A 144179-nucleotide genomic window follows, 5' to 3' on the forward strand; every position below is an offset into this window, starting at 1 on the left:
CCAGTTGAGCAAACAGGCCCTTAAATAAAAAGACACGAGCAGCTCCTCTCACATACAGGGAGAGCCTCCATGCATCTGAAGTTAATGAGCACACAGGAGTGTGGATGGGGAGAGCCTCCCACCCCTCCTTCTTTGCCTTCATTTATTCCAGGTTCCTTAACTTTCTGTGGTCTTTCCCCACTTTTTTTCTCCACTCTAATGGCTGCAGGGAAGTGTGTGTTTGCTCCGGCTGCTCCTATGGGATGTGGGTCCCTGCCCGTTCCTGGCAGGGCACAGCTGAGTCATCTCCAGCAGCAGGAACCCGGGCTGAGCCCTCCTGGGCAGCTGCAGCAGGAGCACGGACAGCAGCAGGACCGAGCCAGCAGCACCACCCCAGTGCTATTCAAGCCGACAAAGAGCGAATTTCCTGAACGCATTTCGGAGCAAATCCATCCGTAGGATATTTCCTTCGGTTTTGGTTGGGCTGCACCAACAGGGACACCTAACTATGAGAGACTTAACAGGGTGTCTAAATAAGTGAGTGCTTCTCAGCTCTCAAATTCCAGCTGTGCTATTCTTCTGATTGCTAAGAAATGAGATGGTGGGAGTGTGGCTTTGTTTTATTGGTGATAATTAAGGTAATAATTACAGAAGACTGTTCCAGATGGATAAATCTATTTGCTCAGACCAGATCTCTAAAGAGTAGCTTCTCTAAACTGCAAAATAAAAGTTAAATGTTGCAGTTCAAAGCCTCTTATACTTTCAGGAAAGCCAAGTATCTTCACAAAGGTGTTGTTTTATCCAGCCCTTAGCAAATTGGGTCAGAAAGAGCCAAGAGATAAAGCAATAACCTGTGACAGGCATTATCCTACTGAGAAATTGTTAAACCTTCCTAATCATATTGGTCTGGCTGGAGCCGGGTACTGCAGGACAGGTAGGTGGGAAGAGCCCGTCTCCTGAGCCCAAACCAAATACATGACTGTAATGGTTTGAAAGCAAAACCAGTGAGAGATTCCAAGCCAGAAACACAATTTAATAGGAAAAAAAAAAAAAAGAAAAAATAAAATATGCAATAGTACAAAAGAAAAACCACAGACAGAGTCAGAATACAACCTGACACCCCGCTAGTTAGGGTGGTGGTAGCAGTGCAGATGAAGTGGTCTTCTCAAAGCAGTGATCCTGTAGAAAGGTCTGGTAGCTCTTGCCCTCTGGAAACCAGAGGATAAGGGCTGCTTTGTTGTTCCAAATCTCAGTTTTTATCTAGGTAGGAAAGGCTTGGCTCCTCCCTCTGGCTGGAGCATCTCCCAATGGGATTATGTAATTTTATCAGTCATGCAGTGGGACTCAGCAGCCCATTAACAGAAGATATCTTCCTGGAGGAAGGATGGGTTGTGGAAAGATAAAGAACACTGTCCCACCTGGTTTTTAACAAATGTTGATAGAATACATACTTTTGGGCACATCTATACATTGCAACCTAGAACAATGACATAGAAGGACACTATTGAGGACTGTAGTGCCTGCTCATGTTACTTGCAGTATTTCAGCCCTTTGCTCTGCCACTCAGCTGCTGTATACAATTCACTTTATTTAATAGGAGAGAAAAAAAGGAACCAGAAATTTTCTTAAGGGCATTGTGTGATGGTTTTGGTTACCCACATCTCTTGGCCCTTGCAGCAAAGTTTAGGGGGAAAAGAAGTCCTTTAAAAACACATACAGCATCTTGACATTTCAGGGCTGGAGTGGAGTTTGGCAGAGAAAGCCTGGATGGGAGCCAGGCTACTTCAGCAGATCACACCTGAAAGTGATCCTGCTTAGCCCTGCTTCAATGGACCATTTCACTCCACTGGAAGCTTTTATGGCAATTTTCCCAGTGAAACTGAGGTAAAATATAAAGATAAGTGATATGTTGCCTATTGACTTGACAAAGCAGAATGAATATGTTTCTTCAGGATAATAATCAGATATTAAGAACTTTGTTACATATAATGTATAAACACATCCTTTTATTTATTAATTCAAAACTTATTTATTGTTAAAAATAGCTCAATTCTCTTTGTAGAGGGGAAAGACACTTTTCTATTTCCACCTTCCTGTTTGTAGTGGATAAAAAGGAGACTTTCCAGGGATATCTGTTGGGGAAGAAAGTTCCACCTCATGATAAGGGTGTTTTCCTCCCCTCCAAAGCTGGAGAACAGGAGGACAGAGGGAGCCCACCAAGGCAAGAGGTGCTGGGGTTTGGCCACCTCACTGACCTCTCGATGGTGAGGGTGGCATAGGGGGGCCAATTAGGGAGTCCTCCTCAAAGGTTTCCTGCTGACAAAATAGGAAATTCTCTGTGTGTCCCCCAGCTTGTGTGACCCCACAGCAACCTCTTATGCTACAACTCTGGAAGGCCATTTAAATACAGCTGCAACATTTCCTCTTTGCACTCTCTAGCTCATACTGCAACAGCACCCAGTGTGACCACAAAAAGAAAGAGACACAGAAAAAAAGGGACTCAATTATAAACAGTTAATTTAAGGATTTTCTATCTGAAGTAAAAATGGTCCCTACAAATTAAAATCCATTTCCAACTCACCACTGTCTTTAAAGCTTTACCTCTTTCACCTTTCCTAATCAGTGTTTAATTATTAACAAAAGAGTAATTTTTGCATAACAAGTCCTGTCTGCTGACTGCCTTCATGTATGTGGCCTGGCAACACTGATCTCCAGAGTGCTTCCCCATAACCTCTGCACAACTGACCATCCTCTCAAAGCAAAAGCAGTTGCAGCATCTTCTGGATGCACTGGACTAGCTGAAGCTGAGCTCCTCTGCTGCACCTTCAGTGCTAGCTTATGGAGTCCAGCAAGTTAATTCTCTGAAAGGCAGCAGCTGGCCCTGCTGAGCTGTTTCTGGAGTGCAGCTCATCCATGACTCATCTCTCCTGCAGCCCATCTCACTGCATTTCTTTTTTGACAAGTCATTTCTGTCACTCTGGCTGTTGCCCTGCTCTCAGGTTTGCTAAGCCTGCATAACTGAGGCTTTTAGAAGTGAGTGGATAATCAGTGTCAGGGTCTAAACAAGAAATTTTTCATGACACAGTAAAAGCTGACGTCAGTTTTGGGTCATCTATTCCCAGAATCTCCATTGCTACTGGTATCTTGATAGGGTTACAGGGGCATTATGTGGCATATTTTTAAGGGAACTGCCTTGAGTTCTCCAGAGAACTGCTGTAATGCAGCTGGGAAAATGCTGAGTTGGTATCCGAGCACAAGTGATCTCAAAACCATGGACAGGGCTGCTTTATCACTTTAAAAGAACGAGGTTGTGGGAGGGTAGGTGGAGAAAAACTCCTGGCTATTAATAGAGAACACGAGTAGGAGCTTTATTTTGAATGGCTTCTATAATTAGTGACATGCAATGCAGAAGCAAGGCTCGTGATGCACTCTACCTGCTGACTGCCCAAGCGCAGATCAGAGAGGCAGACTCAGATGAAGAGATAAAAGACCATTGCTGTGCAGGGAGTTTTGAATAGGCTGAGCTAAAATGCCCAAATTAAAAAATAACCAGGAGATCAATCAACCTTGATCTTCAGAGTGACTGCCTCTTAAGGTAGGCTAGTGGCAGCTCAGACTCAGGAAATTTAAGGTACCTTCCCAGTCTTACCTACCTGCTCTGAGTTTTCCTCATTACTTTCATTTCTCTCAGACTATGTGGATAATAAGTTCCCAGAGACAACAGCTGTCTCTTCTTACTCAGTGTCACAGTGTCTGGTACAAAAGTGTCTCTCTGTCTCAGGAACCCTGCTCTTGTACAGTGCTACAAGAAATAATATTTGTGTGGTGGTTCTCCAGTAGCACAATTAATTTGTGCTTGTGTTTTTAGTATTTCAAATATCAACAACAATTAGAAGCAATAATTTAGGCAATTTAAAGCTAGGAGAAGGCTTGCTTCCATAGCTCTGTAAGTCATGGCATGACACCTGGACCCATGAACCCAACTGGATTTCAGTAATATATTATGATACATAATGATAGTGGGACTATTTTGAAAAACATTACTCAGGTGCTTGTGGTATCTATTTGCATCTTGCTTTCAGTAATTACATGTGGGGTGGCAAATCCTTCTAATGAAAGGAGTACTCCACAGGTATGCATGTTATGATGCTTATAAGCACTAACCTACCCCGCAGGAAATTTTTAGTATGCAGATACCAAAAGCAGAGCCAAGAGTAAACAGCTACCAGGCTGAGGCAGAGTGCCTTCTTTCACACTATAGTTCCATGGGAATGCTGACTCACCTGCTCCCTGTATAATAGAGGTGGAGAAAAAGCAATTATGTTTAATTTCTCTGCATTTCTTTTCCTCCCGCGCTGCCATTTCACTTGTGAGTGGATCTGGCTGAAGAGTCAAGAGTTCTCTGTATGGGAAAGCCTTGGGCTAGGTATATAAAAGTCTGATAAGCAGGTGTTAATAGCACCAAATCAGCTTCAAAGAAAGGGTAGTGTTTCACTGCTTGGCAAGACAAATCTTAATGCACATAAACCTGCTGTAAATAGTTTGTGGAATAGGTGCAGAGAACATTACACAAAAGCTGCTAGCAGATCTGCTGGTAGTATTTGTGCAGGTTTCCCCACTCTTTTCCGACTGAATTGTGTATTTCAGGTTTTCATCACATTCTCTCCCCTTTCTTCCCAAACTAGGGAATCTTGTTCTTCTTCTTGCAAGAAGAACATTTCAGGTCATCTGCAAGTACTTGCTCATCCACTGGTGGGGTCCATGACCATTGTCCAAAGCAGCGTGACTTGCAGCATCTCACTTCACCAGTTGAGAAGACACAGCCTGTGCAGCCAATGACTTCCCTCCCTTGGCCAGAGCCAAATACCAGTGCATTAAATGGCTTCCTGTGCAAAAGGGAGCAGACATGGAAGATAGCTCTGAGAAGGGTATCACTACATGGCCTGTCATCACATCTGATTACTCATGTCAGGAACTTCAGCTATACTGTTGCTTTTCTGTCCCTCAACTTGACAGCATAGCTAAACTATTGTAGCAACCAGAACTGATCAAGATATTGCTTTTATTCTTTAAGTCACAGGGTCTGGATCCATAGAATCAATAGAACGGCTTGAGTTGAAAGGGACCTTAGAGATCATCTAGTTCCAACACCCTTGCCATGGGCTGGACAGCCTCTGCTAGATCAGATTGCTCAGAGTCCCATCCAACCTGGCCTTGAACACTTCCAGAGATGCAGCATCCACAGCTGCTTAGGGCAACCTCTTCCAGTGCCTCACCAGCCTCACTGTACAGAATTTCTTCATACCATCTAATCTAAACCTGCCCTCTTTCAGTTTGAAGCCATTCCCTCTTGCCCTATCAGGACATGTCCTTGTGAAAAGTCCCTCTCCATCTGTCCTGTAGGTATCCTTCAGGAACTGGAAAGCCTCAGTTAGGTCACCCCAAAGCCTTCTCTTCTCAAGGTTGAATAACCCAAATTCTCTCAGCCTTTCCTAGGAGAAGTGCTCCATCCCTCTAAACATCCTGGTGGCTCTCCTATAGGTTCATTCCAACAGTGCTCCTGTGCTGAGGACCCCAGAGCTCCATGCCCAATTCTCCATGTGGGGTCTCACCAGAGTGGAATAGAAGGGCAGAATGACCTCACCTGACCTGCTGACCGTGCTGCTTTTGATGCAGCAGTTGTGGTAGGTCTGATGAGCTGAGGAAATGAGGAAGGTGAAAAAAGGCAGGCTGCTCAAAATGCCCCTTTGTCCCACTTTGGTCATGGTCCTGCTGAAAACATGACATCTCCCTAAAAGCCCAGTGCTCTTTAAACCTCATTTCCCACCTTGTGCCACAACTTCAATGCTGTTGCTTGCACAAACCCTACAGGGCTTGGAGGGCTCATTTTCCATTATCACAGGACTGCTGTCCACCTGCCTTTGGTATTCCATCATTATGGAAAACTGGCACTAGTGGATGCACAGCCCCCAGCCCACCTGACCCCACATGGTTTGGATTTTACTAGGCCAAAGCCAGCTAATCCCTGCTGGAAGTTAAACTTCTGTAAGACAGCAGAGCTTGATGCACTGCCAGGCACCACAGCAGCCAGTGGGAGCAGGCAGGTAAGACCTCAGGTGAGGCCTCTCCTCACTGTGCCAATGAGGCTGGCAGGGCTGCCTGTGCCTTAAAATGCCTTTTGTCCCATCCCCCCTTCCCCTCTCAGCCCCCTCTCAGGACCTCACTTTATCTCATTAGATCTGAGTTTCAGTTTTCCCATTTCCCAACCAAAATCCCTGTAAGATGTCAGTGACTGAGCTCTGGAGTCTGGCTGTGGCTGTCCCTCCCATGCATGCCTCTGAGACTGGAACAAAATCAGCCTGGCAGTGGGCAGTGCCTGCAATGCTGTTGACTTATGCCTGCAATCAGTGTTTGGAGTGTTTTGCAATACTTTTCAGGATGGCAAAACAGGCAATCCTCTGTTTTAGAAAGGAGGAAAATGGTGAACTCCAGTACAGATACCTTATCTCTTGCAGTTGTGGAGTGATCAGAACACAGTTGAAAAAGAAGCCTGAGGTAGAGGAAGCTTGCCTCTGTATTTTTACGCTTTTTCAGCTCTTATCTTTGGGTTGCAGAGGTTCATGGCATTTTGTTCCAATCTTTTGCAGGGCCCTTGCCCAGAAATATCTCGTTGCTCAATGCCACATCTACACTTACATCCATGCTGGAATCTCGTTTCCCAGCTTAAGTGTGATACCACCATGGGGTTTTTTTTCCCTTGCTATTGTGATTCCACTGCAGGTGTGATTCCAAGGGACATGGCTTAGAGCTCAAATCCAGAGTAAGGGCAATGAGTGGATTCCAGCAAATCTCCCCAAAGCTTCATATTTGTAACCTAAATGCAAGATAGTAACAAGTTTAGTGGGCTAATTATCAGTCCTGTGAAATGTGGATTTTTAAAAATCACCTCCATCATTAAAATGAAGGAGTTGTAGAAGGTCACAGTGTCTTTGCATTGCTTTCATTCTGCTCAGGTGCACACAGGTTTCAACACTCCCATAGTCTCTGGGCTGCTGTAGCTGCCTGTGATGATCAGTGCAAGAACAAATCACCCTCAGCAGCTGTCACTCACCTTCTTCCTGGTGAAGAAACATGCACAGGAGCCACTGGCACCCAAAAAGCCCAGATGAGACCTCACCCCTTCGTATGTGTGGCATGAAAGGAACATAAACAGGAAGCAAAAAGCCACAGGAAATTTGTCAACCGAAGTTTCTCTGTTCATAGAATTTGGTTTTTTTTCTTGTTCTATTGCAATTTTTTATGTGAGTAAAGAGTGTTTGCTTTTTCAGTCTGTTTCGACCTTGACTAAGAAACATATCCAAGGTATTATCCCTTGAGGTTATGGATTGCTTTTTGTTCTGCCTCCCATACTGTTACAACCTGGTAATATCAAGCTCTAAAGATTCACACCAGGGGATGCTGAAACCCAGCCAGAGGGACACAGCTTCAGCCAGAACCTGGGAAGACTGTATGAATGGGAATATTGTATTGATTTAAATGGGTTTGTAGAGCTTGGCACCTGTGAATGTTGCTGCTGTCACTTGTGCATGCACTCAGTGTCAGTAATAAGACAGCCTTCAGTTGCAGTACATGTTTCAGTCACTAGGACAAGGCTGAAAACTACTATTTTATTTTGAAGCAAGAGGGAAAAAGGTATGTGCTATGGTAGCATCTCTCTGAGCACTCTTTTTAATCCCTCACACCACTTCTTTTTCTGCTTCTCTCAGCAAAATAGTCCAATCTGTTATTTTCACAGATTTTACTGTTTTACTCCCAAATGCTTCAAATTTCTGTACTTTTCTCCTCCTTTTGTTTGGACTCACCTCTCCTCAGGGATTTCTTCATTCACAGACACAAACTCCATTCCATCCCGTGTGCTGCTGATCCATAATCCTGCCAAACAGAAAACCAGGTTGTACTCAGAGGTAGGACAGAGTGAAATCTGAAGCTTCCAGGTCAGCTTCCATCCTGAATAATCTCTGTTGCTCTGCCTGCACCATGAGCTGGAAGGGAAACAGCATGGGGGGACCTCAGCACCTTTCCAAAGGTGGAAGCAGCCTTCCCTACACAGAGCTCCTTCCCTACACACCACCTGCAGAGCCCTGTGACCCAGGGCTTGCAGGGCATCCTAACAGCTACAGCTCTTGCTCAAGAGCTCCACGTCTTGGCCACCACCAGTGCCTTGCTGGGCCTCCCACAGGTGGTTTTCCCATGGACAGCTGCCTGGGGGTGGCTGTGCTGGTGGTTTTCCCAGCCCACCACTGGTCACTGCTCTATTCCTCTCTCATCTCTCTGCTGCTTCATTGTTCTCTTCCAAATATGTTTTTTTTTTACATAGCTTGCTTGTCTGTCTTCCAGGCTCTTCCTGGACCCCATGCCCACCAAAGCCATCCTTGCCCCACTGCCCAATAACTCCTCCACTTTCTTCCCAACTGCCACCCCATTTGGTTGATCCTCTAGAGCAGAATCCTGTAGAGCTCCTGGCATCTCTCCAATTACTTCTTAAAATTCTTCTATACTAACTTCAGAAAAACTCACACACTGCCCAGCATAATTTCCTTGCCTCCTTTTCTGTCCCACTGGTCCTGCCTGCTGTTTCCTCTGCTTGTGAAGTCACAGAATCACATTTAGGGTGGAACTGACTTTTAAGATCATCAACTCCAATTCTTGACTAATTACCATCTTGTCAACTAGATCAGAGCACTAAACACCATGCTCAATCTTTTCTTTAACATCTCCAGGGATGATAACTCCAAAGTTGAGTTTGAGTTGAATGACTACAAAGTTTGAGGTTGTAAAGTTTGTGCCTTTCTGGGGAGTTTTCCTGGAGCTTTCCTCAGCTTTCTGAAACAGCACAGGTGTGGCAGCAGCTGCTGCTCAAAGCGGTGGCTGACAGAATCAGCTGCTTCTGGGTACATTTTGTGCCCATCTCACAGGGCTGGGAGCAACTCTCAGCTAAAGCAGGTGCCTCAAGCTGCTGGGTCACACAGCTTGCACTTCTCCTTCCCTTCCTCCTTTTCCCTTTGCTTCTGCCAAGCTGCATTAAACACTGCCACATGAACACAGCTAGTACTGATGGTTCACCTGAAGGTTTTTACTTCTAATATTTAGGGCATTCCCTTACTTTTGGGTTTTATTGATTGAGTCTTTTTTATTGCAGGTTATTGTCGTGTTTTAACTTTAAGCAGGTCCATGCCTGGACTGGGATCCCTCACAGTATCTGTCCTCCCTCCTTCTTAATTTTCTCTGCTCCCAGCCTGTTCCCCCTTGTCCCCCACCCCCAGTTTTGTAAGCCAGGCTACTTCCTCTTTCTCCCTCTCCCTGGGACCCTTTTTTGAGTATTATTTTAGCACTTCCCTGTTTCAGACTTGCTGTGCAGCCATAGATGACGGAGGTACAGCATCTTTAGCAGACACTGCAATAACCCTCTGCTTCCAACTGCCTGTGGCAGTACATTTTAATCTCATCAACAACTGCACAAACTATTTATAATCAGCTCTCTGATTACATTCCTTAGGTCAACATCTAAGTTAAAAGACTCAGAGTAGCTGATGCACTGCTGCAAAGCCTCCTCCCTCCCAGAGGTTTCCAGAGCTGCTGGTCAGTAGTTCAAGCTGCCACCTGCTGACCTCCTGCTCAGGTCTCCCACCTCACTGCTGCCCTTCTTGCTTCACCTGCCTCCCACAGTGGCACCTTTGGGAAAAGCAGATCAAAACATGCCTGTGTTGGCAAGGCCCAGTGGGTAAAGCCTGCATTCCATATTCCCCAGCAGGGTGTCCCCAGCTCACCCAGCCCATGTCTGGCCCTGAGGGGATACAGCCCTTGCAGCACCCAGCTGGTGACACAGATTCCATTGCCTCCCTGCTGCTGTCCCTCCCTGCAGCTCAGACTGTTGTTCTGTCACCATCACAGAGCCAGGTCACTTTGAGCAGCTCAGACACCTGTCATTCTTGAACTGATTTCAGTATGACCCAAACCCCCATTATTCTTTTGTGACTTACTTGGAAAGGTGAGTGCCACCCTTGGGCTTCCCTACAGAAACCTGGAGTCCTGTGGTCCACTGAGCTCTGTGCAGCACTGGCCCTTGGAGATGGTCTACAAGAAAGCTCCACTAGAGCAGGGTGCTGGCCAGGGATGCTTATACATCACACACAGGCATAAAATATGGCAACTAGTGAAAGGGTTGGAAGAAACTGGTTTTCATTTTGCCTTTAGATGTGAGTTGGTCACCCTGGTGGAGGGAAGGCTCTGGGATGACCTTACTGCAGCCATTTAATAGCAGAAGGGCTCTAAAAAAGCCTAAGAGGGACTTTTTACAAGGGTATGTGGTGATAGGACAAGGGAAAATGGCTTCAGACTGAAAGAAGGTAAATTTAGATTAGATAAGAGGAAGAAATTCTGTAATGCCCAGAGACGTTGTGGATGTGCCATCCCTGAAAGTGTTCAAGGCCAGGTTGGAGAGGGCTTTGAGCAGTGCAGTCTGGTGGAAGCTGTCCAGGTCTGTGGCAGGGGCTGCTAAAACTAAATGATCTATAAACTAGGTCCTTTCCAGCCTAAATTCTGTGCTTTCACCCAGCAGCAAGCAGAAGCTACCAAACATGAGGCTGAGCTCCTGTTGTGCTGCTGGAACTTAGCAAAGCTGGTTTCTTCTTCTGATGCTTCTCTCATCTTCCATAGATCTCAGAAGACAATTTTATCATAATGCTGCATGGATTCTTTTATAGATCCCATCTAGGGAAAGAAAAGGCTAACCAAGAATTATGGATTCTTGGCTTTAAATGTCAAGCCTGAAGGGCAGAGAGATCAAAGCCCACTTGGTGTTATTTATTGGCTTCATGAAGTCTTAATAACAGGCAAGCTGAACAAAGAAAGCTACACCTGTGGGGTCACCAGTCTTACCAGCAGTCTGGGCAATGGAGCCACATGTCAGCTGGGGAAGCCACAGTCTCCTGAGTGCACATCCAGGCTCAGGACCTCCTGCAGCCACAGCATCCCCATCATCTGAAGGTCATCCCTCACCAGAAAGCTCATAGCCTCAGCCAAGGTGAGGTGGGAGTGTGGTGAGCACAGGGAGCCAGCTGAGCATGAGGAGGCAAAGAAAAGGGAAGAGGCTCAGGAGAAACACTCTGTGCAGAGAAAGTTACTACTGCCTTCAACCAGCCTTTTTGCATTGCAGGAGAGGTATGGGCTGTGCATTTGAGGAAGTGGCTTTTAGCTGAATGGAATAAAAGGGAACACAAAATGTTCTGTGTTCAGTATCAGAAGTAGACAGAAAGAGGAAATGCTTGTGTCTGCAATGCTTGCAAATTTAAATCACCCTGCTAGTGTTTACTATCAATCATGTTTTTATGCAGATGATGATGCACAGTGATGGCTGTTTTCACTACTCTTTGTAAAGCTCTTGTGGTTGAATAAATAGAACCAACATTTTTTTAATGGTCATGGAGTACTGTGGTTGGCACATCTTTGCATCAGATGCACTCAAATGACTCTGATAGTTTTACTGCTACTTCATGCACATTCTGGAAAACCTGTTACTGGTCATCTTTCAGAGGTAACAAGATGGATTTGTATGGCACATTTCTGTATACAATCTGAAACCAGGAAGACCTATTAGAACATCTAAGTTGGTGTTGTACCTACCCCATCTTATGGAATTCATTTGGCAAGTCCCTGTAAAGCTCACCATGTTCAACTAGACAGAAATATCCTGGTCTTGTGCTCAGCAGGCAAAGGCAGAGCACCATTGCCAGTCATTTGACATTGGGGGCAGCAGGGGAGAGCTATTTAACCTCATGCCAAATCTTGCCTGCAAACACTAAACAAAATCACTTTTGGAAAATTGCTACTTTGCATCCTGTTTTCTTTTGAGACACTTTAATTATGCAACTGTCTTCATGACAGAACATCTTGGGCTCTAGGAAGAAAGGAATATTGTCATTTGTTAGAAGAGGACAGGTCCTAATTTTTTGGTTGGTGATTATGCAGGAAAATCCGAACTTCAGGATTTGATTTGAAGACATAAAATTAAAATTAAAATTAGGAGATAACAAGGTGGTTTTTTTTCTGTTTCCACTAACTGACTGTCATGATGCAGGCAGAACAAGCTATTGCACCAGTCTTTTGTTTGAAGACCATCACCACAGATATGGGAGAAACCTGTTTTGGAAGGTTCTGTGGATTTTTTTTATTTAATGTAACAGGACTATCAGTGGTGTGACAGGGATATGCAGGGGGGCAAGCTCCACAGTTGGAAGTACTCTCTTTGTAGGTCTAGGGCAGCAAAGACAACCCCTTTTGCCTCAAAATCAGCTGATTCTTGTTTACTCTGATGTGCAGTAAGACAGTGTGGTTTTCTTGGGAAGCAGCAATACAATGTTCTCGTGTACTTTGGGATGCAAATCCCAGGATGTAATAACACATGAGCTGACAGCAGCCAACCAGTGACAGCTGTGAAAGCGTCGCTCCATTCAGCAGGCTCTTGGGTTTCATTTTGCATGACTCATCGATGTGAGCTTTGGAGATCATTGTGCTATCTGCAGTGACACCCGGCGGTGATGAAAAAGTAGTTTGCTTCTGATCCTGGTCCCTCAGAAATCCAGAGCTCTGCTGTGACTCTTCTGCTGTCTGCAACCAAGAGCAGGAGGAAATACACAGCTGAAAGGTAGTTTTTCCTGGCAATGAGTACCATTCCTTACAGAATATGAGGTGACCAGTCTTAATTTAGACGTTATTATTCATACTGCTAATATTTCTAATCACTAGGTGTGATTTCATATGCAGACTGCCTGGCTTTAGTAAAAAATAACTGATATTATAGTTAAAAATATGAATTGCATGTGATTGTATAGTAATCCAGTGAATGTATAGTAGTGCAGTTTAAAATTTAAGGAGAAATCACATAAATTGCCAAGAGCAATGCATCATGTATAAAAGGAGATCCAGTACTTGCTAACAGCCATATTATCATAGAAGCAGAGAATGATTTGTGTTGGAAGGGACCTTTAAAGGCCAACTAGTCCACCCCTCCTGCAGCAAGCAGGGATACCTTCCAGCAGACCCGGCTGCTCAGATCTGACCTTCAGTATTTCCAGGGATGGGGCATTTCCCACTTCTCTGGGCAACCTGTTCCTGTGTTTCTTTCACCGCCCTCATAACAAAAGAACTCCTTCCTCATATGTAGTCTGAATCCACGCTCTTCTAATTTAAAACCATAATCCCTTGTCCTATTGGAACAAGCCCTGCTAAAAATTCTGTCCCCAGCCCCCTTTAGTTAATGACATGCTGCTCTAAAGTCTCCCTGGAGCCATCTCTTCCCCAGGCTGAGCAACCCAAATTTGCATTTTGAGTAAGTTCCATGGGTTTTCTTATGGAGCAGAGTACTAGAAGTGTGGATTTTGTTCTTAAGGAAAGACTATTCCCATGGGGTTTACCAGCATTAGTGTCTGACTTGCCTTTTTTTTCTTTTAACAAACTCATATTTGAAGTGGCTACTCTCAAAGACTGTTATAGGAAGAAGGCAGACTGACTGCATTCAGAATAAGGATCTGCTTAGCCAGAAGGGAGTATTTGACCTGCTGCAAACCAGACAGCACGAGCTGCCTCCCCAGTTTCAGCCTGGGTCTTTTACTTTCTTCCTCCTTCCATCACTTAAAATAAAATATGTTTATTCAAAAAAGAAATTGGTGCTGGTTTTATTGGTTTGGTGGGGGTTTTTTTGTTGTTGTTTTGTTTTACTAGAAAACAGTAAAATTGTTCTGTATGTCATATGCCATCTTTTTTCACTTCCTAATTGACTTTTTTAGAGTTTGTGGTTCTGTTAGCTTTTCAAGTCAGCAAAATACTAATGTCAGACTTCTTCAAAGCCTTCTGGACATGACTTAACTGATGATCCAGGTAGTCATAGATCTTCAGGTGAAAACAGGTGTTTGTTTTCCAGCTCACCTTGGAAATTGCAGCCACTAAGGTCTCCCTCATGGAAGTGATGAACTGTTCCCACCAGGCTAGTGTATTCACTCTCATGAAAGTGTTTTCACCCAGCCTTTCACCTGACTTGGTTTGGAAAGGAAGTCTGGTGAGCTTGTGAGCTCATGGATAATCATGAAAATGTGATCCAGTAAAAAGGTTGAATTTGGGTATGAGGCAGTAGGATGAAAGATTATTACAAATAGAGTGTTTAGGAAATACATGAGAAAAATAGGAGACAAGACATGAGAAAAAGGATGTTATCACCTCTCCCTCTGCTTTCTCCAACAGGCTCTGTCTCTACAAGCATGTCCTACAGACTGGAACACCATCTCTCAGAAGTATCTAGACACCTTCTTGGCATTGTGAAGGAATCTACTGAACTTGAAGTAAAATGTGGCTGAAAGGACTTTATGGGAATACCTCATTTCCCAAGCCCTACCTGTATTAAATGATTGGTGCTCAGAGTATAGAAACTCAACAGAAACAGTTGCTTTCCAACTAGTCCTCAGAGATCGGAGAGGCTGGGTGGGGCTGGGTATAATTTCTGATTATTACCAATTCAGCACTGTAACTATGGCTGTGTTCAGTAAGATCTGTGATGCACAGTATGGGCTACACTCTAAGTCTGGTCTCATTCACGACCACACGTTAACAAATAGTGCAATTTATTGGAGAAACAGGCAATCTAACACATTCTTGTTAGATTGCCAGTGACAAATTCACTAGGCCTACATAATCTCTGAGACAGTACAGCACTATGTTTTAAGTGTTTCCAGGTATGCTCTGTGCAGGTGGAAATCTCACTGGAGATGTCTCTGCTTTAGGGAGGAGAGGAACAAGCCCATCAGCTTGTCTGTACTCTCATCCTCTGCCATGGAGGACTTCAAACACTTTTGTGAGATGTGAAGGTGAGACTGTAGTCACGTATGCTGTTACTGTCATCATGAACAGTGGGGTGGTGCAGCCACTTTATATATAAAAGAGGGATATTGAGAGTTAGAGAGACGAGGAAGGCTGTGGGTCATGCCCAGGGTGGAACATGAACCACTCCTCCTTCCATCTGGCCAGTTGCAGAGCTAAGGTAAGATTAATGACAACTCCTCACCTCCATCACCAGGTCATCATGCCCACTGAAATCCCTCCTGCAGGTATCTCATGGCACACCTCAGGAAATCCCTTCACCACCTCATAGCTGCAGGCCTCATTCCTCCAACTGGCTACTCACTGTAGCCTAGCTTTGGTTTTGTTTTGCTCTATTTTAAGGACTATTGGAAATGCTGTACAATAATTTTCCTTTAAAGGACAAAGATGAAGTAAGACCAGAACTTATTAAATCTAAAGGGAAGAGCAAACTCTGCGACAGAGCTTTTCATAGCAAAATAACTAAGAATTCAAGGAACATTCCTATGCCCCATTACTCTGAAGCAGATTAAGATAAATTCTGTCAGTAATCTACAGCATATAACCTTGCAAATGCTTGTTGTAATTCACAACCTACAAGAGGCCTATTTAATTTTTCAACAGGAGCACGGGCAAGAGTCTGCCCAGAACTGAAATTTCAATGGCTTAAAATAGACCAACCCTCTCTCACAGAACATCTCCAGAAGAAAGACAGGATTGCTCCTATCCAGCAGGCAGTCATCAGGGAACTCATCTACAATGTTTAAAACTGCCTCCTCTGCCTCCCTTTTGAGTCTGCATTTCCCAGGTCTCAGTCACTACTACCTGGCTATACAATAGCATGCAATGTTTTAAAGTGAATTCTTTCCAATATCAGCTGGTAAATTCAATTGGAGAGAAAAAGAACAATAGTAATTTGAGGGATATAATAAAAAAGGATATAATTAAAGTTAAAGCTATCAGATCCTAAATAAATAACACACACAGAAAAACATGATACAATCTAGGAAACAGTATTTAATTTTAAAAAAACAAGTACGAAATGCCTTTGGAAGTGAACATCAATTTGCCAACATTGTTTTTGCTACACAATTTTAAAAGTTTCAAGTCTTGTTTTGCAAGCACCTATAGTAATTTCATATTCTGTCTTCCACTGATCTTAAAAAGACTGCTGCAAGTTGAAATATCAGCAAAAATATTTTGCAATTTTGTAGAAGTCTGTTTCACAAAACTCAGACTCAAGAGATATAAATTTACTATTTGTTAACATATTTTAGCTAAAGTTTCTAATTAACTGAATGGAATTAGCATTACAAAGTAAAAATTTCTCCAGTACCACAAATCTAGGTTTTCCCACAGATCACATCTGGTATACACAGAGCCAACCCATTCTTATTTAAGGCTAAAAAGAGGAAATCAGACTGTTCAGAATGCAGACTTCCTTTTGCACAGGTTCTTATAGCCCCAAATATGCCCCAACAGCTCCACCCTTAGGGACCTGCAGGAAAAGACATTTTGGAAGACTGGTCCCTTGGGCACTCAGCTTCAAGGTCAGAACATAAAATTTATTTTGAAACAGCTACCATGTTGATATAATTTTTTTTATCTACTATTCTATACACAGTTATTAAATTATCAGGAACTACCAGGAAAAACTGACTGTACTCAAAACATGCTTCATAATTGTATGCAAAAATATGAAATGGCTGTTTTCCACAGTTCATGCCCAAAAGCGTAGAAATAGTTTAGGTTATAAACTAACCTAAACTTTAAGAACTTGAGTTAAGAAGAAATGTGTGAAGACACTACTATCATATTACCATCACTGACACTCTAAATCTTCTTTGTAAGATATGAAACCAAACTTTCTTTTCTCTGCCCCTTCAGCAAAGTGAAATGTAGCACCAAACAGCTCCAAATAAACAATCTGACTTTTCTTCAGGTCTCCTCTTTCTAATTTTTTGCAATATACTCAAAGCACTACTTTCAAATCTGCTTCAGCTACTCAGTTTTGCATTTCTATGCCACACTATGTTTCACTTCTAACAACAGACATACATCTAACTTTGAGACACTTCATTGTGCCTCACACAGTAGTGAACAGTTATTCAGACTTAAAAGTTGTATTTTGTACAATATTGCATATAAAATGCAAATAAAAACCATGAACTGAAAAATTTTAGGAAGGGAAATAGAATTCTTTGGTGAGCATAGAGACAATACATGGAATCTGTTTCTTTGCATTAAAATCCTGTCGAGTTGAGCAGGACTCATACTCTGCCACTCTGCGATTGACACGAGTTAAAATCTGCATGAGTTCAAGATTCTTTGCATGTTCTTTCAGCATTTTACACAGTGACTGAATAAACCATGAGCCTTCAGCTGAATTCCTCCAGGAGTAATAGCCTGTGCAAGAAAGTAATGTCAAAGTGATCAGCCTTTGATACAAGACAGGTCAGCAACTAGGAGAACAACACATTTTTTCCAATATCAATGTTTTAAAATAAAAACTCAAAACCATCAACCAAAAACATTTAGATTTTATAATCCCCACAAATTCAAACTCAAATTTTTTTTCTAATCCTGTCATCTTTTATAATCTAAGAAAACCTTTAGTAGGAAGAAAATCAAAAGGCAGGAAAATTATCTTCTGCTGCAACAATCTTAGTTGGTAATCTCTTACTACTTTTCATGGGGTACACGAATACAAAGAGGTGACAATACTTCTTCTGCTAAGTGAAAATGTAAAGGAATATAAAGGTCTCTGCCACTACCAATTTTGTTTAAGGGTGCAATGCAAATACATTATTTGTTGAAAGACAAATAATATGCTGGTACTTATCATCCACTTCTGCGTATCTGATTGTTTTGTTCTTTCAGAATATTATCTTTTCCTCTTGTTGTAAATTATTTGCATAACTCCAATTAACTGAATTTCCAGCAGATGTACATTTGAGGGTTTGCTAGTGAGAAGGATATATTCAGGTTTTGGTAGGGGTTTTGTAGGAACTGAGAATAGCAACTACCTCAAAACAAAATTAAGTAAAATAAAAAAAGAAGTGATTGAGGGAAGTCTATGTATATTCCCATGAAAAGGTATATTGGGTCTGGCTGAGCAGGAATTCATTTTCCTACAGCAGCCCTCACAGTGCTGTGCTCTGCACTGGTAGCTGGAAAGATGTGGGTAACACCCCAGTGCTTTGGCTACTGCCTCCCCAGCATTCCCCCCACCAAGGGGCTGGGATGGGCAAGATCCTGTGAGGCACACAGCTAGCACAGCTGACCAAAGGGACATTCCATACAAGAGAAGTCACCCACTGACTGGGTCCAACTCCAAGTTGTAATTTACAACATGAATACAGGCTGACATGAATACAGTTCCTCACCTGGAGCTGTAGAATAGGCATACAGGAAATCTGCCTCTACAGGTATTTTCTGACACATTGATTCTTCTGGTCCACTGTCTGTCTCAATACCAGAATCTAATTCTGTCCCTCTACAAGCCTATTTGGTAGAAAAAAGAATGGAAAAGAATATTAAAATAGAAAAATAAAGGCAGTCATCATTATAAAAACATTGATATTTTGTGTTTTAAAAATTACAATATCATTTTTTAAAAACTGCAAAAATAACAGGAATTTATGTGTCACATTTCCATTAGGCAAACTCAAAAGAAAAGTAGTAACATTTATTTAAATCAACGACACAGTTTGGGTAAGATAGCTATTAATTCAAAAGTGCACTCAGAAACCCATTAAAATATTATCTAAGATTGCATTTCATACATAGAATTACTGCAATATCAGCTGTTATAAATACAGCCTACCTAACAGGGAAAATTCAGACCTAAAGAGAATCTTACTCTGAAAGTAGTTCCATTCAAATAGATTTTAGAAAGGATTAACTTTTTACACTAATAATTAATGGGAAATAGTATTTTTATTTAACTGTCTGGTTGATTTGATGATCATTGTTCAGCTGTACATCACCTGAATGAAAAAGAGCTTGGGTTTTCCTGCTAAACTTCTGCACCTGTCACCTCTGAACAGGCTTGTTAGTGCTTTCAGTTCAAGAGGCCCATCTGTACCATAGATCAATCCTTCATCGCCGTGGCTTAGCAACACGCAAACAAAACTGCTTCTCTTGCTGTGATCTTCTTCAGAAACTGAAAGGAAAAAGAATCATCTTAACTTTCTGTACTCTCTAAAAATTTGGAACATTTGATCCTTCCTATGTCACAGAAGTCTTTAAGAACTAATCTGCATGTTTAGACACCTCTAAAGAGTTTTCACTTCTGAACAGAAGAAGCCTGCCTACTTTACTTCAGGAGGTTGGGCGCTGGAAACCCCAAATTCAGGGCCAACCCTACCCATTGCAAGACAGTCACAGAGCTAGGCCAGGAATGCTGTAAGGAGACAAAAAGGGTATTCCCAAAGTGTCTCAAAGTCTGAATGATATACTTTATTCATTCAATAATGGTCAGTCTTGTGATCTGGGATAGTACTGATGGAATATCCTGAGTTTTGGGAAAGAATGGAGAAGCCAATTGGGGTTGCTTCAGCTACTTGGATTACATGGGAACTAAATGTAGTATGACAGTTGTTGCTACTTCTGCAGGGACTTAGGTACTAGCAGTACACTTCTCTCTCTCTCTCACTTTTTACTTGTAGTGAGGTCTAGAAAGATTTCTGAATCCTCTTAATTTTGTACTTACAGTTATTTAAGCTTGATATAAAGTGTTTGTAGTTTTATACTTTCTTTTCACCTTGTGGTATACAAATAGCATAGAATTTATATTCTCCAATGGCTTTTGTTGCCTGTCATTGTGGGAAATGTGCTTGAGGACCAAGAAGATTTTTGCAAATTTGTGAAAAGATACAAACAAGGTTAAAAAAAAAGATTCAAAACAAAGTATGAGTGGTAACTCAAAAAGAAGCAAGAGTTTGCAGATGAAAAGTGAAAACAGTCCCTAAATCTGAAGTCTTACTGTTTAGTGCTTAACAAAACACTAAATTTGTGTTCTGAAAGAAATTAATAATTTCAGCTTTACTCAAGTGATGTACACTGAGGCATCTACAATTTATGGACAAGCACTGCATTTAGAAGAGTCACATTTTCAGCTACTGTTAACAGACCAGCTGCAACAATACTGATGAATTAACCATGCCTGGGAATATTTTCTGGCATAAACATCAACTGGCACTAAGGAACCTGCAGTGTTAGCAAACACTTTCATTAAAAAAAAAAAACCAAAACCAACCAGAAAACAACAAACCCAAACAAAACCAAACACAAAAACTAAGACCAGGATTGCTGCAAACTAACTGCTGTTGGGAATAATCACTGGAACACTTTCACTGTTTAAGTATGGTCTGGGATGGTCTGGGAGAGCACTAGTGGGCATGAGTCCCTTCATGGCAGAGAACTTTCCTACAGCTGACTAGAATGGCCTCTGTTTCAGGACTACTGATACCTCCAGGCACCATTTAATGTATGGGTCTAGATATAGCCAAGTCCAAACAAAGCAGGACTAACACAGTAGTATAAAGCTCTCACTTGAGAGAAGGGTGTTTTGTTTCACAAGTTAAACAAAACATGAGTTGTTTATCCACAAGAAAATTCAGTCCTCACACCTGCAGCTCTGGTCCCTCAATGAGAACCCCTCTTTGGGCCACACCACTAAGCATTAAGCACAGAACCCCTCTACCCAATCTAGCAGTTTTCTTTCCAACTCACAGAGCTTCAGTGATCCCAGGGTCAGAATATAAATCATTCTGCATTTAAGTTTCAGCCTTTTTTCCATCCTTCTTTAGAAGATGAGAAAGGATATGGAGACAACAGTCATGGCACAAAAGATGGAGAGACAGCTAAGATGAATAAACATAGAAACTATGATGTACATGTCATCCTTAGCAATAGATCACCAGAAGGTGTGAAATACCATCTAAAAGAACCCAGAAAGAAGAGATGTGAGGGCCAGAGATGTATTTGGAAACAGTGGTTGACTTAAAGCACACACTAAACATATAATAACTTACCGTTTTTTAATAGTTTAAAAATGTCCCCACATGAAAGATCATTGTTGATCTTTATTTTATATCCCAACTTCATAAAAACTTCTCTGACACTCATAGCATCTGCATCTGTACCTGAACGGGGTGACATCCCTATACACAAGAGAAATGTGTTATTCTTTTATATTATATAGATCACATGATCTGATTGAGCCAAATTATTTTCTGGTTTATAGCTGTATCAATCTGAAATATTCCATTATTCCAAATCCACTCTAGCAGAGAAAACATTGCACTGTTACATGGGCTCTATACTGTAGATTTATCTGCATCTTATTTTTATATCTACTTATCTATTTCAGGACATAAGAAGAATTTCATTTGCAAAATAGAAATCATGACTAAAAGGTAAGACAGACTTTTACTGCTGATCTGTTTTCCTCCCCATTTCTGCTATACCCTTATGTGTTCCCTCTATGCATATTTGGAAGAACTGACTGAAATTAATCACATCCATATCTTAATTCAGAGTGCAAACAAAAATCAAAATACGGTCTGCACATTTAACTTTGAAGAATAACACACGGCACTAATTTATCTGAATTAAGGAAAAAAGTAAAAAACTTGTGAGTGGTACCAGTATGTCTGTGGAAGTTCTTATTGTTTATTATTACACACTCCCCCATCTCTGGATAATCCATTCTGTAACTGTAGTCTGGCAGAATTCCGGAGTCCATAGACTTGCTGGCAGGTAGGTTCTTTCTGTATAGAAACCAGACAAAATTTAGGTGTTAATTTCAGATCTCTCTTTTCAAAATAATGACAATAATAGGCTACTTTAGCAAGCCAAATGAAACTGGTAAGGTTGCATTTGCAGTAACCTTCTGTGGAACTTGCAACAAGCTTGAAATTAAAAGCATCAAGGAAGAACTGTGTTTAAAATTGTACTACCTCTGCACAGGAGAATATGAAAACTATGAAAGCTTAGTTTAAGAATGCCAATTCTTGGCATTCTATCAACAAGAAATCAGTTTTTTACTATCATCTTTTGAAATCTGGATGAAAGGTTAGCTCTGAGAAAGCAAGTCTGTTCTGAATTTTAACCAGAAGTTATTACAGTTGAATTTTCCCAGGAAAACATTCAAAACTTAAAAAGATATGGCAGATGTGTGCTCCTTTTCTGCTTAAGCAACAGCCACCTGTGTGATGGCTACATCTGGAAGAACCTAGACTTTGGGGAGACAGCTAACACAATAGCTAAGAGCCATAAGTCTTCTTCAACACCTAAGGGCTAGCTGAGCATGCACCATCCCAAAATTTGGCTCATATGCAAATATGACTGTAAGTCACTTGTCTTACTCCACAGGGGCCTGCACATCAGGACCTCCCTCGGGCAGGGATGTTACTTCTCAAGGCACAGAGATCCCTTTCCACAGCTTCTTGGTAAGTAATTGATAGCATGCTAAACTTTAAAATATTAGCTGAGTGATATTAAGGGTTGATTGTGCACATAGAATCCTTTAGACATAAACTGTTGACCAGACTTAAATTGAAGACTTAAACCAAAAGTACCTCACTTACCCTTTAAAACCTGGAATAGATTTTGCATCTGTCAGATCTTGCCCCAGATGTGGTCCATCTCCTATGTCAGTCATTATTGCTGTCAATCAGCTTGAAAATGCAAGAAAATAGAAGTATTAAGACAGTTCACAGAATAAATTTAGCCTAAGATATTAGTAGGGGAAAAGAGAAAGCATTTCTGAGTAATCCCTACGCATATTTGAAAGAAGAACATTAAATATTTTTCTGAATTATTGCCTTCTCTGGGAAAAAGTCTGCAGATCCCTGTGACCAAATCATTGAAAAGACCTACAAACAAATCGAAAACAATCATTAAACAATATTGCAGTGTCCCCACATGCATTAGAAATTAAGAACCAAAATCAAGCCATACATGTTGTTAGATATATGCAAAGACTCATATAATTAGAAATTGGGTCATAGTAGTTTGAGAAACAAGTTATTTCTCTGCATTCCATTCCAACTGGTGTATGTGAATGCAAATGCAATAGTAAGAAAATAAAACCACAACAATACAACTTTAAACAGCTGGTGAAACAAATCCTTTTTACTTTTATGAGAACACAGGACAATAAATTTTGATGGATACCAAATCAGAAATCAATTTAAAAGCGTTAAACCTCCCCCACAGTTACTTTGTGCATTCTCATGGAACATACTAACAAAAGTTACCTTAAACAATTATGCATCATAAATTTAAACCACCAGATAGGACAAAGTAACAAATGCTTAGAAGTGCTGAGATCTCAAAAAAAGTAAAGAAATTTACAAAACCTTTGTTTAGCAGGTGTATTTATAGTAAATAAGAAGGCATTAAGTAACCAGACCAAGTAGCAAGATTTGCTGGTTAGATATGATGAATTCTATTTAAGATTCTATTTAAGTTCTTTGAGACAAACCATATTTGCTATCTTACATGATGATATTAGTAAGTCTCAGCTTAGTATCTATACTCTTGTTAGTACAACACAAACACCCATTTTTATGGCTACAATTACTGTTGCATCAGAAACACTAATTTCTGATAAAACCTTCTTTCTTAACTTCTCTAGGAAGACATTTACTTACATTTTTAGCAGCTTCAAAAGATCTTCACTGTTACTCTGAATATTATTTGACAGCACTGATGCAATTAAATCTTCTTCTTCACCAAATTATTCCAGATTTGACAACTGTATTATGTAATGCAGCAAACAGGAAATTTCCTGAAAATCAAATTACCAAAGTATTAAATAAGCTTGGTATTTCAGAAATAAAATGTCTAAAATATATTTGATCATTCTGTTTTAGAAATTTACTTTAATGACAGTATGATGGGGTAGGAACTAAATCTACAGTGCTGAACTTGACTGCCTAGCATCTTGATCTGGATGCATTAATCCAAACTTCAAAGTCTAATTCATTAAGAATACCCAGTGGGAAGAAAAAGAGAAGCAACTCCAAAGGGCAATTCAAATACCTATGCCCTATGGCATGACTGTGATCCAACCCTGTGCCCTAGGGAGCAGGGAACATTAGCACTGCCAGCAAAGTCTAGTCTACAGTAACAACTAGTTTGAGCACCTAGCTCTAACTGAAGAGCAGAGCTTCTGATCCCCAGCAATTAGAAAGAAAGGCTTTCATTGGCAAGGATGCTGTAAGTTCTCCTGCTCCAACACAGCTCAGCTTCAGGAGTTTCTATGATTTTTTCAATCATCCTGACTACAATCATCCTTGGCTTTGGTTCTCAGCTTTCCTAAGCTCTCAGCCTCAGCAAAATTTGTAGGAAAACAGCCAAGCAGACCAACCCACCATTCTGATTCATACTGTTCCCTCTCCTGGGGAAAATTATGCACAAGAGCACAACCCAAATCCTTCAGTGTGGCTGGGATTAATAAGAGAAACAGGGAAATTGTTAACTTCCTTCATCTGTTCTTTGTCTGACAACAGTAATAAACAGCCACACCATATAAAAAAGAACAGCATCATGTCCTGACTCCATTATCAAAACCAGCTAGCAGGTGTACTGACAGCAGGGTAGCCATGTCAGCACAGAAATCAACTTCTGCTAAATCCCAGGTGTTTATCCCAGCTGTTTGGCACTGTGAAGTTCTGCAGTGCCAGTGCTGCAAGTCCACGGAGAGAGTATAAACTAGTAAATATGTGTCTACATAAGCTGTGGCCTGCTCCTGTCTATCAGATAAGCCACCTACCTGGAGAAAGACTCAGCCAAAGTGCAGGGAAAGCTAACACTCTCTGGCCAACAGATGAACCCTTGGAATCAGGAGGGAGGGTAAGTGGTTCATTAGCTGTCCTGGGTTCACATCAGCTGTGCTTCAACCAAATTGTTGAATAGCAGCAGGGTTAACTAAGCAAATTGCAAACCCAACTGGCTGTGAGCCCTGAATGCTTCTTACAACTTAAACATTAAGGCAGGATGCAAACACCAAGAGAGATCTCCAACACTTGAGTGACCTAAAGTAAGGCTTATCTCCTTGACCCTTTTGCAACCTTAAAATTTAAAGCTCTAAAACTGCTGTCCTTGATCGAGCAACAAAGAAACTGGAAGAAGTAGCTAGCAAAACCTACAATTACAACAAACTATATTAGCTTCTTTTCTGAAAAACATAAACCACAACTTGTAATACCATATCATAAAAATAATTCTTACTAAGGCCTCTGCAAGCCTAGTTCACAGCCCATAGTTTCAATTGTTCAATGAAGTGTTAGAGCTTCCTCAACTCTACTTCATCACAATTGGAGCTTGTCTGAGAGACTTGACAGAAGCTATAGGGATCGTCTAGAAAAACTGGTTATAACACGTTAAGTATTTGAAATTTGCATGGTTTGCCTTCAGAAAACAATCACTTTTAATATCCATCAATTCCTGAGCACCCTCAGGCACCCAGTCACCTGCACTTATTTAAAGAACAAAAGGCTCCACAAACAGCTCTCTCTTTTGTTGCTAGGCACTCAAATGTGCATTTGAACTAGCATGGTATTTTGTGCTCTAAAGCACAGGGTAACAGCAATGCTCTCCGGAGGATGCTGCTGATTCTAACAAGCCACTAAGAATTGCCTCATCTTGCTTTAGGTCATGCAGTGATGCCATGGATTTCTCTGTGGAGGATGATCTCATCCTGCTAGGGGGAGGTGTGAGGGGGGAAAAATCATGGCAATGTTTTAAAAATTTATTAGACATTTTTATTCTGCTCCTTGATATTATTTTCTCTGAAAGCTTAGATGAAAGGAGGTTTCAACTGTAAGGAAATAAAAAAACAAGTTCCTGAAAAGAGCAACAGCATTTCTTTAAATCTAGCAAAATATATTCTGTAGATTTTAGGAAGCTTATTTTATACCATTGTATCTGAAAAAATATAATTAAAAAAAAAAAAAATGAGACAAAGACAGCGAATACAAATATACTAAGCAGTAAGAAATAAAGTGGCTCAAAAAGGTTAAAAGCTATGCTCTGCAACCTACCAAAAAATGACCAATGTCTCTCTGTACAGCAATAAAAGCAAAAATATTTGCCCCCTCCATAAATGCAGGTGTTCCAATGCTTTTCTTTTGACAGGAAAATAATAAATAAACCAACTTTTTACTCCATTCCAGCCTGGATTTACTTATTCTACCTCTACCTAATGAAAATAAATTCACACCATCATGTGTCACCACTGCCATTTATTTGAAATGGGAACCAACAAAAGAAATGAATGGTATAGTGATAAAAATAATCCCAAAGCTTCTCAGACAGGAGAAAGCAAATAACTGAATTGTCTTTAGTTACCAACTGGATTCTGAAATATGCAAACCATAGGAGACAACAATGTCTAGTATGTATCTCCTGCTACAAAGCAGTGAGTGTAGGACTACTGAAAAACATGCTCAAAACAGACATCAGTATTGTAAAGTATCTCCTTAAAGATTAGAAAAGGGAAGTTTTCCACCTCACAAGACAGCAAGAGAAAATGTCAAGCATTCAAAGAAGGTATTTTTTGTAAATGAACATATATATGACATATCATGACACTAATAGAGACATGCAAATTAAAAGTTTTCCACTCTGCAACGTATAATGCTAAATAATAATTACCTAATAACATAAGGAAAATACAGAAGCTGACTACATAAAAAACCGAAAAACATTTTAAATCTACCATTACATTTTCTCTGTGACACTATCCCCCTACTATCTACCACAGACAGGAGCAGGCATACTGAGATAGCTCTTCCCATTACTTTTGATCTGGATGTAGCTGCTGGAAAGCCCTGTCACTGGGCCAGCATTCTGATCTTCCAGAAGCAAACAGACTTTTTGGTACTCAGCATGAAGCTGTAAAATCAGCAGAAATTACTCCGAGTGTAGATGGGACCCCTGAGTTACTAATTCACCTGTAGCTATTAATCACATCATCACCGCTACAAACAACAGCTGTATCAGCTTCCTTAACACTAATGGCACGGTGTGCTGGTTTGAAACCTGCCAGCTGACCAGCAGATAGCCGAGGGAGAGAACGACGGGTTACAGGGTAAAGGACCACAGATGGCCAACCTTATATTTCAGCCCAGCAGGGAACAGGCGGGACACAATACACCTCGGGCAAGGCTTTTTTACACGCGATCAAAAGTTAGCCCAGTGCCTGCCAGAACCCAAGCTCGCCTTTCGCCAGTACGGACGCGCTTTAACACTCTTTGTTTCGGGAGATCCAAATGCGGACTCTGACCCCGTGCTTCCGGTTCGCTAATGGTCTACAGAGGGGGTCACCACAGAGCAGCTCAGAATTAAAGCGCTTTTTTTTTTTTTTTTTTTTTTTTTTTTTTTTTTTTGCCTCTGTTTCGGCAGCTTCTCCACAAAGACAGGCTGAAAGGGAACAAACTAGCTACCATAAGCTTCTGGAAAGCTGATACCGGAGGCCCCGCGCTCTGCAAGGCCGGGGCTCATCCGCGCCCACCCCCGGCCGCCCGCCGGGCCTGCGGGCCGGGAGCCCCGCTCTCAGCCGGGGCAGCGCTGCTCTCAGCCGGGCCTGCCCCGGGCGAAACGCGGCTCCCCTCCCGCTCCCCGCAGCCGACTTCCTCCGGGAGAGATGCGGGCGGCCACGCGGACCTGGAGAGACACAGCCTGGCCCGGCCCACCCTGCCCCACCTTCCCCGCTTTGTTCGGCCCCGCCGCCGCGCCCGCATCCCGGCACCGCCGATACCCACCGGCTCCACCGCCCGCTCGCTCCGCCGGCACCGCGCTCCGACCCGCGCTTACCACGGCTGGCTCAGCTGAGCGCCGCTTACCGCAGGCAGAGCCGGGCCCGCCCGGCGCCCGCTGGCTCCTCCCCGCGCAGGGCGGGCGGCCCGCCCCAATGGCGGCGGGCGGCGGGCGGTGAGTCGGGCCGGCGGGAGCGGCGCGGGGAAGGCGGGCCCGGCCGCAGGGAGCCGTGCGAGCCCGGCTGAGGAGGCTCGGAGTCGCCGCTCTGCTCTGCTCTCCTGGCTGAGCTCGCTGGGCCGGGCCTATGGCGGGACACTGAGCCACCGCACCCTGCGGGGTCTGAGCGCTGAGCCGGGTATGGCTGTTCTTGCTGCTCTTGGGTGTGAATGGTGTAACCCAAACCTTGTCGGGTTTGCGCTGTTGCTTGAGCTCCTCTGCCTGCTGAAATATATGTGGCGTTCTGGTACATTTACACTGTGTTGGTGCGGCCTCATATTAAATGCTGTGTGCAGCACAATGTAGGAAGGTTATAAAAGCTGTTAGAGAGTGTCCCAAGCAGGGCCGTGAGGATGGTGAATTCAGGGCCTTGAGGGGAAGCCGTGTGAGGAGGGGCTGAGATCACTTGGTCTGTTCAGCCTGGAGGAGACTGAGGGGAGACCTCACTGTGGTCTCACCTTCCTCATGAGGGGAAGAGGAGGGGCAGGCACTGATCCCTTCTCTGTGTGACAGTGACAGGGCCCGAGGGAACGGCCTGGAGCTGTGTCAGGAGAGGATTAGGCTGGATATCAGGAAAAGGTTCCTCACCCAGAGGGTGGTTGGACACTGGAACAGCTCCCCAGGGAAGTGATCACAGCACCAAACCTGACAGAGCTCAAGAAGCATTTGGACAACATTTACAGGTACATAGTGTGACTCTTGGAGATGGTCATATGCAGGGCCAGGAGTTGGATTAGATGATCCTTCCAACTCAGAATATTCTGTGATTCTGACAGAATGATGGTTTGTAAAGGAAATGAGCAAGAGTAATCTGTGGGGACAATTACTGAAGGATCAGCCCCCCTCCTGACCTCAGTGAGTGCGATCCCCATGGGTGAGCTGGCCTGTACTGCAGCAGGGACCTTCCCTTGGGCAGGGTTTTTGCCCACCTGCATGGTGACTCTCCCTGGCTGCACACAGACCTGCCTTGCACAACAGCACCCTGATTCTGAGGGCTGATTTTGGCTTCATCATCAACTTTAAGGTCAGTTACTTTCATATTTGTGCATTGACCTTCAGTAGCAGAAGTCGGATAACATTGGAAATTACGTATTCCAGCTTCTCATAACAGGTGCTGACCTACTTTTTGAGGTCTTATCACCAGGTGTGATGTACTGAGTTTTGCAGTTGCAATCTTAATTTGAGGAACAGACTGCATCCTGGAATAGGTTGTCCAGAGGGCTTGTGGAGTCTCCCCCTCTGGAGATACTCAGGAACCAACTGGACACAATCCTGTGCCAAGTGCTCTGCGATGACCCTGCTTGAGCAGGGAGGTTGGACCAGGTGACCCACTGTGGTCCCTTCCAACCTGAGCCATTCTGTGATCCTGTAATTGTTGAGGCCACTTCCTCTACTAGGAGGGCAAGAAGAAAATTTGTTGTGGTTGAGGGAAGATGAGGACTGTTTGTTAATATGTTGCTCATCAGCCCAAGGTGAGGATAGGTAAGCTAACTTTCACTAACGTTGAGGAATTTAATGTGTTCTTCTAAGGCTGAATTGGTAGCTGGGAGAAAATCTCATGGATTTATTTGTGTTAAGGACCATGAAATCTGCCATGGAACTATGTTGCAGATACACACTGGCCAGGAAACAAGTGTAATATTATTTTGAGTAGCAGTTGATTTGCATGTCTCAGCTTCAGTTGTCAGCAGGTGTGGGTAATATGTTTTGTCATTATCATGAGAAGTAAATGGAGAAGTCTTCCATAAAATAGGGAAAATGAAATAGCAAGTTCTTAAAGTCATTGCTTAGGAGACATTTTTCCAGGCTCTCTGTACAATCATGTTGCTGAGTCAATAACACTGAAGTCCAAACATGTTGGTGACAAAATTGCTTTCAGTCAAGTCAAACAAAAATAAGTACTGCCCTTACTTCTGGAGGGACATAAGAGAGGAAGCTAAAGTGAGAATTTCCCAGTGAACTCAGAAGGCTGATCTGTAAGTGTTAATTGTTCTAAATAGATGTGTTATAGTTCACACAGGAGTTGAAGTTGCCTTCTAAAAACTTGACATGTTGGACTCCTGAGAGACTGAGTGTTTGGACTGCAAGGACCACGATAGGTTTCAGTTTAAAGTAAGGTTCATCAACCTTCTCCCAAGTTCAGATATCCTTCCAGCTGTGTTTCTGCAAAAATACAGTCTGATAATAACTAGAAAGTTTAAAACTAGTGGAGAATTATGGGGCTTCTCTTTTGCTTTCATTTTTAATGGTCACCTTGTGGAAAAGTGCTGATGTAGGGGTGTTTTTTGCACCCAGTTAATTTGCAGCCAACACCACTAAAATGAAACTGAAAGCTTTGTTAGCACTTCTAAGAAATGCTGATTGTTATTTAACTTTTCATTCCCAGAGGAGAAACTAAGAGAATAAAAAGGGAGTGAAGAAAATGTCAGAAGATGGACAAGGAGGATAAAGGTAAAATGTTTGACCTCTGTTAGAGAAAAAACATTCTGTTACTTAGACTTGACACAAGACATTGGCAGGCTTAGAACAGTGGGCAGAAGTGCAAGTGTCCAGGAACTTTTGCTGTGGAAAACTTGGAAGGGGAAATGTGGGGATCTAAAATTTGGGCTCCCACAAGCATATTTAAATACTTAAACTTTCTTTATGGATCCAGCTTGTTAAAAGTTTGAATACTTTTGAGTACCCTCAGTTTCATTTTTATCTTTCATTGCAACCCAGGGTTTGTTAGGAGAACCAAGTGGTTATGCTGAGCTGAACAAGAAGGTTCCCCTTCATGTTTGTTACTTCTTGCCTCTCTTCCTCTGTGTCACAGTTTCCTGGCATTGCTTTTTACTGATTTGCAGGTGTTCCACTTACAGATAATTGTACATATGTGTGTTTATGCTTTATTATATTACTCTACAGCATTTGGATTACTTTATGGAACTAGAGGCTTAAAGGTTGCAAGATAGCAAGAGTTACTGCATGGTTCTAGTTCTTGGAAATAGATAAGATTGCTGTTTTAAGGTTGTGAAAAGTATATGAGCTTTTAAAGCAGGTGAAAGTATTAGTGGTCAGTAGCAAAGGTTGGCAATAGAGGACAGAGCCCTCATTTTGGATTTCAGTTCTTTTACTTCCAGATACTCAGAGCTAAAGTCACTGAAGTCTTAACTGCTCTTATGAATTCAAGTGTTGTACTACCCATACAAATTAATTATCTCATTTGTCTCCCCAACCATAAAGCAAAAATTTTTTTACTTTTACTCTTAGTATTTTTTTACTCCTTACTAATGTTATGTGCCTAGTCAACAGTTTGTATACTTTTTGAGGGGTGTAATACCATTCTGTAGACAAAAATGAAAATTCCTAGGCCTTCTTTAATTGTATTTATTATGTTGTGTTTATCTTTGATAGTGTTAATATGAAGCTCTTGCACTTTCAAAACAGTGTAGAGACATTTCATATTAAAATGAGTATCATAACAAGGTTGGGTGTTGATTTGGAATTTTGGCTACTCCCAGATAAATAATAAATTAAATTCAACAAAACCAGAATCAAAGCAGTGAGGAGTAGAGGATATATTAAAATTAAAATTGCCTTGCAAACAGATAGATACTGATTTGACTACTTGAAATTGCTTTAGGAGAAATGAAGAGAAAATGGCAAGAAAGAGTAAAGAGAGTGGAAGAACTAGCATCTCACTATGAGAGAAATCCTCTTCCTTCAGTTTATAGACCAAGACTGTCCAAACCCTCTATGCCATCCTCTGTTTGGAAAATATTTTCTCGACAGGCTGAAGCTTTTAATTATGAAAAAACCTGCCAAGAGGTATATTATGTGTTATGTCTCTGCTCTTTACATACTTTCAAGATTGAACTTCTGTTAAGATTGCTGTTGGCAGTGAAGTCTTTATCAGTTTGCAAGGTATTTTTCTTCCCAGTCCTGAACCAGCAAGTTTGTTTTTTTGTTTTTGTTTTTGTTTTTTTTTTTTTGTTTTTGTTTTTGTTTTTGTTTTTTGTTTTTTTTTTGTTTTGTTTTGTTTTTGTTTTGTTTTGTTTTGTTTTGGGTTTTTTCGGGGTTTTTTTTGTCTTTTTAGGTCATGTTGCACTGGAGGTATCTCTAAGAAGTACTAGTTCTGTTCTAACATCCAAGTCGATATGTGTTGTTAACTTTGAACAGTAGAAGTGCTTTTTGGGAACATTGTAGTGATAAATTTGTTCTCAAGATGGACAAGCTGTTAGGGTGGGCAGGAGAATGGGAAGGTAGTGACAATTGAGTAGGAAGAAAGAGGAGAAAAAATGAGGAAGAAAAAGAGATGAAGAAGAGGCAGAGACTAAATAAAAACAACACAACTCTCCAGTAGCATCTGAGCAGCAAGTTCAGATGATTAGAAGTGATTAGCCAAATAAATATTATGTGAAAGATATCTTCTGTTTTCAGTTTAATACTTCTCAATTGATTGTTGTTTTTAAAGAAAGTATTGTGTTTTTCTCCAGGCTGTTTCAGGCATTTAAATAATCCTGACAGCCTGTCTTCCAAAATGGGTTCCCATTGACTTGGCAGTATTTTTTTTTCTGTTTTATTCTCAGATTTCCATTTTTGGATCTGAACAACATAATGTCTGAAGAGTATTTGCCCATAAAACTGCCATCATGTCCATGAGGTTGCTCCTTTCAGGACATTGGTCCTCTTCCCTTTAGATGCACTTGATACTGATCAGTAAAAACTAAGTTTACAGAGAAAACAGTTTACATTACTGCACAGCAAAGAAAAGCTTCAAAGTTTTACCTATGTAACTGAAATCAGAATGATGTTCTAAATTAAAACTAGATGCTACTCAGTGTGAAAAAGCGTAAGTGATGTGTTTATAGTTCTCTAGTATTTACTAACCTTTAACTGATGCCCAGTAGGAACTTAGGATGATTTAAGCTGGGGGCTTTTTTTGAATAAAACTAATGAAAAAAATTCAATGTTTTTATTTAAAAAGGATGTTCACGTGTTTGCTTTGGAAAAGAACACACAGAGTGGACAGAGATTTTACCTTGTGACAACATATAAAGAGCTTTGGTTTTATTACACGTGAGTATTTGAGAAGGTGCCCTATATGTTACTAAAAGTTAGTGGTATACTGGATATCCTACCTAGTAAGAGGTACCACTGGATAGGTATTCCCAGGAGCCATCTGCTGCTTCATGAGGACAAAACAATATATTCTATAGCGGGTTTCAACTTACTTTTGAGTAGCAGGTTGCCACTATTTCCTGAGAATTAAGTACTCTCTCTGTTGAACTGAAATTTATTAACAATACATTTGCTTTGGCTGTCAGCTTTCCTCAGGGGATCATACCAACACATGACAAAAACATACTTCTCTGACTAGTCATACAGCAGTTTCAGTGGGCGTGAATGCAGATGTCTGGAAACTGATTGATGGGTTTGCATTTGCATGATGTAGTTCCAAGTACTGACAATTTGATCATGTGCTGAACTTTTCCCCCCATTTGTCTGTTTTACAATAAAACATTTGGCTATGAAGTAAAAGAAATCTGGGTCAATTTTTATACTTAAAGCCTGAGTTTTTCTCAAACTGACGATGAGATTCTTTTTTAGTTTAGTTAGAAAAAAACTAGATCATCTCTTTCTTTGTGCTAAAGGCATATGACTGATAAGATTTTACTGTAGTTTTCATAGTTCCTTGAATTATCATCATTTCTGTACATATTGTAAGACTGGGGGAGACATGGAGAGGAGAATACTTTAGAAAATTAAATTCTAGTCCAGACAAATAATCTTTGTTGATATTTGATGCTGATATGAGTTACAAATTTCTCAAAGTCTTATAGGGCTACAACTTTTTTTAATATGGGTGGTTGATTGCAGAATAAAATATGTGGCATCCTTGTTTGCAGCTGATAAGCACGCTCAGAATATTTATCATGAGAGGTTGTGATTTGTTTTTGTTTTTCCTTAGCCAGGGTTGCAAAACAAGTCTTATGCATTGCTATGAAGTAATTCCTGAAAAAGATGCTTGCAAACTTTATTTTGATTTGGAGTTTTACAAACCAGCGAATCCTGATGCAGATGGCAAGAGTATGGTCATGAAGTTAATTGAGGTAAACTGAAGCAAAGTCATGCAGTGGATGAATATGAATTTGTTGTTAATTTAATATGAAACCAAAGTATTTGCCACTTTATCTTGATTATGCTATAGTAAAATTAAAAGAATTGCCGAGCCAGTGATTATTTTCAAGCAATTAAAAATACTGTTTTGATTAAAGCAGGGGTTTTATCAAAGTGACAGACAAAAAGTTTAATTGAGAGACAAAAATAAAGGATGATGGCTGTTGGACTGTTTGTATTCATGGTAGGTTTACTGACATGGTAAGTTTACTTTTGAAGATTGTTTTATGTGCTCTGCCACTTCAAAGCTGTAAAACTGAAGGAATGTTTAGGTACTCTTTAAAATAGCATCAATAAAAGTTCCATTCATATATTCCTCAGTTCATTTCCTTTGCCTAATGGTGTAGTTGTATACCAAGGTGTAGATGAACCTCTCCTGAAAGCTTATTTAGATGACAGACAGATCATTATAATTTAGTTCAGTGATGATGTAGAGAGCATCATGTGACTGCATTTACCAACTTGGTACCTAAAATTAAATACCTTTACCAATTGTCAATTTTATTAAATAGTGCAGTTTCCATTTTATTGCAATCTTTTTGTGAATGAGCTCTCTGCAAGTTCAGTATGGCATTAGTATGTTTTTAGAAGACTATCTTCTGTTTTAATATAATCTCATGATGAGTGGATGCCTTTTTGTGGAACTTCTGTCATCTACAAGTCTCTAACTAGAAGTGAACAAAAGTAAAAGATTATTGAGGTAATTTCTTCATAAAGAACCCTTCATTGACACAGAATCTGGAGGGGTTTATCCATTGTTGATCAGCTCTGAAATGTAGAGATTTTTCAGGCTAAGAAAAGGATTTAAAATTTGCTGAGTGGGGGATCTGAGCTGCTAAACCCAAAGCTTCCAGATCTGTAGGTTCTGAGTACTGTCCTAAAGAAGAGTAATCACTAGCTTGGTTTATAAAAGGTTTTTTTTAGAGCTAATTTAGAAAGAAATATGTTTTCTGCATAGTTGTTGTTGTTCATTGGGTCATAGCAATGAATTAGCTAAATCATAGCAGTGAATTAGCTCACCAGTCCTTTATATCGTGACAGCCTCCGTCTTCCACTCCTGCTGAGCCTGCATTGCAAACATTGCCACTGTGGGTGTGAACTGCTTTGTGGCAGAAAACAACCTGCAGGGTATAGCAGGACTTTGACCTGAGAAACTGCAAGTCTTCTCAGCTTATCACTCTTAGTTAAGTGTCAGGTGACTTGTGTATTTAAGGAAATGCAGTCTGTGTCAAAGTTGGTTAAAACTTGATATGGGTTAGTTTGAATTAAATTAATTGTGTGCTCAAAATGAGGGGGAAAAAAAAGACCTTGGCAAAAATGTATAATCTGAATTTGTGTTAGGTTTTATAGGTACAACTACTAAAGCAAAGCAACATAAATAATGTTTGTAATTTCAGCTTGTCAACCAAAAATTAAAAGAATTTTATGATGTAAATTGTTCATCAAAAGATGTCTTGAACTTGGATTCCAGTACTGATGAAAAATTTAGTCGGCACTTAATATTTCTACCCCAAAAGACTGTATTTAAGGATAATACTCACATTGGTAAGTGTGTTCTTTTCTCCTACACCTAGAAATAAAAGGTGAGATTTTGACTTTATACGGTGCCATCACCCACATGAGTATTTATTTTAACGGAATTACATTGGAAGCAAATATGTATTCCTACCATACTCATAATTACTCTCTGTTTCATTAAGCCTCATTTTTTCTCATCTTCTACTTTCTTTTCCTGTAATTAGCTGTGTGTTTGCAAAAATGTAACTTTTTTTGTGCCTGTATATTTTATTTTAAAAATACTGATTTCTGTGAAACTGGCAAGTCTACAACTCCTTAATTTTCAGAATAATATTAGTCTTAGCAATTAAAGCTGCTGGTTTTTGCTCTAAATACAGTTAATTTCTTCTCAGCACATTGTCAAAAAGGCAGAACAAAGATGATTTCAAGCCTCCTTTGCATAAACATGGTTAAGAGAAAGCTGAAAGCAACTTTAATTGTTTATGTACTTGGGATTCTCAGATATGGCAGCTTCAACACGGAGAATTGCCAGTTTAGGGTTGTCTTGACTCAGTTGTGTGCCCCAGTAGTCCTGCACTGAATTATGAGGATGATGATGATTTTGATGCTTGATATGCTGAGTCATTCTGCTGATATGTAGCATGGGAGGAACAGTGTTTCATATTCTTTCATGTTCCCCATGTTCATGGAAGCTTCATCCAACAAGTGCAGAAAGTCCTTGCCAGTATTCCTCTCACTTCATAGTTTTTTTCCCACATCTGTATTTATTCTATTCCCTTGCTTTCTCCCTGAAACTAATTTGGGCATGGTTTTTATTTGTCTGTCTTTGGTTACTATCTAGCAGAGCCTGGAGGTACAATGGGACTTGAATTACAATACTGGGAGTTTGAAAAGTCACAAGTAGTCTTGTAAAAGTAATTTGTTGTTTGAATAAGCTTTGGTCAAGATCCACTTCCATCTTGGCTGTTACGCAAAATGTTTGCACAGAAACTCTCTTAAGTTCTTTCTTGACTCATAAATGACGTCACCTGCTTCTGGCTTTTTTGGTTGTTTTTAAGGTAACTTTGTGAGAACCATTTTGCAGCCTGCCATAAGATTAATGGAGAGTAGGGCTGCTGTGATCCCAGCAGAAGAAGCAGGGCATGTTTTCCAGTGTTCTGCAGGAGCTGGATTAGATGGTTCTCTTACAAACCTCACGGCTGGTGAAGATGGTTCTAAAGACTGGCCAGCCATTGCTCATGAAACAAAGGATATGGAAATGCCACACCAAGGAGAAAATTTGGATTTTTCCTTCCTAATAGTAAACAATAAAGAAGGAAACAAGCAGCTTTTTGTGGATCTAGGTAAGTGTAAAAACTCACCTTCTCAATCAATTATTGTATAGATTATGCAATGTTAAGACACTCGATCGTTGTTTGTTTTTGAGATTGGAATTAAGCTTTTCTGATACATACCTCAGAAGAATTGTGAAGCAGTCCACAGAAAACAGAAAGTTTGATGAACTTCTTTCTGGTTAAAATAATTGTGTAGATTTTTGGACTCAGTTGTATTTCATAAAGTTATTGTGAAAGAACCAATTTCTTGTACTGAAGGGAACTTTAGGAATTACAATGTCAGAATAATTAAAATGCCTACTTAGAGGTGTTGAGCATTTGTCTTAATTATTCTGTAACATCAAAGTGTAAATGTGTGCATGATCTTGCTTTGTTGCATTTCTTCTATGGGATGTGAGCCAGTCAGTAACAGTTTTTGTCCATTCATTAAACTCTTAGCTGGGCCTAAGAAAATTTGTTTAATTTACAAGTGCTCAGTATCTTAAGTTCTAGCCAGCACTGCCATGTTTAGAAATATCTGTTTTCCTGCAGGAGTTTATACAAAGAATAGAAATTTCCGGATGTATAAGTCATCAAAAGCAGGAAAAAATGTGATTCTGAAGATAGCAGAGGATAATAAGTTTATCCCCAACTGTGAAAAGGATGTTTCCTTGGAAGAAGCATATTTTCTTTCCTCTTTAATTTGCAATGTTCGGTAATTACTTAATTCCAGTCAACTACTTAATTCCAGTTAAAGGTATTTTAAAATATGTATTTTAATGGTAATTCTCCTGTAGCAGTTACAAATAACTATTAGGAATAAGCAATTATTCAATTAACATTGTTACAATGTAATTTAGGAGTTCCTAGTAGAATTTCTTGGTTTTGAAGAAAAAAATTTGAGAGTCTTGTTCTTTTGTTAAAGCTGCCTTCAATTGTTGTACAGCTTCTGAATTGTGCATCATTTCTCTATACACACTCAAAATGCCAAAACATAACCAATATTAAGTTTGGTCAGATTCTGTGTAGTTCTGGAAGCAAAGCTTACAGATTTCTAGTCAGTTAAATATGAGAAGATTGAGTATTTTTCAAAGTAAGATAAGAAATACAAAAGATTTTTGTCCATGTTTTTTTTGAATACCAGATTTCCCATTTGGTACGGACAATAATCAAGTTTTCTATATCTAATCTAAACCTCAGATATGTCATACCTTATCTTAAGAAGATCCTAATCACTGCTGCAGCAGAAAGGTTAAAATATTATTTTTACTGAAAACATGTATTTGTTCGGAAATGTTCATTATCCTGAACTGATGCCAATAGACCACTCAGTGTATTGAGATCATAGGCATCAGCTGAATCCACCATAAATATGGATGAGAAATTCTGCTGTGTTGAATTTAGACTTGTGTGATCATCTGGCTTCCAGTTAGCAATATGGCAAGGAAAAACAGTTAATTTTAGAGAGAAAAAGAATAAACTGAAACTTTTCAAAGGGTATATTTGCATAAATACTACATCTAGAGCACGTCCTGCTGTCAGAGTGTGGACCAGCAGTCGTTAAGTGGGTGGGTCCTGGGACTTTAGCCTGGAACCAAATTCTGCTGTTGGGGAGGAGCAACCCCTGTCCTGTGCTGGGAGTTAGGGAAACTGCCAAGGCCAGAAGGGAAAGTTCTCCTGGGACAAGGAAGGGTGCACAGCAAACCACGGGATGGTCAAGGTTGGCAGGGACCCTGTGGCATGTTACAGTGAATTATATTGTACTACATTATGCTGTAAGAATCATACTCTTTTCTTTGTCTTCTTTCTTCAGAGCAGGTGATGACATAAAAGTTCTGTCATCTGGCTTTTCAGAGGAGGAGAGGAAAATGTCTGCTTTTTTAAACAGTAAAACTACCAGAAGCAGCAGAGGTACCTCAAGACTTTTCTACATAGGAAAAAAAACATTCTTAACTTAAATGCTCTGTGACTTGTACACCTGCTAACTTCTAGGAGGGCCCTTCTTCAGCTGCCTTTCTGCAGGAGGCAGAGTACATCTGCACTGCAGGATGAATGCCACTGACCCTCCCCTCCTGTACCCACAGCCATCTTGCCTTGTCCCAGTCCCTCTGCATGGTGGGGATGGCACTTTAAAGATCTACAAGAAAGTAACAGTGGCTTTATCCCTGGTTTTATTTAAGGGTGTGATGTGATTCATGTACATTTTCTGCCTGTGATCTATATAAAGTGTGTAACAATGGCATATTACAGTGGCAAGCCCTCTAACAGTGTGTGTTTGTGGGCTTTGGTTTAACAGATCCCATGGAAGGTTACCAGGGTTCGCCATATCCAGAAATTGATAATTTTGTTCGTTCTCTGGTTAATAAGGATGGGCTACCAGGAGGTAAAGAGACCACCTTACTATTTACAAATTAGTCTAATGCAGCACTATTTCTAACTATTTAAAGATTTATTTTTTTTTTTCCTCAGGGATACGACAATGGAGTTACTTCTCTCTCAAGGAATTACTTATTTATGATATTTTTGGTTACCGTTGGTGTGAAAATATTGGAAGAGCTCATAAAAGTAACAATATAATGTATGTTCTTTAACTATTTTAACTTTTTTTATTTTGCTGTTCAACTGTTATTCTCTAGAAAATGCTGAATGGATAGAATCAGCAACTGTTAAACTACTGCTGTTTTGCTCTGTGGGGATACAGTGTTTTAATTACAAAAAAGTCCCCACGAAACCAAACTATTTATTTTTCCCCCAAGTTTACTTTGTGGTAACTGGACTTTTATTTCTAATAATGCTATGAAGTAATTTTCATGGTATTTAAAACATGGGCCCAAAGATGCTAACATAAAAATCAGAGTATGTTACAGCTATTAAACAGTACTATGTTTTGATACTTCTGAGCTAGGAAGTGGAAAAATAAGAAAGCAAGCAGACTGCTTTTGAATTAATTTACAGTGCATTTTAAATTACATTCTTATCTACATTGAGAATTGCCATTTTAGAATGGTAATTCCTGCCACTTGAATCGAGTTTTGCTTAGTGACTCTACAAGGACTCAGACTTCCTATAGTTTTAGCAAAATAAATGATGGAAAGTCAGTTTTTTAGATTACATTAGAATTACAGTATATAATCTGTATAAATAACTTAAAAATAATTTTATGTAACATTTAAAATCGCTGAAACATAAGGAATATGTTTCTGAGAAAACAAGGATATTCAAAAAACCCCACAGCTGGATGAACTTGCTGTTTTTCTAGTGAGTTGCTTGAAGTTTGGTGTTTCTAAAGCACAGTTGAAAAAGCTGGGTGGCCTAACCAGTTGACAGAAAATAGTCATTTTATATGGCTTTTATAATGAAATAACCTGTAACAGCAGCAGCAATAAATCTTATCTTACAGTTAAGTCCGATATGCTAGTCTTAATTTGATGACTTTTTCTTCCAAGCTTAATTGAAGTTGACTAAATTTCACTTTCAGATGTAAGTCTTAAAAATCTATTTATTTCAACTTAAGAAACCTGAAGTTTACTAAAAATCATACAAAACAAGTATGTAGTAAGTATTCCAGGAGTATGAAAGCAATGGCCATAGCTGAGGACAAACACAACCTGTTCACTTAGTGTTAGAACTTCCTACTGTATGAATTCACTTCATTTATGTACTGTTACTAAAAACCTAAAATAATTTCATAATTTCATTCTTAGGATTCTGGTAGATCTAAAGAATGAAGTCTGGTATCAAAAGTGTCACGATCCTGTCTGCAGAGAACAAAACTTCAAATCACAAAGTATGTAGCCTGCAATTCAATTTTACTTGATCCTTTTTGGAATGTTGACTTTAATTAATGTCTTATATTTTATTTAGGTTTTCCATTACCGCCTGGGATTTGCCTCCCATCCCTTTTCAAAGAGGTATGTTTTTGTCTTACTGAGATGCTCAAGTTCTTGTGAGGCTCTGGAAGTCCTCCACACACTGTTACAGTGGTATAGAAGAGGTCTCCAGAGCAGCTGTGCTTTGTGCTTGTGTGGTAGCTCCATATATTCATTTTTAAGTTCTCCAGCAATCCTAAGTTATTGGAATTGTCTAAATTCACGTGAGACTAGTGTCTTTTTCTGTTCTGATGTGAACAGCAGTTCCCAATGTCTAAGCCACAAGATCACTCCAGGTGCAGAACAGAAAAGCTGCCCAAGTTTAGCTCTGCTGTGCATGTCTGGCTTCATGCAAGGTAAAACAGAACTGGTTCTGGAACAGTTGAGTCAGTCAGAGTAAAATGTAAGTCAGTGACCCTCATTTCTGAAATTCACTTATCTCCATTTTAGTGTATTAAAGCAGCACATTTCTCCAAACAGGCAGAATACTTGAACTGACCTGATACTGCACCTAGACTCTATGTCCTGAACATACAAGTTTTTCCAGTGCTTAGGCAATAAAAATTGGCTTTTCTTCAACTTTTAAATTTAACTATACAGCTCTAGATGTCATACAGCAGAATGGCATGTTAAGCTCTGCTCAAGCAGCTCATCAATAGCTATTAGTGTTATTTCACAGAAAGTGTCATTAAACTGTATTTTTAGGTCCAGACAGTATCTTTAAACACACTTAAGCTAGTCTTAACCTTGTGTTACTATATGCAGCTGTATTCAACTGACTATTTGCAGGGTACTAGGAAAACAGCAAATTTCTACTCCTATTAAAACAGGCTTCTAGGTTAATGTGGCTATAAATGAACATGCTGGAAAATCTTGTCCTGTTGGCCAGCTTTCTGCAGTACCCATTCTGTGTGACAGCACAAACTTCAACCTTGCAGAGCAGTTAAAGATATGGAGTATCTGCATATAGAGTAAGTAGTGTTCTTGTTTCTCAAAGGAAGAAGAGTCCACCCTAATGGATGACAGGGGGCACACAGAAGGAAAAGTAAATTCACATTCTAATGTGTCAGGCTTGTCAAAAAGCTCAGTATCTCCAGAGAACAGCTGGTCTCAAGACTTCCTGTTGTCAGACAGTGAGTGGGAAAACACAAGTGACGACGCCTGTTTCCTAGAAGCTGCTGAAGATGTGGAACTAGCTGTAGCTGCAGATGACAGTGTGAATTATGCCATGGAAGAAATCCCAGATGAAGTTCTTTTGGCAGCTTTAAGGAAAGAAGACCTCTACACTAAAGAAGACAGATAAGCACAGGCCTGGCCAGCTGTTAATGACACTTGGGTGTGGCATGGTGGAGTGAAAGGTCCTGTGGGTTATTACTTCACAAGCATCACTCCAGAGCTGTAACACAAAGAATGGAGTGCCTGGGTGAACTTCAGCAGGCTTGAGGAGATCATGGAAGGTTATACAGGGGCAGAAGAGAACTGGACTAAATTGTGAATGCTGCTCCAAGCTTAGCACTTTTATTGCTCTTTGCTGTACAATTTCTATTTTGTTAGTTGTACGTCCAAGTTTTACTGAGAAGCCAATGGAACAGACCTCTTATTTCCATAAATGAGATTAAATAATTTATTTCAAATGCAAATTTAATAAAGAGATTTGTTTATTCATCTTTATCCAGGCTCTGTGTTCTCTCTGCGAATATATTCCTCTCAGTATTACTTTAATAGCACAATATTAACACCCAACCTTGTTCAGAGTACAGGAAAGTTTAAATATCACTATTTCCTTTCATTGATGGTCTGAGACTATTTGACAATAAAAAGATACAATCTCGAAGTTGTTGACTTCTTTTAAACACTGAAACAAAACAGTAACAATGATTAAACAAGGTTTAAGCTCTGACAATTCTAATAACTGTTCCAACTGATGTCTGAAAATCTTACACTTAATTTTTCTTTGCTCTCTGCTCTTTTTGTACGGCTAGAGCCTCTTCCAGCTTCATATTGATACTCTTAAAGTGCTTTTCTGCTCCTAGAATTCTCCGAGACTCCATCAGAAGAGCAGGGAGGCTGGAAGTTCCATACTGTTGATAAGGAAATAAAATTACAAGGCAACATTTTAACTCTTGGAAAAATCACTTGTATATCAGTATTTATTTTTCCTCTGTCTAAAATGGTGCAACATGACCTTTAAAGTGAACAACAGCCAAAATCAGAGTGTCTTCTGAAATGTGAGGACTTCCCTTACACATGGCAGGGTGTAAGCCTTGTCCACCACAGAAAATACCACACCAGGTCCTGGGTACAAAAGGAGTTGGTTCTAAGGCTACATGAGAAGTTATTCTGGTCATGAAATACCAGCACTGTTCTCAGCATTAAATATCTCACATGGAAGTGCCAGAGCTTTCCCTACTTTTGAACAATAACAACACAAAAAATTAATTACTTCCTGTCCCACTTCTGTTAATCTTCACTTTCTATAAAAAAAGTACAACTGTTTCATTTCTGTGTCCTTTGTATTCCTGGATATTGAGAGCAAGGCAGCAGAATCTTCTCTGAAATACTTTGGCTTCTAACATGAGACCAGAAAAAAGAATGACATGCCACACTAAAGTTCAGCAGTGATTCTCAAGTTGCTTCTGCAAAGACCATTAACAAAATATTGCTACTTAAGAGATGTTAATAAATGAATTCCATAAATCAAAAACACATGCAGAATATGTACTCACTACCACTTTTCCTTTTGGGTTGTCTTCTCTGTAATCCAAACAGTCTTGCTGTAACTCCTTTAAATCAGTAATTAATTCAACTGTTTGCCTCAAGGAAGATTTCCTTTCCTGTATCTCAGCATATTCTTTCTGTAGTTGTGTCAGTTGCAGTTCAGCTCTGAAAAAAGATCAAGACTTTGATGCTTACATCTGCATATTTACTGCATGAATAACTATGACCCTGAAGGAATTCTTAAAAACATTGGTCAGAATATACAAAACATAGGTCGCTATGAAATGGTGCTTGGGTAGAACAAGCATGTTACTTAAACAGAGGCATGAGTCCAAATCCATCAAAAAGACCCAAACTTTTATTTTGAGTCTGACACTGTAGCCATTCTTTCTTAAGGATTTATGTTTTTTAAGTGTAGTTGCTTAAATACAAAGTGTTCTGCTTCTGCACACCCCTGCCTGTAAGCTCAGTTGTTCAGTGCTTATGCAAAACCATATTCAGGATCCACAAACTAAACCACTGCTAAATAAACTGGAGTGCTTGATCTATTAAAGGAGCACTCCAAAAACTGAGCATCAACAGTGATTTTCATCCAACAGGGCTGCAGAAAAAAAGGTTTATTGAAATGATCAAAGGATTAAAACACAACATATAAAAATGTGAAGACAGCTTTCAGGGGCTTCAAATAGTTCTCTGAGCAGTTTGTCCATAGTACTACAAAGAAAAACACCTCTTGTGGCCATAGAGAAAAGGCTTTTACCCTGTTTTTGTGCCCATGGTTTCTACAGTTACCTTACAGGGTGCACGTTAAATGCAACTTCAGTATGAAGTTTGTCACTAGAAACCCAAGGGATTTGGGGAAGTCTAATGATTCTTCCAATCACAAAATTCCTGTTACATATCTAAATTACACTTAAGATTAATGTCAAGTTAGAGAAGGGGAATTGTGTGGCCACATAAGAAGGAAACAAACCATGTGCTAACAGCAACCCCAGCCAACCTGCAGAGGTGAAATACAATCTCCCACTTCAAAACCAAAGAAATCCTCTGTATTAGCTTTGTAATTTATGATCCAGCACCTTTGCAATTGAAATCAACACCGGTATTCTTCCTATGAACATATGGTGTGAAACACCCTCCCAGTAACTAGTTAGCTAAGAGAACTTGCAAGAATGACTGTCTAGACAAATGAAATATGTAAAGGAGAGGTTATCATGAACTTTTGTAAAAACAAAGTGCAAGATAGTGGTAGTTTCATCAAAATAAAATGAGAGAAAAAGAAAGTTACTTTCCCTTCCGAGTTACAAAATACCAGACTCCTTAAGTTCTTCAGGCAATTGTTGTGCATTGTTAGAAACACACCCAGTTAGCTCTTCTCTGACTTGCACCAGATGCTGCCTTTTCTTTTTGATGTTTGTCATTGCCTGAAACAAAGAGTGAGCAAAGTCTGTGAAACAGTTTCTAAAACTTCAAAGGCAAACAACTCAAATTTAATTGCTTTTTTTTTTTCTCTGAGGTTTTATGCTGATTGTCATTGTGGAAAATTCTAAGATACCAGACCTGATAAACTACCGTATTTTACATCTGTATTTGAAATAATTTAAAGCTGTTTAAAATGTCAAACTCTAATCTCCATGCAAAATTTTTCTTAAGAAACATTGGATTTACAAGCATACAAAGGGAGTTTGTGACATTTTGATTTCAAACATTATGAACTCTAGGAGTTTTTAGGATTAAAAATGCATATGAATGTATGTTCAGGATGATTGCCATAACTAAGCACGCCCGCTTTAATATAACATACAAATAAAAAAAGTAACACCCAAAACCCATCATAAAATTAAATCTAGCAACTAAAAAATTAATTTTAAACAAATATCTAAGAAGCAAACTAAGGATAAATCTTCATGGCTGTGAATACTAGGTGCGTATTAAGATTTTCATTTTATGTGCAGACCAGTTTACCATCTCACCTCAAGTCAACAAGACTTTAGCATGTTAATTGCAGCTTCCCAGGATAACCTTTGTGTTGACTTTATTAGTTAAAGCTATTTTGCCACTGAAAATTTTGCAGAATATGTTAATTTGGCAGAAATCCAGACAATGCCTAAGCTGCTCTTAAATCTCCCTTCTGTAGGGCATTCACCTCTCCCTGATGAAACCACTGCAATGTTTTTCTGCCCTTACACTAGTGCCTCCTTCTGTCAACATTCCCATTGCATTTTCAGCGAATTACTACTTCCTCTAAACGAGGAGAGGAACTGTCTTACTCTGAACAAAAACTCAGCATCTATTTAGGAAATGAAGCTGCCTGAGACTTCCCTTCTTTAAATTAAGCAATTCAATTCTGTCCTCACAGGTTGCTATCTTTGCTGCTCCCCTAGATTTTATATTCTTTTATGTTTCTTTAAGGTTAGCTCTCAGTATTTAGCTGGCTCTCCAGGGGCCTCACCAATACTAATTAAAAAAAAGAAAACAAACCAAAAAGCCAAGAGTAATTGACATGCATAGATCTTAGCCATCCTAATGTGCATTCATTCCTTTTACTCCACATACAACTGGAGTTTGCAATCCACCACATTTACTCAGATCTTTTCCAAAAAACTTCTGGTGGCTCCCTAACCTCTGTTTGTGCAGTTGATTCTGAGTACAGTACACTTTTTTGTCAAATCTCTTTCAGTCAAGTTCTTGACGTTCCAGTGCCCATAACTGTATTCTATGCAATCTAGAGATATGCATGTATTTACCTTAGCATTTTTTTTCTTCATATTCCTTAATTCCTGGACTCCTGCTATCTACAGAGAAGAAGAATTACAGGTTGACAGGTTGAGTTCATCACTATCCTCCTAAAAACATGGTTGCAAGAATTACTTTGGAATAGCATAAAAAACTGGTTTTTTATTTTAAAAAAACCAACCCTGGTTAAAAGGGACATCACCGGTTGTGTATTGATTCTTTCCTCTCCTCATGCCAGAGGAAAACTGTTGCACAAAAGGAGTGGTGCAAATAATAATCCTTGTACCAATTCCTGTAATACTACCTACCTTAATTTTTCTGTATCTTTATAGAGATGTACAGATCTGGTAATTCCAACACTTGTTACTTCTAATGAACCACCCAGAACTATAGCTTTAGTACTTAGCACAACTCCTGCAAGGTTCTGTGTTCATTTTACTCATCATACTCACCGTAACCTTTCCAGCCAATATATTACAGAATGGCTCAGGTTGGAAGAGACCACAATGGGTCTTCTGGTCCAACCTCCCTGCTGAAGCAGGGTCATCCTAGAGCACATGGCACAGGATTGCGTCCACACGGTTCTTGAATATCTTACACTTACAGTTATGTTCAAAATGTTAATTAAAAAAGGATGATTTTCCCTGGACTATGTTAGAGGTCCTACTGAGAAGTCAGTGAGACAGCACAAAAATTAAATCAACCTTTTAAAACTCTAGTCAATGAGCTTTTAAAACAGTGTTTGACATTGCTGTATATACTCGTTTAAATTATGCAGCTCACCGGTTTTGCTACATAATGATTTAGATATGACAAACACTTCAGGATTATTGGATGCTTCCCTATTCTCAAAAGGTGATGATTTGGCAAAGTACTTGCACAACAGCAGTGTTGTGTCTAGAGGCAATTCTTATGAAAGCCTGCACAGAGGCAGCCAGTCATAACCTGCACACTGTGTTTCATATTACTTATACTGACAAGAGACTGGAAACTTTTACAGCTTGTAAAATGAATGTGTAAAGGGCAATATAAAGCCATAGGTATTTTGACCACAAAATTGATTTTATTTCTGGTGTACTTACAAGATCAGTGATTTGGTCCTTGAAAGCAGAAGTCAAGTCATCGATAGCCCTTCTGCAAATGTTTGATTCTATGCTTTGTCTGGAGAAGTCAGAGAGACAAATACATTTGGTTTAGTAGAGGGGAAATCTCATCCAAAAACCCTCCTCTGAGTAACAAATAAAACCCAAAGTTAAGCAGCTAGATAACTACAGATCTTTCATATACTAGCAATAGCTTCATTTCTACATTTAAGTATATCAGCTGAGATGTGCTGTTCGTGCTTGGAAAATATCAAATCCCTGGAGACCATGTCAAGATGACATGTGTAGAAACATTTGCACCATAAATAATTAACAATCATTAACATCAGAATGCAACCATGCAATAGTGACTCCCTAAAGAACAAGCCATTAGCAAAAACACAGGTATTTATTTTTAAAACTTTGAATACCCAGTCATGGGAAAGAAGAATGTTTACTTGTAATTTGCTGCTATCTTCTCAACTTTGGCCAGAACAACATCCAGCTCTGTAATATCTCTAGGAGATCTCTTCAGCTCTTTGGGACACCACATCTGTACAGAATGTGGGCTATCCACTGAAACAACAGAATGAACATAAGCATTGCACAATTCAGGTACATGTTGTAAAACAACAGAAAAACTCTTGTGCCCACCATCAAAATAACCATCTAAAAGTTACGAGTATTTTATCATGAAATTTGAGAAGAATATTCAAATTATTTTATCTGTCTTTGCCTGAGCAACTGTGATAGATTTACCTGGAACTGGGATGGTCAATGATATGCAACTTAATTCTTATTCTTTATTGATTCAAACAAGCTCAGGAACACATCAGTAAACTAAGTAGTAAACTACATAGTGTACTGCAAACATGATTTTTGTGTTAAAAAACTATTGGCCTGAATTTGCAACTTGCATTACTCAAAGAATCATGAGCTTTTATATTTGCATACATTCTTTTATTAATACCATATATGCTTCAAAACCCCACTATACACAAATACATTTCTTTAAACTCTGCAGTACTATGATTAGCCAGCTCCACAAAAAGTTAAGCCATCTTTCTTCACACGCTCCCCAGTATAAATCTAGTACTAAAACGTGATGGGGTTTTGTTCAAAGGAAACAAGATGACACAAGAGACAGTTTCTTCCTACTGTAAAATGCCACTGTCTGAAAGCTCCCTGTCTCTCAAGGGTCTTTACACCGACAGCTGTGCCTGCGCTGCAGACAGGGGCACTCCAAGTTCCAGGCTGCTGCTCCAGGCTTCCAGACCAAGGAATGTACTGACCCCTCCTACAGCTTCATAGCCAAGGCTCCAGGCTTCCCTCCAAAGGAAACCAGGCTGACTTAGGGGTATAATGCACACCTATGCTTTACTCCTTCAGAGGAAGAATAGGCAAGTCCAGGGATGAAAATCATGGGGATAAAATGGGGGTCTATAGCAAAACTGAAACAAAAACTTCCCATTTCTAGAAGCACAGCTACATTCCAGAAATTAAAACCATTGAAAACCATTGATCTTGAATAAAGAAAAGCTATATGGGATTTCTGAAAAGTGTACTTTACCAGAAGGATCTGATGTATTCTCTTCAGAAGGCTTCTTCTTTTTTGGCTGGAATTGAACAGTATTTACAGTCTCCTGTGATATGAAAAATAAATTACCTTCCAGAATGAACTTTAGGTTTACTCATCTAAACTCCTGAGAGATGACAATTAGGCAAAATGGAGAAAGCATTTCCTGACTGAAGCATCAGTAACATTTCCTTTGGCCTGTTCCACCCAGTCCCAGTGGTCACTCTGCTGTAGAACAGTGGCTCCTGTCTGACTGCACTGCACTGGCCATGGCCCCTTCAGCCACTGGTCATGCAGCAGGGCTGGAAACATCCTAAGGAGCTTAAGGACCCTTGGTTCAGCACAGTCATTGCCCAGGATTAACATTTCTCTGATCAACAGTACCTGCTCATCCTCCTTTTCACTCACATTCTGTCCCAATCCTTTCTCTACTTTGACTACTTTGTGACACCACACCAGCACTTGTACAAGAGTGCTGCATGCATCCAGCTACTGATGAAAGACTAACATTCTGTACAATTCCAATACATTTCAACACATAAAAAACTCTGTTCCAACTATTGCACAGCTTCTTTTACCATAGGTTACTTTCTTGAGCCTGCAGACACTTGACTCCTGCTGTATGTCTGGCAGCTAAGTGGGCCAAAAGCATTTTACACTAATTGTGGAGTAAGTGCTCAAAAACACTCATTCAAAACTGAATGGCTTTTAATTCTAATGCATATTCAAAATTAATTTTATCAATATTCTTTTTCCCATAAATCTGTTTTGCTTCAATATCAAACAAGTACAAAGTATTCATATTCCATCTAGTATGCCATTTCTCAAGAACATAAATTCTAGGTACAAAGAAGATAATTGAAAAAAAGGAAAGAATATACTCCCAAATGAGCAAGAGAATAGGCTACAGGATCCAGGAACACCTGGCTATTATATTCCTTGTTGATGTGATGTCTTGTAGCTTTAAGCATTTCACTTGGCCACCTCACAGGAATACTCTGAGGACTGATTATTTTGGATACAATTAAGTACTAAGATAGTACTAAGAAACAAATGGAAGGTCTTCCTCTCTGACCACCCTCTAATGCAGGCATGGCATGAAGCAAACTAAAATTAAACTGATTGATAATACTCATGAAACTTTTTCAGTACCACAGTCTCCTTAAGGGGTTCCTCTCCAGCATCAGCCATGTTGAATTTCTGAACATCACCACCGGGGGGCTTTGAGTGATGCGGCTTTTTACTGGGGAAAGAAAAACACACACTTACTGCCCTCTGAGGAAGGCTGACCTTCAACCATATACACAAAACATTGTGTTTTGGGGAATGTTTTGTACAGGTGTATCTCATAAAGGTACTATTAAAGTTCTTGCTTGAATTAAATAGCAAGACAATTTCAAATTTAAACTAAATTTGATTTAACATATGAGAAATATACTAAAATTTGAATTATGTAAAAAAATAATTTTCTTTGTTACATATAATTACATATAATCTAAAAATCCAAAGACTAAATTAAATGCTGACAATTTTATCTGTTTTCCACCGGACCGTCCGTCTGTATTTTGCCTCTGTGGTGCCGAAACACAACCAAATGTCTCGTTCTGTGCGTGTTCCTCTCCATAAGCATCCACAGCAGTACTGTGCAAAGGGTGATCTACAAAGAACAAAAGATAAACTGCATGAACACTGCTCCCATCTATTAAGGCAAAGAGCACTGCCAGCCATTAACCATTTAGTTAGAATTTTTGTGGTTTGCTAACTAATAGAAAGGAAGTTCTTGTTACAAGTATTGTTTGAAGATTATGAAAAAAATATATAGTGAAAGGTTTCATAGTTTCTGTACCTTCCCACCTGCTATTTCTTTATGAACGCAAATCTAAGGTAGCTCAGCATGTACACAAGGCATAGAGCAAGCAAAATACTTGCTACAATTTGTATCAAGTCTCTCTTTGCTATGGCACTGGTAAACCTTTTACACATTTAAACAACTACTTTCTTTTTTTTTCAATATAGATTTTAAGCTGCTTTAGTGGATGCTATGAGAAGGCAATTACTGCTGCTACAGAATATTTGTAAATGTAGAATTGTAGATAGCTATCAAAACAGATTAGAACTCCTGAGAAATTTAGGTTTTAGCATGCCTTCCACAGCATAGATTCCTTTTTTCAAGCACACTGCTACAAAACTTTTGTGTTAGTTTACATTAGTGTCACTGGGCATCCTTTTTACAGTCTAAATACATACCACAGAAATAAGGAAAAGACTTTTCATTTTGCCTTACAAACGCTTTAGCTAAATTTTATTTTATAGCTCATTGTCAATGCTGTTCCTAAATCACATTTATATTTCCATAATTTTCTCAGAATAATAACTATTACAGTTGAGAAATAGCTCTTAACATTTTATCTACGGCTTCTAATTACACAGATTAAAAAAATATATATACAGATAGATATAACAGGGAACTCCACACAGTAGCCTCTATGCCATCTAAATTGATTCTCTTCCAGTGGATTGAGGCCTCATTACAGAAGTTCAATATAAAGCATGGAAGTGGTTTTAATCCTTCATCCAAAACTGTATGGCTTTATGTTATTTTGTTTCAGTAACATCTGAAAGTGGCAAAACAGCAGCCCCACAAATGTCCAGGTTTGCTGCCACGAATACTCTTACAATGATAAAAATTAACTTCGTAATTTGTGTAATTTAATAAAGAATAAGTTAAGATCTTGAACTTTAGTTTTTAACTGTACTTACATAACTACAATATTATAATGTGTGAAATTCTACCACTCAGACTATAAAGGTGGAACAGCCAGTATTTTTCCATTGACTTTCATTTGCACATACTACAGCATTATTCCTGTTACTTCCTAAATTATAGAAAATAACACAAAATTCCATCTGTATCTCCTCTCCATTACTTTCTCTTGCAAAGAACCAAAACCTTTTCCTAGGTAAGCTGAAGTATTTTTCCCATGTGGTTGGTTTGTGAAAATCATACACTAAATGACATTCAAGATAATACTAACCAAAGGAATCATCAAGCTCCTCAAGTTGATTTGTTTCTGCTACCTTCGATATCCTTGAGACATCTGGTTCCTCAAATGGAAGTGATTTCCAATGAAGATTGGAGTTGGCTTTGTGCTCCTGGATGGGTATGAATTTAGAGCCAGTTTACCCAACTTTTTGAGTGTAAAACAGATTGAATATGACAGTGAATTTCAAGAACATTTGGCTAGAAATACACTTAACCAGAAACATATTGACTCCTAATCTATGGCATAAGGATTTGAAGAATATTTTTATCTCAGGCTACAGGGCTTTTCCCCCAGAACAAGAGATGTTACAAAACGTGCATGTTCTGTTATTTGATACTGCAAGCTTTGTCTTATTTTATAAAAGAGTACAGGCTTAGAAATCTTATAACACTAATACCTGGTTTATATGATCTGTTGTCTTTTTCTCTTCAGGCATTAAAATATTTCTTCTCTCATCTCTATATCACAAATTTCTACCCTTGTCCAATTTAATTACTTTCATCTTAAGAAACTGAAGAGCTATAGAGTAACTTCTTACAAAAAAAGTGGAATTTATAAATCAAGGATTACAGAGACACTTCTGTATAGCAGAAGAGTAAGGGAGAATGACATAAGTTTATGAAACAGTTGTGTGCCATTCACAAAATGCACAAGTGACTTTCCTCACTAATTTCTTCTGTATGTACCTGTAGGGTGAATTATAACCAGAAAAGACAGACCTCTGGAGCTTTATGATTTTACCAGTGCTTAGCAGTGCCTCAGCATTCTATAATAGTATCAAATACACATATCAACTACTTTCTCTACAGACCTTCTTTTATGATATAGTTTTTAAACTTTTGCCTATTTGACAGGCAACATCCATTTTGTGCTACTCCTAAAAGGAAAAACCCCACACCAGCCCCTTGAGCCCACCACAGCAGGGACTGCACAGCAGTTCCCAGTGCAAAGCAAGCCCTGAATTAAGCCCTGTGCATCCACCTCCAGAGACAATGCCCTGACTGCACAGTAACACAACACAGAATCACAGAATATCCTGCACCAGAAGGAACCCACAAGGCCCTGCACAGGACACCCCAAGAGTCACACCATGAGCCGAAGAGTGCTGTTCAAACACTCCTTGAGCTCTGCCAGGCTGGAGCTGTGACCGCATCCTTGGGGAGCCTGGTGCAGTGCCCAACCACTCTCTGCGTGAAATATTTCTAACATCCAACCTCAACCACTCACTGGTCACCAGAGGGGAGAGATCAATCAGCGCCTGCCCCTGAAAGCCCCTCGGTGAGGAAGCCGAGCCCACCATGAGGTGTCACTCAGCTGCACAGACCAAGTGACCTCAGCCACTCCTCACACGGCTCCCCCCAAAGGCCTTCACCGTGCCCTCCCCTGAACGCTCTACAAAACCAAAACATTGACTTGAACTCTGCCCAACCTAGCAAAACTTACCCCTCGCTTAGAGCTGGTATGATTCTTCTTTATTTTCTTCTTTGAGGACATTTCGCTGGACGCTGCAGTTCACGCCGATACCTTGGCTCTGCTGCCGCAGCTCCTCTCCCGCAGGATCCCGCTCCCTCAGGGCAGCCGCCGCTCCCGCTCTCCCTCAGGGCAGCCTCTGCCCTGCCTCAGGGCAGCCGCCGCTCCCGCTCTCCCTCAGGGCAGCCTCTGCCCTGCCTCAGGGCAGCCGCCGCTGCCGCTCCCGTTCCCGCCGCCTTTGGAACCGCGCGCGCTCCGGCGGGAAGGAAGGGGCGGCGCGGAGGAGCCGCCGGGCCGGAAAGGGAGCGGGACAGCTCCGCCTCCGCCCCGGCCTCGCCCGGGGCAGTGCAATGATTCGAAATACTCACCTAACCACCGCCCTGCTCCGTACTTTTCTGTTAATGACTGATTAAACACAAAAAACAAACCACAAGAACTTCCCGTTTTCTTCTCCCCTCCCTCCCCCTGAACTGACGCTGTGCCTCTGGAAAAGCAAGCGAAAGAGATCGCTCTGCAAAGATAACTGCTCCTGGCCGTCGCTTTCCCGTTAAGAAATTAATTCAAACAGCTTTTACAGCATGCCAAAAAAAAAAAAAAAAAAAAAAAAAAAAAAAAAAAAAAAAAAAAAGAAGGCTGCAGCTTGAAAACTTTTAATTCCAGCTCTGAAAATTCAATTGCTAAGAAGTGATGTACCAATTTGTCGATTCGGCCACATCTCCTTATCCACCCCCACACCTCTTTGGCCTTTTAGCCAGACAAATAAACTAAAACAATGAAATAATCACTTTAGGCTTAAGAGGTGGCAAGTGACTTCTATTTTACTGGCTATAGCAGCCAGCCCCACGAGCCACAAATAAGACAGTACAAATTTGTTTCTGTCGTGATATATGGCTTTTCCAGAAAGGTTTTTTGAATAGAATGTTGTTAAGAACATAAACCTTCGATCCAGTTCACATCCATCTCTCAGCTGCCTCCCGTAGGAGCTGTGTGGTGACATTTCCCTGCCTTTCCAAGCAGCATAACTCAGATTTAAATACGTTATCCACGAAGTGACAAATTTGGTTTAGGTTTCCTTCAGCATGGAAAAAATGTATAAAAAAACCATACAAAATTACTTCAGAGGAGAAACTCTAGTTTGCTTAGTATCTTGCATTGACATCTGTATGCACATGGGGCTTTAAATAGTGTCCAGGTGGTGGTGCTTCCTCTACCCTGGGGTCTGATAACTTTGCCCCTGAAATCTCTCAAACCATAGCCCTGATTTAAGCCAAATGCATGCTGTGAGGGCAGGAATAAGGAAACCCACAACCATCCAGGCAGAGTTTCAGAAAACTCCACCTCTCAGTTAAGTCAGCTGAGGTGACTGTAAGAACAGAACTGTCAGGAAAAAGACCAAAAAAAAAATTAAAGATTTACTTGTTTAGTAATGTACTGAAAGAGCAAGTTACATACAACAGCATCCTTTTCTTACAAACACAGGCCAACACATTAAACAGAAAAAGTCCCTTTCCAAAAGTAAAAGTGTAAACAACCAGCCTTTATACTATATGTAGTATGGCTGTAGCAGTGGAGTTTTACAGCTTGTCAGTTAGAATAACATCTGGGCTTGTTAGTCAGCAGCATTTTTCCTTGATAAACAAACACATCACAGCATTGAAATGCAGAAATATTTATTTTGGTTTCCTTCATTGGTTTTGAAAATTGTTTTGGTTTTATAAAACATAGAAATAGCCAACACTAAGCAAACATTTGAATTTCAATGTAATAAACTACTGCTCTAACAGTTGACTTGGATTTGTGTACCTGAATTGCATACACATGAAATTATGCTACAGAGTAGTGCATTACAATCACACACAAATCTTAGTGCAAACCTTGTTGTGCTTGTATTTTACATATATCCATGTTTTCAAAAAACAGCGATGAATGTTAATGCAAAACCAACTCTGTTAAAGATAGCTGTAATAAGGCTTATTTCTGCTGATTTTTCAAACAAAAGATAACTAGTTATTATTTTGCAATTTATCTGGGAATTAGGTTTTTATCCCTGAACAAATACCTATCCTGGGCCAATGCACAGTTCTGTTGGCATGTATAAATAATTCCAATTGCTGCAAAGCATCAGGCAAAAACATTCTACCTGACCTATTTTGCTATTCAGTGAAGAGTACTCAGTGGCTCATACATAAAGCACAGAAAACAGAGGTTATGTCAGAAGTTCTTCCACTTACAGAGGGCCTGGCACATTTTTATAAAATGCATTTTAAATACAAGTTCATGACAGGGAAATGAGTGTCTGGTACAGGTGAAATGTTTACCCTGACTGTTAGCATAGCCCAGCCTCCTGATTTGGTTTTTAGGTCTCTAGTGTTCTCGCCAGAGTTGGGATCTGCTCATTTGCAGGGCTGGCACCACTCCAGTATCACACTAATGTAGCAGAGGCTACACTTGCTGAACAAACTGCATCCACACAGGGCAGAACCACCATTTGCAGACCTTGAGGAACTTCTATTCAGTCTTCTTTGTGTGGAGTGCTGACTTCTACCTTATAGAAGTACATCCCATAACTGGCTGCAGATGTAGAAGGGAGATACAGCTCAGATGCCTTGCCCCAATTAATATTGGGACTAACGAAAATATGTGATACCAGCTATGCAAACGGTAAGGGTTTGGGGTTTTTGGTGGTTGGGTGGTGGGGCTTTTTTGAACAGCTTAAGTAATTTTTCTGAGGATGCAAGATACTTAGAGGCATTTTCAAAGCTGCCAAATCCTTTGTGGAATTGACAACTGCAAAACACACTGCAGACAGCAAACATGCTGGCAATAAAACCTTAGCTCCTTGGTGAGGGTGAGTCCCATTTTTGACCAAGGAAATATTAAATAACTTACATATAGTTATCATTTATAGTTAAGGCTCTTTTTGGAAATTGTAGGTCACCATAAAAACAGTATGCAACACAACTTGACAGTAAGGCAGTGTTCCATTTCTTCAATGTTCCTATGGCAAGTACCCATTTTTGTACAAGTTAATGATTGCACAGTTTCCTTCCCTATTTTTGCTGTAGTCAAAATACAGATATGAAGGCCAACAGTAGACAGACGTGTGCCACTTCCCCATTCCATTCACAGTTACATTTTGGCATTAGCATAGAGTTCATCTATCTGTGACTGGAAGTATTTTCGCAGTTCTGGTCTCTTCGCCTTCAGTGTTGGTGTCAACAGCCCGTTTTCAATAGAAAACATTTCAGTGTGCAGGACAATATCTTTCACCTGGGAAAATATAAAGTTACTAGTCAAGATGTATTCCTTGAAATAGGTAAGACCATTAAAAACTTGCTCAGACATCCTAACAAAGCCCACCACTTGAAGTTTTCCAGACACAAATTAAAAGCAGTTTCTGGAGAATCAGATCATATTGGTGTTGAGAAGTTTAAAGAGTTAGGTATTTGATTCTTATAAACATCATACCTGTTCAAATGACTTCAAACCAGACTCTTTCCCAATTCTCACCATGTCCTCCAGAATGGATTTTTTTACATCCTGTGGATACAGAGATACATTGTATAGCTTCAGGCTTCCATAAGCATTGAAAATGTTGATGCTGTTCAGTTAGGTATGTCTTACCTTGTTTCTGCATAGCTCTTGATAGGAGCCTTCAAATCCCTTTTTCTTGGCCCAGTTGTGCAGAGTTTCAGGATCAGGTACCACAACACCTACTAAGAAGGCCTAAAAAAAGGAAAAAAAACTTGACAAAAATTCCTAAGCAAACACTTTAGTTCCTACACATTTCTTTGGGGAGCATTTCTAATCCTGCTGTAAAGTCAGCAGCTTTCTGCTACTTGAACACAGGAAATTCAGTTCAGAAGCTAAACTGAAAGAATTAAGACGCACATTTCTCTACACTTGAAAACCCCCAAGATATCCAAGTTTTCTTGGTGCGCGTGTGTTTTTCTGTTTTGGTTTTTGTTTTTTGAGTTTTTCCCACTGCACACTGTTAGCAATTTATATACAGTCATTAATATGCAAATTAGTTCAGCTTCACTACCTGGTGTGAAACTACATCCAGAAACATGCTATGTAACTGCTGGAATCCAATCAGAATCCAAAATGCAAAATGAAAAGTACAGACCCAAAGTTTGGGGTGAGGTAAAGGAAGAAAGGAAGACAGTCTCCTTTTGCAGTGATTTTTAGAATTACCTGAAAAATGCTTACCTGCAAGCTCTCTCCATGGACAAACGCCTGTGCAACAGCTTCACATCTCAGATAGACATTCTCTATTTTCTCTGGTGCTATGTACTCTCCCTGGGCTAGTTTAAATATGTGTTTTTTCCGGTCAATGATCTTCAATGTACCATTCTGTTGACAGAAATAAACTTTCACTCAGAGGATGCACTTCAAGTGAAAAATCAATTTACACACCTTAGGCATGGCACACTGGCACAGTAAAACTGTGCCAGAGCCAGAGAACTGTCAAACTAAGAATGTTAGAAGAAAATAGGTAATGTATCCATCTAATCTAAACTGGGGAAAACCTCAGGACTGGCACTGTCAATACTTTTCTAGGCCCAGGCACACAGATTCAGCTACAACAGTGATTATCCACAAATTCCTGTCTTTCACCTAATTCTGTTCAATACAAAATGTTTTCTAATATTTATTAAATTTCTGCTAATAACTACAAAAGCATCATTCCAGCTATGCAAGTTTACTTACTGGTAGCCATTTCCCAATATCTCCTGTGTGAAGCCAGCCATCTTTGTCCAGAGCCTCTGCTGTTTTTTCTGGATCTTTCAAATAGCCACGAAATACATTCACCCCTTTAATACACACCTGAAAAAAGCCATTTGTTAATATATGCTATAATGAAGAAAAGTTAGCAATCATTCCTATCAACAAATGCTTTCTCTAATGGTTCTTAACCCCCATTAAAAAGGCAAGAAGTTTGTGTTTGTACAGGAACTTCTACTCCTGATTTCTGGAGACCTAACATTTTCCACTGGTATGAAATATAAGAAGCAATTGGAAGGATCTCTTCTCTTCCAGTCTAGCAGCAGTGTTCCTACCCACTATTTGAATAATTGGAACCTATCAGAAGAAATTTGGTTTTATTTATTTATGTGAAAAAATTCTGCTAGATCCAGAAATACTCTCAGCCTGGCAACATGTTCATTTCAGCTTTAGTAAGCAGCAGAGACATCATCCTAAAACTAGTGGAGAAAAAAAACAGTTGTGTATCAAGCAAATGGCATATTTGTTGTCCAAAAGTTTGGCTAGAAGGAATTACTAATGTAGTTCAGCTATTGATTCTTAAAAAAACTTTCAGTGCCTAGCCAGCATGCTGGTGAACTACAATACAATGAACATGAGATGATAATAGGAGGGAGATCAGAATATTAGTGAGGGTTCTGATGACCTTATGGAGACAGTACCAAATTTGGGTTGAAACCAAAGCCATATTTCACAAAGCAAATAATTTCTGTTCTAAAACAGACATTATCTGGAAGGATATGAATAAAAGAAAACTCTATGTCCCAGTCAAGTCAAAGACTGGCTAATCAAACGTTAATTTTTCACAGCTCCCAAGATCACAAGAAGACAGTAGGTCAGCTTTTCCCAGTAGAGACAGCCAACCATTTAACCAGACCTCATCTGCATATGCTCATATATAATTCAAGTCACAGATTTATTCTTCTTGCCTGGCAAAATTGAAAAGCAAGGCTGACAGAGCAGAGAATATTGCAAGCTTACTCTTAGAGAAGGGAATAGAAATATTTAACCCAGATGAAAAACAGAAAATAAGGAAGAATACTTATTTTAAGCAAATGGATAAAGACAGCCAATTCCATAGCCATGGGCTTTAAGTTTTGTGAAGCAAGTTAGAATACTTTTTTGTTATATTTAGAATAGTTTATACTGAGGAAGTTAGGCCTGAAAGACTAAGATGGCATCAGATATGTTAAGGGGCTACCATTTTTATTGAAGTCCAAAGTAACTCCTAACACAGCAAATTTTCACATTAAGCACACGCAAAACACTTTCAGCAGGTTTTTTTTTAAACTATTAACTATTTTTTGTTTTTAAGAATTTACACTCAGTTCCTCTAGCAGACCAAGCTTTAAGAACATACTGAAAGTTAAGCAGAAATTGCTGATGAAGACTAAATACAGAGTCATATGCAAGACAGAATTTTGACATTGTTCTTCACCTGCAAGCAGTTTTCCACCACCAAGACCAAGTAAATCCTTCAACATTTCTGGGAGTTAAAGCCCAATGATTTTTCTCTAGTCTCATACAAATTACAACACAAACAAACAAAGATTATAAATCCTTTGTAGCCATAAGTTAGTTACTTGCTTAAGCTACTTTTAATTTCTCACTCCCCCAGCTGACCCCACAGCCTCTTGAAAGCATATGAAAGACAGCACAGTTAATCTGCTTTCAAGGCCTGGGGAAAATAAATTACTACATGAACATCTGTTCAAAGTATATACAAAGTTAAATCTATACATTTACTTAAACAGCATACAGCATCACATATGAAGCTGAGTCCTCAAAATGCAATTTGTAAAATGTACATGTTCAATTTGTACAGACTGCGTAAAAATAGCTCAGAAAAATGTGCAGGCAGGTATCAAAAATCATCAGCAACCTTCATGGCACTTGATCTCCATTTCTCTTAGAAGTCTCCAGCCAATTTAAATTACCTCAGCTCACACATCACAAGCTGGGTAACTGGCTATATGCACCAGCTGTTCTCTGGCCCTTGGAAGTGGAGTGGGAGGGAAGCCCACTTCCCAGCTATTCCACAGCTAGAAGATGTTGCCTTGGTCATACAACAATATGTATGGTGATATAACCATCTGTTAACCTGTGGGATAACAGATTACTATGTAAGCTCTTCCTTCTCCCCTCCCATATACTATTTCCTGATTTGCTTCTGTGGATCATTAACTGGTATTGCATGCAGGCATCTTAGATTTTAAATAGCAGGCCATGTTTAGCACTTTTACTAAACTCAGTTATTTCAGGAACAAAAAAAAAATTTTTTTCCAAGATTTCCCAAGAGGCTTATATTGACCTTCTGAAATTACTTACTTCACCCTCTCCTTTGGCAGCCAAGTAATTCATTTCTTGTACATCAACAAGTTTGATGATATTGCATGGCATTGGTGCTCCAACATGACCTATTAAATAGAGTAACACTTCAATAGCCTGATGCTTTTTAGTCAGATTCTGAAAAAAAATAAGCTGCTAACACACTAAAGAAAGATGGAAAACTGATTTCTGGTAGCTTAAATTTGCCAGGACTGAAACTTTAAATTCTCAGATATCCCTAAGAATGTTACAAGCTGAACCATGTACTCAGGCTTACTTTTTCTTATAATCAGGATCCTTACTCTACAGACATGTTTGAGTAGCAGAAGTCCCACTATAATTTCCATTAGCAATATTATTTCAGTTAGGGAGCTAGAGATGTTACAGCTGGGGAAAGTGCAAATTCTTGATTCAAACACCAAAAATCGCCATTTGTATTTCCAGCACTGCCTTTATGCACAGAAGATTTGTATTTGATAGAAACTACAAGGGTTAGTACTATAACCTCCCTTCTCCTAAAGCTACCTCAACTTACAAGAACAAATCCTATTAGAAGTTTGAATTACTGAACATTCATAGCTATTTAGGGATAGAAATGTCAAGGGATCCCTTAAAAACTTATTTCACTTGAAGAAAACCAGTCTTATCCTTCATGATAAGTGTTACTGAAGATTAAATAAAGTCAAAAATGGCTAAAAAATGTCAGCAATACTAAAATTTAGGAGACAGGTAGACAGCTGAACATCATACCTGCTGTCCAGTCACCAGGCAATGACAGGGAACATCCAGCTGTGCATTCAGTCTGTCCATAACCTTCATAGAACTAAAAGGTGAAATCAAAATATAATCTAAGACCATTAGTTTTCAACACAAAGTTTCTTCATTAAAATGCAATTATTTTTTTTCTTTTCTTCTAATTATTTAAAATTGAGTGTACCAAAACCCTTGGCACCTTCTAAAAGAACCCTGAAGTATTAGTCTGATCACAATAAACAATTTTAAGTGCTAATATTCTACCTTCAGTTCCAATATTTACTCAAAAGTTTCACACAGCATGTGACACCTGTTTAGATTAAAACAGAAAACAGCAGAGGAAGCAAGAAAGAAATGAAGAACCACAGCACTAGCAGTGAGTTCATCCACATAATTTAAAAATAGCTTTGTCTGAGACAGCCAGAAATGGAGTCCCTATGCTCCATCATAGCTCTGTGACTGCTATACACAAGACAGGCTTCCCTTTTCTGTGCAAAATGCATTGTTACACCACCACACTACTGCAAAACTTCAAGAAATTATGGAAGCCTGATATTTTAGAGTATTTTTGTCTTTTATCCTTGAAATTTATTTAGTTTTAACACATTTGCTCTATTCTCTGCCAATGCTGCTCAAATTTTACCTCCAGAAGCATATACTTTGAAGATGCTCTGAAGATAAATGCAATATGAACAATTTGATTCACCCCAGCATCATCTTCAAAACAGCAACACTACATTATTACCACATTTTTTATTAGATTTTCTAGAGTAGTTACAAATACTTCTGTAAGCAAGGCAAACTCCAGAAACTTAAAGTAGGTAATTTATCACTTACTACAGCCCATGAAAAAAAATATTCCTCTAAGACAGGTCAGCTGGTTACTTCAGTTAAGACTTTGGGATGAATATGGAAATTTTAGGGGACTGAGAGAAACTCAGGAAAAGAGCATGCACTTGTATAGTCTCCAAGAATACTAGAAAGAGTTACCAATATAATCAGAGCTCTAGAAAAGCTCTAACAAAGCTGGAGCCAGGTATTAAAATATTTAGGGTTTAGGACTAAGGCCAAGCAACTCACCTGACAGCCAAGAGCTGTTCTCAGGAAGGTCAGTACACTTGCAGACACAGGTGCTGCTCCTGTGACCATCAGCTTTACTCTTCCTCCCAAACTTGCCTACAACAGACACAAGATACTGTGGACACCAAAAGCATTTTAGAAATTTCCAGCTCTCCTAGAGTCATCTATGTCACCCTTAGCCACTGTCCACCTACAGTGCCACCCACAAATGTTAGAGAGTAGAAGTTTAGTCTGCTATGGCAAGCTGTGTTTCTTGCAGTGTTTTTAGTCTCATTAATGGCTGGAAGATATGGAATCTCAAACATACAGTATCTGTACATGGTGTCACTGCAATGCAGACTCTACAAAAAAGAGCTTAAGCCATGGCCTTACAGCAATGGCTTTAACTACCTTGTATCAGTTTCTCATACATCCTGAACGCTATAAAAAGCAGCCACATGGGCATGTTGTACAGCCAAGGCTAAGGCCATAGCAAATGAGTGTCAGATATAATAGCAGGCATGACTTACTGGTGACAACAGGGAGAAGACAGTGGGGGCTACAGGTGGCACTGTGTCATACTTAGCATTCTTCCTTCAGAAGGACAATGTTTGCTTTCAAAGTGGTAAGAGAAGCACCAGACTGTTTCAGAGTGACTTCCTTAATACAGTTAGCTGATACTATGAGAACTAAGGGAATTGAAAAAATGAGGTTGAGAATAAAAAGACAGCTCTGATTTTTGCTCTGAGTAGCCAGGTAGTCTCAGTGAAAAAGCCATACTAGATTATAACTATTCATATGCAATTGAACAATTGCAAAGTTTAACTTCGAAACTTTCAATCATACCTGTATTTTACGGAAGATGACTTTATCCCAGAAACTGTTATTTCTAACTATACCACTTCTGAGTTCTGCTTCTTTCCTCTTGGAAGCAAACTCCAGCAGCCACCTCTTTAGTGAAGTATCTGCCTGCCCAAAAATCTATTAAGAAAGATGAACTATGGTTAGAATCCTCATAAAATACCATTCCCTTTTTCTTACATATGCATGCATAAAGACTCTTAACAGTGAAAACCAAATATATTAAAACAATCTTTAATGATAGGCATCTTAGTTGTAGTAAGAAATATTTGTGCATTTTTATTTTGACCTCAGTTCAAGAGTTGAAATCAGCACATAACTAGTTCTTGCTATCCATCAAACTGTGTGATGTTGTTTTAATGCATAATTTCTTTATTAAAATGTATGAATGAAAATGGATTATTTACTTCTCTATTCTAGTATCATCAAAATTCCAGCTGAGCATAATACTCAGCATTTTCTGAAAAGAACCCTATCATAATACATAATGTAACAGTGTTGTGAGGAGATGCAGGTCACTTCAGAAACACCAAATGAAGATCCGTCTTGCATATAGAAATTTGCACTTTAGATCATTTTTCAAAGGCTCCTTCTAGTTGTTCTGAGGAAGCCAGAAAGCAGACTCAACAGCAACCCACACATCAGTACACATCAGTATATTCATTTGTAAAGAAGACTCAGCATCACGACTGAAAGCATGCAGACTGCAGCATTATGCCCCTCTGCCACACCAATTCCCCAACCTGCTGATTTCACATGCTAGGTTATTGCTAGGGTGGGTGAGGTTGAAATGGTGGAAGCCTCAGGGCACCAGACTAAACAAGCAAGAGGAAATCAAGAGAACAAAGTCCCAAGCTTTGACTTTGCTTCTCAAATTCCAGTAGAGAACGTGTGAGCAGAATAAGGAGCTACATTTTAAGTACTGAAAGCTGGTCTCAGGATTTACTCCCCTCCAAATGGATTCCAGTTGCACTATTTGGTCCTGAGCCAAACAGAACCTTGTGTTACTTGGTGTTCCTCTAGCCTCATGATCAGAGAAATGTCCTGGCTAAGACAGCATAGCACAGTTCTGCCATTTCTTTAGCAGTCATAGGATTTATTATATCTTTTAGCTCCTCTGGCTGTATGCTAAAAAAAATCAGTCATCCATCTGCAAAAGGCCAATTAAAATCTGAACTTGAAGAAATAATCTACTTTCAAATTCCTATCTCAGATGACCCTGAGCAGGCAAGAAGCACACACAGGAGAGTGGGGCTACAGACACACCTTCTCCCCAGCACTCTCAGCTGGCTAGTTTGCAGTTCTCCCAGCTAGGACACACTGGCTGCTATGTAGGAAATTTGTATGTGTCCATACAAACATAGGCAAACACCTGACCTTGCTTTGCAAATTCCACTCCATGAGTCAGATGCTAAAAGCGTGGCATGCAGATGCCAAGCCTCATTTTCGTGTTGTAGACTAGACTTAAATAACTTGCTCAGAGCAAAACACTAAGTCATTAATCAAGACAGAGAGAATCAAGTCCCCTAGTCAGACTTTTCAACACTAGTATTTGCTGCCTGAAAGTGTTCTAATGCGGTCAGTACTATTTCCTGCACTTTCAGCTCTCTTTTAGATACGCACATTTGTTAGCATGCCAATTTAATATCCCAGGGCACAGCAGTTACTCCTACTCTGGCAGCACAAACTTTACAGAGACTCTTAAAAACCTGCACTCGTGCCTATAGACTTACCTTGTCAAACATTCTGTTCAACAGTCTTGGTACTACAGGAAATACAGTTGGCTGCAGTGTTTTTAGGTCATCCATGAGTAGTCTGATATCCCCTTGAAAGAATCCTATCCGGGCTCCATGGCACAGAACCACACACTGTTGGAAAAAAGTACACACTCTGAAAACATAGGAGGTACAATGTGTTCCTGCTCTGTATGTACAACAGTCCTTTGCAGTGTAGATCAACCTTAAATCCTCTCAACTTCTGGACTAGTTTTGCAGCATTTTCACACTCTAAGATGGCACTAGAAAGACCAAATAGCAAGACACATCTGGTGTACACAAACCAGACTTTCAAGCTTAGCACAAAAGCCTCTATTCAAAAAGGGCAGTTGGACAAATAAGGCAATGCCTTATCAAGGGGTAGCAAAAGACTGAAAAGAACTTCTCCATTTGAAATATTTAGCAAGCTTATTTTAAAATTTTAGCCTTGTTTGTCCCCTGCTTTATACCAGGAAATTCTGTATTTATAGTCAGCACATGCTATTTACAAGGCCAGTGAGGATTTCTGCCTTATGGTACTTCATTTCCACTCCTTGCACTCTGGTTTTCTTTGTCATTTCACAGGACTGATGTGAGCAGAGGACTTGTTCTGAGGTGATCAAGATGTTCTTTAGAAGACTGTAGCAGAGCCAGAGCTTATTTCTGCATCACTTCAGTCCTACACAAAGATAGGCAGACTTAATCCTGTTGTGTTCTGTATTTCCTGGCTAGAAGCTAGAAGTCAAGAAGCTTCACTACCTACCTTACACTCCTCCCTTTATTTTCCTCTCTTCTTTACTTGTTAACATCTCTCCTCTCCTTGTGTTTATACCTACCTCCTTTTATTTCTTCTACTTCCTCTGTAACACCTACTCCTTCATTCCCTATTATCCATCCTCTTATTTGCTACATGAGACATGCTAAAGTGTCACTTTCCCCCTCCACCTATATTTTGCTACCATCTGCTAAAAGCAGCAAATATATCAGTCCATATGGACTGAGCAGCAACTGCCTTTACTAGGTGGGAACATATTTGTCAAATCAAGTTCATTGACCCTCTAACTTCCATATGGATGTCAAAACTAAGGAAACATCTACTTTAAAAGAGAACTGTAAAGAATGGTTCTCACAGAGTCTGTGTTCATACCTACCCCAAACAGCAAGGAATCTTTCCTCCTTTCTACCAATAATGTCTTGGTTAATCTCCTTATGCAGCTATACCACCTATTTTGTACAGGCCTCAACCAGCAGGGGAATACTGCAATCCAAACACTTTTCATTTTTTTCTTTTAAAATGCAAGTTCCTATCCTGTTTCTAACTGTGTAATCAAGAGCAGAGCTGTTAGCTACAGAGCTTGTATGTTCTGGTGCAAGACAGGAGTAAAACAGACACTGAGGCATAATTGATACCAAAATGACCAGGAAGAAAGAGTGCTGAATGCCCAGAGGCACCTGTAGAACTCAGTTGTGTACTATTCTAAATCTTTATAACATGTATGTACAAACACACACATATGAATATGTACATTTCTGTGCATATATATATACACACACAGACTTCCAGTAAAAAAAACTTAGGATTCTTAATGGAAGTCACACAATTTCTGGCTTCATATACCTTTTAATGCTTGCGTGGATGTTCCCTCTATAAACCTTCAATATATCTATTTGCAATCTCACCCGAGGAAGAGGTGTTAATTCAACTTCAGTAAGTGCAGTTATTAATACCTGAACTTCTTAACATACTATAGAGGCGCAAGGGAATTGCATCCATTCAAAAATGCATAGCACCCAAAATAGGCCCAGAGATCTTGGAGACTGCCAGCATTAAGACAACCACAGCCCTTTCATTCTCAAAAATTAAGTCTCAGATTTTGTTATATGATAAAACTAGTGATCCAAGAGAACTTCAAAGTTTGTCACTGAAATGGCTTTAAAAGCCACTTACATTTCCTGGAAGAAAATTCCACTGAAACAAAATCCCTTCTTTATTGAAATTTCTTGGAAGCGATGGCAAGTTTAACTTAAAATTAGTTTTGTGTAAACAAACAGGATGCCTCCTTATAAAATAAATTTTTGAAGTTTGCAGACTAAAGAATGGCATGGATTTTTAATAATGCACTAATTATATTGGAAGGAACTTCTAGGCAGCGTACATGTGCTAAGGGATTGCCTCATGTTCTAGTAAATCAGTTTCTTATTAACACTAGCTCTAGGGCTGATGTTTCTATTTTGGCATAAAAACCAATTGTCTAGTGCTCACTACGTACTGTTTGTGGAACACTGCTTTCCTGAACCTTATTTCAAGCTTTCACACACATTTACAAGAGTCAAGAAGAAAGAGTATATTTCACCCAGACTCATTCTGTAAGAAAAGTAAGCTTCTCAATAATTTAGTAAAACAGACGCTTACCTCAACAACTCTCTCAAACATATGAGCCAGGGGCAGGAATGATATCAGAACATCATCAGTGGAAGGCATAAATGATTTCTGGAAGTGTTAGCAAAAGTTTAAGTTTCATTGAGTCTCTATTTTGCCTAAGTTAAACAACAGTAAAATCTAGCATCTAAACTCTAGAGCACAGCCCCTGCTTTAGCTTTGTTTGTAATGAAGCTGCACTATCTATCTTTCATTAAAAAAAATACAGCAATGACTTTCTAGCATGAGCAAAGACACACAGCAGAAACAATCTTTTAGGAGTTGAGTATAGTGACCAGATTATTACAACGTATCATTCATATAATTCTGAAGAGAAATAAATTCTGATAAAAATGAGAGTTCCATTACATACATTGGGAGGATAGGGGGACAGCAGAGGTTAAAATACTACTGATTTGAAAAAAATACACTTTTATCTTAGATTAGGAAGTCTGTTTACCCAACTTACCCTAAGGTTAATATCAAAAGTACCTTACATGAGCCAATTGTGAGACGAGTTGCTTAATTTAAGAACAGTACTCCTTAACTAATGAGAAACACTTTAAGCCCATAGCAGAATGTAATGTACATTCACACCAGGATCAGTGTATCACTTTGCTTACACCAGAACAGACTGGAAATCTGTCAGGTTCTTGATCCTGACTGAATAATCAGTAAACACTGACTTCTGACTAGTCGACACAGAATGCTGTCAAGTTACATTTTCACTTGGATCTTACTAAAGCTTAAGACCAAAGCTAGAGATTTCAATGTTTGTTTTACTCATTCAATTGGTTCCCTTCAACAATGTTTATTTCTTCAGTTACCTCTGTACTTTTCACAAAAGCTGAAGCATTGCTGACTATGTTTTGATGAGTGATCATAGCTCCTTTAGGGTTTCCTAAGGAAGAAAGACATCAAGATTCAACAGTGAAATTTAGACCCTTAAAATAACAGTGGCAAAAATAATGTAATAGCATTCTTTGATATTAATACATTTCTTTGTGTATCAATTAAAGAAAACACTGTCAAGAAAAGCTGGCAACAGTTAAGTAATCAATTTGTGATGAAGTTGTTACAACTTTTTAAGGAGTCCAAAGCCTTGAGAAATTGCCATGTTTTTGGATATGCTTCTCATTCAAAACTCAACTCTGTTGTGAAAATGCAGCTACCAAATTCAGATTAACTTCTGTTCTCACATCTGGTTTAAAAATGTAGCTTGCTACTGTATTCTTTTCTTCTGCTCCATGCCAATGGAGCATGAACTTCACAAATGTCAAGCGAGTGACATCTAGACAGTCTGTTTTGGTCTTACAGCAAAGTTGCTTAAACCTATGGAACAACTTTGCTGATAAAGTACAAAAAAAGGCTAAGGAAGAACTGGTAGTCTGAAGTCTGATGCAGTACCTTTATTATTATACAAACACAAATTCATTATTTATTTCCAAGCCCAAAAACATAAACATCTCCATCCCTACTACTGCAACTCTGTATTAATAAATGGGAAAAAAAAAATTAAGATCCAAGGGAACTTTACTGTAACACTATCCCAGCTACTACTTGCCAAAAAAGGTGCAGCACACCCAGGGGAAATCTTGGGGAGAAGAGAAAAAAAAAAGGAGAGCTTCTGAATTAATTTTGCACAAACAGAATAATACATTTTACATAATGTAATGAGGTGTACCTGTTGTTCCACTGGTGAAACAGATGACTGCTAGATCTTCTGGCTTTGGAGGCTATGAGAATTAAGAAAGTATTAGTATGGTTAAGACAGCAAGGAAAAATATTTTTGTGGGCAATACTAGTGTTATTTCTGAGCTGTGGGACATAGAGAGATTTGCTAGTTTGATCTTAAAAAATGCTAATCAGCTTCACAATGTCACTTGAACCAATTTGACACTTACCATAGGTTTTTGCCTGTGTGCTCTTCCTAGATCCTAGAGAAAGGAGAGAGAGAAAATGTAGACATAAGCATGTAGCTTTCTTGCTTTAAATTTATCAAACATTACCAAACACCATAACACTTCATTATTTAGACTCTCTGTTAAGGCATTTTAACTTGTTTAGCAACCCAGTTCAGCAATCCCTGCCCACACCTGGAGGGTGGATAGGAACCAAATGATCTTTAAGGCTCCTTCCAACCCAAACCACTCTGTGATTCTCTGGGTAACAGAAGAGTAACAAAAGCCTTAAAACACATTTCAAAAATACATAGAATAACTACAATGTTCTACAAACACAAAAGTGATAACTTAGCTAAAACTCACAGGGCTTTTCTCCAGCTAATAAACTAGAAGTCACTCCCTAGGGAAGCTCAAGGTTATGATAAGACAACAATCAATCCTATACCTTATGCAGAAGATGTGCAACCAACAATTGTTGAATAAATGAACAAAGATTCACCTCAGCAAGCACCTCCCAGGAAGACTGAGTTTCACTGCTGGTTTGAACTCCTTTTACACTGGAAAAACTCATCCAGAACCCTTCTTCCTCCTTAGTTACTCAGACCTGACCACTAATGTTAGGGCTCTTTAGGCAGAAGGGAAATGATACCAAAACAATCCTTATACCACCAAGGATATTGTAACAAAAAAATATTTGCAAGCCGATGTTCAGTATCTATGAGCTTTAAAGTTTCAAACCAAAACTTACTACTGTCATGCCTATGTCAAACTAGAAACAATACTAGCTTAAGGGCTTATGCAAGTTAAAGAGGACCTTCTGTCAAACATATCTTTGGAAGCACCCTTTGAAGGCAGACATCAACTTCACCACTGCCTTTACATTCCATGTATACAATAATAGCATATGCAATTCCTCTGAGCCCTAAACTTCTTTAGTATCATGTACCTCTTAGATTTACCCAAGGAGATTTAAGACAAAGGGAATGTCTGGAAACACAGTTAACATTCCCACACCTGTAGGCTTGCCTTTTTGAAAGGGGACATTATGCAAATATTTACCACTATGGCAACACAGCTGTCTGCTCAAAACAGCACCTCCATTTCAAGTACCACCACAACTCAGTGCCACCCTACAAGCTGCTTTGAGTAAAATCTGGGATTTACTGAATACACAGCTAAGATCTCCAGACACTTGTTTTGATCTCTTAGAACAAAACTCCACTATCTCTTCCTGTTAAAGAGCCATTTATTCAGTTACTCAGCTACAAGTAACCACATGACACATATAAATATTGGGAATCAGAAACTAAGCTGATGGCTCCTAGGGGATACACAGAGGAACAGTTCACATAACCCATGCACAGCTGAACAACAAGCTCAAGCCAGAAATCCAGAAAACAACTACTCAAAGCTAGAAATAGTCACTCTAGTCTAATCTAAGCTCCTAAGTAGCTCATTACCTTTCAGGAGACACTATAGGTCTCTATCCCCTTAAAAAAACCAAGTGACAAAACTTCCCTGTTCACTGAAGGTGTATTAGAATTATTTAAGTTTGTCTCTAACTTCTCTTCATGGTTTTAAAAAAAAGCTCTTGGAACACCTACTACTTAACACTTGATGTTTGCATTAATGAAATAAAAGCTATATAGTACTACTGAACTTTACCACTTAAGCATACAAACATCTTAAGCAAAGACAACATTTACCCTCAGTTTTGTTTTTCCATAGCTAGAGTATCCAGTGGAATGCATCTTCCTCTGTCAAAAACTGCAGTTCAATTCTGGAAAGAATTTCATTTTACACTTGGGTCACTCTAAGTTTAAGTTTTAAGTTCCTTTTTGGCCAGTGAACTGTAAGTCACTTCTAGCCCTTTTTCATGTTTTTAGCCCCATTATAACCTGGCACTCTTACTGAGGCCAGTTTGCCAGTCAATCTTCTTTTGGAAGAAGGTCTGCTGACATTTTTGTATCTTTACCAGAAGGTGGCCCTATTAACATAGCTGTCTTAAGTGCTATGAGAACAAGTTCAGTAAAATGTGGCATTTCACACCAGTTACTGACACCTGCACAAGACAAGCACATTTATCTGGAGATACTCGAAGTCTAGTGAGCCAAGCCTTCATCAGAACTACAGCTCAAACCAGGCTAAACTTGGTTTCATAATCTCACAACAAAGATGTACTTCATGCAATTTGATCCTGGGAGACAGTTCTCCAAGTAAGTGAAGTTATGAAATAAACTTGCTTAAGAGATCTAAGCAAACAAAAGCTACAAGCAAAACCAAGACTTGACATCAAGTGGTTAATTAAAATGGTTTCTCCTTCCAAAACCTGGAAGTTCATTTCCCTGTATCACCATAACCTTATCCTGTAAGAAGCTGACTGACATTTCCCTCTCCCCCAGAAAACACCTTGTAAATTCAGTGCACAGGGAAAAGTGCCACTTTTCACAAGACCAAAACCTGCACAGGCTCTTCTTGAAATAAGAATTTATGAAATATTAGTCACAGTATATTAACATATTATGCTTCACATGGGCAAGCCTTAACACCCAGATCTAGTATTCAGTCTTGGACTGTTAATAAGCTTTCCTTCTGTCATCTTGGCATTTCCACTTTTATACCATTAGCAAGTTGTTTTCCTCCTATTATTTTTCATATATTTATGTAAACTTCAATCCAAGAGATAGTTAAGCATTTTGAAACTAATCCATGGCAAGTAAATGGGATGAAAGCAGTAAGCAGGTTAAGCATTCTTACCTCTATTTCTCTCATGCTGAAAACTTCCACACCGCACTTTTTGCCACGTTCCACAAGATCCACACCAAAAGAATCCATGATAACAATGGTGTTAAGTATTGGAGTTTCACCCTTTTCCACACTGGTTAGCAGAAGTTTGGCCTTGTCAGGTTTGTCACAGAAAACCAATGACAAGTCAGCTGATGAAAAAGAACTATATTATCAACATGACAAGTTCAGTTTAGACTAGATCCACACATACTTCAGTATGTCACAATGGAAGGCTTTTCTGAAGAAGGCTACAGTTCTGCCCTCACTTAGCTCTGTCATCATATATTCAGTTGCTGAGCTACTGATAAGTGTCCTACCTTTGTTCACAATGTAAGTAATAGCTTCAGCTCCCAGTGTATCATAGAGTGGCACCACCACCATGGAGAATGCATAGCATGCCTGTTCAATGATGACCCACTGCACAAAGAGAAGAGATGAAAGTCACTGTGTTTTGCTTATTGTACCAGACCTCCAAGAAAGATTCATATTTAAAATCTAACAAGGAAGATAATAGGACACAGCTCAAGTAGACAAGTGCTTCCAGAAAGTAAGTGGCAGTTTGTATTGTTTTTTCACTTTGAAGACCTACTCAATTTTTATCTGTGAAAGGAGGGGAAAAAAAAAAATCTCCTAAAGCTCCTTACTATTTGGGAAGACTCCAATCCAATAAAATTCAACCTTATTCCTAAAAGTAATATTAAGTACTTTTGAAAAAAGCAGTTAACATTAACTGCCTCCTTAGTTTACCTACTAACAGAAAGACTTTGAAAGACTTACAAGAGTACAGTATTTTTTATTGGTTTTATGTTATTGAGGTAGGCAAAGCTTTCAGTATTCCATATTACTGTGCATGATTCAGTGAAGGACTCACTGAAGTCTTGACCACACATTAAATTTAAATACACACAGTATTCTCACCCCTACATTATATGCATCTCATTTGATGGTCAGACATGCAACACATGCAATTAAAGTAAAAGTTCTTTGGGTAGTCAACCCCAGAAAATTTCTCAGCATTTCTCAACACTAACCATTCTTCTTTACAGGAATCTAATATGAAGACTTCCATTAAAAAATGCGATTACATCCCTGCAAGCTGCAGTAAGAAGGATTTATCTGCTAACCAGTACTCAAACATAATGAATATTGCAGCCTTATGAAGTGTTATGTGAGTTATGCTTCACAGCCAGACTATTTTCATCCAAAGTACCATCAAGGTAAGATAGTAATGCCATTTTTTTTTTGATAGTAACTCCTGGGTGTCATTTGTAACAACTAGCTACACCAAAATATAGAATAGCATGCAACTCCTCAAATAGGAGCCTCCAGACACATGAAGAAGCCAGTGGAACTAGAACATTTCTGATTTTCCCATCAAAGAATGAAAAAATTCTCAGTACCTTTAGTCAGACCCAATGACAGGAACAAAACAGCATGCATCTTTAAAACTTACCAGAACTTCAATTCAACAAGACTTGCAATAACAGGGGTGTTTCCTTTCCCCTCCCCCAAACTGTTACACTTCTCAGTGTTTTTGCAGTTCTAGCCAGTTACCTCACCCCCACATGGTGACAAGTTTAAACATGATTCAGCTGATTATTCCATAAAATATCTAATAGAGACTGCATTAAAGTTGCCAAATCTCAGTCTTACAAACTGTTAATTAGGAGCCAACTTCCCAAAATACTGTATTGATTCAGACAGCCTTAAACACAGGAAATTTTTCTGACAGCATTCATGCAATTGCAAGTTGTACACCTCTTGTCCAAAAAGACTTCTTCTAAAACTAGTACAAAGCCAGCTATCAGGTAACTAGACTTTCAGTAAGATACTACACGTACTGGTAAGCAGGCACATTTATAATAGTCATGAAAAGGTCCACTGAACACTCCTTGCTAAATGGCATCCTCCAGGACATGTAACAAGGCGGCAGCTGTGCTGCTGTTCAGCAGCCAGAAGTTCAGAAGTTATTTTAATAGGGTAGGGGTCTACTACAAAAAGACTTCAGAAGCTGCACACAGCAATAATAGCTTCCTTTTGCAGCCTCCAATAACTCTTGCACATCATTCTCAATAATATAACCAGTATCTTTATTTTCTGGGCTACCGAGACATTTTTTTCCATTTTGCTTCTGAAATTATGAGTAAACATAAATATCAAACCCTGACACTCAAGTTCTCTCAAAGCCCAAGCAAACAACTAGTACTAAATATAGACAGTCAGACTTCCAGTTTCTTTTCTGACATGGCTCTGATATTCTGAAAGGGAAAAGCCATACTTCATTGCTGTGTTTTCTCTCAATACAAAACCAAACCTCCCCACTTCCAGAAGAGATGACTATTTTCCAGGAACTCAAAGAGAAAGTAATACTTTTATTAAAAAATCCAAGTTTTGGTTTTTGTACAATTTTCCCCATTAGGGGATTTCCCCAGCAGTGTTCCCTAAAGTAACAAATGTGAATCATTTCACACAAAAAAACCCCTTGACATACTCTCCTGTCTGGATTAGTGATTATGACTGGGATGTCACAACACCCATCCAGTAGTTTTCAGCAGGGAAAATCCCAGATTTAAAATTACTGGTTTAAACAAATCTTTTCAGCTCATTTCTGACCCAACTCAAAGCAATGCAACTTAAGCATTTTTTCCTTGTGATCCTAGAGCAGAACTCCATGCTCTCCCCTCCAGAAACTCACAGAGAGCATGCATACAAAGATCTATAGAGAAACAATTCAAATTGGCACAAAAAAAACCATCTGTGTCCCTTTTTTACTTCCCGCTCATCATGTCATATGCACAGGAAACTGAACTGTAGAGTCTATAGCTCCATATTATTTAATAGCTTCCTAACTGAACATATTCCAGCCTTCTTTACTACAGAAATACATCTACAGCTGTTAGAAATAGAATTCCATCAGGAAAACCCAAAAGCTCAGGAGTTTCTTGGGGTGTAAGTTGAGAGAGAAAGAAGGAACCCTAAGTCACTTGTCATACAGCTTACATTTTAGTGACAAAAAGAGAGCATGACACCGATAGATCTTCTAACCCTGTCAGAACTGTGGCAATGGCAAACAAATGACAGCATTTAATCAAAAGGGACAGCATCCTTTTGATAAAGGGTAAGAAGCAGTGCCATCTTAATATAGGTTTACACTGAACTAGCTTAATGCACCAAATACTAGCTCAAGCTACTAAACACAAACCTAGGTTAGAGAAATGCAGTCCTATTAAACAGACTTAATAAACAAGTCTATAGAATATATACTTACTGAATAGTTCATAATGTTTTTAGAAAGGGTCATTTAGGCACTATCAACCTGAGTATCTCCATGGTTGTCTCAGGTGATTTTTAATTGTGTTACTTTCAGTCTTTCTACCCATTTTTATTAATTTCCAATTTTTCTACCAACTACTTCAACTTTTCAAACTACTTCAGCAGTTTTCCCCTCCCAGAATCTTTGTGCCCAGGGGCTCAGACAGAATTATCACCTTAACACATTTGTGTCCAAATATTTAATCACTAAATGTTCCCTTTTGTTTTAGAAGTTTAAACAACCTCCTTGTGACTTCCTGTCACTTTCAACTACCTAGGTTCTCCAAGGTAACTTTTTAAGAGAAACCAAGTAGTGTTTACATTTATTAAGAATTGCATTCGCTTCCTTTTAAACAAGCCACCTCTATAACCTGGAAACAGAAGGTAATTAGTTAACTTGTTCGGAATTATTTTTTTCTGCTCTCAAGCCGGCTGCATTTAGCTCTGGGGGCAAAAGAAAAAAACCAAAAACAAAACAAAAAACCCACAAAACCAAAACACCCCAACCAAAGCACAACAATATAAGACATTAACCATTGTGTCAACTACCAGTTTTGGTTCTTAGCTAAAAGGTGTCATGTCTATAGCTTATGGATCTACAATGTCAGTCTTTAGGCTTTTCCTGACACCAAATGTCAGGCTCTCAGCAGGGAAGTACACTGCCAAGAGACAAAAGAGTAGGCCATTTTAGCAATGGCCAGACCACAAATACACCAAATATTAAATTACCTCAGGTCTGTTTTGTGAAAAGATTCCTATATACTGAACATGAGATGGTTTGAAGCCTCGGTGGAGTAATGCAGAGCCCACACATTCAGCTCTGTCTGAAACCTGGAGAGGCAAAAAAAGAGGGAGGACAAAAAAAAAATAAGAGCATGCTCATAATTGCAAACTCTTCCCAACAATTATTAATTGGTATGCATGAGAAAGTTTTTTAGGCTATTTTGGATGCCCTCAGTGCCTTTGATAACCTAAACATTGCAGTGCTATCACATTGCACTAGTAGCAATTATTACACTTGCACTCAATATGCAGTAAAAGAAACACTTGATCCAGTCAGACTGGAAAGTGTTAAGTATAAGTGTAGAAGCTCAGCACACATACACAGAAAAGGCTGTTTTGTTGTATGTGTGTTAAACTCAAGAAGTGATCCAGGAATGATTAAACATAGTATTTCAGTTTAATCACAAACACTACATAAACCATCCTTTTACTTCATTCAGTGCCTATGGGAAAAGCATTCTTCCCTTCAAAAAGCAGAACAAGGAGGCAAAACCCACTTAGTTCTATTAACAAAACTTGGGAAGGCAATTTTCTAAATTCTTTCTATATAGCACATGACTTGAAACCATGTTAGTCACATGACCCCAAAAGCAAAGCTTTAATAAAAGAGGTTGTGTCTCACAAACTCCCAGCAAAGTCACCTTGGGGAAAAAAGTGAGGCCTGTTACACACAGAAGGTGTTTAATGACCTTAACAGTATGCAATAGGCAAGGTTTATGCAAATTTGAAGACCAACTGATTAAATCAGGAACAACCTAAGTGTGCACAGCTGTTAAGGGAGATTTGCATACAGATATTTTCAGGGACCAAGAAGCAGCATGCTGCTAGTTAGAAGCAGATCTGCTAGCACCCCGTACAACCATCATTCATACTATGGAGACAAGGTGTCAGCAAGCCCAAACAACACCTGTAGATAGATCTTCTCCTAGCATAAAGTGAGCCTCTTGGAAGCAAGCAGTCTGAGCCCCGAACACTACTTCAAAGCTGCTGTGCCCAAGTTCTAAACAAAACAGCACTGAGATGCCAAGATAACTTTTATTTTAGAATTTTTGAGGCTCACAAACCAAGTGCAGGACATGCTCTTTTTCCTCTCCCTTGCACATATTTAAGGCTGTTCCTTTAAGATACTGTAATAGGAACTAGAACCTTTCTGCAATATTCTGCTACTACTTTAAAACATATGAATAATTCAAATTTGTTATATCACATTACTGGGTGTTATATCAATGGTCTCAGCAAGCAAAAGCAAGTCTAGCAGTAAGAGAGACTACTTACCTCTTTATAGGAGATCCATTCATACGGCTGATTTGGTTTCCTAAACCCTAGACATGGACCATTATCTAAAAAAAGATAAAAGTTACTCAAAATTTAACTCCAACTCCTCCATCCTGACACCACTCTGTGTGTTAACCCCCTAGATTCTCGGCAGAAACTTTCAGATGACAAATGGGGTTTTTTCCAGAGGTGGAGGGAAGGAAGATGAGAAAGGACAGAGCACAAAGTTTGTTTAGGCAAAGGAATATAGCACTGACTTTATTCACAGAACTCTATTTACAAAGTATCAGTTTAAGAAAATTCACATCTAATACATTCATCATATTGCTAGACAGAGATGCCCTATGCCCAGCTGCATTTCAAAAGAGTTAAAATGTGAAGTTCTTGATGTATTTAAAATATTATCTTTAACTTTAGACTTACTTGAAACTTGTAAACCCCTTTGGAAAATATCATAAACTGTTCTCACATCATCATAGTAGTACATCAACAGTTCATCACTTTTGAGAAGAGAGGACCTTCGAGCATGCTCACCACCCTAAGAAAAACAATTAGAAAGGTTAGACACCTGTGTTAGCTATAAATTAATGGAAATTGCTTGAAGAAATATTCTTCTTGAGAGAACTTTGAGAACTGTGCAAGGTTTTCCAGGACATTTTTTCAAGAGTCAAACTGCAAACTACCAAAAATCTGCCTGGCAAAATCTCACTCCTCTGCTACCTATGATAGCACAGAACAAATGAGAATAGTAAAGACTAACAAAGGGCATTTTGTCAAAAACACTTTTTCTTAAGAAATATTTTACTCTACTAGTGCAGTATAGACCATAAATAATTTCATTAAGCTTTCTAAATCCAGTCTCAGAGCTGTCTAGACAGAATATTAATGGTGCAATCCTGATCTATTTTTCTAAGTAAGGTTACAGAACATAATCACACTTCAATATGTGGTCTCAAACACTAAATGATTTTAAGCATGGTCACCAACACCCTAAACAAGTGTTCTCATAAGCAAAAATATTCTGTTCCAGATAAAGTCCTTTAATCCAATTAAAAGTTACATCTTACAAAAAAGGGTTTCCTCCTAATTTATTTAAATGCAGTCAAGACAATAGTATCTTGACAATTAACATCACCATTTTTCAGCTGTTGAGCACTTAGATAAGCTAAAACTGGAATTCAATCCAAGAATTTAATAGTTCCGTTTTAACACTGCCTTTTTTAGAGTGACTGATTATTTAATCTCATTTTATAGAGAGCAATCAAGTTTCACAAACTACAGTTATGCAATTACTATTAGGCCACAGTTGTTAATTAGTCCTGTTATGATGACAGACACCTACAAGCAAGTTCTTATCAGGAACAGTCCATCTGGTTAAACAGAGGGTCTTGAGTAAACACTGCATGTGATTTTCTCTATCAGCGTAATCAATTTCTGGCTTTTTCAGAAAATCAAACCCTAGACAATTCAGGCACAGATTTAGTCTATCATCCACAACTAAAATCTGTTCATATGTAGTCATAGGTTCTTCTGTTTTGAAAGTATCCTGGAAGACCAGACATCATCACCTGTTTCATGTATAAGCTACATAAATACAGGTTTCTGTGCAGATGTCATATTACCCATGTCTATAGAAATCAGCTAGCACATTAAAGGCACAGAGAGGAAAAAAAATATTTTTACACTAAAACAAGCCTAACTTGTTTTAGCAAAACAGCATGAGTAATGCAGTGCTTGCCACTCCTCTGACAGTAGGCAGAAACGTACACTGTGAACATGACCCAGAACAAGTTAATGAGTGGCTTACCTCTAAAAATTCGTGACATTAGAAATTTAAGAGTATACTTGCTCTCAGACCAACATCTACTCTACAGGAAATTAACAGATCACTAGGTACATGTCTCTGCCTGGAAAGAACAGCAAGACTGCTTTATTTCACTGGTTTCTCAGATCTTGGATAACCAAGGTCATCTTACAGATTTTCCCAGAGTTGCCACTCTGGAGATAATCTAAGAAAGATCATACAATGTAGTTTGTTACCATGGCCACAGGTAACATCAACAAGTGCACTGTATCACATGTACCATGTCTGATGTGCTATAATTCCTGCATTAGGTGAAATACAATATCCTAAGCCATTCCTCAGCAAAGAGTCAAGATATATTTGTTTCTCCTCATGTGGGCTACTACTGTTTTGTTTACATGCCCTATTACAAAGCACCACAAAAGCAATTTTTTCAGGGCCTTAGGCACTATCCAAATTTGAAGATGAGTTATCACACAGTACACTGCTTAGATGTAAGACTGATAGCACCGTTCTAAAATAAAAGAGAAACTCTGTAACAGATTACTATTGAAAAGTTGCCATCAGTTCTTACGGGTTTTCAGTAAGGGGAAACAAACAACTTTCAGTTTTGCTTACTTTGTTCTTTTTCCCAGAAAAAAAGTAGAATTCACTGGATTCTTAATAGTCTGAGAATAAAAGTTTTTTTGAAAAACACCCAGGTCCTTGTGTGAAGGCCAAAAGGAGTTCAATGTTATTGATGCAGTAAAATACTCCCAGATATGCAGGTCAAACCGGGAGCATAAGACAAGGTCTAAACTAACTCATCTACTAAGCAATAGAACTCATCTACATTTTGTTTGAAAGCTGCAAGAACAACTATTTTAAGACCTAGTCCAAATGATCCTTATTCAGAATGTTTGTGCAATATCAGGGAAAGTTCTGTTTGCAGCAAACTTCTTTAAAAATCATTGTCATCCCACTACTCAAATGTTTGGCTGACTTTACACAGGTTAGTTGAATGGCATCTAATAAATCTGTTCAGTAAAAGGATAAGCAGTCAAGAGGGTTGTCAGTTTTAGTAAGTGTTCTTAAAGTAGCCAGGCAATAAGATCTGATTAATTCGAGAACAGATTCTAGTTACTTGTGTAGACCAGCCCTTGCAGCAGCTCAGGGACTTGCAAGAAATTAACCTACTGCACATCAAGTGCTAGCCATTAACTAAAACCTTGGCATTGGTTAAAAATAGCAGCATCTGAAGGAAACAGATTTATTCTATAACAGAGCATAAATTACTCTATCAGGGCCTATTCAGGTCATATAAAGTAACTGCTTTTGTTCAAGCCATGGGTTTGCTTCTTGTTGACACAGGCTTCTTAGGATTAGCAATAATGTCAAAACACACTGTAGGCCGCACCATGCCTCAGAGACAGGACAAATTTCCCTTCACCTGAGAGGGAAAGTATACTAGCAAGTGGCACTTAGGTTACCAACATACTTGTTCTGAGCAGCAAGTAGTACAAACTGGAGTTTTCAAACCAGCCATATAATTTTAAGCGTGCTACTCCCTAAGTAAGCATACAGCTTACTCCCTTGGTAAGCATACAGCACCTAAAACTGATCATTCATAGTGAGATAAGCACATGTGTAATCAAGTGATTCTTGAAAGACAAGGCATGCTAGAATTCTGGTAATGTGTCAGAAGAACTTAAGAAGACTTAAAGTTTTCATGAGTTGAATACTTCTCTCCATGTATCTTTTCTTAAGGGAACAAAAAAGCCAGTCAAATCCAATCTTACTCCCAGAAAATACTGACATCCTAATATTTATCTCTACCCTATATATAGCTTAAGCTGGGACAAATAAAAGTTTTTAAAGCAAGATTTAATATATTTGACAGCCATACACCTGCACACAAAATCAACAGCCAAAGTTATTCAGCTGTTAGTTAGCAGTGGAAAGAAAGAGCAGTCTGCAGGCAGACAGATCCAGATGTGGATGACACGTCCCTGGAAGTGTTCAAGGTCACGCTGATAGGGGCTCTGGGCACCCTGGTCTAGTGCAATGTATCTCTGCCACTTCAGTAACTCTTTGCACTCATTTTCAACTACATGTGCAATCCAGGAATGCTTAAATTGGGTCACTGGGTGCTGCCCTACCAAATCAAAACTTTTGAGAGATGGGAAGTGACCTGAAACACAGTAAATAGGAGTATCTTTCTCCCATATTAAGTTATGAAAATATGTTAACAGAACATGTAGAAACCCTACTCCAGTCAATGACCTCACTTATTTCCCTGGCATCTAACAAAGTTAAGTCACAAGTAAGAATTATGTAGAAGCTTATTTCTAGTTCAAATTTCTTACTGTAAATGAACAGGTAGATTAGATAGTAAAATGGTAGCAAAGATGCATTGCCTTCTGCCACATCTTTTTTGAGCAACTGCTCAGGGCTTTTAATATCATATTGTTTAGGCAGAAAAAAAAAGACAATTTTAGAGCAGTATTTTATTTTTTTTTCCCCTGTGGAATTGACAGCCTATCTTAACATACACATAAGAAAATGGAGTATATGAAGTTAAATTTTAAGCAAAATGTAGTGAGAAGCTGAATCGTGAGCACTGTATTAAAGTCTTGTCACAGTTATAGGAGTAGCAGTTCCAACAGACACCTAAAACTTGATTCAAAACATACATTCTCATTTGATTGCCTTTTAAAATTTATTAATAGTTCAGATACTGCCCTTAATAAAATCAAAATTGAACAGATCTTACTCATTTCAAGATGTTCTCTGAGTCTGAGCTCTTATCATTGCAACATGCTAACACTCAGGTGTTTTTCATTTAAGTCTTACTGTTATTCAGCCTTCCCATTAAAACATTTTCTAAGGAGGCATTGAAAAATAATGCTGTAATACCTATCTTGCTCTGATCAGAGAGCCAATTAGTGTAATTGGATCAATGATGCATTAAGTTGCTTAGTGAATTCTCATATCACTAAACAACAATTTCAATCTCACAATCCAGCAGTGACAGTAATTTAACTTGAAGACACTGAACTGAGACTGCTGTCAAGAATCTCAAGCAAATAAGCATTTGTCATGGGATTTATGGACAGCTTATAACCATCTTATAACGCAGTGGCCCCCAAAAAATCTGCTGAAGTCTACACTGCCTAATGAGGCACTCCACAGATGGAAAACTTGCACTGCTAGCTCATTCCAGCAACCAAGATGTGCTGGTTTACGAAACTATTCTACCCATTGTCTATGTGTCTGCTATCAGAATTCGAAAAGCTCACCAAGAGAAACGATATTTAACTTCTAGATCCTTACTCTACATATGTTGCTTGAACATAGGTGGTTTTTTGGCAATTATCACATCGCAAGTGCATATTTTTGTTTCCCTTTTGTGTACTTCTAGGAGCAGACTATTATTCCCTACAGTAACATGATGTGTCATTAAGCTTGCTGTATGCCCCACTGAGAAGATTAAGAAATAAACTGTAATGAAGGGGCCAACTAATGTGTCATTCTTCAATCTCAATAGCATGAAATATTGAAAAAAGGGCCAAATTTGAAATAATGGCAAGAGTTTGCTAAAGTTCATGAAGTTGACCTATTGTAAATTTCAAACTCTGCCACATTTGTTTACTTCAGTTTGTAATCGCATCTGGTCTTAAGCAGACGAGTCATGTTAATTCATTTGACTCAGGATAACTAGATGAGGTCTATCTATAGACTATAGTGTATATCTATAGACTATAGACTTTAGTGTAAAGGAAGACCTCAGTTCCAAGAGTGTATACAGATATGTATATGTATAAAATCTATAGTGGTAGTTTCTGACTATCATGAGTAAGGCAAGCAGCTGTCAGCTTTCCAATTCTTCATTTTCTAAGTATCTCCCTTAAAGATCACAACCTTCCAAAACTCTCCTTCCTTCAAGAGGAGAAAACACCTTGTCTATCCTGAAGAAAGAGAACACTCTTTCAAGAGTATTTGACTCTGTAGTGAGCAGGAAAATCAATACAACCACAATTCCCAGAAACACCAGCCTTGCAATCAATAGTTGTCTATATCTGCTCACAAAGCAACAGGTTCTCCCAGTCAGACTCTTTTTGTATTTGACTTCACTTCTAAAAAACCACCACCTAAAAGTATCTCTGCTTCTAAAAAGCATAAGACAAAAGCTAAGCTAATATATCCAGAGTTTAGCAGGTAGGCTGGTTTAATTTCAACTTAGTCTATGGCTGGGATCTCTTGGCAGACTAATGTTTCTTCCTACAGATCATCTGAGCACAATTAGTGCCCTCTTCATGCTTGTAACACAATACAAAGTCTCATGTGTCAGCTATTATACACTAAAAATAACAAAAGAGTTATTAGCCTTGTCAGTATATACCAGCATACACACTCTGCCCCAAGACCTAATTTAATAGGTCATCATGTGGCCAGGATCTAAAACCTACACTATGCCAGTTCTAACATGAACAAGTTTTGTCACTAGTGAGATCAGAAGCTCAGTTGTCTCAGCAGAGTCTTTTTTTCCTGTGATAGTTATTTCTCAGCCCTCAAGTTGATTTTCAAACTCAGAAAGCCAAAATAATGAGTTCAAGCCATATTTCAGAAATGTATTCTCCCCACACTACAGGTTTAGAAATGCCCTAAGGAAAGTCAAGTGTTTGGTCTCCCTCAATGCTGCATTTAGGGTTCAAATTTCAGTGAGCTACAGTATCCATCAAGTGACACTTACCTCTACTTCCACAGACTGCATTGCTAAGTCGCATGGTGGTTTTAGTGCTTTTGGTCTTGTTGCATACCAGTAGGTTGTGAGAGCTGCAAAAGCACCGAAGCCCATCAGCGTATTTGTCGGAAGGGTGCGCACGTACTGTCTGACATCCCCAAGTTCTGGCATTCGTAGGTATCTAAACAACTCATGTGCTTGCATTGCAGTTCAGTGCAGTTGTTCCAATGCTGGAATCTGTTGGTATGAAAAAGAGTTGCACAAAAAAAATCTGAAATCCGGATTTGATTCACTGTTGCTGTAGGGCAGCAACATATACTTTGCCTTACTGGTTTCCCACTATCAAAATAACTTGATCTGCCACTAGGCAAAAATATCTTTAGATATCTATGCTGCAATCAAGTAAGCAAGCAATTATTAGTTCATTCTCTAGAAAAAAGTGGGGCTGAGAAGAGGGAATTTCTTCAGGGTTTTAGTACTCCTTTCAACAGACTGCACTCAAATTTTAAAAAAAGAAAGACCTTCTGTTAAAGGAGAGGATTTCACAAATGTAAAATAGTTATTTGTAGAGTAGATGTACTGTAAGATTATTTAAACAGTTAATCATCAGGCAGGGAAGTCTGGCAAATGAAGGGCAGAGACCTTATCTTGCCTGCATGTAACAGAGAGCATCCCAATCCTATAGCAGCATAGCAGGAGCACGATTTTTCCTTTCCTAAGTCCAGTAAAATAAACTCTTTTCTACTCTCCATTCAGACATGCACAGAAAGGTCAGTACAGCAAGCTGCTTTCAAAGCCAATATCCTCCCATAGCTCCTCCATGGTACTTAGCAAGTTTCCTATTTCTCCCAGCACCACGCCAGTAATTTATCTTTGGTCATGAGGCAGACTAAAGCAGTGGCAAATGAGGCTCAGGCAGCAGCACGCAGCAATATAATGAAGCACAGGAAGCACATTTGACTTGTCACGTTCACACAGAAGAGGTTGCTCCCTGCCAGCACTCACTGACACGGATATTCCACAGCAAGAACCAGCTGCAGGAAAAAAAAAAAAAAAAAAAAAAAAAAGGGATTGCAGTCAGCTCAGCTGGTGCTCTCCTCTAGAGCCAAGGTCTCCCGGGACGCGTGTCACATGGCAGCCCCCCGGCGATGCCCAGTGGGTGAGAGGTGAGCGGGAGCAGCCGGCCCGGCGGGGCCAATGGCAGCGGCAGCGCTCGGCCCGCAGCGCTCACCCCACCGCGCTCAAGGGCGCCCGGCCCGGACACCGGCACGGACACCCGGGCACGGCTGGCAACGCCGTCCCGCCTGCCCGAGAACAGAGTGTATTTACTTAGGTAATTCAGGTCCCAGCCATTTCCTATGGACAACAGAATTAAACAAAGGTCCTAGAGAATGTCAAAAGAGGTAGCTAATAGCTAAAACATACAGTGTAGGGAGCCAGCCCTGCAGGATGGTGTCATGAGACACTAAAACCCAAGCGGGCAGAATTAAGTTTATAAGTTTTAAGACCAACTTTACCCGGTTAACATTTCATATTCCTACAGCCAAGTCCCTAGCTTACAGTCTGACCTTGAAATCTTTACTGCTGCAATCAGTTATTCAGCCAGACAACAGAAACATGGTCTAGTTCACAAAAGTCTAACCAGTATTTGAACAAGATTTGCTAGAGACAGCAAAATAGTAGAAAAATTAGTTCAAAGGGCCCATGCTTTCACAATGTTAACAGGACAGGCTAAAGCAAGGTCATGGATGGGGCAGTGTTAGGATGGAATCCAGTTCCATCTCTGGAACAGTCCTGGACCCATGGAGTAGTCCCCAGCCAGCAAGCACTGCTCTCTCTCCCCCACTGTTTTCTTTTCTGGCATAGCCATAGGGCACAGTGCTGCATCACCTTGACAGGCAGTGCAGGGCCACTAAAGAAATGCCTTTTTGCTATCTGCACAGTGATATGCAGCAGACTATAATCAAAATCCACAACACATCAGGCTGTAGTAATAGAAGGCAGAAATGAATATATAAACAAGCTCTTAATCTTCTTTTTTTTTAAAAGGAATCAGTTACTGACTTAACAGTTAGGATCACCATGCGGTTGCTTTTTATGCACCTAATCATGTTTGTTAGCACTGCAGGTGTGAAAACTACTTCTTAAGTTTAACTGCACATAGCTGAACAGTAAGAATAAAAATCTCATACACCAACAAGAAAGTCTGGACTTAAAAGTTAATTCCACATTTATCATAAACACCATGTCATGAAACTAGACAAGAGGGTCTATGATGTGTGTAATGGCTAAGAGCAAGCTTAGCTCTTTCCTCAAGCTCCACAATGAGCACCTTTGATTTTTAAAACCGCTCTCCTGTCTGCATTAGTCATGAAGTATCCTGCACACACACTATGATTTAGGAATGCAATGTAATTTGAATTACTCAAAAGGCTGTGATGCCTTTACAGGTAGCAAGAACTGAAGTAAACATCATTTAATTCACACAACAATCCTATTATAGTAAAGGATCGGCTATGATTTCACAGCCTGGGTGAAGAGATACCACACCTCAGCTTTTCATTTCCTTGACCAGTTGTTTCTAGAGAAGCCTGCAACATAAAACTTAACTTGTGATATAACTGCTCATGGTATCAGGTATACAATGACACTTTGATGCTTTTGTTTGTATTGAGATAATATCTTATTATACCTTCTGCCTCATCCACACAAGCAACAAGATGAAGAGACAGTTTTCTGCAAGACCAAGCAATTCCAACCTTTAACACTACTTGTTAAGTTATATGAGCTCGTCTTCTGCATTTAGAGCAAAGCCAGGTATAACCAAGACAAATTCGCATCCTTAACATGCAAATGCATCCAAATATAACCCAGCAAGAAAAGAGGGTTCAATGCCTACCAACCTTCAATTCATCTCAGTATTTACTTGGTTCATGCTCCAACAACATCAGACATCCTGGGTTTTTATCATGACCAAGGAGAATGGTTTAGAGCCTTCACACTAAGATACAAAGATCAGTGGAGCTTGCATCCAGCTTTCAGTTGTTTTCCTCTAAGAAGGGCCCAGCTAAGTTTGCTCAAGCAAGACAAGTAAAAAAAGCCCTGCTCTCTTCACAAATTCTAGTCCTGCAATTCCTTCTTACCAAGCAGGATCTGGAACACAAGGAACAGACTCAAACTAAGCCCCAGTGTGAGACACAGCTGAAGATCAAAAGGAAGGAGATGCCAAATGAAAAGTACCAGTTTGTAATACTCAGATTGCTGCATGTAGGGGGGAAAGAGCAGATTTGACATTTGAGGTCAAAAGCACTTTTTTCTCTATGCAATCAGTTTGGGTAACAAGGCAGAACTGCTTCAGAGACAACTGTCTGCCTTGACTACCTCCAGAGAAACAGTTCCCCCAGTGCAGCCCAAAAAGGCAGCCCTCTGAACTCACCATATCAATTTGGCTAAGGAATTCTCTAAGTTTCACACAAAGCCAGCTCTCTACTCACACACACACACACACACCCTGCAGCACCCAAGACTCATTCTTTACAGCACAGCCAGTATCTCAAGGCAATGACCCAAGTTGGCAGGGCTCTGCCGTTCTTTGCTGCTCCTACTCTCAGCGTACAATGGTCTATTTACAGTGGGCAGCAGCCTGCCTATTGTCTATCCATATCCAGACATCGTTCGAGTGCAACGGAAGAGAACAGGAGAGCAGCCGTCAGCTTCTGTATGGCAAAGAAAACAGCCAAAGAACCAATGGCCTTTCTTTCTCTCTATTCTAATATTTAGATAAATGACACACTAGCACTGCCATAAAGGCAGGTCCATCACATGGTGTAAAAAAACAGGCTGTGTTATTTCTATAGCTTCTTGCAGGGAGGACAAATCTACATGACAAGTTGGCTCTCTCTTATTATGAACAATACAGCACTAAGATGTTTTCATTATGATATGGTGAAACAGGGAACCAGCCACCCACATACCTTTGAGCTGTCCTGACAGCTACCTGTTGCACTGTAGCTGCACTATACTGCAGTCTGTTTTTTCTTACTCTTACAGATCACACTGCACAGCTCCCATGGATCTCATTTTTTCCTTAAGCCTTTCTCCATTCAGCTTTTGAAAGAACAAGTGCAGAATCGTGTTATAGCCCCTTTATTACATATAAAAAACGTAGAACAAATAGCTTTGGCTATTAACCTGAGATATCCTTTTGTCTGAATAGAATACATAATCCTAATATCAGAGTGCATTTACAATCACCTTAAATTTGAGTCAGTCCAACCTGTCCTAGATACATGCTCCCACAACCCTCTCTGCATCGGCCAAGCAGACCAAGGGAAGTGATCTGGAAAACACATCATTTCTGTATTATTTATGATGCTAGTTCCCAACTAGATCAACTCTCATCTAAATGATCAGAGAGCCATTAGCTGCCAGAAGGAAACACAACAGCACAGCTGGGGAAGTGGGTGGGCTACTGTAATACTACACATTAAGCACAAAACTGTAAACACTACATGAAAGTCCTCCCAGGATTTTCTGCCTGTCCTGCAGTCAGAGGGGAATCTGACTGAGGTCTTGCAAACACCTGCGACATAGCCAAACTAACCAGCAAGCAAACCACAACCATCTTCAGGATATAGCAAAGGAGCTTTGGTATTTGAGACCTGAAGAAGAAACCCAGTTTAAGTCCAGTATAACAAACAGGACAGCAAGAGGCCTACTGTGACTGGTGCAGCCTATCCTGTCATATATGAGGAGTTGCATATGACTCTTCAGCCAGAGAAGGTGTGTCTGAACAAACCAAATATATTGAACTGTCTAATCCATTACTATGACCTCCTTTTCTGCCTCACCCCTGGCCCCTCCCCAACTTAAAAAAATAAATTCTCCTACTCAGAACTCACCTAGTCCATTCAACCAAGCATGAGAACTATAAATGCTTCTTTTAAAGCAGTAACTGATACAATTACCTTCCTGCAAGGGTAAACAGGAAAGAACTAGAGAACTGTTAAAAAGGAACACATCCCAGGCAGGAGGAACCCCCATGTCCTGAATATTCACACCTCCCATCCAACTACTCTTCAGCTCCCTCAGACAGGCTCTCAGCAACCATAGGGTATCATGCACTGGGATGTAGGTTGCCTCTACTGGTTCAGTCTCTGTTCCTGCATTTGTGACAAGGCAGAACTGGAGGAAAACAGCCTACAAGCTAGATTCAGACCTGTAAGTTAGGCCAAAGTGACTTCATGAACTGCAATCAAAGTTAAGACTTCTTCTGCCACCTTTAAGGAGCACTAAATCTGAAACTGGTGTGTCAAGGTTCTGTTCACATCAAGAAGGAAAGTCACAGGCCTGTCCTCAGACATTTGGCCTCAGTACCCTTCCAATCAAGTGGAACTCCACCTGGATTCTTGCCTCTCAGTGATGTCCAGTAAGTAATTTGAGTGCACACTGGTGAGGTCACTGGAGTTTATTCAAGTTCAGGAGTTGAAACATGTGACAAGAATCTGCTCAATGCCTTTTGTGCAATTACAGTCCTCCCAACAACATTTGGTAACCCTGTGTATGAAGGAAAACCAACCCTTACCACTAAAACCTTTCAGAGAATGATTGATTTAAGTTACCTTTAATCCATGCCTATACATACACATGGCACTAAGCAGTGTTACCAGTTTTTCATCTCCGAAAACCAGGTAAGATGCCTACAAATATTTACTTTTCAGCCTACACTGCTATGCATTAGAACTACATCCCTGCAACTCTGATTTGCAAGTATATCATGGCACTACTCTGTCAATCTAGTGTAATTCCAAGCACCATTTAGATGAAAACCACCCTAAAGAACTCAACAGCTTTCTTGTGGTATGATCTACTCAGCTTGAGTAGGTCATATCAATTTATTCATTGCACTCCTCCCAGGAAAAGGTTACTATTGAGAAAGCCCAGTATGCAGTATCAGGCTAACACATGATTTAGGTGCTCACCTGAGACTCTGTGAGAGGGAGCTTCTCACTCTTACTTCTGATACCTGAACTCTCACAGAAGACAGCCTGGGTCAGGCACACTAAGCCCCACTGCATCACACTAGACAGTGTTTACATCCAGCAGATTGTTACAAAAAACATAAGCCTTAACACTCTGAGACTGGAAGATCAGCGAGTACTTATGAGAAGCAATTGTTTCACTGAGTAACCTCCCAATACCAGCAGCACAAAAATAGTATGACAAACAGAGCAACCTTTTGACCTCAGGTATTAAAGTATGCCTGCATCTACTCCAAGTCAGTGATAGTAAGCATTTTCTTCTGGCTTTCCTAGGAAACTAGTTCAACCTTACCAGGCTATTATTGCAAGCCAACTGCAAAAGCCAAATTTCCAAAATATGCAGTATCAAACTAGTCAAACTAAAAAGCTTAAGAGTTCTGGGTTCAAGAACACTAATTCATAAAAAAAGGGAGACTCATCTTCTGGAAATATGACTTATATCATGCACTCCTGCTATAGCACTTAAATGGTTCAACTACAAAAGCAAAATCAATTTTTCCTCTACATCTCTATAAAATCATGCAAGCTGTTTTCAATCAGTTTTGAGCAAACTACCAGTACTGTAACATTCAAATCCTAGGAAAAGGGAAGCAAGAAAGTAGAAGCCTTATGCTATCAAGTATCCTTGTTTCAGGAGTCAGGTGGGATCTGCAGAAATGCAAGCCCCACATCTGCAGACAGGGTTCAGCCTACAGCCTGAAAGGTCAACACTGTACAGCAAAGCTTCCCTGAGCCACACAGCATTGTAAACTCCCCCACAAAACCATTCACCAATGAATAAACCATCACCCCTCTTACTCCCTCTTTCTAGGGAGTTACCACTGGTTATATTTACCATAGTGAAATATTTAACCTATCTGCACTTGCAATATAGCAGAGCAGGGAAGCAGGATATGGCAGACAGTCTGTTCATAAGACCAGTAGAAGCCAAATTTATCAAGCAATGTATCCCTTGGGCCAGAACATGTCTCTTGTCTCTGCTGCACATTAAAAAAACTTCATGCCATTAGTTTTCCTCAGTCTACCCAATTCCATCAGCCATATTATCAAGAAAAACAAAATACCAAAACTTATTATTATCTTCTGCTTTTCACATTAGTAAAAGTGTTTCCTTGGAGGGATAAGAAAGAGAAACCTTTTAGTCTGTCCCATTGGACAGCAACAAAACGGGGACGGTACAACCCACTTCTGCCTCCTCCCAAAAATCCCATGAAGTATTCCTTTCTAGTGAAGCAATGAGATAGAAACAGCTACACAGACTTTGCTCAAGAAATAGGCAAGACATCTACCCACAAAAGTATTTCAAAGTTGTCTTCCCTTCCATTTTAAATTGTTGGTTTTGTTTTTCTACCAATACCAAACGTGTACTTGTCCTTGAAGTAAAATGCTACTTGGAAGTTTCCTTCTCAAAAACTGAAGACTTACTTCCAACCTCATGTTGGCCAAGTTGTAACCGTAAAACAACATCTACCAAACTTAGAAGCTACCTCTGTAAATTCATTGTAATCATGCAGTCCTCAGACTAGGCTCAAGCTGTTTACTCAAGACCTTGAATTGATAACACAGCAGCTACTTGTAATGACAAGCTTTAGATTTTTCCCATTAGGTATCTTTCAAACATTTCCCCATTCCAATACAAGCAAGCTACATATCCTTAAAATTTAAGAAGGATCCGCACAGAACTCTATGTATCAACTTTTGCATTATTAGGACTGCTGTTGTTGCAAAAGAAAGACAAAGGTGTTTTTCCGTAAACTCAATTTCTTGATACAAGAAATCTGATCCAAATCCTAGGGCTCAAAAATCTCAGCTTGTGAGTTTGAGAGCACGTTCCAAAGCAAAAAGATAATAGCAAACTCTTCTGATCAGGCTCAGGAGAGTGTGTGATTCCCTGTAAAGCAACGCGGATGAAAAAGGAAATCTATTTATCCACACGGACCAGGTCTGTTCTTTCCTATCACAGGACCTGACCATCATATCTCAGACGCTAAACCAAGTGAGGCATATGTTTAGATTACATAGTCCAAGAGGGTGTCCGTAATACTCCAGACAGCTCACAGACATGCCCTTTAGAAATTTAGAAGGCTTCAAGTGTTGCAATTCCTGTTCAACAGGAACAAGAAATGCATGCATCCTAGAACAAAAGCGTCGTGTAACCAGGCTAAATCTCCGTGCTGTAGCACTGCAAGTCCTACCTAGCAGCAGAGAAGGCCTGCAAAGTCAAAGCAGCTCAACCTTCCATTTTAGGCGAGTTTGGCTCACGCTGCATTTCCATACGCACTCCAAACTGCTTTAAATGAAGAAGAAATAAAAGCTGCACCAAGTACACGCTGCATTCACGCCCGAAATAACAACCTACTGGAATGCAATGTCCGGCAGCCAAAGGAACGCGAAGCCCCGGGATCAGCAGGCAGCACGGCGTGCCCAGCCCGCTACCTGCTGCTCGGCCCGAGCGAGCCGCTCAGCCCGCGCCAGGCCGAGCCGAGCCGGGCTGGAGGGCAGCGCGGCGCCGAACAATGCCCGGCCAGCCCGAGTGCCGCAGCGCCGGGGGGAGGCCGGAGACACACAGCTACGCTATCCTGAGGGCTTTTGTGCGAGGGGAAGCCGAGCCGGCTCCGGGGGACGCTGATCCCACTGCGGGGCGGGAAGGAGAGCCCCGCGGCCCCGCAAAGCCAGCCCACAGGGACCGGCGGCAGGACGGGACGGGAGCGCCCGGCCTCGCGGTGACAGCGGCCGCGCAGAGCCGAGCAGTCCGGCCCCGCGGCGGCCGCTTCGGCAGGCCCAGCCGCTCCCCTCGGCGGCGCGTCCTGCCGGCCCCCGGCCCCGACGGCAGCCGTGCCCCCAGCCCCGCTCACCTCCCGGCAGCAGCAGCAGCGACCACGGCTGTGCGCGCCTCCCCGGCGCCGCCCTATTTAAGCCGAGCACGGCGGGAGCGGCGTGTGCGTGTGCCGAGCCCGCCTCCTCCTCCTCCTCCGTCTCCTCCCTCGCCTGTGCCCGTCCGCGCCGCCCGGCGGGAGCTGGGACTCGGCCGTCTCCGCGCCTGCCTCCCGTCCCTCCCCCTTGCCTTGCCCGTGTCCCTGCCCCTGCCCGCAGTAACTCGCACAAACCCGCGGGGAGGGCGGTGGAGATTTTGTACGGTGCGGGCACAAGTGACAGAGATGCACAGAGCGCTGAGGGGAGCACTGGCACTACTGCCACATAACACCCTACAGGTCTGAGGTGACAGCTTGCAAAGAAAGGGCTTTCTTACGGCTTCCGAAAGGACACCTGCATCCGGTATAAATATGCTCAAAGGACGTGTGTTGCAGTATTAAAGTTCTGGAAGAGGACAACGACCTTGTTCCAATTTGTTGCTTACCTCTGCCAAACTTTTTTTTGTGAGCTGCTGTGAATTTGAGGGGCATGTTGAGGCGGCTGGGGCTTTATCAGGACCTCGATAGTTATCTCAGAGTCATAGAATGGTTTGGGTCAGAAGGAACCTTAATGATCATCTAGTTCTAATGCTTCTGCCATGGGCAGGGACACCTCTCACTACACCAGGTTACTCAAAGCCTCATCCAACCTGGCCTTGAACATTTCCAGGGACATGGAATCCACAGCCTCGCCAGGCAACCTGTTCTGGTATCTCACAACTCTGACAGCAAACAATTTCTTGTTCAGATCTAATCTAAACCCACCCGTTTATTTTAGAAGCCATAACCTCTTCTGCTATCACTCAATGCCCTTGTAAAGTGTCCTTTCCAGTTGTCCTGCAGGACTTCACACCTTCCCTTTAGATACTGGAAGGCTGCTGTACTGTTTCTCCAGAGTCTTCTCTAGGCTAAGCAACCCCAGCTCCTTCAGCCTGTCTTCACAGGAGAGGTGCTTCTGATCATCTTCAAGACCCTCCTCTGGATCTGCGTGAGGAGGTCTATGTCCTTCTTGTGCTGAGGATCGCAGAGCTGGATTTAGTATTCCAGATGGTGTCTCACAGGAGCAGTGCAGGAACAGAATCCTGTCCCATGCCCTGCTGGCTATGCTCCTTTGGATGCAGCCCAGGACACCTTTGGCTTTCTAGGCTGCAAATGCACATTTGCCAGCTCATGTCCAGCCTCTCATCCACCAACACACTCAGTTTCTCACCAGGGCTGCACTTCAATCTGTTCTCTTCCCAGCCTGTATCCATGCTTGGGATTGCCCCAACCCAGGTGCAGGACCTTGCACTTGGCCTTGTTGAGCTCTATGAGGTTCATGGTTCCTCCTCTCAAGTCTGTCCGTGCCCCTCTGGTTGACAGTTAAGTTACTTCAACTGGTTTTGGTTTGGCTCTGTGCTGTGTCAGTCCATTAGACATGTAAATCATCAACTCACATATCAAAGTCCCACTGTGTTGCACATTCTGCATTGCCATAATTTCCCTGTGTTTCCTGGGTATTATTTATTTCAAGTGTGTGTAGGGGTGTTAAGGCTATATATATATATGTATATATAGTATTCTATAAATTACTGGAGGTATTTTTATTTTACATAAAGTCAGCTAATGTCTCCTAATGCTTCAGTTTATATTGGAGTATACCAAGCAAAGAACTTCCTACAAAACAGTGTTTTGAGAAAGGAAGGAACCTATATCCACTTTTTAGCACAAAGGAGGAGGGCAATTTGAAGCTGCTGGTAGTCCTGATGTAGCTACACTTGGTTCACACTATGGAATGGCTTAGAAATGCAAAATAAGTTTCTTTCTCAGGAAAGGAAGTGGAAGCACATAATCCAGGAGTGCATCTCACTGACTGCTGCTAATGGGCACAGTCTCTAGCACAACACTAAAGCTACTTGAGTAAAGCCCCAGAGCAAAAGCAGCATGGACATCAGCTGCTCTGCCATGGATGGGCTGTCCTGCTTTGCTCCTATTGCACCACCATTCATGCTCATGTAGAAACAGCCAGGCTCTGCCAAATGATTTTGCATATTGTCCAGGATTTGGGATGAAAGAAACAAGTAAGATGGAACTGCATACACCATCTCAGGCACTGGTGATTTCATGCTTTGTCCTGAATGTATTTATGTTTCATCTGACAAACACGAAAGCTTATTATTATTATAATAATATAATAATAATAATATTAAAAAAATATAATAATATTAATATTATAATAATACTATGCTAATTAATCCTTTATTAGCACATGTTTCTCCACATCTGGGCTTCTAAAGGCTATAAACCACATTTTAGTGCCTCCTCCAAGAAACTGTAGTGAACTGGTTTTCTCTTGTCTTTCACTGGAGAGTCTCTAAAAAATATCTCTCTCTCTGTGTCTCATACTTTTTCATTAATTCTGTCAGCAACATGAAATTGCAAAAGCTACACAATATTTAAATAGGTATCTCAGTAGTGCCAGGTATCACTCCTCTGATGCTTCTTGGCACTCACCACATTATATACATCCAGGGATTACCTTACTCTCTGAAATCAGCTTTTTGCCAGCTGATCAGCAAAGAAAGGGACCCAGTCTCAACCAAACTGTGTAGGAAAACATACACAGGCATCATGGAAGTAGGACATAAACAAAATCTACAATGAAAATATTGGACTGTCTGTATTGGACACAGGGGAACAAAGGAACCTGGGTGTTCCTTTGGATCAGGAAGGGTCTAGGACCCTTTACCAACTACATAAATGTTTTAACTATATTTGAGGTTTCACCAACCCTTTTTATTGATACAGGCTCAAAACCCATTTCATTAAGGAAATCTGGTCATTAAGTACATCAGATAAACCAAATAAGTAAATAAAGACATCCAAAAGGAGATTCTAGTTTTCTTGTTAAAGAAAACATTATAGTATTCTAGTATTCTCGTCTGTGTTCATAGCCTCTTGTCCTTTCATCAAGAAGGGTTTGCCTCCATCTCTCCTTGCAAAATAAGTATTTGCACACTAGCAAGATCCTCCCCTAGCCCCAAGTTTTCCCTTCTTGAGGCTTAGCCTCACCTCATATGACAAGAACTCCAGTCCCTTTACCATATTCATGGTCCTTCACTGGACTCTTTCCAGTATGTCCATGTTTCTTTTGTATGGAGGAGACCAGAGTGGACACAGTGCTCTAGCTGTGGCCTCCCCAGTATGTCTGCTTGACTGCATGAGAGGACAGACCACTCTTGAGCTTGGAGAAGGTGATCCTTAAAAATCAATCAATTTTCTTGGACCTCTCCTCACTCCAGGACCATGATGTTAACAGGGCAATTACCCCACAAAGATATTACCCAAAACAAAAGATTTCCATTTCAGCTTATGAACATTATAGAATTTTCAGCTTGGTATTTTCTTTTCCCTATAATATTGATATCTGAGTACTGCTCCTATATATATGTAATGGTTGTCATTGCTGTTTTCTTTTTATTTAATTGTGCTCTTTTTATTTTTCTTTACAGGGTATGCATATTACTCTACTGAATTGGGTAATCCTAAGTGTATCATCTCAGAACCATCCCAAGTGTATCATTTTTACACAAAACAGACTGTTTAGCCTTCTACCATGCTGTATCTGCATCTGCTAACACTTCTGTGCAATCTCAAGAGAAGAAAAACAAAGAAATGTTATGTAAATAAGCACTTCAAAATGTCTAACGTATATAGCAATTAAAACCCATGAGCTACTGGGTTCATGGAGCAGGAATAGTTACTTATGCTTTGATGACCCTCTTCCTAGTGAGAAATGGAATAATGTTCATTTTGCATTTGTAAATTTCATACACTTGAGAAATGGAATGTCAGTACTGACAGGAAATGCCAGGAAGCAGGAAAGGGGGTCCCTCCAGATTCGGGAACCAGCAGGACTGAGGACAACTCCAGCAGAAGCGATGCTTTTCCTCAGGAGCTCTGCTGTCCCCCAGGGCACCCAGACAGGTGATACCAAGCATTTTAACCAACAGCCTTGGGCAATTTGAGGTGACAAGTCAGGTCTGGGGTCCATGTGGAGGCCCAGTGGGGGACAGCAGGAGCCAGCACTAGGACCAAGGACAAGGCTAGGACGTGCATCACCTCCCTTGCTGGCCACTCTTCTTTTGATGCAGCCTAGGATGTGGTCAGCTTTCTGGGCTGCAAGTGCACATATTGAAAGACAATGGTGACACGGGGACCTATGTTTGAGGTTATATGACAGTTGCATAATGGTTGGATTTAACCTCAGAGGTCTATTCCAAACTAAATGATTCTATGAGTCTATGAAAATTAGATCTGGAATAAAAATTAGTGTGTGAAGAAGATACTGTAGGCTTTCAACAGATGAACTGGTTTGTTGAGGACAACTGAATTTGGTTATCTCTAAGCCTTTCTTTTCCCCTGATCTATGTCATCATCATACAGATGCATTTTCATCTAAGAAACAACACATCATATTGGGCACTGCAGCAAACGTCACAGAGGTAAGAGGTGCAGAAGTAAGAAACTCTGTCCTAGGTCAGAGATGAAAAATATATGAGGAGGAATTCCTGCAGACAATTCCATGAAAACAAACTCAAACAAACTGAGTTAATGAATGAGCTGTATGGTAGGGCTCTAGATAAAGGTCTGCACACAGCCAGCTTAAACCTTGCTTCTGTCATCCTCAGTATGTTGCCTTAAATAGTTCTTCAGCTTAGAAAGACAGAAGTACAGAAGTCATGAGTGTATTGAGTTCCATGAAATACAGGTCTTCTGAACATTGAGATTCCTAACCAGGAAAAGAAAATGTTTACAAAATCCTTTGTGTAAGGGCACAGATAAAACAATTGTGATATTTCTATGGCACACCAGAAAGGATTATATATACATACAGATACATATATACAAAAAGGTATCTAGAGAGATTTCTCAGAACACAAAAAAAAAAAAAAACAAAAAAAAAAAAAAGGAAAAATCTATAAAGCAAATTTAAATAACAATTCCATGTTTTTAAGCATGTAATGACTTTCTTGGGTTTTGAGGATTTTGTGGGGGTTTTTTTAAATACAGGAAGGATTTTTCAGCTATGTTTATTACTCCTTGCACTTTCTGTTACTGTCTCTGTTTATAAAATATTTCTCCTTCTCTTACTCCCTACCCTCTATAAGATAAATGTGTATCTTATGTTTTGGGATCTTCTGAGAACTTCTGCATGAACTGGAAAATGTCTCTGTTTAGTTCACACTCAGCACACAGGAACTGCCTTTCGCACAGCATTAAGGTGTCAGATGCAATCCAGAAGATAAGAAGGAGACAGAGGAGTCCTATGGAAACAGTATTCTGTCCAGTAAAAACATGACAATCTGGTCATAGCTGATTCAGCTTGCTTATGTCAGGCTAACAAAAATGTTGTTTCCTCAAATGACAAGGTACCTATGTAATGACACAGGACTGGAAAAGTCAGCCTAAAACAGCAACAGACTAACATAAAGCTTTTCAAATTTGAAAGTTATTTAAGTGAAACAACAAACATAACAAGAATGTTCTGCTGGTTGTTTATGCCAATGTAATATGAACAAGCCAGCTTGTTCACTTTTTCTGTTGAAAAAATTTTCCCCAATCACTATTTCTCTGTATATCAATCTTTTTGAGGGTTAAAGGCATCAGACAAAAGAGATAAAGTTTATGTTCTTTACTTCTAACCACTGCTTGAGAACAGACACTGAAATGTATAAAGCTATATTGCTGAAATAGATGAACCAACAATAATGTTCCATCTGTTTAACTGAATATCAAGTAAAATATTACACAGAAATAATCAGAGCAAGAAAGCTCAGAAGTTAAAAATTTATTATGTTTAGACTCCAACTAAGAAACTAAGTGAAGAAGAAATGAAAAAATAAAATACCATCTCTTCTGCTGAAACATATCCCAATCTGTATTTTCTGGCTGACAAAAGTAGTATATTGTTCTATTCAGTAGAATTTACAATTCACTGGCACATGTTTAAACCAAAACCAAAACTATCTGGGAGAACCCAGATAGTGCCAGCCTACAGCATACTGAATATCCCTCACCAGCAATGACCTCTAAATACACAGCACATTCTCACATTCTTCACATACCCACATCTCCTGCAACTGTTTCTAATGGGAATTGATGCACAAGCCAAGTTCAGCCCCAGGAGCAGGTCAGATGTTGTGGCAAGAAACATCTCCTTTTCAAGGATATCTCAGCCTGAGTGGGCTCACCTGCCCAAAGCTGTCAGCTAAAAGGCATGCTCCACCATTTCAGGGATTCATTTGGGCTCCTCCAACTCAATGCTAGTGCCTACAGGAGTCCGAAAAGGAAAACAGAAAGAATTAACGAGCACCAAGCTTTCTCCCAAAGCCAAAGAGCTTCTATACAGTGATTTTGAGGCTCTGATTTTAAATTAGTGCCTAGCATTCCAAAAAGCCTCTTATTTCTTACAAAACACATCTGCAGACTGGAACATGTACATTAATCCTGTCAATTGCATTTTCATATAACACTTATGTCACAACACTTAAACCATGTGTGTAAACAGAGCTCTGCTTTTGAAAGGTTGCCACCACATCTCATCTGCCCCAGGCCACCAAACACCAAACAAATCAAGCTTGCAGATGCCAGACCAAAACAATGGACGAGCAGGCGTTGGAAGTTATCAGCTGCCTACCTTAAACAAATGGAGAGGATCCACAGGAGCCACCCCTGTAAGCACAAACAGATGCCAAAGCTTCTGGAAAAATCTTACAGTTCCCATGTGTGGCAAGCCCCATTCCAGTGCTTAGCTACTGTGGGAAAAAGGGACTAAGTGCAGGAAGCTAAGGTTGGCAGCTGGAGTAGCTCAGGTATTAGTTAATGCTCCTTCTTACCTACAAAACTGATGTTGCATGCTCCTTCCTGCTTGGGTGCAAAGCAGTGTTTAGGCAGGGAGAGAGACAGAGCCAAGTCACAAGTTAATGTTGTGGTGAAGAAGAGTCCTGGGAATACTTTTAATAAAAGGCTTGAAGGATATGGATAAGATCATCATACAGCCCATGAAAGTATTCCACAGCAAGGTATGTCAGTAAACTACATCTTCATTTGGGATAAAAGCCAATTCAGGGATTAACTGAACACCTGTCAAAGGCCTTCATCATCAATCACCTGCATTGTTTCTGAAAATGTGTGGAAACAATTCCACCCTCCTTCCTCCACTGCAATGGGGTGATTCACAGAGTTGCTGCACGGAAAAAAAATAGGTCTGGCTTGTGAATAGCAAACCTGCCTACATAAACTTGAATTTATGGGAAATAGACATAAAAAACAGGTTAAATATGCTTCTCCTTGGTAAAACATGGATTATAAGAGGAAAATAAGCATTTTTGGCCATGTCTATGTTATAAGGAACCACTATTAATCAAGTTATCCATAGCACATGTATCCAGTTGTCTACACAAAATAGGTGCCAGGTATTGACACTGTTTCCCTGCAGGTGAGTGCTGGCTAGCAGGAACTATGCTGTCATGCATAGACCCTCAAGAAACTTTTAGAGCTGGGATACTAAGTAGTTCTTGGAAATGAAGCTTCCCTATACCATTCCTGAAGACCTTGAGCTGTTCAGGCCATCACTTCTGTTTCCCCAGCACATCCCACTTTATCCAATTACCTACTGGAAAGCTCTCACTTTATCGTATCCCTGATCTTTCCTTGTTCCAGCCATGGCCTGCCATCCATGCTACCCTCCACTGCCTCATGAAACACCACAGCCCAGCTGGAGCAGAGTTTCTTCTCTATTTTGTTTTCTCATATTTTAAGATGCAAAATGCTTTGAGTGATGAGAACACATTCATTTAGCTTTGGAAAGATATCTTTTATTATGCATCCTGGCAATGAAATTCTCATTTCTTTATATAGAGATGGGTCTGTAGGAATATTTAACTACTACTTCTTGTAACAAACCACCTGATGGTACTAAAAATTATTATTTGAAGTGCTTTGCTTTATTTTTGTGTAACATCCATGGACACCTACATATTGATATTTTAGAAAACTGATTTTTCAAAATCTCTGTCTAGAAATATCTAGAAGCAACAAAAATTTACTAGACAGAAAATCCTCAAACTTTATCTGTCTCAAAAATCAATACATCAAGTTTCTTTCTTATATTTTCTTCAATGAAACAGTGAGAGATCCTACTTCAAGGTTGTTAACCTGTGTGATAATGTGAATTTTATCTGACTAGGTCTTGTATGTATTTCTGAGCCTTGAATCACTACCAGCCTGGATGCTGACATATAGGCAGAAAACCCAGCAGTTGGATCACTGTTTAGATAATGGCTCTTTCTCTCCACAAGGGAAAGACAGCATATATATATATATATATATATACATACATATATATATATATGCATATATGTATCTTGCATATATGCAAGAGAGCTGTTAACAGAGTTAGAAGCTAAGAAATTAGGTGAATATGATGGATGAAGAGAGTAAAGGTTTTAAGATCCGACTTAAAGTTTAATTTTAAATAAAAATTATTTAAGTTAATCTAGCCGAACTTTAGATTAGCTAAACTAAATGCAATTATTTTACTTCAAGTTATATAAACATTTTATGGTTTCTTTTCATATTTGATCCTCCATTCATTATTTGTTTTTTGAAGTTAATTAATATCACAAAGATGCTTAAAGAGAAATCATACACTCAATCATTTTGAAAGAGCAGTTTTATCCTGGGCTCCCTGCAGCAGCAGCCAGAGTGCCTGGTGTATCTGGCCATGGTAATGGCAGTACCAGGTGCAGGTGCTGGCAGTGCCAGCAGGCAGGAGCAGTGCTGGCAGCCTGTGAGGCCTGGGGCTCTTGTCCCACTCACAAGCATTTCACGTGCTCCAAACCAGACTGTTCTGCCAAGCTGCTTCACTGCCCTCCTGAGCTCTGCTTGCTTCTCCCCAAAGAGGTCAGTGCTTGCTCCTGCTGGCTGGCACAGGCTACTTTTGTATAAAAAGGGCAACAGGTGGCAAGGCTCACCCCAAGGTCATGGAGAAGCCTGTGCCTTCCAGCTGCCCAGGAAGGAAACTGCCTTCACATTGCCAGTTCACCTGCATGGCAGCAGGTACTGCTGTAGTTACACATGCAGTTTCCATTATGTAAGCATTTGCTGACAGAACTTTAGGGCAGTTCTTTTTTTTTTTTTTTTTTAATTTTAATTTCCTGATGTGACTATGGAGAATGATGAGCCAGGGATATTAGTTTCGAGCACTGAGTACATTTAGAAAAAAAATCCAACAAAACCCAAAGTAAGATTAAAACAAACTCCTAGATGAAATTATTAAGAGTTGAAACATGTGATTTGGCACAAATTATTGAAGATTGCAACAGATACCAGTTTGGCTTGACAGAGTTAATGACAAGCTGAAAATTATTTCATAAGCCCATACAAGGAAGCCTTTGCTTACCTGTTTTGGTTCTTAGGTTGTTAACTGCATGCCTACAAGGTTAAATACAGCCCAGATTGTCCTAGAGTGAAAACACAAACTCCAGAATTCCTTAGAAAATCTCAAATGTAGTAAAAAGTTCCATATTCCATAATTTCCCTTTGGGTTTTGACATTTAAAAAATTGCAAATGTGCAGCTTGCATAGGTTCTTTCCCATTTCAAGAGGGCAAATGCAAACTTCCCTCTGCTCTCTTTGGCTAACACACCCGAACTGGCAAACATAAAGCAGAGGTAACTTTTCAAGACCAATTTAGAGATTAGCTGATAAAAATTAGAGAAATTAGAAATTTAAAATTAACTGCTAAAAAATAAAAGCAAAAATTTATTTCCAATAGTTAATAAACTTTCCAGAAAACGGGATAATATTTTCACCTCCATGGCAAGTGCTTTATTGTCCATAATGGCACTGCTCTGGCCTATGACCTCCTCAGACAAGGCTGCAGGGTGCATGATCCCTACATTCTGTCCCTTTGGAAAGAAAGCAAAGAAAGCAACATTAGACCAGGTGTGTCCAGTAGCATGTCCTTCTTAGTAAGCACAGACTAATCTTGGATCACTGATGGTAAGTTATGAAGTTGAAAGTAGCTTTTAGCCTTGTAAAAATACAGGTTCATTCAGTTTCCTTCAATATACACTCAATATTCTCTTTTTACCTTCAAACACTTTTTGAATGCAGCTTCCTCTCAACTGTTATCTACCCCACTAAGCACAGAAAAAGAACTTTCAAAGCTCACACCATAAGCCCTAGTGTAGCCACAGTCCTGAACTGTGCTGAGTTATCAGAGATGTTACTTTCTCAGGGATGAAAGGACCTTCATCATATTCCCAGAAAGCAGAGGAGGGCATGGCTTTGCCCCATGCAGAAGGAGACACCTCCCATGAGAAGGTGGTCTGAGCTTGCCTGGAATGCCATGATGGTATGTTGGTGTCCAGCTGGGTGGTGCAATCCTTCAGAACACAGAGTGAAAGCTATATAATTCTAAACTTCAGAAAAAGTTACTCAACTGAAGCACATCAACAGATGTTTCCTGACATATGTTATCATATGTTATCAGGTAGCATGGGGTGGTGAACCACAGGGACATTTTTGACAGGTTAATTAAATAAGAATTGTGAAATAGAAATACAAAGGGAGCAGAAGGAATGCAGAGATCATTTTCAACAAAGGCCACATATAGTAATGGTCTCTTCCTTATCACTATAGTAACTAATAAGGCAGCACTGAATTTTTTTAAAGTCCTTTAGCAAGATTACATGCACACATGAATACTGTGGTCAGCTAATAACCTTATTTAACTTCTTCTGGAGTTGATGAAAATCTTTTCCCTAACTTCAGCAGAATCCAGATTAGGATATTAATTATACACAGTGTACTGCCTAGAAGATTTATTGCTGCACAGCAAGCTTTTATCTATAGTAAAATGGCACTGGTTTTCTACAGTTTTATTTATCCTTGGTACAGTCAGATTTTAAATGCACATATAATTTAAGAATTTGTATCTTACAGTGCAAGTTCTCCAGCAAGTAGAAAATTCCCTTGAGAATCCACAAAGGATTCCCAAAGAGTATTACAGTCCCAATGCAAATGGCTTTGACAAAGTGTCTCTGAAAATTTAAAAACTTTAAGTATCTAAACTCTTCATGGTATCAAAAGTATTTCTGAAGAAAGAACCTTCACTGAGCTTTTCCACTGATAGGGCATGTGGCATGTTGACAGAGCAGGAGCACCCTCCCACCAAGCAGGGCCTTTCCTCAAGACATGAAAATATGGATGGGCCTCCTCACCAACTGCAGTTCTGTAGACGCACAACCACAGATTCTGGTTTGAAAAAGAGCAGTCTAAATTTGCAGAAGCAGAACTCAAGGTATCTTTTTTTGGAGGCAACGTCTTTTTTTTTAATGGTTTAAGACAACAACAGTAAAAGTAATTAATTCATTATCCTTAAGAAATACAAACATGAAACAAATTCATATGGAAGGTCAAAAATACTATTTTCCTTAATAAGAAGCTACTAGTGTCTTTCAGATAATGCTCCAGTTTAAAGATTTATATGATTATTTTTGTGCATCAAAATTCTTGCAAATAACTCCTAGTCCAAGAGAAACAAGTTACCATTGATGCTGAGGGACTCTCTCAGCCCTACTTCCACTGAAATCTAGGACAAGATTCCCCTGGCTTTTCACATGGTATGATCTGGTAAAAAGAAGGTCATCACCAATTTGCCCAACGTTTCCTCTTTAAATCAGCAACTCCAAATTCACATCTAAATCCCTAATAAAATATATGTAAAAGGAGTTTACTCTTCCTCAGAAATTCTTCCTCAGCTCAATGTACACTTACTTGCTTTTTCAACCTTCTGGCATAAAAGTGTTCCAGCTTCTCAGTTAGGGAAACTGTGAGGGTTCTTTTAAAAAACTTGTATTACAATCAGGGGTTTTTTTGCTTACTAAGCAGGAAGAGGATGAAGAGTGAGGATATGTGATCAGTGGTAAGAACCAAAGGGATTTCACCTCTGTATAAGTTCCCCTTTCTTCCCCAGGAGCCACATTTTTGTCCTGCTTCCTTCCATGCAGAACAATTGATTCTTTTACAAAGCAAGAAAAGAAATTGATTTTATTTAAGTTCTTTAGGTCACAGAAAAGCACTTGCCTGGGGACATTAAGTCAAGATTAGTTATTCTCTTTCCTGTTTGCAAGTACTTCTGAAACCAACACTACTGGGTTACTTAGAACCATCTATACAATCTGCTTCTCTCTCTGCAGAAAGTTACTATCACATCTGGACTGGGAATCAGCCCCAGTTTGGCTTTCAGGAGCATGACTGTGAGACAAATAAATCAGGAATTAAAACCTTCACGAGCAGCTGATGGGTTAAGCATGGTTACAAGGAAAGAAAACCAAGAAGCTTTTCTCAAGCTAGAGGAAAATCATCATTCTCATGATGACACCTCCACCCCACGCCTCGGGTACAAAGTCTCAGTGCAGTGAAGGCTTCCAGAGCCTTTCCCTTCAGTTTACCTAGCTCATGTGCATCTTCACACAGGTCAACAAAATAATGGAAGCATAGGTATAAACAGAATAAACACCACCCAAATAATTAAGTGTTCCAGAGACATCTCCACAAACGTGCACTCAGGGGTACAAGATGATTAAATAATTCACAAGATTAGCCTGGAGCTGACACTCTACTTAGACAAATGAGTCCAAATGGCTTTGAATAGCTCATTATCTGTCATGGTTGCATAGAGCAAGCAGAACCTGAGAAGTGCAAGAAATGCAGCTCCCTCTCTGCAGTCACTAGGAGTTAGAGAAGCTCAGCCTTCAGTGGACATTCATCTCATTGTTACAGCAGAAAACAGGGCAGTGCAGCTCTTCATACAGTCCCTGTGCCTCAGTCTGTGCTTTAGCTTTATTCTCCTCCATTACAGAAGATCCAAGACTCCTCATAGCAGGCTGCACAAAACTCAGTGTGGATCATTCTCAAGGAACAGTGGCAGCAACAAAAGGAACATTTTGAGTTCCAAGCCAGTGCCACAGCACAGCCATAGAGGGCTGTTCATTATCTTCTGTGGCCATTTGAAGATGAGAGGTTGGTTACCCTACTGTCCTGCAGGGAGGGAAAAGCAGAAGTGTTTCTAATTCCAGGAAATTCTTCCAATTCTATCTGCCCTCTGCAGCATCCCACACCTTGCAGTGACTTCAGGAGTAATCAAATTCCAAATACTGTCTGTCAATGCATTTGACTCCACCACAATTCGTTCAAGAACGCACACTGTTTTCTCCTTAAAAAGCTTCATTTTTGTAAACACAGACTAAACTTCTCCTTTAACCTTTAAGTTCTATAATAAATTAAGATCAATAATTGTTCTTTCTAGAAATCCTCTTCTGTGTAATGAGCTGCACCCAAGGCAAAGTATAAACACCTCCAGGCTTCCAAAGACATGAAATTACACTGAGCCTTTGCTGTAACAGGCTACTCTTCTCCAGCCCCCTACCCAGCTTCACTTACACAGCAAGTTAATTTTGAAACCTCATACATGCACAAGTGCACTGTGCTGCTTGCACACATCACCTGTTGAAAGAACAAATTATGAGTATTATTTCAGTGGAAGTGCTGTAATAGTAGCTTACCTGAATATTTTTATTTTGCTACCTTCCTCACATCTCCAGGGAAATATCATGTTCATTTGCACATCCAAAACCAGCATCAACTGCTATTATACAGTGCAAGACTCAGCAATCCTGGACTCATGAGGATTGCTGGCAATCTTCCTTATTTCTTTTCAAGTTCCCTATCATTTTCCAGGAGTTGCGTTTCATTTTCATTAGAAGATAACTAGTACAAAGTATCTACAGATAGGTTGACTGATGAATTCTGAGTACAATATTTATATCCATATCTCAAACATCTACAGTCTGTTACCATCCAAGCTATTTACAGGCATCAGTAATAAGCCCTCAATGAGACAGGAGTGGGTAATACAGTGCTTGGCTGGACCTGAACACAGATGGTCCCAGAAACTTCTGACTGATACGGAGGGCTGATCTGGTAGTGTTATATTTAAGCAAACCATTAACAATCTTAACAGTTTTTTAGGATCTCCTTTCCATGGTAGGTCAAAACGCAAGCCTGGATTTTGTTATGAAGGCTTTATCACTTAAAATAAAACAAGCAAAAAATCTCCAGTACACAGGAAGAAGGGCACTTGAGGCTTGGGTGAGATAGATAAAATAAAAAGCAAGACTGGTTTTTCAGCCAATTGTGGCACTTCAACAGTGGCAGAGTGCTTGATCATTACCCCTTGAGGGACACAGCACTGCAAATGCATAAAAACAGAGAGAATACCCACAAAGAGATGGAAATAAATGTTTTAAGATCTGTGACATAGCCCACCACACACAATTGGTCAGGCCACAACAGGAGAGGAGCACAACAGTGAAGGCAGTCATAACTACATCTCTAAGCAAGCCATGGGTCCCCACAGGTAGTAAGCACAACTCTGACTTACCTTCTCACATAGTACATGGTAGTCTGTCTCTTACCTTCTGACTAGCTTAGCTAGGAGAAAAATCTCCCTGACCACCCAAACAAAATGTTAGCTACAGTAAAATCTTGAAAGAAGGTATTTAAATAGCTCCTACTCCCCTGGATTAACTTTATCCTCTTATTCATGTGGATTGCTAATTCTTCATTAGTGTGGTTACCCATTCACATCCACACTGCACAGGTGTGGTGTCCACAGACAGCAGAGTTGGGAACTTGCAAAGCTTACAAAGTAATTTAAAGATGATTGATGGGCTGAAAATTACTTTCTGTTTCTAACTGCAGACTCTTTGATAAGTACATACTTCTTGCTTCCTTTAACACAGGTGCACATGGTGGTAGGAACTCCATCAGCCCATGACTCTACACCATTATATGCAAAAGTAGCTCTCTCCCTTTTCTGCACTACTGATTATTGCCATTAACTCAATCATTTTTCACATAAATCCAACAACAGTGGTAAAAATCCACAAATCCCTTGGTACCTGCCCTAACTTCTGGGTTAAAATCTACCCTAGGGTCAGTTCAAGGATTTTATATGTTAATAAGCTGGGAAGGGAAAAGTTCTTAGGGTTAATTTGTTTCCAGGTGGGCTATTCTCTGCTTTTTCCTGTCTGGAGAGAGGAAATTAGCACTGAAAGGCTCACTTATAGAGCTGACACCTCTTCAGAAAGGATGGAGCAGCTGAGTTATGAATTCACCACCTTTCTCTGCAGTGCTTTTATTGCTTTGCTGCTTTACAGCCATGCTGCTGGGAAGCACTTTATGCCAGAATAGTCTGATACAGCAAGTGTTTGAGCCACAGAGTCATCCATGCTCCCTGTGAAAGTCCAAGAAAAATAGTATTTATTCAAGTTTATACATGCACTGGCATATTTGTTCAAGGATGTGTTAAAGAAACAAGAAGTCCTGAGCTGTCCTCTGTGACACAAATATATCCTAATGCTGAAGCTGCCTTTAAGGAGGAACTCATTTTGCTTCAGAGAGCTCTGGTGATGCAAGGTGGGGGGAATCAGAGGTCTGAGTGCATTAAGTGGAACTACTGCAGTCCTGACCCCAAACCACCGTGCCTATGCTTCAAGCACTCTGATAAGCACAGCTAATTTACATGAGTGGGGCAGAAAGGGAGAAAGCTTCCAATATCATCAGGGAAGGATAAACAGAATAAGAAGCAACAGACACCTATGCACTACAGTAAGATCAGAAAAGTTTGGACACATCTGAAAAACAATTGCACTCTCTTTCTTAAAATATTGATGATAGTTTTGAAACAGGAAGAGAAATAACACCCGATGCAGAAATCAGGAATCTGGGAGATAGAGCAGTATTTGACCCTTGCAATAATCTAGGCCATAAAACTTGGTGCTGACTTAAATATTATTTGTTCTAAATATTTAGTTTGGCCAACATTCAGATAGCAGCTTAGAAATAAGCTGGCCTTCCCCTGAGCCCCACCATGCCTGTGAGTACAAACCAACTGACTGTGGAGCCTGCACACATTTTTCCAATCCAGCTCTTTGCCAACAGAGAGCTTTTTCTCCCTTACTCCAAGGTGCTAAGATTGATCAGTGATCATTGTTTCTACACCAAGGGCTCCCTGCTCCAGTCTCCTCTCTTGGTAAGTGTTCCCTCTTCCTTGTCATTTATCCCAAGGCATACGCTTTCTCTCTCCTGGCAGTAGTTTTCTTGCTTGCTCTTCCTCAGAAATGGCAGTCAGCTCACCCCAGCACATACCCCAGCCTTCCTCCCCACACCCAGCTCTTCTTACAGGCACAGCATCAGCATGATCAACACTCTCCAGCTTCAAGAGGACAATACACAAACTTGGCATCACATTTTTTCTCCTGCTCTAAGCAGAAGTCCAAACACAGAGAGGTGATTAGTAACCCCCACTAAAAAGACCCCTAGTTCTCTTCCCACTCCAGATTAGCAAAGAGGTGCAACACATGAGTATCTCTGGGACTAACTTCTGCAACAGCCACTTCCAGGAGAGACACTTGCCTCCACTGCATGGTGCAATGGATCATCAGCCTCTTACGCATGTGATGCAGTCAGAGAGAAGAGGAAGCCCTGACCCATTTTGTGTCAGCACAAGTTTCTGGTATGTTAGGAAACTTCCTTGGGGGTGAGCAGCCAGGCAACTGTGATTAACGTGATCCTGCAAATTCTAATGGTGTAAAATTGAAAGGTGACCATTTTCCACTATGATTTTATTTTTTGCATGCATCAGTTCTGTGATGACTCCTTCCTACCCCAAATACCACTCAGAGAGAAATAAGAGTATTCCAGCTGCAGCAGCCAGCAGCAATGCAGCAAAAGCTCTGGCACAGAGCCATTGCAGGGCCTGCATGAGGAATGGAGAGCCAGAAACAAAGACTTGTGGGGACAACACTCCAGTCAGTGTTCTCTGGGATTTCACTTTTTAGGTAACATGCCAAATCAGACAAGAGTCCCACAGTACATTAAATCTCTGTAGAGATTTTGGGTGATCTCTTTTTGCTGCTAGGGTAGTTTTGAAAAAAAACCCAACTAAACAACAAAACACAATCAGCATTATAACCTGAAATGGAGTCATTCTGTTCCCTTCAAAGCAGAGAGGAACAAGAGCAATAGTCCAAGGGCTCAAAAGCCTCCAAGGTGGCAGAAAGACAATTTCCCACAGTGCAGGTACTGTCTGCCATTTTTCCTCTGAGCATATCCTCCAAGCCTATTTAAGGAAGTGGTGAGACTATAAACAAACCACGGACACTTTACAGGGCTGCCCAGAGGGCAAGCTGGAGTGTGACTGAGGAGAGGTTGCTCTAACTGAGCCAGCCTTCCAAGAAGTCTCTTTGGAATAGAATATACTTTATTTCCAATCATAAAAGAAAACAGTCAATTCCTGTTATCCTACAGGAGAGAGGGTAATTATCTCCTAGCGCTCTGGTCAACATATTTTTTTCTTTCACAACTACATTTCCTAATTTCCTTCCAGACCTACAGTTACCACAGAAGCAACCACAAGACACATCTTTGATTGTACCAAAAGCACGTCTCCTTCAACAGATCTTTCCTTGCATTTCACAGCATTATCATCACTAGTAGAAAAGTCACAGTTTCAGGCTTACCCTCTTGAGGTCAATTTTTCTGCTGACACATACCTAGACTAAACCAGGACTGTTCCCAACTAAGTCACAGTGATGCAGATTCCTTCAGGTTTCTGAAACTGCTCTGGGATTTAGACCACAATGGCACTGCCCAGCCATCTCAAATCTCAGAGCAGAAGTATCTCCGTTTCACAGATTGAGAAAGAAGGGCAAAGAGAAGCGCACTGATTTGCCCACACAGCAAAATAAATATCAAGAATAAGAGCTAACCCCCAAAATGTTTCTCCCTCTATGCTTATTACTAAGACTTCAATGAAAAGTGGGAAGATAAAAGTATATTTGTTCAGTGTTACTCTACTGTGTACTCATTAGAGAATAAACCTGAAAAAACAAAGATTTCTACTTCTAATTTGAATTAAACCGGTCAGATATAAGTTGCAAAACTACTCTGATGTAATTCAGGGAAAGGTGGCAAAAGATAAAATCCCATATCAACACAGTTTGGTAAGGGCCCCTAGTGACAACACAATGTCTCGAAAGAACTGGCATGGTTTATTTCACCCAGAAAAATAGGGAGTCTTGCCATGCCTGCCCTGATTATTAAGTGTCCTGGCAATACACTCCACCAGATTTGGCTGTGCTGCTCCACTCAGGATGGGACTGCTGCAGCTGAAGTTTTCGTAACTCCCTTTAGTGCTAAAGTCACTTATTGAGTAGTAACTAACTAAAAAAAAAAAAAAAAATAGAAAGAAAGAAAAAAAGAAAATCCCACCCATTCTATGTATGTTCTTTTACACATTTCTCAATAGTGAGGATTTTTCTTAAAGAACTTAAAAAGTGATAAGACATTTTTCAAAGCAGAATTTCAGTACTCTGGTTTACTTAGTAATTGTCAACTTTGAGCTTTTAAATTGTATAGAATGTATTTAGTATCTAAGATGATTGCAATAGGAGTCAATAAAAACTTGTTCTTCCTGTTCCAACCATAGCACTCCCTTTTTTTAGGCTCTACTTGCTCATAGCTTGGCAAATTCCTGAATTTCTCTTCTTGCAGACATCCTCAGAAATTATGCAGGAACACTACAATTTGAATCACAATGTTGACAGCATCAAAGCTGGCAGATGTCACACTCAAGTGTACAGCAATGTCATGAACTTAACCCTTGGGTTTTCCCTGCTTTAGTAAGTAGGGAAATAAATCAGCACTGAGACCAAATTATTTCCATCTTATTTCTAAAATTATTTTTGGTGCTTTGTGCCCTCTGTAACCTTCCAGGATTCCCACAGTATATCTGGAGTCAGAGCACAAAATATTCTCCTTCACCTCTGTACGATGATCATAACAAAAGGAAACAAAAAGATTCATTCTTCTAACTGTCAAGAAAAGGGTCTACAACATCCCTGCTCAGACAAAAGCTATGGTACGACAGATATTTATTCTCTGGGTATTTTTGGTTACTTTAAGTTGAAGTTGATGTTTTATCATATCTTTCTCCATTAAAAAACCTTCCATAACAATAAAACATCTGAAGAAATGAGGCTAAGGCTGAATGTAGAGTGGCCAATGTCATCAGTGCTGACCTAATAAGTGACTAAGCTTTGATTACATTGTACTGTCATGAAAAGTTCTTCCATGTCCTCTTCCTCTTAAACTCCCCAACACCTTTGGGCAGCACTTGCCCTTCCCAAGATTAGCCCAAACTGGGTCAGAGTTTATCTGAGGAAGGGTGAACCTCTCTTTTCTGCTTTCTGCATGCACACTGCTGGGGAAGAGAAGATCAGAGATTCCTTCAAGTTGTAAAAAATCAGAGCTAGTGTTAGGATCTGTCAGATGCACTGAATACAGAAAATACAGAAAAACTCTCCAGAAGTAATGAAAATTGAGTGATGAGATGCATATTTTGAAGTTCATACTCAGATTATCCCTTGTGACTACAAAACTCCTTGGATAATAGCCCTAAACTCAAAGAAATATTTCTTCAAAACTGATGAACAGAAATCTGGATGAACTGGCATGTATTTTTGTCCTTCCATAAACTACTTTTATGGCAAATGCAGGGATGTCACTTGTGCAGATTTGTTTTCTTTAAGGAATTTAAGGTCCTTTGAAGACCTTCAGATATATTGGAAACTTACTCAAATTAGTCTCTTTCCAGGGTAAAGCCTCCATCCTACACTATGGACAAACCTCTCAGTCAGCATGAAGACTTTCTGGAGTTTGAGGGAGAGTAAATTATAGAAGGAGTCAGAGTCAAATAAGCAGTGTGATTTTCCTTCAGTGATCCACTAAAAGCAACAGAGTGCTGCAAGAAGATGTAGTGGAGTCCATATAAAGCCAAGATGAAAACAGTAGTAAAAGGACTCACAGATGCAAGGTAAGAACTTAGGTATCACTGGAATGATAAGAGGTTCTCTAGATCTCACATGGCATTCCCTGAACATTTGTTCAACTACTTTGTTGAGGATTCCTTAACAGCAGGAACAGGCCTGAGACTTTATTGAGCTGTACACTATAGGAACAGCAGAGATTATCAGTGGAACAACAGGATCCTGGGAAAAATGTGTTTTGAGATTTGAGATTTACCTGAAAAACACAGGGGGAGGATGGGCAAGAAAATGAGAAGGAAGCCAAACACAGCCCATAGGATGTGAAGTAAAAGTAAACTTAGTTTATACACACAGTGATGCTTCCTGAGCCAGTTTTCTCACTAGTAGAATAGGAATCATGTTCTGTTAAAACAGAAGTATTATTTTTCTAAAAACATAGAAACTTTCTGATGAAGAAAAAGATCATTAACTGTAAATCTCTATTCTTCAGAGGTGGTAGAAATTCCCCCAAGTTACTACAATGCTCCTGTCAACATTTCCTCACATACTTGATATTCAATGTTTACAAAAATCTGCGAAGTAACTACAGTGCTAAAAAGTAAGCACTGAAATGTCACCCTGTTAAGTGTGTGCAGTGGGAGCCTTGCTGTTTTTGGAAAGCCAGCAGTCCTCTTTTGAACATGACACAGTTGTGGCCAGATGAGGGGAAAAAAGCCCAAAACAACCAAAAACAAACTGTACCTTCCAAATGTCCAAATACCATTTATAAGGCCATTTTGATACAATCCATCAGGAAGCATTAGTGCTTATCCTAGGACTGTAAAAAAGATAGCCCAAAGGAATTTTGACATGAATTCATGAATTCAGTTTTACTGCTTTGCAAAAAATTATAGCCACCCTATTGAAGGCAATGTAGTCTCCCAATAGCCAGTCATTGAAAAAGGACAGAAACTATGTAGGGATTTATACAATAAACTAGTTGTCAAAAAGTAGATGCCTGTAATAAAGATCACTGCAACTGCTCAATTATTGTTCCTTTCTGCAACATGCATTGACAACCAAAGCCCAAGACCTTGCAAAATAACCAGTGAGCAAAACAGACACAAAAGCTCACAGAGATTCTGAGCAGTGTAGTTAGAGGAGGGGATAAAATCCACACCCAGGATAAGGCATGCATCAAGTGATTCCAAATCCTTTTATACTATTGTTTGTTTTAGTGACATGAGCTTCCCTCCTGACATCACCCATCCAAAAAAAAAAAAAAAAAAAAATTGGATATTTTCTGTTTTCTCTACAAGGATCTAGCATTTGCCCAGTGCTGTCAGGCTGCCAGGGTGGTCCAAGCTCACACAGTCTATAGGCACAGCCCCCAGCACCCACCCTGCCAGGCTGTGCTCATTATGCTGTCTCCTCCCTGGCTTTTAATGATGAAGAACAAGGCAACAGAGCTTAAAGAATCCAAAAACAAATTAAGAAGACCTGCATAAATTCAAAATTTGCTCTCCAATACATTATCATCCAACTAATCTGCTGTAATTTCAGGATATGTGCATCATGCCCTTGCAGGTAATACAGTTTATGAGGAGCAATCCTGTTGCCTGCAATCAGGTTACTTTTTATGAATAAAGGCTTCAGGATCTTGCCCTTAAACAGATAGCAATTCAAGACTCATGCAGTCTGAATTAAAGTTAAGTAGTGACAGTACAATTTGCAACTTCATGTCACAGTTTGTCATCACATGACTTTTCTTTCCACAAACCCACATTTGTGTTGCCTACAATGAAGGTACATAATAATATTAAGAAGACTTTTTAAAAATACAGGGAAGAGTCTCCCTATCCAATTCCTACAGAAATTTATGTATCACTCACCCACTATTTTTAGGCAGAACTTATTATCAATTTTTTAAACTCATATGAAGAGTCATACCTAAATATAGTTGAAATATATAAAAAATCAGAATTGTGTTTCTGTAATATTCTAGATTCACTAAGGCCAAACACTTCTTTTTCTATGACACTGCTTCCTAATTAGTAAGTAATTTCAGATGGTAAAGCTGAACTGGGGATTATCTTTATATAGCAAGATCTTGGCAGCATGACAGAAAAAATTAAAGGAGCCTGCTGATCAGTTAAAATACTACAGCTCCAACTATGTTTGGATGACAGCCAAAGTCCTGGAATTGTTTTGCCATGAAATCTGCTTTAAGGCAGGAAGAACAGGAAAGTTTTCAGTCTGGAAGAGGCTGCATGATGAAAAGCCTGGAAATCAAGCCCATTATTCACATCCAATCAAGCCTACCCCTCCCTGCTCCTTGCTGTCCTCTCCATCCCCAGCACAGGAATGTCCATGCATACAAGTGCACCCCACACACCACATACACTCCACACCTATGACATGCTTTTGGACTTTATTGTTTATAAAATTGCTCAATATTTAATTCAAAATTATACTTTGCCATTTGAGCGAGCTATGATTCTTTCACAAAGTACAGGTCACAGAGATTACTGCCATTTAAAAAAAGTTATCTGCCAGTATTAGATACAATTTAAACCTCCTGTCTCCTAAAGACAGAGTAAGTTCAGGTGTAACAAAGAGGCTCTACTTGCTTTTTCCTCTGCCTGCCTGCACTGCAGACTTTCAAACATCACATACACTTATCTGTCACAGTCAGTGCAGCACAGATACTTATTTAAAATCCAGGTGACATGTAGAACTCCTCTGCTCTTGTGGCTGTAGCACAGGGAGATCTGCAGGGCTGCTGCTCTTGGTGAATTACTGTGGTCATGCTCTCACCGAAGTCAGCAAGAACACAGTCCAGAGTCTAATCCTGGAAATCACAGGCAATTAAAAAGCAGAATCTGCATGGCTGTAAAACACTCCCTGAAGAATATTTAGCCTTCTTGGCTCCTGGGACACACAAGGAGAGCCCTCCATTCCTACCCAGCCTGCATGCAGCTGGGCATCTGCCCTTTGTGCCCAGCAAGACTGGAGAAGCAGCCCCAGCTGCAAGAACACTTGCTCTGGACTGATCCCATATTTGTTTCCACAGAGTATTCAAAAGGTTTTCAAAAGACCAGCTTGTCACCACCCTAGATATTAGACTGTATAGATATTGTAGTGGTTTCACAATAATAAACTGAGTTTCACAACTCTTGCTAGTCAATTAAAATTATCTCATATCAGATGGTAGAAGCATCAAGTTTGCTAACTCAAATTTCTCTGAGAAATTGTGAGAATTTAACACTGTGCTGGCAGGTTTTGGACTAGCTCAGGTCACCTCTATCACACTGGCATCAGAGCATGGATGTCATGGACTCCATGTCAACTGCTCCAGTGCACTGGATGAAAATGCAGCTGTCTGTCCTCAGCTGATCCATGCTCTGCTGTTCCTGGCACAGCAGCTTTAGCCTGCCTGAAGCACAGGTGTGCATGCATCCCCCATAGCCTGTGGAAAGCCATGGTCACTGACAGGGTGCCACCAGGGCTGTTATCTGATTTGAAAACAAATCTAATGAAGCCTGTTTCACACACACCCTTTCCCTTTCTCCCTCCCACAGAATCACCAACAATTTGAACTGAATCTTAAGTCTGAATTTCAAATAAGCCACTCTTTCCCCAAGTCCTCACAAGTATTCTGATACCCATTTGTTCTAGAAAATTTACTTAATTGAAAGATTTCTTAGTGTAACTTACATGACCAAAATACAGCTTTTAGACCAACAGGTATAAAGCAAGTAATTTAAAACATTTAAATTAACATGGAGAGACTGTTTGCCTTTACATTATTCTTCTAAGCTTGGAGGCTCTGAAAATTGGTAGGGAACATGGCAGTTTTACTCACCAAAGCTTAAACATGACTGAGAGATATTTATGCATTGCATTGAAGCCTTTTGTCTGTGTCAGTCTGTGCTTAGCAGCTCATGGGCAATTTTATAATTACAGTTTCACCCAGCCATCTCTTGGATCACTCGAGCTACTACAGAAATACTGAAGAGATCACACAGGCCCTCATGGCTTTTGAGTACTGAAGAGAGTCCATTGCAACCCCAAATGTAGTTACTTCACAGCAACTGAGCATCTGCTTGTCAAGCCACAGCAGTCAAAGTCTGACAACCTTGGCTCACAGAAGCTGTTTACAGCTGTCAGCTATAGGATCTCACCTTGTCCCCTCAGCCATCAGGAAGAAGAGAGTCTACAGAAAGGACAAGAGCTGGATGAGGAACAAATTATGCCTCCAAGACCTGAAGCCCCTCAGTGATCCTTCTGCTACCCAGGCAGGGTACTCTTACCTACCTAGGTCAGCTAGTCCTGATCTCAGAGAGTCATCTTACAGGCTTTGAGGAGACTTCCTGATGGAACTCCTCCAGCACACTTCTTATTTGGCTGTGTGTTTTATCTATAAGCCATTTTCTTTCTTAGAATCAGAATCCATGGATCTTATGCATGTATATCCTATTCTCCATCCAGGTCATGAAATCCATTGTGTAGATTTTTCAAATTCTTCTGCCTTCAGCTCCAGGAAAGGAGTGAAAAGGGTGGGGTGGCGACACCACTCTGTAGTCTAGCAGAGCTCAGCTACCATGGGCTACTCCTGATCCACCCTGCATTAGGGTGGCACAGGTTTATCAATGAATGGTAGATAAAATGAAGCATGGACCACTTCCAAAGACATGAGCTTTGTCATCCTGGGCACACTGGTATAACATTCTCAGAGAAATAGATGAATTTGTCTCTATTCCTAATCTATTGCTGTCATGAAATCTGTTTACATTGTCCTGAAATCTGTTTGTGTTGAGAGCAAAAAGAATGCTACATTTCTGAAGATGGTCAACTATTGAAAACCCATATGTTACACAGGATGATAAGTTTTAATATTATGTTGTGGAACTCCTAGAAATATTTTGTTTATGAAGATATTTTACTGCTTCATGACTTCTTTTTGATCCTGAATATCTTCAGAAAACAAATATTTCATTTAAATGCTTTGACTGTCTTTAGAAACTTGCAGAATAAGACATTGCAAACATTCTCAAATACAATGCCTCTCAAAGCATAATTTATTTCCTCTAAGCTCTGCTAACTAAATTCGTAATAGATTTTCTGCCAGCTTAGGTTTGTAGTCCATTATACCAAAGTAACAGTGCTGAAGTCCACTGTTGCAAGTCCAAAGGTTTCTGTTTCCTTCTGTGTAGCCAGAGATTTGACTTTGCTCTGGCAGCCCGGCTGTACCAATCGCAGGGGGCTCGGATCTGCATGCTCAGCACTTCCCAACAGTCTAGGCAAAGTTGACCCATGCTTGCTCTGAGGACGAAGCAGAATGGCAAACTTTGCTCTTGCCTTTGGAAAAGTCAAAATTCAACTGAGCAGTGGTGGCAAAGGGCTCTGACAGACATGACTGCCTCAGAGAAGCTCCTGGTGCTAGAGCTAAATGAACTCCCTGATTGCAGAACAGGAGGCCACAGTCTAGCTCAGCCCTTTGCATACATAAATGCCTGCAGTGTTCAGTTCTGATTGTCGTTCCACTCTCCATCACCTTCAAAATACATGTATAGGGTACTGCTGACCTGGGGAGAAGAGGAAAACTACTGGCATGAGTTACTTCCACTCACCTCCTTTGTCAGGACATCTTATATCTGTCTACTCTTGCACAACTGTCAACCTTGCTTGCATCTAATGTCAGATTTAGATGATATGAAGTACTTTAACTTACTATAGAGACAGAGAAATTTGGGTATGACCTCAAGACCCAGGGTCATCTCAGAACTCCTGACCAAGACAGTCAGGTTTCCCCTACTCTAAATTCAAGTAACAAGCAAGTTCTCCTTTGCAGGCTACTGTGCTCATACTACCTAACAGTGATGAAGTAGTCCCTTAAACTGGAATCAGTCCACAGAAGTACCCTGTATTTTGTCTGACCTTCAAAAGGGATCATGTTCCCTGATTCATTGATTGGCTTTGTAGTTGATTGGGTGTGACACTAATTTTATGCTCACCACTCTGAGCATTTTGACAGTATGGTGAAGACATGTCACTGCATGAAAACTGAGAGTTTGTCTGCACTAAGAATTCAAATTAATTAAACTACAATAGTTTTTTAATTGGTTTCATTTGAAAAATCTGTACAACCTTCCTGTGAGGATATTACTAAAAGTTTAAGAACACTTAGGGTGGCATCACCTACACCAATAGCAGAGCATTTGCTCAGAGGAAGAGCTGTTGTTGAGCTGTTATCTATTTGCAGATACTATTTTATTAAATCAGATTTCATCTCAAGAGAAATTGGGTAAGAGAACGGCAAGGGAGCGCTGGCTATTATCATTCTCTGCATCTTTTTTGCATTGTTAAGTTGTTTATGGAATGGTTATGTGGGTTTTCTTGCAAAACTAATTCTAATTCACTGCATGATCTTATTTGTTTACTTCAGTTCCAAAGGAAGCTGAGTGTAACATACTAGTGTATGTGTTCTCAACACTAGGGCTCTCTTACATGTCACCACAGATACACTTTATCTCACAGCTAGCATCTAGATTTTTATTTTATTCCCCAATCACACGAGAATGGTTTCAGAGAGACAAAGAAAATGTCTGTTCTGTTTATGATTCAAAAGTGCACAGGAAAAACTTAAGAGTAAGTAAAACTATCCTATGAGTTGTGAGGTCAATGGAAACTGGACATTGTTTTGTTTGCAGTTAAAGTTCAAAGTGATCCCAAATTATGCCAAAACCCCACCCACTTTGGCTGAAAGACAATCACTGTATTTGAAAGTAAGTCAAGAAAGGGATGCTTAATCAAACTCAAGGCTTCTGCCTTCAAGCACTGCAGATAGACTTACAAAGGCAAATATACCTTGACCTGACAATCCAGTACAGTACCTAATTTTTCTCATATTTCTCATCTTTGATCAAACCCAAGAAAGAGAGGAGAACAGATTTAAGGAGGTGTGTAGTCCCTGCTGTATTGCTGCTGCTTGCAATTTCCACTATCTCTATCATTCTCATGCAACCCTGTATGGTCTCTTCTCTGCCATGTTTTTATCTGAACTTCATCTAGATATTTCTCATCAGCCTTCTGATTCAAGACTTTTCTTCCTCTGCTTTCTCAATTTGTCACATTCATCCACAGTAATTCCATTTTCTGCTCAAGGAACCATTCTATCCCTCAGTTGTATGCTTTATCATCATCACAACTTCATGCAATCCACAGCCCTTTTCACTTCCATTCCAAAGAAGGGTCTTGAATTAAAATGTTTTAATCTCCAATTCTTTATTTAATGTATAATGTTCTTTGGTCACCAGCTCCCTAAGCTTTTCCCCAAGACACTACATCCTCTGAGATGTGGTTTGCAAGGAATTGTTATACTTTGGCCCTTCCTTATTGGCTTCACCTTCTCTTATTCATTAGCACAGTACTATTTCTCACCATTCCACATCCTCTTCTATGTTTTATTCCTATTTCCCAACTTCTCCTACTAGTTCATCAACACCTGTCACCTGGATTGATACTAGAGCTCGTCTCTGAGAGAAATCCTGTAGGAAGCATGGTCTTCCTTATCACAACAGTGTTCTATCCTCTTCCAGAAACACCAGCCCCTCATCACAGTTTGGCTCCTGCCTCTAACATTACACCCATCCACCAGCTCTCTTTGCACAAGTTGTTGCTGATTTAAACTGTGGAAAAATGGACCATATTCATTTTCCCACAACTCCTTTTATCCTTCCATATCATCAGATTAGAATTTTTTCATGTTCACAGGGGCTGATCTTGCTTCCAGCCTAGGACAACAAATGCCACTGCTACTACAACAGAACAAAATAAACAGGAAAAACTTCAACATTCCCTCTCATAAGCGAGAGATTATAAAGAGCATTCAGTTACTAAACAAAATACCTCAGCATCCTTTCTGAGCAAGCATCAGAGTTTCCCTCAAACTAATCCAGAGGCGAATCATTAGTTACAAATACAATTCTTCTCCAGAGTTCTTCCTTGGGCAAGCAAGCAGCTCAAAGAAGAGCCTCAAACCCTACCTGCTCCTCTTGTACAATACATCTGCTGGGGATCATATTCCTGGGCTTACTTCCAACACCTGTTTGGCACAGGACCAGCTGCTCCCCTACATCCTTAAAAGCATTTTCTCCCTATTAAACTGCTCTTTAATTCCTCACTGCACTGGTGACCCCATCTGAGAGGTGAATGTAGCTCACACCTGCGCCCATTCCCTCCCCTCTCCCTGGACCTAACCTGACATTTTTCCCTCCAATGCAAAGCTAAAAGCCTCTTCCAGCTACTGACATCCACCCTTAGTCACTGCCTTCCCCAGGTGCTTCCATGCTTTCCTTCCAACTTAATTATTTTCTAAAGCCCTACTTCACTAAGGTGGCCTTCAGGATAACCATTAGAAGAGGTCTGCTGGCATCATTGTGTATCAGGCTGTACTGCAGCTTCTGTTTCCTCCTATCTTGCCAAAATGCCTTTAGCCTTTGACCCAGACTAAGGTCCTTAGGGTGGGCTTTGACCCAGACCAAGCTCCTCATGGTGCAAATATTTGTTTGCTCAGAATCTATTAGCACTCAGACCAAAAGCAATCTTCTATGCTCTAGTAATTAATAACAACAATCCAGACACCTATGGCAGAACATTTCCATTCTTGACAACTTTATTTAAGGAGATATTTCCCTCCTATTTTGTTTTCAAGTATCTGTTTTAATCCACTGTTTTACTGGTCCTCAGGCAAAGTGGGGGAAAAGGAAGACACTGCACTGCACTGCACTGCATCTCAAGATGAATAAGCAGAATGGCAGTATTCCTTGAAGACAACAGCCTTCATGCTGAAAATAATTGTGTCTGAACAATTATTGTTTTAATCTCTGGCCCAGTACACAGACATTTCAAACCCATGATCTGTAGGTCACTGTGTTTTTCCCTGCAGCTCAAAACTAGTCATAAATTTATATCAATATCAACAGTTTCAGGCTTCCACCTCACCATTTACTCACCAATACATTTTATTTTTCCTTTTGACATTTTCAGTACAAAAGTTCAGCCTGTCATTTCAAATTGTTCTTTTAACCCAAATTTAATTTTAAAATAAACAGAAATCAAAAAGGAATGTTTGAGGTTTTTTCTGAGCCAGTGGAGATTTGTGGGATATTTCAGGGGAGCAAAAAAAGAAAGAAGGGGGAAAAAAAGAAGCCAAAATTACTTCTGTGTCTCCACTTTTTTCCCATTCTTACCAACCCAAATACTGTTACTAGTAAAACTGGAGTTTGCAAGCAACTACCTTAGTCTGAATAGTACATTACCTTCTCCTAGTTTCCAGTGTTGAAAAAAAGGTCAGATTTTAGTGTTATTTTCCATGAACATTCCTGATGCCATTGCCACAAGAACAGAGATAACTGAATGGCCCTGTACTTCTTCAGGTCCTCCACCCACCCAAGCACACCTTGGTGGCAGGGCACTCCATCAAAGCACAATTTTGGGCTATTTGCCCAAGAACTCTTTCTGCACACAGCTGTGCAGGCAGATTTCTTTGGGAATGTCCCTGCAAACCCCGTGGCCACATCCCTATGATCTATGTGTGCTGCAGCCAAGATATTCCAGGTGCCCTTCCCATGACCATCCATCAACCCCTGTCTGTAGAGCTTCTGTGAGCCAACAAGGTCAGGTCCATGAACCTTGGCATGGATGCAAGCTGTATTTTAACCACACCAAACAGCAAAAGACATCTAAGGTGCATCCTGACCTTGTAGATCACATTACATCTGCACAGCCAGGCTGGGCTGGGCTCCTTCCTCAGGGTCATCAGCCCCATGGTGACCCTTGGGCAAGAGGCAGCTTCCTTGGGGGCTGGCTGTGTGACCTCTGCACCTTGTGAGCCTTCAGCAGACTGGGTTTCCTGGAGTCTGGACTCTGCACACTCCCAGCCCCCGTGCCTGTTGCTCACCTCTGCCTGACTTGCAACACTGCTTTTTCCACAGCATTTCATCAGCCTGTTGTAGTAACTTGGGCCCATGCTCGCTTTCACGCTGCCTTTGCCAACCCTGTTGTGACACTGCCTGTTGGAGAAACATGCACAATTCCCCCTGCAAAACTATTTAAATGGTCATCTCTGCACTTCCTTCAGCAGCAGAGACTGGACAATAACATGGAGGAGAATGAGAGTGTTTTGCAAATTACAAGAATATGTCCTTCACATGTGTTATGTATTTGCTATGAGTACCTGAGCCTTTTGGTGGGTGTGCAAGATAGGTAGAGCAGAGGGAACTGTAGCTGTTAGGGAAAAGTTAAGTAGGTAAAAGGTTAAAATAATGTCACTGACTTGGGCTTCCCAAAAGAATGCAACCAGTTATCTGAGATCAGAGTTAACCATTCACACAGCTGAGGTGCCCTGAGGGGACAAAATAGGATCGAACTGCTCCCATTGGTACAGAGAATTAGAATTCATTAGGGAGAGGATCACTGAGGCAAGAGATAACCTAATAAAGGAGGGAGGAGGTTACAAAAGGTGACTCTCATTTTCACAATAATTGTATAACCTGCACAGTGTGCCCATCAAGTGATTCTACATTAAAAAAAAAACCAAACAACAAACAAAACCCCTTCAGTCTCCCACAGCACAATGAGAATAGTTTTTAATGAAATAAACTCAAACAAAAACATTAATGATCTTTATATTAATATTCACATCTGTGAATTTCAACATACTAAATCACCCATGCTTCTCACTGTTGGCCCAGAGCCCACATAAACATGATTATATATGCTGTATTTTATAGGTGGACCTGTATATCTGAAGACTAACCAGATTAGACTGGATTTGCACAACCTGGCCAGAGACTGAAGGAGCGCCTGCACAAGTGTCTGGCAGCCAAAGTGACTCTTTGGTCCCACTCAAATTCTTCTAATAGCCTTTTTCCCAAGTCACAAAATGTTCTCAATGCATTGCTTGTGAAAGCTGTGCAAGTTGTGCTACTTTATACAATTTTAACTCAATTATCCTTTTGAAATACATCATACATGTTTACTGCTTGTAAAGATTGTCATCTATTATTAAAAAAACAATGCTGCTATTCCATATAAAACAGAGATTCACACTTTTGTAGGGGAGTATGCATGCAGAGGTGCCCCAAAGCTGTTTCAGCACCATACTATAATGCCATTTTAAAATAACCTTTTTCTTACATACATTTAAGTTTAGAAATACCCATTTGTTTTTAAAATATTTTATTGCAGTTAAAGACTTATTAGTAAAAATTTCACCTTAAGATGCTTCTGTTTTATCTAAAATACAAAGTGCAGACAGACTCAATCATGGCAATAATTCAGCTGAAACTCAGGTCTCAGTGATAGTTTCTTGAGTAACAGGAGAGGATTAAGTACCTAGGTTAAAAGCTACTTTCAAATCAAGTAAACAAACCGGTCTGAGGTTCACCACACCTTTCTTATGAAGGAGTCTCTAGCTGAAAGGCATAATGCCAAAGAAACACCTGTCAGAAAATTCAGTAGCAATACTTCTAGGTATCCCACCTCAAGTAGTTCCTAAGATGTTACACTTAAATTACATTTTAGGTTAGTACTCTTTCCTATCACACTCACAAAAGGGAAAAAATCTATCTGAAGCATAAGAGAAACAGAATAAGGAGGTATGATTGGTAGGTGGATCAATATTATTTTTCAATGCTGACTTGTCAAAATAATCCAGCTTTGCTCCTTGGAGTCCTCCTGAACAAAAAATGCTGTTCAACTAAAAACATCTACCAGTTCCATCAACATAGAACTGGCCCACTCACCTTGTTAACAAAGTACATCAGTCCAGCCACACCTCATCCATAGCTCAATTCCTCTTAAACCAGCACAGCTCTTGTCTTTTCTCCAGTCCTCACTGAGCTGCCCATCATACCCATGTGCAGAGTGAGAGGGTAACAGCAAGTCACACTTACAGGGAAACAGACCTTTATAAAACTGCTGTGAAATTAGTCCTAGTCCTGCACAGGTAGAGCTCAGACACCAAAAGATACAGATCCCCATCAGAGTCTCACAATTCTTACTGCATACTGAACCCAGGAAAAGAAACCAGGACAATCACCTTGGAGAAGACTACCTATGTTTTACCCACAAGCCCTGTGTCTCAGCAAAAAGGAAAACAATCAGAAATCAGCCTAATTTCAAGTAACAGGCAGCTCAAAACTACTTTGTAGGAGCTTCCAGCTGACCAAAGAAAATGGAGTCAGCTGTGAAACATAGTAAAAATGAATTAAGAGTAAGGTGCCTCATAACGTTGAGACATGTAAGCAGTATAGCTTAAAGTACAAAAAGAAAGGGGAAACAGCAAGCAGATTTGTGGCTAAGAAGTTTGGTGAACCTCTAACAAGAGTCATAATTCATATTTGGGACAAGAAGTGTTTAACAAAATAGTACAGAGAGATTCGAAATTAACTTGGGACAAAGCAAAGAGAACGTGCTGGCCAAAGAAAGGTGCAGCATCAGACTGACCTATGGCAGTACTCTGATACTGAGAGCACAGATGAGAATCTGAAGAAGCAGATGAAAAAGCACATGTTAATCAGAGCCATAAAGGACAGCAGTGCCAAAGTCCACATGAAATCAGAGAATACTCTGGAAAGACATCCAGTGCCAAAGTTTTTTCTATACTTCATCATAGAATCAGACAATGGTTGTGGTTAGGAGGGATCTCTGAAGAACATTTAGCCCAACCCCTTTGCCAATTCAGGTTCACTCAGAGCAGGCTGCACGGGATCACATCCATGTGGACTTCAAATATGTCCAGAGGAGATATATGTCAGCATTGCTCTACTCTTATCATGCCAAGCTGTTGCTGAAAGGATCTCCCTCTTTCCCTGCTTCTTTGAAAAACACTGACTTTTTAAATGCCCAGATGGATGATTTGTGATTTAGACTGCAAAATTGTACAACATGCAGAATGAAAGACCAGTGAAGGGCAAAATCCAGAGCTGAGCTGACATGTCAGTCCAAGTCAAATACACACTGTTTGGTTTCTCATGGACTGTGAACTGCAGCTGTATCATGGACCAAATCCTGAAGAAAACAGTCAGATGTTCTAGTATGGAATACCAGACCCATATTTTTGTGGCCTTATTACAGATCTAAAGAAGAGCCCACAGATTTAACCCAGGTTCATTTTGAAGGCATCAGGAAAATAATTCCTTGCATTGGAAAAAGATGAATGACAACTGTGCAGAACTTACAAAACCTCAATTAAATGTCTCTTCTGGAAAAGGCATTGATGGTGCTGTGGCAGACATACCCAACAGAAAAAACAAAACAAAAACGTGGGAAAAGCCTCCCAAGGGAAAGCAAGCATGTGTGCATTGTTGGCAGAAGGAAGGTAACCACCAGGCTATAGTACAGAAGTACCTCAACTCTGGGTGCTGTTTGAGGGATGTATGTCATCTCAAGCATTGCACAGGACATCCCTGTGATTAACTGAAGGGTCAAGTCTTCATTTCTCCAGTGGGATACCTGGGGTGAGGCTCAAGGCTCATTTCCAAATGCAGCTTATAAATGCCAGAAAGGTAAGATAGAGAAAACACTACTTTCTACCAAAAAGATGATAAAAATTAGGTAGTAAAAATAGTAGTAGAGTTAGAAATAGTAGAAATATAAATTAGAATTAGAAGAATTAGAAATAGTAATAGAATCAGAAATAGTAGAAAATATCAAATCTACTGTTTAATCTAAACCTAGTATTGCTGCAACAAATCTTTTATCTGTTGAAAAAGCTTCCCTCAGTCGGTGGGAGATGCCCTGGATAGTTTACCAATCTTCACAGGATGTGTAGAGGTCAAATTGTATCACCTTTCATGTATGTTGTTTTCCGAGAACCACAGGAAAACAACACCCCCTTAGCAAGAGCTTATTCAGGTATTTGATTATTTGCTTATCAGGTTAAGCCCTCCATTGACAAACTTTTCACACTGATTGAAGAGTACAAATTCCACTGGAAAAGAGCCAGTCTTAAATACAATCTTATTTAGCAAAATGCTTAAAGTACCTGAGTTTATCTGGCCCTTTAAATTTCTAAAAATCTTAAACTTCTTGACAATGCATTTCATTGATACTGAATACCAGCAATTTGCATTCAGCAAGTTTATTACAAAATCTGCTTCTGGAAACTAAAATTTACACTGCTAAATAAAGGTCCCCAGAATCCCAAAATAGTACTGGAAAATTAAGTTCTCAGAAAAAGAGGGAAAACTGTCTGATATGTAAAAATGTACAACTTCTGCTATCACAGCTGCTGCTGTTAATGCTCAGTGATTAGGGTGAAATGTAATAAGGATTACAAATGGAGAATAGCTTATTAAGCAATTTATTTCTCCCTTTTACCAGGGTTGGAAAATTCCCTACAGTGTTCCCCTGAGCTTTCTGCCCAAGATGTTTAAAGATTACTGCTAATGCAACTTTGAAAGATTATGCCTTAGTATAATAGATCAAATCAAGAAAATTAGTCTGGTGTTCTTCCTAAATTTTCTTTTAATGCTGTCCTCCTTCTCCCTTTAACTGTTTTGCCTGAGGCCACAGTTTATCACTTTGATAACACAACAGTGGCACATAAAAAAGTGCTTTGAATGAAAAAGAAGGTGTGTCCCAACTTCCAGTAAAGAGGAGAGTCTGTATAAAAACTATGAATGAAAGTTGATTTTTCTTTTCTTTCCTAGTTTTTTTTTTTTTTTTTCTGGACTCCCATAGGTTTTGCTAATGCTAGTTGTGGGCTCTCTGCACTATGTCCTGCTGCATGGGATATGTTCTGGGGCTTTTCATTGCCTTACAGATCTTTCTCCTGGCACCCATCTTGTAATTGCTTGTGCTTGAACACCAGCACTACAAGACATTTTTGCAGCTCAAGTGCTGTTTTATGTATTCAGTATTTGTGAATAAGTAAGAAATCTCTCTCTCTCTTACCAAACAGATCTCCAAAATCTATTTTAGAGTTTTTTTAACAGTGAGGTTAAAGACTAGAGCAGATTGACAGCTGCCTGGGAAGGTTTGCTCAAATTTAACACTAATGTAAATTCACTGAGTTCAGAAGCAATACAGCAGAGGTGAATTAAACCTTTTGATTCCACACATATCTGAAAAATCACATACTTCTTCAGACATTACCTGCCTTCAAAAGAAAGTATTTTTCATGGAAATAAATATTCAATATGCAAAAATCAGTAGTATCATTACCATAGAAAGTATGTACTGACACTTCAATGTTTAAACTCCATGTTTAGAAAATTAATAAGATGAACATGCAAGTTTTAAGAAAAATATTAAGTAGACTGAAACTGTTAACAAATTAAAATAGAAGTTTCCAGTACCATCGGAGACATAATTTAATACCCTCTGGTGTTAATATAATTACTTCAATAGTTTCACATGGACTGTTTTGGAGTTAAAAGGCCTGATAGCTGTGAAATAAAATTAGTTTTGGTTAGAAAGAGAAGGCCCAAGACCAAGAGTTACAGTAGCCATAGCACCTTTCCTCCTTCTGCTCATTGCCCTGCACTGGGCAGTCAGTGCCTGCAGTATCACTGCCGAGCCCCTGCACTCCTCTGCAGACAGCTGAGAGGCACCCAGGCAACACCACCAAATGGAGAAAGTCTAAAATAAAAATATAACAATATCACAAACACATTGTCATGGCTAGGGTGATTTCCAAGACCTCCTCTGCAATAGAATGGGAATGGTTTGAGATGCAAGCAGTAGCAAGGCCAGCTCATGTGGAAAGAGGAAAAACGACCATAAATAAAGACCAGAGACTGTGCCTAAAGGCTCCAGTGCTGACTTCAAGAGCAGAACTACTTGGTCAGTGTAAGCAGTCTACACATATAGTAAAAGCATAATGAAAAGCTATAATTTGTGTTTATCCTATAAAAAGGAAAATATCTATAGGCCAAGGTTAGGTGAGGATCCAAGTAACAAAACTTGTAATGTAGGGACTTAAAAAACTGCAGATTAAAATAATTGCTTAATAAAAATAGCATACTTGTAATTTAGAATTAAACAATCCTGTTCCAGGTGCCATCAGGCACAGTTGTGTCCATCCAGCCTCTCATATATATCTTTGACCAACTTCTCCTGTCCCCCATTCCTGTCATGATGGTCAAGAGGACAGCTCAGACGTTTTACCTTGGTGGTAGTCTAAAATTAATATTAGCCCCTTAGAGTTCAAAAGCTCCTTAGTGTTCATCAGCCTATTAATTCATCAACTAATTATAACTTTTTGACAGTCTCCTTCCCATCCTGCAGAGCAATCTCATCTGGCTAATAAAACATTTTAAATAAAGATACTTTTTTAAAAGACTGAGGTACAAAAAAAAAAAAATAAAAAAAAAATAAAAAAAAAAGATCCCTCCATTCTCCTAATTTCACTTCCAGATTCATTAGTGCTTTTAGCTTTCAAGCCAGTTTGAAGTATTATGAGAACAGTTCACTGATGCATGCCACAGAAATATCTTAAAAAGGTAGAACATATCAACATCATCTGATTTTATGTAAATCTGTTTAGCTTAGCAGTATTAAGAACAGGATTAAAGCCACAACTGGTGCTTGTGTTTTATACAACAAATGCATGAAATGTGTCTCTTGCAGTGCTGTGTGTGCTCTTCACATTTGCTCTTGAGTACCACCATAGCAAGACAGTCACTTTTTTTCCTGTAATTATTCCAAACCAAATTCTTTCAGACAGATACAGCAAAACATACTCTAAGTAAAAACAACCTACATAGGTGTTGAATTAATAACATGTTTCTATGAGATTATCTTTGCACAATCTTCATCCAAAATTGTCAAGTAAATACATGTTTCCTATAGGCTTGTGATCACAAATCCAACACAAACAGGGGAAGCTGTGGCTTCCACCTCCACAAAAACTAGCAAGAGGAAATAATATGCAGAAGAATGACTGTGTATCTCCTGGCCACACATAAGCAGATGGACAGTGGAGGAAGGGATTCCAAAGCACAAAAGAGAGAACAAGAAAGGAATGGAAGATGACAGAAAAATTCTGTGAAAATAATCTTCATGAGAAACTTGATGATGTCTCCTCCCAGTCTACCTCTTATCCTCATTCTGCTGCCTATCATACTGAGTATCCTGTCATGTATATATCAGTGGTGCTAAACATTATTTACTCCATCAATATAAAATGGCTGTCAAAATTCTCCTGGATGCCTCATTAATAAAATGCTGTATTTCCTTCCTGCTGATCTGCAGTGTTTTGGTAGTTTCCTCAGATTGGGGCTTTGTGCTAAGAGAACCTGGGCAGCAGTTGGCACGGGCAAATTCACCATTTGCATACAAACAGCTTTATACAGGCCTGAGCAGCAGACACCAGAGAAAAACTTTCAATATTTAAACACCAGTTACTCCTCCAGCTTTAATTTTTATCTTTCATCATCCTCCTCCCTTGTTGTTCAGTTAGCTGAGCAGAGCAGTGGGGTAGGCTGCTGGCAGCTTCCCTGGGCTTCCCTTGTGCAACCCAGCCCAGCCCCATAAGTCAGATCTGCTGTGACAGGACTCTGTCCCCACATGTGTTTTTTCACATGGGATTGCCAGTTATCAAACTAGACAGATAGAATAACTTGTGATCATGCAGGTGCAGGGATTAAAGTCAATTTTTATCACTTGCTTATAGGGTTCTCTCTTCCCAGGAGGTGCATGCTGGCAACCAGGAGCAGGGCAGAGGGAAGACCATCTGAGGACAGACTGAAGGAAGATGGGGCTCTGCAGTCCACCATCTCCAAAGGGAGGAGACCAGTTATAACACTGGAGAAAGCTACTAAGATGCTGTTCCCTGGGATGAGTCTGCACCTGGGACAGGGAACCCTGAAGGTACAGACTGGAGAATGAGAATGCTGGAAAGCAGTGCCATGGAAAGGGACCTGGGGGTCCTGGTCAATGGCAAGTTGAACATGAACAGCAGTGCCCTGGCAGCCAAGAAGGACACCTGTGTCCTGGGGGATCAGGCACAGCATCACAGCCAGGCAAGGAAGGGATTGTCCCTCTCTCTGTATTTTGGCTACCTCACCCTAAAGTTCTGGGGGCAGTTTTGAGTGCCACAATGTAAAAAGGATAATAAACTCTTAGAGAGTGTCCCAAGAAGGGCCGTGAGGATGGTGAATTCAGGGCCTTGAGGGGAAGCCGTGTGAGGAGGGGCTGAGGCCACTTGGTCTGTTCAGCCTGGAGGAGACTGAGGGGAGACCTCACTGTGCTCTCACCTTCCTCATGAGGGGAAGAGGAGGGGCAGGCACTGATCCCTTCTCTGTGTGACAGTGACAGGGCCCGAGGGAATGGCCTGGAGCTGTGTCAGGAGAGGATTAGGCTGGATATCAGGAAAAGGTTCCTCACCCAAAGAGCAGCTGGGCACTGGAACAGCTCCCCAAGGACACGGTCACAGGACCAAACCTGACAGAGTTTAAGAAGTGTTTGGAGCAGCACTCTCAGTATCTTGATGAACTTTGTGGGTCCTTCCAGCTCAGGATATTCTGTGCTCCTATGCCCTAGTGTGTTAGTCATGTAAGTTTGACTTGTATGCCAAATATCTGCAGGTGCCTCCACAGAAACAAGAGTGTGGTATGTGCTCAAGCAGCTGCAGAGCCTATTGCTTAACTGAGGTGCTGTTTATTGGGCTTTCAAAGATTTGGGGCCATCCTCCTATAGATTTCCTGGTTGTTTTCAGAGCACTCTTACTGCAGGCTGATGCACCTGGAGCAACAAACCATACGAGATGATCCAGATTTTCACATTTCAAATGCTGCACTCCCAATAATACTTAAGAGATTCCTCTGTATCTAGTATCAAAAGGTATTGCTGTGGGCTGATTTTAGCGAAAAGCAAGCCTTTCCAGATTCCTGGCTTTTACTGGAATCAGAATGACTCTGATAAGAGTGAGAAAAACTTCTAGCAGGTTTCTTTTGCACAGATGTATGCAGCAGCAGGTGAAAGAGGTTTTCAGGAAACCAAGGGGAGAAAACAGTTTAGCCAGTTTTTAGAGAACCTGAAGCTACCCTAGAAAGTTTCTGGTGTACTTCATTACCTGGAAAAATCTGCTCTGTTAGCAAAGCACCTGGCAAGATCCCCGTTCACCTTTTTGAATGGTCCAACTACCAGCTATGGGGATATGAGACTTTCCTACCTCTGCAGTTGTCAGCCATAAATGGGGTTATCTTCAAACAAACATCATCTTCCCATAGAGATGAAGATATCATAGCCAATAATTCTGCTGACATTTTAGGGTAATTACTGGAAAAATTGGCATCTCCAGTGTCAAGCTATTTTTAGGACCATTCAGGATCATTTCAAGACAAGTGATTGCTGAATTTGGAACAATCATCAAGAAACAGAGTAGCTATCAACATGGTTTATGCAGAAGTGATTCAGAATCTAAAACACGTTCTTCTCTAGCTCATAATTCTTTCCACACATTTTTTAACCTTCCCCTGCCCTCAGCTGATGGATGAATCATTATCCTCTGACAATCCGATGTTAATTAAAGATAATTTGCTTTCTATTTGCCCCAGAACCTTTCCTTATAAGTAATATAAATCTGGGCTTCGTAAATTATTCTCATGCCTTTGTAAGGTTTCATTTTATAAAGCTGCCTTAAAGACATTTCTCTACAACACACAATTTTTACTGTACAGGAGGTAGTCTGATCAGCAGACAAAGTGAACATTTTATTACCCAAACATATCTCCAAAAATATCAGTAGATTACACAAGAGACTCTCTGCTGATGCTGCTTTCCTCCTACATGACATGGCAGATGCCAAGAACTTTTGTAACCTTTGCCCTATATAAGGCTGAAGGATAAGTGATGAAATGAGAAGACATGGTACCTACAGATGATGGTAAGCAGTGTTCATGGGTCTAGAAGCAAGACCACAAAAGGCATGGCAGAACAAATAAGCTGCACTGTGCATACATGTAAAGACTCAAATCCTGGAGCAGTCTGTGTGACTCTGGAGAGAACTTAAGCACACTCATTTCACTAAGCTGTGTTGCTGAAAACAAGTCAGAGCTGTGAACCACTCAATTACTCTTGCAGGATAAAAGTAAAGGTGACTCCCTTGCCTGGTGTGTTTTATACACAGGCCAGTTAGATCAACACACTTGTTGCTCTGAGGATCTCTTAATTGCAGGTGTTCTACCTGCAGAGAAATCCAGCTGTCCCTAACACATGGCTGTTGATGTTCTTCAGTGAGCAACACAGCTGGTGCTGGACTTAATGAGACAGGGGGTTTTAAATCACTGTACTGTGTTTAGAACAAAAATAGCCTCAAGCTGCTTTAAATTAGATCCTACCCAGACTGATATGGAAAAAAAAAAAATCTAATATACCCTCAAGGCTGCCCTCTAATGCCAGCAGCAGAATTCTGCTCAAACAGCCCTTCCATCAGGTAACATTTGATGAGAACTTAATCGGGAAGCTGAGCACTTTGCATCAATAACTAGAACAAATACCACACATCCTACTTCTTAACTGGTAGATATTTGATCATTTTAGCACAGAGGGGGGAAAAAAAGGAAAAGGGAGAGAGGTGTCTAGTGCTACACACAAATTCAGCTAAATCATTAGTTGAACCAAATATTCTGTCTCTCAATAATTTATATTCTGTAAAGCTTCCCATAGTCATTGTTTTGTTATGTTGAGGGGTTTTTTGAAAGAAGGGTGACTTGCTTATTATTGAAAGACTGTATTTAAAATGCAGCAATTTTTTATTTAAACTTAGTCAAACCAAGATATATTAGTTCCTTAAAAATTGGGAAATATTAACTTAGGTGATAATATAAATGCCTAATAGCATACTTGGATTGCATTAACTGTATTTTTAGAGCTGTATCAGCTGCTGTCTGTGCTAGGAGCATTTCATCATCTGCTGCAAATACTGAGAGATCTGATGAATCAGACACTGTTTCATAATACTGAATTTCATGCATCTGATCACATACAAAATTTATTTTTAGCAATTTGATTAAAGAATAAAAGGCGAGTTCGAAACCTCGGGCGCTGGTGACGATCACTAGAGGGCAGTAGCCAACCCCTAATATTCCCACAGTTTTCGACAAAGCTTTGTAGGTTTCCACACGGGAAGAGGGAGCTGAGCCGCCTCCCCGGTGACGATGCTCATGTATTGGAAGAAAAGCCTACCTGTTTGCCATGAGTGTTAACACTGTTTGACATTAAGCTATTTTTTAAAAGTTCGTGGTGACAAGTAATACAGATTGTTTCTTAATCTAATGGTGCCTGTCTTCAGCACCACAGATGGGCTCTGGAAGAAGAATTTGGATGTTTCCACCTTGCAAATGCTGGGACCAAACTATGGGACTTATTCTCCACTCCCTCCTAGCTTGTCAGCCACATGTGCCATGGGGCACAGTGATATTCCAATCTGCATTTTATATGAATCTTCACATAAGCATACAAAATAACAGTGCAGAAGTTAGTGCTTTTTATACCACTGCCACTTAGACATTATTTTCATGTGCATACATATATTGGGTGAAACAATGTCAGATCAGTAGAATGGAGTAAGTGATTCCAATGCTTGTCTCTGAGAAACTCCCCAGTTCTCCTTTCTAGCACTGATAATTTCATGTTCTATTTTCCCTATCCCATAACCAAACCAAATCTACTAGAGAAAGAAGTAACTAATATTCAAAGCACTACAACAGGCTGGGTGCCCAGACACACTCCTACCTGTGCCATCAAGAGGGTAGGATATGAATGTGAAGGAAGAGTGGGACCTCAGGCCATGCACAAGGTGGTTATACATGCTCATGACATGTAAAGTAGCTTTCCATCAAAATGGACATGGCATTAAAGCCAGAGGGGACATGAGTACTTCTTCCTTGTCTGCTATACTTTGTTTAAAAAATGAGCCAGATGAAATGAAAAATGGGTGGCACCATATCTAGCACTGATACACTTTCTAGTGTTCCTAAAACCATTATGTTTTCATTTAGAAAATATAATTTTGTTTGGTGGTTTGCACTTATACTTCAGGATCTAAGGATTTCATGAAAGTTACTTTTCTATTCTAATGGTTATACAGAATGCTTGAGAACCTGAGCCATAGAAGCTGAGGAAGGAAAAAACACAAATGGAAAACCACTGAAATAACCAACCTTCTGATGGCTTGTTATTATTGCTGACAATTTTAAGTTCCTGACTTTTCACTTATCCTAAGAGTTTGGGGGCTTTTCACTTATTTTAAGAGTTTAGGGGATCATGACTTATGGATGCTGAGATTTCAATATACTCTTAATTTTACTCAGAAAGGGAGAATTGCTGCAGAAATATTTGGTCACCATCTGCTATCCCAGTGTCAGACATACACAGTTTTGGCAGAAGAACATCCCTACAAGGTATGATCAGGGCTCTGTTATTCTCTCTCTGACATTAGATAGACATGCACTAAGAAAGAGTCAAAGAACAGGATAAGCAGGGGATGGTGCTTACCTAGAATACTTTGACAGCTTTTAAAGAAAGTGTTTGCATTTAATAGTCGTGTCTTGTCTAGCAGAAGAGACCTCTCTTTGCTATCACCAAAAGTGTACTTATGCAAGAAGTGATTATTTATATGCAAGCAAATTTCATACTTATTTTTGAGGAATTTGTGGGATTTTCATGTGTTATCATAATCTTTTGGATTGCCTTTGGGTAATGAGTTCAGAAAGAGGCGAGAGCTATTGGGCAGTGTGCAAGACAAAGAACTTGACTTGAAGAACAAGCTAAACTTTCCAGAAGCAGAACACTTTTCAGTGCTCAGCCAGAAGGGTAAGACTTTCACAGAACAAGAAGTCAGGCAGCAATGGAAAGCCTTTAACTCTTGAAACATACCTTTTCCCAGCAGCAGACAGAACAGCGCCTCCCAGCTGCCTGTTCCTCCCTTCCTGATTGTATCCATTTCTCTTTGTATAAAGGAGACAAGCAAAGAACTAGATAACTCAAAGATACTATGGGATACAGAGAAACGAGTGGTGTGACTCAGCTGCAGCAACAGAGGCCATTCGGTATCCACGCTATAGAGCCAGCAGGAGGGCCGGCCACCCCACCTGCACAGCAATAATGCAGCTGCAAAAGGCTGGGACTGCAGTCCTGCCTAGAAGACAGAAAGACTCTGCAGGAACCCTGAGGTATCAATCCCTCTCTCTTTTTTGGTTTCACAGTGTAAACTTTATATTATCTGCCTTCAGAAAGTCTCAGAGATTTTAGGCTTATGCTTCTTGCCATATGCTAAGACTGGGTTAACCTCACAAAAGCCCGCCACCAGTGTAGCATGTAGGACCATTGATATCACCTCACTGTTCTACAGGGGAACCTTAAACCTCAAAACCTTGGCACAGCCTGTGTATAGTGCAGCATCCTAGATGAGTTAGCAACAAGGACACATTTCAGAAATAATTCTCTGGGAGCCAGTGTAGCAGGGACTAGTGTTTGGTCCACCCAGTCTCTGGGAAATAAGAGCAAAGCTTGACTGAATCAAAGAATATTGCTTTGATGAAAAGAAGTCCTGTAAGTCCCCAGTTCACTCAATGAGCTCAATACTGGGGGTTCATAATAATAAGATGCTTGAACTATGGCATTACTAAATTAATAGGCTTTGCAGAGTCCATAAATCTCTCACAGGGGTCTCCTTTTCCACTTCAGCTAGAAAGTCATGGCTAGGAGTTACAAAGGACTCTAGAGGGAATTAAGCTCTGAAGTCCTATTGAATTAGTATTGTTTACAAAGCAGTCATAAGTATAATGGATGTTAATGAGTCTTTAATGGGCCGAGTTGCAATGCAACACGTGGTGAAGTACAATTAACAGAAAGACTGTGCTTCCCTCCCATTTATTCTGCTTGACACAGGTGTAGAAACCCTGAACTGAATGAACTGTCCTGTTGAGAACAGAGTAAAAGAGCTCAATCTGCTATGTAGAGTAAGAAAAAATTAAAATATGTTTCTTCTATGTCAAACCAAAGTGGGGCTGAATTACACCAAAACTAAATGTTCACACAGAAGTGCACAAAACTGTGATATGGATGAGTTTGAGGTCATCTGTTTCAACCTCCCTGCTCAAGCATGGCCACCTAGAGTTAGTTGCCCAGGACTACCTCCAGACCCCACAATCTCTGTGGGCAACTTGTTTCAGTGATTAACCATCCTCACAACAGAAGAATTGTTTTCTATTTTAGACAGAAACTCCTGTGTTTCTGTTTGTGCACATTGCCTCTGTTCCCATGACTGAGGACCAGCTGGAAACAGTCCACCTCCAACTTCTTTACACTCTTCCTTCAGGCATTTGAACACAGTGGCAAGCTTATCCTGAACCTTTCCTCCTTTATGCTGAGCAGCATCAGCTCCTTCAGCCTCCCCTCCAATCCCCTAATCATCCTCGTGGCCCATTGCTGGAGTCTCTTCAGTGTGGCCATCTCTGTCTTTTACAAAGAAGCTCAGAACTGGACACAGAACTCCAGATGTGGACTCTCTCAGTGCTGAGTAGAGGGGCAGGTCACCTCCCACAGCTTGCAGCCAATAATGCAATTAATGCATCCCAGGATACCATTGGCCTTCTTGGCCACCAGGGCACACTGCTGGTTCACGTTCAACTTGATGTCCCCAAGGACCCCCAGGCCTCTCTCCACAGAGCAGCTTTCCAGTCCCTCAGCATGTCCAGTCCCTGATGCAGTGGGTTGTTTCTTCCCTGGTGCAGGACTTTGCATTTTCATTTTCTGAATTTCATGCCATTCCTGACAGTCTGTTTCATTAGCCTGTTCTGGATGGCAGAATGATTCTCTGGTGTGCCAGCTACTCCTCACAGTTTTGTGCCATCTGTGAACTTGTTGAGATTATGTTCCAGCTCATTAATGAGGATGTTAAACATGACTAGACCAAATACTGAACCCCAGAGTACACCAGTAGTTATTAGACATTAGATTTTGTGCCACAAATCATCCCTCTCTGAACTGGGCAATTCAGCCAGTTTTAAGTTAGCCTGCACATGCTCAGCTTCTCCACAATGATGTTACAGGAGACAATACAATATCAGAAGCCAAGTAGATGGTATTACAGAACCATGGAATAGCTTGGGTTGGAAGGGATCTTAAAGATCATCTCATTCCAGCCCTCTAATATGGGCAGGGACACCTCCCACTAGACCAGGTTGCTCTGATCCTCATCCAACCCAGCCTTGAACACTTCCAGGAATGAGGCATCCACAAATTCTCTGAGCAGCTTGTGCCAATGTCACAGTAAAGAATTTCTTTCAAATAACCAACTTATTTCAAACCTATTTTATTTCAGTTTAAAGCCACTATCTCTCGTACTGTCACTACATGCCTTTGCAAAAAGTCCCTCTCCAGTTTCCTGGTAGGTTCTTTTCAGGTACTGAAAAGCTGTGATACATCACCCTGAAGCCTTCTCTTCTTCAGGGCATCCACTGCTCTTTCCTTATCCACCAAGCCAGTCACTTCATCATGGAAGATTATTGGGTGGATTAAGCATAATTTCTCCTCTGTGAAGTCATGCTGAGCAAGTTTATAGGTTTTACTAAGACTTGAGAGGAGGGGCTAGACATTTTTCAGCATTAGACATGTCCTTGCAGAAAAAGACCTTGTATTTTCTGAGCCTTTCAGCTTTTATTCATGCCAGACAGTCACTAATCTAGCAATTTAGCTATTCAGAACACCTTGGTCACAAGCAATCTGATGTACACCTCCCCAGTGATTCATGATTACCTAAACTCCACTGAAATAAATTTTAGCACTCTGTTCTCATTTTGACAGGCTGTCATTTAAAGAACAACATATTCTGTCTCAATAGTGATGTGGCTGAGAAGATAGCTGTCATTGGGAAAACTGCAAACATCTATCAACTGTCTTGGGGGACTCACGTTGTACAAACACACAGTGGACAGTTTTGCCATGTACACACATTTGATGGACAAAAGCTGTATCAGGTCTTCTTCTGTCAATGTAAATTAGCCCCTGTAAATGGCTATAACACACATAACCACACCTGATTTAATCAGTGAAACATTTTACCCTCTGCAATTCTGAATACATTAGCTATACTACATAAAAATCTAAACATAAGCTTAAAATCTTATATCTGGGAAAAAAGTCAACAAAGGAGATATTACAAATTACAGGAACATATGAGAATGACTTTCAAGCAATCCATACTCAAAAAAGTTAATACAAAGAGTAATCTAAAAGTAATCCATATCAGAGTTTACATTCCTGAAAAGCTTTTAATCATGGAGAACAGAGCATGTTATATTGAAATAACACCACGAAACATACTCACAGTGAACTGTACCTCCTCAGACATGGAATTTGACAAGCACATAGCAGCACTTAGGAGGAGTATTGACCTAGAAATTTTGTCTTCCACCACAGAAACACTTGACAACTTCCTATGATAAAGATCAAAGTTTTAGAATTTTTAAGATCAAGGTTTAGCTTATGGGCATTACCATATCTCACAGAATGAGAAGAATCACAAACAGCACTTCCTCGAGCACTCTAGGATTTTGAGGAGAACGCTCTAAATCTACCCAACAATATGAGACTCATAGTTAAAAGCATGGCTTCTTCTCTGAAGGACCATATTGGCATGGAGTCCCAAGACCTATCATGTTATCACTTCCCCCCTGCTGATGCCACTGTTCATGGCAGGTGAGCAAACAGAGGAGCATGGTCCTTCCACTAGGAAAACACAGAAGTGGACTATAGCTGGAACAAACAGTAACACTGAGGTAAGGAATACCTCTACATCTGAGGAAGAAGACATGGACCAAGCAGCCTCATACACAGAGAGCATTAGGAACTGTGAAAAGACTGGAAACTTGCTAACCTAGCCTAGCCTCACTGAGAGTGCAAAAGTAAAGTAACTCACAGCAAAAGCTGGCACCACGTGATGAACTGCTGTATGTACATCTGAGGGCTAAGCTCCTGAATGAAATGCCTTCCCTTGAGTGAAGAGATCAGCACTTCTTTGCAGATCCAGGATTGCCAAGTAATAAATCACTTCTAGAAGTAGGACCTTTTGCACCTTGTGAGTTCTGCCATTCCCTAGCAGCCATGAGATCATCCAGAAGTGTGGATGTCTCCAGGACACTGGAGCAGGACCTCCAGTATGGGACTGAATCATGCTGGCAGGGCCAACCCCAGCCCTAGCTACACTGGGACACTTCTGCACTTGATAGGCCAGTTGCATGGACAACTCTTTCCGTGGGAGACTGGTTAGCTGATTTCTTGCTTGCACATAGTGACAATTATTTTCAAGCCTAATATCCACAGTTTCAATTACTTGGTGAAGTAATTGCTTGTAACCCCAACATTATACAGGAATCAAAAAAAGAGGAGGTGAAGAAACAGAGGGAAGACGATCTGTATTCACAAAAAGGCAAACCTAGATGCCAGTTCAAAGCAGCTTGACACTTTCCAGAGGATCTCCACCTCCCTGCCAGAGCCCGTGTCTGGCAGATGTCGGCAGCACCCGTACCCACGGTTCAGGGGCCACTCGCCGCTGAGACGCGGCACCGTACGCACCGGGCAGCGCACAGGGGCCGAGCCGAGCCGCTCCCTCAGGGCTCAGCCCTGCCGGGCAGGGACCCCGGGCCGGCCGCGGGGAGAGGGCGAGGGGCGGCCGGGGCGGTGCTGGTGCCCTCGCCCGGCAGCCGTCGGGGCAGGGCGGGCTCATCCCCTCCGCGCGTACCGGGCAGGACTCTGCGCCCCGGGCAGCCCCGTGCTGGGGACACGGCTGCGGCCCGTGGGGCTCCTGGGCGAGAGGTGGAAACCGGTGGAAGGTCATGGGGTGTCCGCCGTGGGTTGCCAAAGAGCCGTGCACGCGTGTCCAGCAAGGAGAGCCAACAATCTCTCAACGGGTTAAAAACTGAAAAATACCCAAACCCTCCTTCTCCTGGCTTCCCTGCATCGGTGACAGTCCGACCGCTACAGTGTTGGGTGATCTTCCTCTGGCTTCAACCCCGCCGAACCCCTCCGAGGACGAGGCGGCGGTACACGCGGGGATGCCACGGCCACCCCGCGCCCCCCGCCGCTGACCCGGGCAGCCCGGCCCGCGGGGGAACCAACGAGGGAACAGCGAGCAAATAAACAACTTCCCGCGTGTAAAAAGTTGCCTCGCAGGTGCCTGCAGCTGGCGGTTAACACAGACAGTAAGAGGATCAACTCCATCTCCGCCAGTGGAGCAAAAAGAGGAGGAAAAAAATAAAAGCCCCCTCATTTTCTATTCAGAATTTAGTTAATTTGGATGATAACGGTTAGTGTTTAATCCCATTGTACGAGAATGAATATACCGAAACCTACAAGGCTCCTGGAAGAATAATACGGCCGTCGGCGCGGCACGCAGGGGTGCCCAGGCGGGCAGCCGGCCTGGCCCACTCCGTCCCGCCGGCCGGGATAGAAGCGCCCCGGGGGCAGCGCCGCCTCCTCCCGCGGAATCGTTCGGCGCTCCCGACCTGCCCGGAGAGGTGGGGACCAGCCCGGGGCGGTGGGGCGAGGGCCGGCACCGCGCCTGTCCTGCGGCCGCTTCTGGGGAAACGAACGGGAGAGAGCGGCGGTGGCCGTGCTCACCCGGGGACATGCGGCGGGGATGGTTTCCTCATTTTACACCGTAAAGGGAAAAGGGTGGAAAAATTCGGAATAGGGGAGAGGAGGTGGGATTTCCGAAAGAACAGCTGTCCGAGCTCACACGGCGGGGATATCGCCGTTTCCGCAGCCCTGCCCGGGGCTCGGTGGCGTGGCCCGGGAGGGCAGAGCCAGGCGCCGGGCGGCCCCGCCGCCGGCCCGGTCGCTCTCGGGCTTTCCCTCCCCCTCGGGGGTGGCGGCGCCCCGCGGCAGCGCCAGGGCCGGGGGCGGTGGCGGTGGCAGGGCCGGGGGGGTAAGGCGGGAGGGTGGCCCCGCGGGCCGTGCCGGGCTCGGAGGCGCACCGCCGGCCGTGGAGAGGCCCGGGGGGGCCGCGCCCGCCGCCGCGCTGCCGGGGGGGCGGAGGGCGGCGGGGGCGGGCGGCCCCCCCGGCGCGGCGGGGCGGCCCCGGCGGGGGCGGTGCGGGGCTGTGCGGGGCCGAGCGGGGCGGGCCGGGGGCTCGGTGCGCTCGCCAGGCGAGGAGCGCGGCTGCCCGGGCGGAGGGCCGCGGAGAGGAAAGCTAACAATGCTGTGAAAATATGTTTGCAGAAAATAGACAATTGTTGGATTAAACGTATTCAAGTATGAAATAATGCCTTTTTGTGTAAAAAACCTCAGCAATGTGAGCGTACAAAAGTTCCCCTGTGGCAGTTACTTGCTCCCTTTGTGAGCTTTGCGCTCCGGCGTCTCCACTTGGCGCGTTTAACTCGGAGCCCCCCTTTAAACGCGATTGTTTCTTTCTTTTTAATGACATTTACCGGATCAAAACATGCTGTTAATTCGATCAGAAAGCTTTACCCTCCTTAACAATGCCACAATAATTTCTCCTGAAGTTTGTTAAATTGACCAAAATTAGGCAAATGAATAGGGGGTCTGTCGGCGATCCCGCTCGCAGGTGACACCGAATAATGCACTCTCGGACCAGCTGCGATCCCCTCTTTATTTGCCCCTCTTTTCTTTGACCCGCATTATTAAAATTTAGGCCCAATGAAACTATTCATAGTTTTCAATGGGACATTTTCCTATAGGATAATAGGCTACAAATTGAGCCTCTCCAAAGGAGTGGGGGAGAGCAGGGGGGGTAAAACAACAACGCACAGACGCGCACACCACACAAAAAAGGAGCGTCGTGTGCCAAAGGCTGGCGAGAGCCTCCCCGGGCCGACGGAAAAAAAAAAAGGGGGGGGTGATGGGGGGGATATCGTGTGCCAGCCCCCCGGTCCCACACCTGCCGGGGTGTCCCCGGCGCATAAAGCGGTGTAAACAAAAAAATCCTCGCTGCCATCTCTTATAAAGATGGACGTGTCACCAAGTCGTGTGAGAAAAGCCTGAGAACAAACGGGGCCACTCCGTCTCCAAGGGTTCTCCCTTGAACTGGGCGGAACAGCCTATTAAGGGCTTACTTAATTACTTTAATGACTCTGGACAGGCTTTAAAATGCAGTCAGCGCCGGGGCTAAGGGGAGGGGTAGGGGGTGCCGGGGATTTGAAGGCTGGCGGCGGGGACGGGGCCGGGGATGCGGCGAGCGGGACGCAGGGCGCGATACCGCGATACCGCGCCCTGCGCCCCGCTCGCCGCATCCCCGTCCCCGCCGCTATTGTGGGACAGTCACGTGTGTCCCCGAGGTCCACGTGGGGCGACACAGCTGGGCCGCCCCCGGCTGCGTGGACGGGGGCGAGGAGGGGGAGAAAGGAAGAAGAGAGAAGAAAAAAAAGCCCCTCATCCCCTCGCCCCCTTCCACCCTGATCTTTAATGCATACATTCCCTCGGCGCCGCTCGCCCCTAATCCTATGGGATCAGCGGGCCCGTGGAGGCCCCCCGGGGTCCCCCCCAAGAAGTGATGGCTTTATAAGGGGGCCGGAGAGAGAGGGGATGCAGAGCCCACCATGGCCTCCAAGCTCAAGGAGCGGAGGGTGAGTCGCAGCCCGCCTTGCGCGCACGGGTCTGCGGGGCCGCCAAGCCGGCCTGGCCCGGAGCCCTTCGCCGCCTTTCCCTTCGAAAAGCCCCCCCACAAAAAACAACCACACCTCCCTCACAAAAACAAGCCTGTCCTGCCGGGGCCGTCCGCGCAGTCGGAGAGCCACCAGGGCCGCGTGGAGAGGACCGGCCACCGGAGCATCATCCTTCCCGAGGCCGCGTCGCGCCCGGCACCGATGCTCGGAGCGGGGCTGGGGACTGACTTCCCTGGAGGGGTCGAGACCGGGGCTGGGGGTGGCTGTCACGGCAAGACTGGATCCATCTGTTTTCTTCTCCCCCGCTAACGCGCCCCGTATGTTTTGCAGAGGACGCCGGTTTCCCACAAAGTGATTGAGAAGCGGAGGAGGGACCGCATCAACCGCTGCCTCACCGAGCTGGGGAAGACGGTGCCCATGGCTCTGGCCAAGCAGGTAGGCGGGGGGAGCAGCCCCTACGCCCTTTTCTCCCCGGTGAGCCGCGATATCCCCCCTGATACGGCGGGGTTAAGGGGCGGCCCAGTGGAACGCAGCGCAGTCTCAGGGGAGAGGTGATGCCCACCTGCCCTGCCCATTGCAGAGCTCGGGGAAGCTGGAGAAAGCGGAGATCCTGGAGATGACGGTGCAGTACCTGCGGGCCCTGCACTCGGCGGACTTTCCCCGCGGCCGGGAGAAGGGTAGGTGGGCGGGAGCGATCTCCCGCGGCCCCCGCCGGGTCACTCGCGGCGTGGGGGCGGCTTTCCCCGCTCCTCTCTCAGCCAGACCCTGAGGAG

The 144179-nt window shown here is 40.7% G+C and overlaps 5 protein-coding genes and 1 long non-coding RNA gene across 15 annotated transcripts in view; 2 read left to right on the forward strand and 4 right to left on the reverse strand.

Moving 5' to 3' along the window:
• Positions 1-15883: 15883 nt before the first annotated feature.
• Positions 15884-27785, reverse strand: CASP3 (caspase 3). 2 transcript variants are annotated; one of them, XM_056489719.1, is made up of 8 exons: positions 27718-27785; positions 23550-23686; positions 22482-22571; positions 21538-21662; positions 20925-21053; positions 18876-19051; positions 18273-18390; positions 15884-17292 (listed from the first exon to the last, which is right to left on the reverse strand). In XM_056489719.1, exons 3-8 carry the CDS (start codon positions 22553-22555, stop codon positions 17066-17068), a joined length of 849 nt encoding a protein of 282 aa, XP_056345694.1. In that variant the 5' UTR covers positions 22556-22571; positions 23550-23686; positions 27718-27785; the 3' UTR covers positions 15884-17065. The 2 variants fall into 2 exon arrangements, with proteins under 2 accessions (XP_056345694.1, XP_056345693.1); XM_056489718.1 differs by having other exon boundaries at positions 27666-27757.
• Positions 27786-27800: 15 nt separating this feature from the next.
• Positions 27801-42406, forward strand: PRIMPOL (primase and DNA directed polymerase). Of its 3 annotated transcripts, none has more exons than XM_056489710.1 (14): positions 27801-27834; positions 30263-30327; positions 31499-31683; positions 32843-32934; positions 33827-33968; positions 35433-35580; positions 36612-36896; positions 37419-37581; positions 38680-38777; positions 39163-39249; positions 39336-39444; positions 40571-40653; positions 40731-40777; positions 41733-42406. In XM_056489710.1, the coding sequence occupies exons 2-14, from the start codon at positions 30309-30311 to the stop codon at positions 42036-42038; spliced, it is 1764 nt and encodes a 587-aa protein (XP_056345685.1). In that variant the 5' UTR covers positions 27801-27834; positions 30263-30308; the 3' UTR covers positions 42039-42406. The 3 variants fall into 3 exon arrangements, with proteins under 3 accessions (XP_056345685.1, XP_056345684.1, XP_056345686.1); XM_056489709.1 differs by lacking the exon at positions 27801-27834 and adding an exon at positions 27840-28015; XM_056489711.1 differs by lacking the exons at positions 27801-27834; positions 30263-30327; positions 31499-31683 and having other exon boundaries at positions 32848-32934; positions 33831-33968.
• On the reverse strand, positions 42346-53800 carry CENPU (centromere protein U). 2 transcript variants are annotated; one of them, XM_056489715.1, is made up of 11 exons: positions 53335-53796; positions 51883-52000; positions 50375-50504; positions 50000-50090; positions 48842-48914; positions 47730-47847; positions 47272-47350; positions 46201-46248; positions 44816-44877; positions 43462-43618; positions 42346-42816 (listed from the first exon to the last, which is right to left on the reverse strand). In XM_056489715.1, exons 1-11 carry the CDS (start codon positions 53383-53385, stop codon positions 42679-42681), a joined length of 1065 nt encoding a protein of 354 aa, XP_056345690.1. In that variant the 5' UTR covers positions 53386-53796; the 3' UTR covers positions 42346-42678. The 2 variants fall into 2 exon arrangements, with proteins under 2 accessions (XP_056345690.1, XP_056345691.1); XM_056489716.1 differs by having other exon boundaries at positions 42731-43371; positions 53335-53800.
• Positions 53801-55014: 1214 nt separating this feature from the next.
• On the reverse strand, positions 55015-92905 carry ACSL1 (acyl-CoA synthetase long chain family member 1). Of its 5 annotated transcripts, none has more exons than XM_056489707.1 (22): positions 92787-92813; positions 84900-84924; positions 83900-84127; positions 77787-77901; positions 77364-77428; positions 76035-76136; positions 72311-72410; positions 71964-72142; positions 69207-69239; positions 68987-69038; positions 68130-68203; positions 67297-67374; positions 64863-64997; positions 63115-63249; positions 62290-62385; positions 61207-61279; positions 60457-60545; positions 58075-58191; positions 57574-57717; positions 56986-57087; positions 56830-56901; positions 55015-56631 (listed from the first exon to the last, which is right to left on the reverse strand). In XM_056489707.1, the coding sequence occupies exons 3-22, from the start codon at positions 84092-84094 to the stop codon at positions 56491-56493; spliced, it is 2097 nt and encodes a 698-aa protein (XP_056345682.1). In that variant the 5' UTR covers positions 84095-84127; positions 84900-84924; positions 92787-92813; the 3' UTR covers positions 55015-56490. The 5 variants fall into 5 exon arrangements, with proteins under 5 accessions (XP_056345682.1, XP_056345679.1, XP_056345681.1 ...); XM_056489704.1 differs by having other exon boundaries at positions 84896-84924; XM_056489706.1 differs by lacking the exon at positions 84900-84924 and having other exon boundaries at positions 92787-92905.
• A 5795-nt stretch (positions 92906-98700) lies between these two features.
• LOC130252293 (uncharacterized) lies at positions 98701-116681 on the reverse strand. The gene is made up of 4 exons (XR_008840325.1): positions 116631-116681; positions 102701-102796; positions 102289-102349; positions 98701-99155 (listed from the first exon to the last, which is right to left on the reverse strand). It is a non-coding gene; the product is annotated as an uncharacterized LOC130252293 (long non-coding RNA).
• Positions 116682-143130: 26449 nt separating this feature from the next.
• Positions 143131-144179, forward strand: part of HELT (helt bHLH transcription factor) — a 1825-nt gene continuing 776 nt past the window's right edge. Inside the window, exons 1-3 of one of the 2 annotated variants that reach the window (XM_056489721.1) lie at positions 143131-143367; positions 143737-143841; positions 143987-144083. In XM_056489721.1, coding sequence (XP_056345696.1) covers positions 143341-143367; positions 143737-143841; positions 143987-144083 — 229 coding nt within the window. In that variant the 5' untranslated portion in view covers positions 143131-143340. The remainder of the gene's footprint in view (positions 143368-143736; positions 143842-143986; positions 144084-144179) is intronic. The other variant, XM_056489720.1, reaches the window with a different exon arrangement.

Source organism: Oenanthe melanoleuca, chromosome 4 (assembly GCF_029582105.1).
Source record: "Oenanthe melanoleuca isolate GR-GAL-2019-014 chromosome 4, OMel1.0, whole genome shotgun sequence".
In the NCBI taxonomy this organism is placed as follows: Eukaryota; Metazoa; Chordata; class Aves; order Passeriformes; family Muscicapidae; genus Oenanthe; species Oenanthe melanoleuca.

What these genes read in the sequence shown, in the direction of transcription:
- PRIMPOL (XM_056489710.1), top strand. An exon ending in GAGCTTTGGTTTTATTACAC is followed by an intron (nt 32,935 to 33,826) that starts GTGAGTATTTGA and finishes GTTTTTCCTTAG; the next exon opens with CCAGGGTTGCAAAACAAGTC. An exon ending in TAAGGATAATACTCACATTG is followed by an intron (nt 35,581 to 36,611) that starts GTAAGTGTGTTC and finishes GTTGTTTTTAAG; the next exon opens with GTAACTTTGTGAGAACCATT.
- CASP3 (XM_056489719.1), bottom strand. Translation starts at nt 22,555, where the DNA reads ATGACTGACATAGGAGATGGACCACATCTGGGGCAAGATCTGACAGAT. An exon ending in TCTATTCCAGGTTTTAAAGG is followed by an intron (nt 21,663 to 22,481) that starts GTAAGTGAGGTA and finishes GTTTCTATACAG; the next exon opens with AAAGAACCTACCTGCCAGCA. An exon ending in TGCCTATTCTACAGCTCCAG is followed by an intron (nt 17,293 to 18,272) that starts GTGAGGAACTGT and finishes TTTCTTGCACAG; the next exon opens with GCTATTACTCCTGGAGGAAT.
- CENPU (XM_056489715.1), bottom strand. Translation starts at nt 53,385, where the DNA reads ATGTCCTCAAAGAAGAAAATAAAGAAGAATCATACCAGCTCTAAGCGA. An exon ending in ATACCAGCTCTAAGCGAGGG is followed by an intron (nt 52,001 to 53,334) that starts GTAAGTTTTGCT and finishes ATACCCATCCAG; the next exon opens with GAGCACAAAGCCAACTCCAA. An exon ending in GTCAGAGAAGAGCTAACTGG is followed by an intron (nt 43,619 to 44,815) that starts GTGTGTTTCTAA and finishes ATCTTTTTTCAG; the next exon opens with AGCTGAACTGCAACTGACAC.
- ACSL1 (XM_056489706.1), bottom strand. Translation starts at nt 84,094, where the DNA reads ATGCAAGCACATGAGTTGTTTAGATACCTACGAATGCCAGAACTTGGG. An exon ending in TTTCACCAGTGGAACAACAG is followed by an intron (nt 68,204 to 68,986) that starts GTACACCTCATT and finishes TTTCTTCCTTAG; the next exon opens with GAAACCCTAAAGGAGCTATG. An exon ending in TGAACAGAATGTTTGACAAG is followed by an intron (nt 63,250 to 64,862) that starts GTAAGTCTATAG and finishes CTTTCTTAATAG; the next exon opens with ATTTTTGGGCAGGCAGATAC.